Raw genomic sequence first — 144,179 nt, 5'->3', positions numbered from 1 at the left:
ACGATAGAGACTCCGCCGTAAGACATCTAGCCTTTATTATGGATATCTATGGTCGTGACTAGCTAGTTGATCTCTTCAACGATGCATCGTACTACGGTAGTGAAGCATCGAGTTACGGCGTTGTACGGGAAACACACCCCTGATAGCAGAGATGGGACCAAGTCACACATGTGCAAGTCTCAAGTAAGTCTCAAGTTTTAACCTTCAAGTCTCAAGTAAGTCCCAAGTATTTTTTTCCTGGGCAAGTCAAGTCAAGTCACAGGCTATGTCAATTCAAGTCAAGTCCTGTAGTAGGTCAAGTCAAGTCACCTTATTATTGTAATTTTACCTGCAGAATTTGATCTATGGGCGTCAGTTTGGTTTGAAATGAACAGAGGCGCATTCGGATGTGCATTTGGGTACAATGACGCATTCATTCACTTTTCTCTTTCGCGGAGGTCATGTTTTGAAAGACGGTGTCCTGTAGCTTACTAATTTACAGAAATAAAAATGTATACAAAAATGTGATGATGTCCGACTTCTTTTATGAAGAAGAAAGCCTTAAGTTTTCAAAAAGCATTAGACATATGACCCACTATTCTGCTTCGTGTATATATCAATGAATTCAAACGTGCTTTCGCGCGTTGGCTGGCACTGAGCCAGAGACATGCGCTCTCAGTGCTGTCATATATCACAACTGTTTAGTGTTTTCAACCACATCATTTTTATTTTAGGTTTCAGACATTTAAATACACATAAGTAGGCCTGCTAGCAAAACAAAAAATACACACTGATGTCTATGGAAGCGTCAATAATAATCCTTTCCATTATAAATAATAAGACGACACGTTTTATTCATATCAGATACACACATTGTGTAAATAGATTTACATTTTACCCTATTCTTCTCTCAGTTCACCGGTCACTTTTTTTATGTATGTAACCCCTATCCACCAACCATTTACACTAGGCCAGAATTTTCTGATAGGGACCTGAGTTCTTTTATTCCTAAATGATCTTTTAACCTTGTCTTCTAATATAGATTATCCTCCAAGGAATCACTTTATGCAAGCAGTCTATTTACTTATAGAGCATGTTGCTTCTATATTACTTTTAAACTGCAAAAATCACCCACACACTCACAAATAAACGTTTAAACCAATAAAAAAATTGTATTAAATGTCAATGAAAGTGAAACTTTGTATTTAAATCAAATGAAATAGATCAAGAATATGAATTTGACAAGGTAAATGAAAACAAAAAACAAATAAAATGTGTCAAAACAACCCTCTGTGATTGTATTACTTTTTAACAGTAGCTAAACACTTTTTTCACATTATCACACCAGGATTGTCAATTTTAAGTCACTTTCTGAATGTATTTAACTCACTAAAGTTAACCATATAGGCATAAATCTTCTCTAATTTCTGTTTAACTTTAAGTTATAGGCCTACTATCAAATAAACTTATAACACTGTATAACTATTGTAAGCTTTACTAAACCTTTAAGCTTTTCAAATATGCAAATATACACTCAAACCGAAAAGGGAAAAAACAGTCACAGAATCATTAGTGCACTCAAATGTTTATACACATCCCACCCCGTTGCAGGCCTGATTCGAAGCTTGAGTGCGTAGTGGCCGAGAAAACGAAACTGGCCCCTTCACTCAAAAGAGCAAACAAAAATATTGGTTAGGGTTACCTCAATCTGGTTACTAGTGTGCGTTGAAACACATTCGTCACATTCAAACGGTCCTTAGTCCCGTGTCGCAATCTCCGTGCACAACAGATGCGGTGGTCGTTTGCGCGTTGAATTCTCAAAGTTACTTAACAATGCTCGCAGTCCTTTTCATCCCGGAAACGAAAGTCTGCACATTTATCCTGAATCTCCGCTCGGTTTAAGCAGATAACACCACCAGTTTCAGTCCAGAGAACATTCACATGCACAGCGTTCAACTCTGGCCGAGCCAAACATACAGCGTCTGCCAACTTACATGAAACAGTCCGATGTCATGACGATCCACTTCCTTAGCGAAGAAATACGAGCAGTACTTCTCATTTCAAGAAAGATTCGCGTTTTTCAAACACTCAAAGCATCACTCAAATCATGTCTGTTCTCCCTCGAACTTTCTCTCTCTCGTTTTTTTCTCTCCCCCAATCTCATTGGCTCACCAACTTGTCAGTCTCTTAATCGACCAATGCACATCAATTCACAACCCAAAATGATGTTAGACACGTTTTCCGCATGTACCCCACAACCAAACTCTAATATAGAAATGAAAAAAAACAATACATATTAAACATTAAACATTTCAAATTACAAAAAAATAAAATAAACATTTTATCATCCTTTCACCCTCAGTAAATATAGAAAAATGACAAATACATACATCAGGGTTACACTCTCCCCCTTCAAATGGTCTTCATGCCCCCATAAGACCAAACTTAAAACGTATGCTCATTTATATTGAGAGGGGACAGGTACACATTTAAAACCCGTGTCAAAGGAATTAACATCTCGGGTTTCGTAACTTATCCGAATGACAAGCCCACGATGTACTAAGGTAATAGGCTGGTTTGTAGGTACTCCTGGCTCATCATAACTAAGTCGAATGACGGGTTCTATCCTGCGTCTAAGTCTATAAGTATGCCTACTTTCTTCAGCTTTACCAGAGTCATTTGAAACGGGATTGTCTCCCCCTTCAGACTCCGACTCCACTTCTTCAGCCACGGAAGACTCAGCATCGTTCCCCACCATTTCATCAGTTACAACAGGTGGTTCTTCTACATCACTCGGCTCACTGACAGACAAAATATCTTCCGCCACCACTACCGGCTTTTTATCACCATGTTTCGGCTCTTTTCTGAAGGAATCCAGTAACTCTTGTCAAATTTCTGACTCACCATAATACATTTCATCCTCAGAACTAGATGAGCTGACTGAAAAATCTACAGAAACACGAGGTAACTGAGCAGCCTCTGTTCTTGATGCTTTTGTGGATTCTCTCCTTGCTCGTTCAGCCCTTGTCACCGGTTTACGAGAGACTTTTTCTTTCTCAACAGAGTTAGCAAACCGAACAAACTCTCCGATTGGGAGCAAATGATCTCTGTGCAACGTTCTTTCTCGCCCAAATCCATTTTCAGGTTTCACACGATATACGGGCAAATTGGGCAATTGTTCCACTACAAGGTGCGGAACGGAACACGACTTATCTTGAAGGTTGTGTTTCCCTTTGAGTCCCAAATTTCTAACCAAAACTCTGTCTCCTTTGACTAAGACCTGGTGTCGGACTCTACGATCATAGTAAGTTTTGTTTTTCTGGTGATTTTTCAATGCTGCAGCAGAAGCAAGTTCGTAGGCCTCCTGCAGATCAGCTTTCAACTTTTGAACATACTGCGTGTGGGTAGTATTTTCCTTCCCATGGGGAAAAAGTCCAAAATAAACATCAATGGGCAATCTAGCCTCTCGCCCAAATAACAAAAAATAGGGCGAGTATCCCGTTGCCTCATTGAAAGTGCAATTGTACGCATGTACCAGTGAGGTAACATATTGGCTCCACCGTTGTCTCTTTGCTGACTCCAGAGTGCCCAGCATTGACAAAAGCGTCCTGTTGAAACGCTCCGGCTGTGGGTCACCCTGTGGATGGTAGGGCGTGGTCCTGGATTTTCGGATGCCTAGCATTCGGAGAAACTCCTGGATCAGTTGGCACTCATAATCTCGCCCCTGGTCAGAGTGTACCCGTGCAGGTAGACCATAGTGGACGAAAAACTTCTCAAACAGGACCTTTGCCACAGTTGTCGCTTTTTGATCCCTAGTGGGATACGCCTGAGCATAACGGGTATAATGATCGGTAATTACCAACACGTTTGCAAATCCCTTGCTGTCAGGCTCTAGGGATAAAAAGTCTATACAAATTAAATCAAGGGGCCCGCTACTGGTTATCTGATTTAACGGGGCAGCCTTCTGTGGGATAGTCTTGCGAGCAATGCATCTACCACAGTTTTTCACGTAAGACTCGATGTCACTACCCATTTTTGGCCAGTAAAATCTGTCTGTAATCAATTCTTTGGTCTTGTCAATACCTAAATGCCCTGACTCATCATGAAGAGACCTTAGAACTGTCAGGCGATACACTTCAGGCAAGACTAACTGTGTACGTTCCTCACCCTTATCTGTCTGCGTTACGCGATACAAAACATCATCCAAAAGGCATAATTTTTGTCTCTGTCGCTGAAGTAGGGTAACAGCTGGGTTATCTCCTTTCACAGTAGGCATTACATTACCGGTGTCTAGTTCCCTCTTCACAACTCCAATTACAGAGTCAGTATCCTGAGCCTCCTTTAAGTCATCCAAGGATAAAAGTTCCAAAGACTCACCACCTAACTGTACAGGACAAATGAATGCCGCCGGGAGACCATCCGGATGAACCCCTAACTGATCGGCAAACCTGTGAGGAGTACTGAAAGGAACATCAACTTGAGCGAGTTTGCATTCAGCTTTGACACCAGATGGCGTGATCTCAGTCCACTTAATGGGAGCTGGGTCATCGTGCGGATAGCGGGACAACAGATCAGCATCCGTATTAATGCGACCTGGCTTATACTGAATGGTAAACTCATAAGTGGCGAGGTTGGCCAACCAACGGTGTCCGGTGGCGTTCAGTTTAGCACTGCTCAGCACGTAAGTGAGAGGATTGTTGTCGGTACGGACGGTAAACCTTGCCCCATATAAATAATCATGAAACTTATCGACCACAGCCCATTTAAGGGGCAAGGAATTCAAGCTGATGGATGGTGTAGCGCTGTTCCGTTTCACTCAACTTACGGCTGGCGTACGCGACTGGGCGCAACCCGTCCGGGTATTCTTGATTAAGGACCGCTCCAAGACCATTCATACTTGCATCTACATGCAAGATGTAGGGCCTGGACGGATCTGCAAAAGCCAAAACTGGTGCATGAGTCAATCGGTAAATAATTTCCCTAAACGCCTCAGTACATTCGGGAGTCCAGCGATCTCCAAAGGGTTCTGACTCTTTGAAGTACCCCTGAGTACCAGCGGTCTTAGGCTTTATTTTCCCTTTACCGGCAGGTGGAAAACCTTTCGTTAAGTCAGTGAGTGGTCGGACTACAGAGGAGTAACCCTTTATGAACCGGCGGTAATAACCGCAAAAGCCCAGAAAGGACCACAGCGATTTCAGATCATATGGCTGCTTCCATTTTGCTACTGCCTCAATTTTTGCAGGGTCGGCCGCAATACCCTCTGCCGACACCATATGACCAACGTATTTAACCTCAGGCTGGCAAAATTGACATTTGTCAATAGAGACTTTTAGACCGCATTCTTCTAACCGATCGAGAACTTTGAGAAGACGCTCTTCATGTTGCTCTAAAGTTCGTCCAAAGACGATGATATCATCAAGATAGACGATGGCTTCGAGGAGGTGCATGTCCCCAACGGTCCTCTCCATCAGCCGTTGGAATGTGGCTGGGGCTCCAGTTATTCCTTGGGGCATGCGTTCAAATTGGAAAAACCCCAAAGGGCAGATGAATGCGGTTTTCTCTTTATCCTCCTCGCCCATCTCTATCTGATAATATCCGCTTCGGAGGTCCAGGACAGAAAACCATTGGCTACCAGCTAGGCAGTCCAATGCGTCATCTATCCTGGGTGTTGTATACTGGTCGGGTATGGTGCGACTATTTAGAGTGCGGTAGTCCACACACATTCTCACATCGCCATTCTTCTTCCGAGCAATGACGATCGGGGATGCATATGGGCTCCGCGACTCTTGATTAATTCCGGCGGTCAACAGATTTTTTAAATGACGACGAACATCTTCAACATCCGCAGGGGCGATACGTCGGGACCGCTCACGGAAAGGGGTGTCGTCCCTCAGCCGAATATTGTGTTTGACTCCTTGCGCTAACCCTACATCAATATCCGAAAGGGAAAACACATTCACTCTTTCTGATAATTTCTGTCTGAGTCGATCTTTCCATGTCTGAGGCACAGAGGAGTTACCAAAATCAAACAATTCCGGATCAAGTATTTGATGGCCCTTTGTTTCCTCCCGTGCGTCTCTCACTGTGTCTGTAGCATAAACTCTGGCTAACACCGTCCCATTTGGTATAGACTTTTCCTTAAAAGTGTCATTGCGCACCAAGACTCTGAGTTGGTTTGCCTCCATAGCTGAAAAGGGAACAACCACAGGAGGAACTAACACTCCAGCAGGAAGAACATCCTCCTGGTAAATATCTTTCTCCAAAGGAGACTGACAGTCCATGTGACCCACCACACATGTCTCTGTCTGAGGAGGGAGTGTGAGAGGGCTATCACCCGCCCACTTCACCTCACCCACAGGCTTTTCTTCGGGAGCAGAAATGTTACGTGAAGGGACTAACCTATCTGTTATCCACTGAGACTGTATCCTCATGACTTGAGAGGTCTTGGACCCTGAGCTCCCAGTACAAATGTCAACTAATCTTCGGAAAAAGCTGGCATTGGTCCCCACAATCACTGGCGTTTGTTCAGGCCCGACTGGATCCGGACACACCAATGCAAGTACTGAAATTACCTCAGATGAGCCCATCAGAGCCTGTGGGAATTCCATGTCTACCACAATATACCCTCGGTAAGGATAGCTGGATGAACTCAAACCCCAGATAGCTAAACCATCAAAGTGATTTAAGGGTACTTGGGGTAGATGACGCAAGTACCACTTCTCAAAGACAATGGTCACCTGTGACCCACTATCTAACAAAGCTACACAAGGCTGTCCATTAACCTTGACCTCGACTGTGGATGATGGCCCTACTAAACCAGCTGGTACAAGACTAGGCTCAGGAACCTCAATTAGGCTTTTCTTGGAGAAACAATCACTCTTCCCTACATCAGTATCTCTCTGTCCTGAAGCGGGTTTTTTCTCTTTAGATTTGCGAAGTAATTGTAGCAGTTTCTGAATAACTAAAGCAGAATTTGCAGCATGTTCACATTTGCTGGCGATGTGGCCATCTCCTCCACAATTGTAACAGAAAAACCCGTCACTGCTTTTCCCTGCTGATCTTATTGGAGCAACGGAACCACGGCTTACAAGGAACTCTGGAGTATTCTGACTACTTGCCCCTACACTAAGCACAGACAATTGTTTCTGTAGTTGTTCTACTTGAGCTTTTAGGGCTAGAACCTCTGCATTTAACGGGTTGTCTGAGGGCCTTACCTCAGTTTTGCTTTTATCATCATCCCTCTCTGAGGTCCGTGACAGACTTGTGCTGCCCAGTTGTAGTCTTAACTCTTTAGCATCTACTTTGAAGTTGTCTCGATTTGACAGTGAGCCTCTCACTCTGTCTTTTACTGTCTTATTTTTCACAGTGACCCCAAGCTTACGTCTAGCCGTTTCGTTCTCTTCTTCTTCTCGAATTTCATTGAGAAGTTTAAGAAACGTGGGGGGATTTTCTTTCCGTTCATGCAGCCGCAATTTCAAAAGCATCAAATCTGATTCAATCGCACCCCTTAACAACTGTTCTACACGGGCACGATCAGCTCTTTGAGGAGTTAACCCCCCCCCCTTTTGATCACTAACGTTAGCGATCTTTCTTGTCTACGAAGAAAATTAGACAAGGCCTCCCCAGGCTCTTGTCTAAGCAAACGGAAAGCAAAATATAAGTCCTCACCCGACTCTGAGGTACTAAAAGCACTCTCCAAAGCCTCAATATACTCAAGTGCTGTAGCATCTGTGTTGTTGGCTCTTACCGCCTTTATCACCTCTAAGGCTGGCCCTTTAAGGCTTTCCACAATACGTTTGCGCTTCTCCTTGGCGGAACAATCTGACTCAGAAATCATCAATCTAGCTTGCTCAAGCCAATTCTCACTATTCTCTTCACCTACTGGGGTAGGCTCGAGACCAGAAAATATGCGTAAGCGACGGTAAGCTTGACCATCGCTAGTAGGCTTAGTTTTCTCCAATAACTCCCCAATGGCACGAATGATCGTCTCAGGTGATGTAACATTTGAAACCAAGGGGTTTATCAGGCTTTGAAGGTCAGTCACGCTTTTGCCCTCCCTATTTAAGAACTGAGCCAATCGGTCAGAAAAAGCATTCATATTAGGATCCTCATCTTTTATCACCACAATTTCCCAGGTCTCTCCAGAGGATGGCAACACTTCAGACGGCACCTGAGCGGGGCATATTTTCTCTCTGCACTCACACAATACCAAAAGTGTCCCAGGAACTGTGCCATCTTTGGTTGCACGAGCCCGTACTCGACCAAAGACTTTGACCGTTTGCACCGTGTCTTCGATAAACGCAACGTCGGTGTCAGCTGGCACACCAACAAGCAAAATAGCATGTTGGGGATCAATTTTCTCATCTGCAGACCAGCTGCAAAGTTCCCTTGAAAGGTCGTTCTCCGACATTTTTCTTTTACCTTTTGTTTAGAAGACAGGAGATCCCAGCGGTGCCTCCATTATGTAACCCCTATCCACCAACCATTTACACTAGGCCAGAATTTTCTGATAGGGACCTGAGTTCTTTTATTCCTAAATGATCTTTTAACCCTGTCTTCTAATATAGATTATCCTCCAAGGAATCACTTTATGCAAGCAGTCTATTTACTTATAGAGCATGTTGCTTCTATATTACTTTTAAACTGCAAAAATCACCCACACACTCACAAATAAACGTTTAAACCAATAAAAAAATTGTATTAAATGTCAATGAAAGTGAAACTTTGTATTTAAATCAAATGAAATAGATCAAGAATATGAATTTGACAAGGTAAATGAAAACAAAAAACAAATAAAATGTGTCAAAACAACCCTCTGTGATTGTATTACTTTTTAACAGTAGCTAAACACTTTTTTCACATTATCACACCAGGATTGTCAATTTTAAGTCACTTTCTGAATGTATTTAACTCACTAAAGTTAACCATATAGGCATAAATCTTCTCTAATTTCTGTTTAACTTTAAGTTATAGGCCTACTATCAAATAAACTTATAATACTGTATAACTATTGTAAGCTTTACTAAACCTTTAAGCTTTTCAAATATGCAAATATACACTCAAACCGAAAAGGGAAAAAACAGTCACAGAATCATTAGTGCACTCAAATGTTTATACACATCCCACCCCGTTGCAGGCCTGATTCGAAGCTTGCGAGTGCGTAGTGGCCGAGAAAACGAAACTGGCCCCTTCACTCAAAAGAGCAAACAAAAATATTGGTTAGGGTTACCTCAATCTGGTTACTAGTGTGCGTTGAAACACATTCGTCACATTCAAACGGTCCTTAGTCCCGTGTCGCAATCTCCGTGCACAACAGATGCAGTGGTCGTTTGCGCGTTGAATTCTCAAAGTTACTTAACAATGCTCGCAGTCCTTTTCATCCCGGAAACGAAAGTCTGCACATTTATCCTGAATCTCCGCTCGGTTTAAGCAGATAACACCACCAGTTTCAGTCCAGAGAACATTCACATGCACAGCGTTCAACTCTGGCCGAGCCAAACATACAGCGTCTGCCAACTTACATGAAACAGTCCGATGTCATGACGATCCACTTCCTTAGCGAAGAAATACGAGCAGTACTTCTCATTACAAGAAAGATTCGCGTTTTTCAAACACTCAAAGCATCACTCAAATCATGTCTGTTCTCCCTCGAACTTTCTCTCTCTCGTTTTTTTCTCTCCCCCAATCTCATTGGCTCACCAACTTGTCAGTCTCTTAATCGACCAATGCACATCAATTCACAACCCAAAATGATGTTAGACACGTTTTCCGCATGTACCCCACAACCAAACTCTAATATAGAAATGAAAAAAAACAATACATATTAAACATTAAACATTTCAAATTACAAAAAAATAAAATAAACATTTTATCATCCTTTCACCCTCAGTAAATATAGAAAAATGACAAATACATACATCAGGGTTACATGTATTTCGTGAGAAGTTGAGAAATTGACGTGTTGTAAACTAACATGGCACCGCCAATTCGCACATAAGTTACAGCTCAACTAACGCGATCGTTATACAGGTGTTTAAACAACAAAACACATCCACTTCCACATATTTGACAATCGGAATATCAGTGTTTCATGTTATAGCTAATACATTTGTGAACATTTTGAATAAAACAGGAAAAATGACATAAAAGCAGATCATCATTTATTCAGCGCTGTGTAAGGTTGCGCTGTGTCACGTGACAAGCAATGACGCGTCACCATGGAAACATTAAAGTGAGTGACAGGTTCTAAATAGCGGTCGCCTAGAAAAACTCACGCTGGGGGATCAGTTAGAATAGTTTAAACTTACTTGTGAAAGGGTTAATGGCTACTTTAGCTATTATTACGTTAGCTAACTACCAACTAACCAGATAACATTAACTAATTGACAAGCACTTACTGGGCAGAATGGCTCTTCAAATGACGGACAAAATTGGAGGTTGTCGTCTGGCTGTCCGCAATGTTAATGTTGCATGTCTTGCAAAGCGCTGTTCGTCTTTTGCCATCTTGTGAATAATTCTTGAAGCCGAAAGCGATGATGACCCTCGGTAGCCCTCCGGCCGACATTTTGATGTGATGTCTAAGTGGGCGTGGTGTGCGTAAGGTACGAGAGGGCATGACTGATGATAGTGTCGTGATCCAGTCATGACAACGCTATTCTCAGCCTGCGCTCCAGCTGGATCAACCTTTTTTTTTTTTAAATTGTATATATATTTTATATTCAAACTGAAAACATGATGTGATTAACACTCAAGTCATTCAAGTCATCGTGTCTCAAGTCAAGTCAAGTCCCGAGTCTTTAACTTTCAAGTCCGAGTCAAGTCTCAAGTATTTCATTTTATGTCAAGTCAAGTCACAAGTCATAAAAATAGCGACTCGAGTCGACTCGAGTCCAAGTCACCAAGTCACAAGTCCCCATGTCTGCCTGATAGATAATTATGGCAAATGGAGCAAATACAAGCAATGCAAGAAACTGATTCACATCACCACTATGACACTTTTACAATCCACAATCCCACAAGCAGTTATTTATTTCACTTTAATGACTCGCGTTCCTGCTCTACCCATCAGGTCATCTATTTGCTTAAACGGCTTGGTTGGTTCTTACGCTAATTTAACTATTTAACTCTATTGCCTGTGGAGGCTCTCAGACTTTCCCTGAGTCACCGGCCCTCAAAAGACGCCTTTATCCTCTGCAAAGTCAAAGCTTACCTGATGCAATTAGGTCAACAACACATATAATCACACACACACACTTTAGAAAGCTTAATAAAGGAGCTTCACTCACACACAACCTCACTTAAATCTGGAATGTGACACTACAGTAGTAACGGAAATGCACAATGCACTGAATACAACAAAAGTGAAACAGTATGCAATGAATAGGAGTGAGCAGGGCTCTACTTTGTGAGGTCCTCTTCCAAGAAACCACACAAATCTCTCTGGTATTGTTATTTTATCACATTTCTCTTTTAAGTGTGTTTGAAGGTCAGAGGGGCTTGTGGTCAGTCCGTCTGGTCAGAACAAACACTGGCAGTCAATGACGTGTCTAGCCCCGGTGTGTGCCAGAAGTAAATCAGCGGCTTGGTTTGTCTTTCTGAGATGTGTTTGTTTCACTCATGCATCGCCACCTGACAGACACAGGCTGTTTGTACTACCACACTCTCTTACTATTTTTGGATTATGTTTACAGTGCAAATAATGCAAATGTTTTGTATGTGTGGATGGAATATCTGGATAACATACAAGATTTTCTCAAAATTTATTAACAAACCCCAGCAAGCAATAGCCGTCATTTCACCGTCTAGGTTAACTAGAGTAACCCACTTCTAGCCAAAATAACCTTGAATTTGGTTACATGTCGTTTTTGCCAAAATAACTTGCGAGATGTACAATATTCCATCATGTAAGCAAAGTCAACAGTGATTACAAGGTGTTTGGTTTAACTTAACTGTCACCGTCCCGCTACCGGGACGCCTAACTTTACTTCACTATATTTCTATTAAATCCTAATCTAATTATGACAAATTATATATCGTTGGAAAGGTCTAAGACTTCTAAATAGATATTCTGCCCCTGTTTTGTGTTACAAATTATGTAGGAAGAGTAATTGATGAATTTATGACAAGAGTGCACCTCAAAAAATCTGCATCATAACAGGAGGTCTGACCTTTGTCACAAAAAGTCGATACACCCACTTTTAATCATTGAAACTTCTGTTCCCTTTCGTAGTCACTCCGAGTTACGTCGGATGACGGAGAATGGGGGTTTCGCCAGAAAGCCAATCCTCTTCGAGTATTAAAAAACGAGCCAATGGCAAAGAAATGCCATGGGTCTGTGGAATTTGCATAATGTCTCTCCGCCTCACCGCGTGAGTATTTAAGGAGAGACACCTGCAACAGCAGATCATGTTTTCGCTTCGGAGCCAAGAGAACTCCACAGCCACAAGACCTGAGTTTACAAGTGACTCACCTCTTCGAGACGAGCGAATTCTCCAGTGTTGGTGTGACGGCGGTACCCAGCGAGTCTTCACATTGCCTGCGATCTGTGCAGTGGTCTGCCTGACTTTGTGTTTTCTCCCTGGTCACCTCAGCATTGCAGAGTTTTTCCTCTCCTAAAAGAGCTGCACGTGGCACGTCTTTTTAAAGATGTCTCGCCCGTGTTCTTCTGGTTGCGGTCGATATCTGTCATCTTCTGATGGGCACGAGCGCTGCTTTGTGTGTCTGGGCTTTGAGCACGCTAAAGCAGCGCTCGTGGATGACTCATGTTCCTTCTGTGGGAACATGGCCATCGCAACACTTAGATTGAGACTCAATGATCTTTCAGTGAGAGTCCCCGCGTCCACCACCCGTTCTGCTTCCTCCACGAGAGGTGGTAGTTCGGCTGGGGGACAGGGTGATCTGAGGGTGACGGTGTGGAGCAATCCGACGATGCGTCCTCGGACCACGCCCCCCTCCGCTGTGTTGCAACCCGCGAGTGCCGCGGTGATTCAGGCGGGCCCTTCTTCGGAAGCCCCGCGTGTTTCATTCGGCGCTCCAGAGGAGGACGCGATGTCGATCGATCGGACGATTGGTTTTTGGGTGCGGCTGCTGCCTCACGGCCTCAGCCAACCCCAATTCCTTTCTTCCCGGAGCTGCATGAGGAGCTGTCGAGATCATGGAAGGCTCCTTTGACCTCCCGTGAACGCTCGTCAGCTTTCTCCGCCTTTCCTCCCCTCGATGGCGCAGCTGTCCATGGGTATACTGGGATTCCCCCGGTGGAGCGCTCTGTGTCCTCAGAGCGCCTCCTCTCGTGGTAATCCTAAGCACCCGTCCAAGGCCTGTAGATTCTCGTCATCTATGGTGGCGAGGTCTCACAGAGCTGCAGGACAGGCGGCTGCTGCTTTGCATGCTATGAGCACCTTGCAGGTCTACCAGGCCCAGCTGCTCAGAGACATGCACGAGGGCAGGACTGACCCAGGGACGTTCGACGAACTGCGTGCCGCCACTGACCTCGCTCTCCGGGCGGCGAAAGTGGCCTCACGCTCCCTGGGTCAGGTGATGGCCACTAACGTGGTCCAGGAGCGTCACCTTTGGCTGAACCTGGCCGATATGCGGGACGTTGAGCGGACTCGTCTGCTCGACACCCCCATATCCCAGGCCGGCCTCTTCGGCGGAGCGGTTGAAGACTTCGCCCATCAGTTTTCAACCGCACAGAAGCAGTCTGAGGCGATTAAACATATTCTGCCCCGACGGCCAGCTGCTGCCTCCACCCAGCCGTCGGCACAGACGCCTCAGCCTGCTCGCCGCCGAGGGCGCCCTCCTGCGGCTCCCGCCCCTCCCGCACGGCCCCAGCAGCAGCCTTCACCCGGGCCGCGTCGTGGAGGAAGCCGCAGGAAGGCACCCCAGCCCCCTCAGGCCCCTAAACGCCAGGCCAAGCGGCGCTCCTGAGACGGGCTGCTCAGTGATGGTGTCGGTTTTTTCCCAGGAGGCGGTTGCAGGCCCCCTCCTTCCCCCGGTGGAGGGCCGGGGGAGAATCTTTTGTTCTTCACTCCCCGCTGCTCACCCACGGGTGGGCAGCACCCTAATGTGGTTAAAGAAAGAACCTAAATGTCCATCACTGAGCACACAGAGCCGGATGACAGTGCGCGACACCCCCGTGCCTCGCCACTCTCGTCCTCCTCTGTCTCTGAGGGCGAGGATGAGAGTGCGTGCCGTCCCCGGACCACACCACTCTCATCCCCCTCTATCGCCAGACCCCTGGCAGAGCAGACCCCCGTGGAACGCTGGTCCTTCCCTGGTCTCCTCTGTCAGGGCGCGGAGCTTGGCTGTGCACACGCTCAGGGCCGCTATGCCACCCTCGCCTGTGCCGGTCACTCCACTTAGCTGCCCCTCTGGGGGGACGCCTGTGGCTCGGATGGTTCCGCTGGATCAGTTTTTGGGGGCTTGGTTAGAGCTCCCCAATCTGTCCCGTTGGGTCGCCCGAACTATCAGGCTCGGCTATGCGATTCAGTTCGCACGGTCTCCTCCCCGCTTCAGGGGAGTCCGCTTTACTATGGTCGGTGGCAATGCCCCGGTCATGAGAGCGGAGGTTGCTACCCTGCTGGCGAAGGGTGCAATCGAGGCTGTCCCTCCAGCCGAGATGAGGTCAGGGTTCTACAGCCCCTACTTCATTGTCCCCAAGAAAACCGGTGGGTTACGGCCAATCCTGGATTTGCGCCTCATGCATGTCAATTGCTTTGAGTTGCTGGCAGTACGCCTTGCCCTGCACCGCTTCCACGCGTTGCTCCTGGGTCAACACGTACTTGTCCGCTCGGACAATACCGCGACTGTAGCGTACATCAACCGTCAGGGTGGTCTACGCTCTCGCCGTATGTCGCAACTCGCACGCCACCTGCTCTTATGGAGTCAGAAGCACCTGAGGTCCCTTCGTGCTATTTACATTCCAGGAGTGCGGAACCTTGCAGCCGACGAGCTGTCACGGCTCCGGCCAACCTCTGGCGAATGGCGACTCCATCCCCAGTCGGTCCAGCTGATATGGGACCAGTTCGGGGACGCACAGATAGATCTGTTTGCCTCCCACGACTCATCCCATTGCGCCCTGTATTACTCCCTGACCGAGGGCACGCTCGGCACGGATGCACTGGCGCACAGCTGGCCGCAGGGCCTACGCAAGTATACGTTTCCCCCAGTGAGCCTTCTCGCACGTACTCTGTGCAAGATCAAGGAGGACGAGGAGCAGGTCATTTTGGTCGCCCCATACTGGCCCACCAAGACCTGGTTCTCCGAACTGATACTCCTCGCGACAGCACCTCCTTGGCCAATTCCTCTGAGGAAGGACCTCCTTTCTCAGAGACGGGGCACCCTATGGCACCCTCGTCCCGATCTTTGGAGACTCCACGTGTGGCTCCTGGACGGGACGAGGTAGGTTTGAGTACCCTGCCACCAGCGGTGGCGGCTACCATCACTTCCGCTAGAGCATCGTCCACGAGACATGTCTATGCGTTGAAGTGGAACGTCTTCGTCAACTGGTGCTCTTCTCGCCGAGAAGACCCCAGGAGATGCTCGATCAGTGTCGTGCTTTCTTTCCTGCAAGACGGGTTGGAGCGAAGGCTGTCTCCCTCCACCCTGAAGGTGTATGTGGCCGCTATCGCCGCTTATCACGAAGCAGTTTAAGGTAAGTCTCTTGGAAAGCACGACCTGATCATCAGGTTCCTGAGAGGAGCGAGGAGATTGAATCCTCCTCGCCCTCCTCTCGTTCCCTCTTGGGACCTCTCAGTGGTCTTAAATGCCCTGCAGAGGGCTCCCTTTGAGCCTCTGCAATCAGCTGAGCTTAAGATCCTGTCACTGAAGACAGCGCTCCTGGTTGCGTTGGCCTCCATCAAGAGGGTAGGGGACCTGCACGCATTCTCCGTTGACGAAGCGTGCCTGGAGTTCGGGCCCGGTCACTCTCACGTGATCCTGAGACCCCGGCCTGGATATGTGCCCAAGGTTCCCACCACTCCCTTCCGGGACCAGGTGGTGAACCTGCAAGCGCTGCCCCGGGAGGAGGCAGACCCAGCCTTGGCACTGCTCTGTCCAGTACGCGCACTCCGTGCTTACGTAGACAGGACGCAGTGTTTCAGGACCTCAGACCAGCTCTTTGTCTGTTATGGTGGGAAGCTGAAGGGAAAGGCTCTCTCCAAACAAAGGTTGTCTCACTAGATAGTGGACGCCATTGCTTTGGCATACCAGCAGCAAGGTCGACCATGCCCCCTTGGTGTGACCGCCCACTCCACCCGGAGTGTGGCGTCCTCTTGGGCTTTAGCGCGTGGCGCCTCGCTGACAGACATCTGCAGAGCTGCAGGCTGGGCGACACCTAACACATTCGCCAGATTTTACAATCTCCGAGTGGAGCCAGTCTCCTCCCGTGTACTGTCTTTTTCAAGCTAACACGGGAACCGTTAGGTGTGTTCGCTTGCTCGCCACTCCACTCCACGGACTGGATACGTGCGATATTTCCTCAGGTAGCCTTCCTCTCTGAAGCCCTGAGTTCCTCCAGCACTGTTGACGCTGGCACCAGTGTCTATTGCCTGTGCGTCGGCTAGGTGCCTCCGTGTGCATGGTTCCTCCTCCGAGCAACCCCCACATGTGTATTTCCACTGTAAGCCTCTTGGAGCATGTGTCTTTCCCTCGGCAAGCCACCTTGCCACTCCTGGAGTTGAAAGTAGATGCCACCCCACGGGCTGGTCACTCCAGTGTTCCTCCATATGTAGCCCCCTCGGGCCATATGTGTATTCTTAAGTCCTCCCTACGGGTAGGCATGCTGCGGCATATCTCCCCTGAGATATGCTTCCCAGTGTACCTTGGTATTCCTGTGTTAAGTGGGACTCCTTCGTCCGTGCCTATATCACGACAGGGAGGTCAGACTTCGCAGGGCACTGGAAGACAGCTGTGAAGGTGGCGTGATTACACGGGGACCCCCATTCTCCGTCATCCGACGTAACTCGGAGTGACTACGAAAGGGAACGTCTCGGTTACGGATGTAACCCTCGTTCCCTGAGTAGGGAACGGAGACGTTACGTCTCCCTGCCACTTCCGCTGTACCGCTGGGTAGACGCCTGAGTTCAGTCTCGGCTCCTCAGCGAAGACATGATCTGCTGTTGCAGGTGTCTCTCCTTAAATACTCACGCGGTGAGGCGGAGATACATTATGCAAATTCCGCAGACCCATGGCATTTCTTTGCCATTGGCTCGTTTTTTAATACTCGAAGAGGATTGGCTTTCTGGCGAAACCCCCATTCTCCGTCATCCGACGTAACGTCTCCGTTCCCTACTCGGGGAACGAGGGTTACATCCGTAACCGAGACGTTTTTATGCTAAAAGTTCATAATAAAACATATAATCTAGTATTTTTCAATAAAAAATTATAATATAATATTATCCTCTAAAAATTATAATATATATATATATTATCCTCTAAAATATAATATTATCTTTTTTATCGCCTTTTTTATTACATTTACATTTTACATTTAGTCATTTAGCAGACGCTTTTATCCAAAGCGACTTACAACTGAGGACTAAACCAAGCGAGTCATCGTGAAGAGGCAAAAGCAACGCAAGAAGTGCTCAAAATACAAAGTTCAGCCATAGCTCGGAGTAGCATAAGCCAGGCAAGCGAGGATTTAGAGGAAAGGATTTTTTTTTTTTTTTTTTTTTTTTTTTTTTTTTTTTTTTTAAGTTAAGTGCTCCCGGAAGAGATGAGTTTTCAGTTGTCTTTTGAATGTTGTCAGGGATTCTGCATTCCGGATGAGGGTGGGGAGATCATTCCACCAGCATGGAACCGTGAATGAGAATGTTCTGGATAGTGATTTTGTGCCCCGCTGTGATGGTACCACGAGCCGTCGCTCATTGACCGATCGTAGGCTTCTGGTAGGGATGTAGACTTGTAGTAGTGAGTGGAAGTAGGAGGGAGCTGAACCTGTGGTCAATCTGTAAGCAAGCGTCAAAGCCTTGAACTTGATGCGAGCAGCGAGTGGTAGCCAGTGCAGAGAGATGAGCAGAGGAGTGACGTGGGCCTTTTTGGGCTCGTTGAAGACCAGACGAGCTGCAGCATTCTGGATCATTTGTAGAGGTTTAGTTGCACATGATGGAAGTCCAGCCAGAAGAGCATTGCAGTAATCAAGCCTAGAAATGACCAGGGCCTGGACGAGAAGTTGTGTTGCATGCTCAGTTAGGAAAGGCCTGATCTTCCTGATGTTGTGCATAGCAAACCTGCATGATCGAGCTGTCTTTGTAATGTGTTCTGTGAAGGTCAGCTGATCATCAAAGATTACTCCAAGATTTCTGACCGACCTTGATGGGGTGATTGAGGATGAATCTACCTGGATAGTGAGGTCGTGCTGAAGAGACGGATTGGCAGGGAGGACGAGAAGCTCAGTCTTTGCCAGGTTGAGCTGCAGGTGATGTTCCTTCATCCATGCCGAGATGTCCGCCAGACAGCTTGAGATCCGTACAGCTACTGTGGGATCATCTGGTTGAAATGAGAGGTAGAGCTGGGTGTCATCAGCATAGCAATGGTAAGAGAAACCATGTGCCTGTATGATGGGTCCCAGTGATGTGGTGTAAATGGAGAAGAGGAGCGGTCCGAGAACTGAACCCTGAGGAACGCCTGTGGTCAGTTGATGTGCTTTGGATACCTCACCTCTCCATGTGACCTTGAAAGACCTACCTGTGAGATAGGACTCAAACCAGTTGAGGGAGGTTCCAGTGATGCCCAGTGATGAGAGGGCGGACAAGAGGATCTGATGATTCACAGTGTCGAAGGCAGCAGACAGGTCCAGTAGAATGAGAACTGATGATTTGGAAGCAGCTTTTGCGATCCGCAGGGCTTCCGTGACTGACAGCAATGCAGTCTCAGTTGAATGTCCTTTCTTGAAGCCAGATTGGTTGACATCCAGCTGGTTGTTCAGAGACAGGAAGGATGATACTTGGTTAAAAGCAACTCGTTCAAGTGTTTTTGCAATGAATGGTAGGAGAGAGACAGGTCTGTAGTTCTCTAGAAGTGATGTGTTTAATGTTGATTTTTTAAGCAGAGGGGTTACCCGAGCCTGCTTAAATGCTGTAGGGAAAATGCCAGTGTGGAGGGATGAGTTAATAATGTGTGTGAGAGCTGGTAGAAGTGTGGGAGAGATGGCTTGTAGAAGGTGTGAGGGGATGGGGTCTAGAGGGCAGGTGGTAGGATGACTGGAGAGGAGAAGTTTAGATACTTCTTCCTCGGTTAGTGGAGTGAAGGAGGAGAGAAGGTTATTGGCTGTGGGAGAGGTTAGTCTGGGTTCCTGTGCTGAGAACTGACTGCTGATAGTGGTAGTTTTGTTAGTGAAGAAGTTAGCAAAATCATCAGCAGTTAAAGAGGAGGTGGGTGGTGGTGGAGGTGGACAGAGGAGAGAATTGAATGTCTTGAACAGTGAACGTGTGTTAGAGGCGCTGTTGATCTTGTTGTGGAATTATATCACATATTTTAGTAGTTATCATAAATTAGGTATCATTTGAAAGCTTATAAACACAGAATTCATCCTGTGAAAACCGTTTTATAATTGAACGTTGCGTTACCATCGAAACGGTACTCTAAATTATTTTATCAGGCTCCTCCCTTTTTGGGCATCATTATATTTCATAATTTATGATCAAAACCTTTTCTAATCTTGACAAAACACATATTGTCAGAAAGGTCTGTGTCTCAAGGTTCCAAATTTTGTGACAGAATTGATATTTGGACAGAAATTTATTAATTTGTTAAGGCAGAATGTATACAACTAAAAGTGCATTTTAAAAGCATTTGAGTATTTTTATGAGGTTAGAAAGTAGGGCTGAAAGATGAATCGTATTTTCATTGTCATTGCGATATGAACATGTTATTTAGCGTTAGGCACCGAAACGTGCTATTAAACGTGCCGTGGGGCGTCAGACCGGGCAGCCTCTGCTCTCTCTATCCGCTCCTCTAACCAACACACACACACACACACACACACACACACACACACACACACACACACACACACACACACACAGCGGTCGAGCTGTAGTGAAGAAGCGAGTTGACAACAGCTAACCTTACGTTCGTTACGTGCAACACACCTTTGTGAGTAAACAGACAATGGGAATTTGCTGCTGTAAACTTTAATGTTGCTGCTCTAGAAACAACATATAGTGATATTCAAATATTCTGTTCTAAACCTGTAGGGCCTGAAATGAAAAACAACCAGCTAATATGCACATGTCACAGGCCGGGGGTGGGGAGAAACCACGACCGGTACCAACTACCACTCTGAGGAGCTACACCAGGAACACCACGAGGCTGGACACAAGGTACAGTAAGTAATTTGTCTTTATTAAATATTAAAACAGGTTTAAAAGGACGTCCGCCTAGACGGCTAAACTCATTCCACTCTTCCAGATGGCAGTGGATCTCAGGAGCTCAGGCAAGGGGACCTTCAGGTGAGAGACTCAAAGTGGATAAGTAACAGACTTCTCTTGTTTCCTTAGGATCACGGTGGAGCTCAAGACGGGCTACAAGTGTCTCCAGAAGAGCAACTCCATACAACGTGAGGGCTGGCGTTTCCTACTCCTTCCAGACGGCAGTGGATCTCAGGAGCTCAGGCAAGGGGACCTTCAGGTGAGAGACTCAAAGTGGATAAGTAACAGACCTCTCTTTTTTCCATAGGATCACGGTGGAGCTCAAGACGGGCTACAAGTGTCTCCAGAAGAGCAACTCCATACAACGTGAGGGCTGGCGTTTCCTACTCCTTCCAGACGGCAGTGGATCTCAGGAGCTCAGGCAAGGGGACCTTCAGGTGAGTGACTGGCTTTCTTGGTTCCTGTAACGCAGCAATAGAGCTGAAGTACCTGCAGTAGAGGAGCTTTGGACTCGTGAGGAACTCAGGAAGTGGCAGTCTTCGAGGTCGATGAGTCCTGGGCAGCGTGAGTGACTGGCCTTCTCGTTTCCTCAAGATGAGAGTCAATCGGCACCTGCACACATCTAGACAGCTGGACTATAAACTTCCCCACCCCACACGGGCTGGACGATCCCAGGAAAAATTGGAGCGAACGGAATGGTTAAATCTTCTTCACACTTGTGTATACAGCAATTCCTCCACAATTCACACGTGCACACTTCAACTTGTAAGCACTGCAATTCCACAAATACCTCACAGTGGGTTTAAGCCTTCACTCCATTCAGCCTGGATCATCCAAACTGCTGCTCGGGTTCCAACCGAAGGGGGGGAGAAAGTGCAATGATGAGGCGGCTGCACAGGGGGGTTATTCAGGAACACAAACGTGCCTTCCCATCACCAGCTTCAACCTCATGAGAATAGAACAGCGAACATAGACAGATCTTCTAATCGGTCACACGGACTCCATGAACTCAATCACAATGTTAGTACAGAAAGCTGGAATTGGGTACTTAACTCTTCGTAAAGGGCGATCTTCACAATGCCTTCATCAACTCAATCACAATGTTTGCACAGCAAGCTGAAATTGGGTACTCAACTCCTCACAAATGTCGGTCCTCACACTCACGGGGACAATCTTCTCCCTCGCCCGTCCGCCCACCCCTGGCCAGTCCCTCCACCCACCCCTGGCCAGTCCCTCCACCCACCCCTGGCCAGTCCCTCCACCCCTCCCTGGCCAGTCCCTCCACCCCTCCCTGGCCAGTCCCTCCACCCCTCCCTGGCCAGTCCCTCCACCCCTGGCCAGTTCCTCCACTCCCCGTACCTCGCCGCTTTTCTTTCTCACTTTTTCCTCCCCTCCTCTTCCTTCAACTGCTCCATTCATATCCTCTGCAAACATACACTCTCGCTCGCCACCGTAATCACCTCTCATTTCATTCAGCTGTAAACAATTCCTCCGCGTTTTCCCGTTAGATCGGCCATGACGGCAAACCGGAACCGGCCTGATGTTACACCGGAAGTGCTCCCCCCGGGGGACTATGCACCGAATTTTAGTTCCGGCTTAGTCACCTGGTGACACACACATGCTTTTTAATCATTACAAATAATAATGCAAAATGATTATCTTAGAATAGAAGATATATGCTCTCACATCACATAAATTATCAATAGTTAACGTGGTCTTGAAGAGAATTTGAAATGGAAAAAAAAAGTAAAGAGCAAATTGCATGTGTTTGATGCTATGTATTCACAATTAGAACTTATAGCCTAATTCTTAATAATTCTTACATATTAAAATTACATATGATAATTAAATGACTATTTTTACTATAATAAGACAGTGTATAATACATACTGTATTATCCAGTACGTAGCAAAGTAATATTTAATTCTGAAAACAGCCATAATATATAATATGATTCAGATGCATAATTAAAGGAAACACCTGCACACATGGGAGAAACCTCACTGACAAACAAATGTCATGCTATCCATGCAGTAAATGACCTATTCATTTGTGTGGATGCCGCATGTCACCCAGAGTCACACCTGGCTTGAGCCACAAACGTTATGTTTAGTGTCTCAGCATCTGTGAGCAGTGAGGAACAAACCTGGATGTCAACAGTGGAAATCCCAGTGCACTGAACTCACTCTCTCACAGTGTTTTTCGCCCATTCTCTCCTATATAAACACTTAATATCTCTGTGCGAATGGAAAAACAAGTGCAATGGGCGTGTGGTCATGTGTGCGGTGAGACGGGAGGTTACCTGGAACAGAGACAGAGGCTGGGTGTGAGAAGCGACCCGGGGAGGACACTGCAGCTGTGTGTGTGTTTGTACCAAAGGGTCAAGGTTTGGCCTGTTAGCAATAGCAGCCGGTAGATGTAGTAACTACACCATCTGAACCCAAAAAGCTTCTTTCTCCACTGGCAGCCAGTCAAAAGTAGCAGAATATTCTGATTAATTACCTTTTTTGCAAGCAACAAATGCATTAAACATTTGATCATGTTATAGATGTTTCACCAATGCATATTATTATTTATATACTATTCAAAACTTTTAAAACACTAAACTTGTTGTTGCATCAATAATTATTAAATAAAGCTGTTTAAAGTGTAAAAATTTGTAGATCTAGCTTTTTTAATAAGCTGTGCACTACTTAATTAAAAATAATATTAGAATGTGTTAATTTTAACTGTAGGTGATTTAATATATATATATATATATATATATATATATATATATATGTATATATATATATATATATCACTCACCTAAAGGATTATTAGGAACACCTGTTCAATTTCTCATTAATGCAATTATCTAATCAACCAATCACATGGCAGTTGCTTCAATGCATTTAGGGGTGTGGTCCTGGTCAAGACAATCTCCTGAACTCCAAACTGAATGTCAGAATGGGAAAGAAAGGTGATTTAAGCAATTTTGAGCGTGGTATGGTTGTTGGTGCCAGACGGGCCGGTCTGAGTATTTCACAATCTGCTCAGTTACTGGGATTTTCACGCACAACCATTTCTAGGGTTTACAAAGAATGGTGTGAAAAGGGAAAAACATCCAGTATGCGGCGGTCCTGTGGGCGAAAATGCCTTATTGATGCTAGAGGTCAGAGGAGAATGGGCCGACTGATTCAAGCTGATAGAAGAGCAACTTTGACTGAAATAACCATTTGTTACAACCGAGGTATGCAGCAAAGCATTTGTGAAGCCACAACACGCACAACCTTGAGGCGGATGGGCTACAACAGCAGAAGACCCCACCGGGTACCACTCATCTCCACTACAAATAGGAAAAAGAGGCTACAATTTGCAAGAGCTCACCAAAATTGGACAGTTGAAGACTGGAAAAATGTTGCCTGGTCTGATGAGTCTCGATTTCTGTTGAGACATTCAGATGTTAGAGTCAGAATTTGGCGTAAACAGAATGAGAACATGGATCCATCATGCCTTGTTACCACTGTGCAGGCTGGTGGTGTAATGGTGTGGGGGATGTTTTCTTGGCACACTTTAGGCCCCTTAGTGCCAATTGGGCATCGTTTAAATGCCACGGCCTACCTGAGCATTATTTCTGACCATGTCCATCTTTTTACGGCCACCATGTACCCATCCTCTGATGGCAACTTCCAGCAGGAAAATGCACCATGTCACAAAGCTCGAATCATTTCAAATTAGTTTCTTGAACATGACAATGAGTTCACTGTACTAAAATGGCCCCCACAGTCACCAGATCTCAACCCAATAGAGCATCTTTGGGATGTGGTGGAACGGGAGCTTCGTGCCCTGGATGTGCATCCCACAAATCTCCATCAACTGCAAGATGCTATCCTATCAATATGGGCCAACATTTCTAAAGAATGCTTTCAGCACCTTGTGGAATCAATGCCACGTAGAATTAAGGCAGTTCTGAAGGCGAAAGGGGGTCAAACACAGTATTAGTATGGTGTTCCTAATAATCCTTTAGGTGAGTGTATATATATATATATATATATATATATATATATTATTTAAACCTCCTCACCTGTATATTTAAAGTTAATCCAAAACTGGAATTTAAATAACAGTATAAAATAATGGAGCAACAGGATTAAAGTTAATCTATTTAAAATTTAAATAAAAACCAGGGATGAAATATTGGTTTAATTGTGTTTGAAAGTGTTTATTTTTAAACAAAGTTTAAAGTTTGGTGCAACAGAATTATTAGATAATCTTTATTTAATACAGATTTAAACTTAATCCATATTGTTGTTGTTGTTTTTTTAAATATCCTACTGTACACAAAATACAGTAGTATTTTAAATTATTGTTACATAATTACATTTTTATATACAGTATTTAATAAACAGACTATGCTGGCAAAGCCCTGTTTTAGCCACCATTAAGGCCATTGCACACTGAGTCCGAAATTCGCATCCGAAATTTTCGCACGTTAAAAAATAAATACGACCTCACGTTATGTCAATCACGCTTGCACACTGCCTCCGAAACTTTCGTCCGTCATAAAAAAAATCGAATCGGGTTCGACTTTCTGCGTTTTTCGCATCCGTAGCAATCAGTTTGAATGGTGTTTGAATGATGTTTTGACAATTCAGAGCCACCGAATCTCGAATACGAAAAAACGCATACGAAAATTTCGGACTCAGTGTGCAATGGCCTTTACTCCAGTCAGAAAACTGTCTAAAGGCCAGCAGCACTGCAGGTAAAAACTGAATTTTAACTAAATACTAAATATCTAGTTGTACAAAAATTCTGCACAAACCAGCAAGAATTCAACAGATGTTTGTCCAGGCTGGGTTTGCTGATTAGATCTGGTCTAGCATTCTGGCTGGTCAAGAAATGCTGGATTTTTTGGCAGGGTATGTATGGATTTCTTTAAAAAGATAAATGAGATTGATGGCAGACATTTGAATAATAGAGTATGTATGTATGTATGTAACATAATGTATGTTATTAGTTGTCAAATACGGATTTATACATGCAGCACATATCAGCTGAACTCACTTTAAATTTAATTGATTCACTTTGCAAGTTCAGTTCAGTTAAGCTTTGAATCTCCCTGATTTGGCCACCAGCTGTTTATTATCATTGGGCTACAATTCAATTATTTGTCAAAGATAGTCTATGTTTAAAACATGAAAAGTCTTTCAAGACAAAAGTGCATTGAATCACTGGACACAACTACCTACATATGGAACAGGTTTAGCAGATTTGAGACCCATCTCTAGGTCTGTTTCAGCTGCCTCTCCAGCACTTTACTGATCCTAAACTCAGGCTTAAGGTCGGACTCAGACTACTATGGTTTGGGTGTGTTGTGGTTAGGCTTGGCAGTTTTTGGTCCAGTGATCCACACCCACTATCTGTGGATAGATGAGTGGGAGAGACAGAAAGAAAAGGAAAGAATACACACACAAACAGACATATTATGAAATCCAGTAAAATTGGGTTTTTGTGACACAAAAGAGCACATTGAGAAACATTTTAATGCTGCTCTGGATGATTTGGCCAAAAAAAGTCAAGCAGTTACCTGACTTTACCCCTAAGCATCTGGTGCAAGTAGTGCAAATACTGTAGCCTCTGGGATCAAAGCGGAATTAGATTTTTTTCTTTAAAGCCCCCCTGTAGAGAATCATTTTATCCCTTAAAACTCATCTTGGATCACTAAAATGACACATTTAAACCTCTTTTCCTTGAAAGTTCCGTATCAATTACAAAGTACTACTACTGACCTATAAAGCCCTAAATGGTTTAGCTCCTGTGTATTTAATGGACCTTCTATCGCCCTACAATCCATCGCGTTCTTTAAGATCACTAAATTCGAGGCTTCTGGTCATTCCTAGGATATCTAAGTCCACTAAAGGAGGGAGGGCGTTCTCACATTTAGCTCCTAAACTCTGGAATAGCCTTCCTGATACTGTTCGTTGCGCAGACTCGCTCTCCCAGTTCAAAACTAGATTAAAGACGCATCTCTTCAGCCAAGCATTCACATAATGCTTACCTTTTATACCACTGTTGAATCAGATCGAATGCATTAATATTATGAACAGCAGCTACGCTAATTATTTCCCATCTGCTTTTCTGCTGTTATCTCGGGACGCTAGTCCTGAGGTAAATAGCGTTCGTCAGCTCCAGTTTGTATCCAGCCTCTCACGGAGACTTCTGATGCCCCAACACCTGCGATGAGACGACTCGACGCCTGTGAAGAGACGACTCAACGCCGGCGATATGTTATGCCCTAAATTAATACATGATGATTAACTAACTGTATTCTTCTATGTACATTTCTGAAATGCACTTTCTGTAAAGCTGCTTTGAAACAATATGTATTGTGAAAAGCGCTATACAAATAAATTTGAATTTAATTGAATTGAATGGCTTAAAATAGCTTGAATGTAACTTGACACCCTTGCCTCATTTAGTATGCGCGGTTCAATGAATATGCAAATGAGCCCCGCCTCCACTCACTCACTCAGCTCAGAGATCCACTGGTTGACTGGTTGATTGGTTACAAGGTCGTTTGTGACGTCAGAAACACCAGCGATTTCAAACCGTGTTTTTGAGACTGTCTTTGGTTCACTGCAGTTTTAAGCAGAAAATACTCAGCAATGCTGTCGACTTATGAATTTACACATGGTTTGTCTTAAAGCGTATTAAAAACACCACATACACATATAAACAACATTAAAAGCTGGATTTTCACCACAGGGGGACTTTAAGGGTGTGTCACACTTGGCATGTTTGGTTGGATTAAAACGAACCCTGGTGCGATGGCTCTGTTAGTGCGGTTCATAAGTGTAAACGAAACGCTGCCATCCGAACTCTGGTGCCACCAAACAAACGGACCGAGACGCTGAAAAGATGAGTCTTGATCCGCTTCCAAACGACCTTTGGTGCGGATCAAATGAAATCTGAACACAATATGGACCAAAGACATGTAAACCAACCAAAAACAGGAAGATGAGACCCTAAAAAGTATGGAAGCATATGGGTAGCAATATTCAATTTGAAATGTAATATGCAAAATGACAATGCAATATGTAAAATGGCATTGCATTCTGTATTTAAATTTACATTTTACATTACCATTCTAGCAACGTTTGGTGCAAAATGAAAAGGCAAATGTAAATTATGTAATTTCATTTTCAATTTCATACACTAGTTTTAATATGCATATTGAAACGCTTTATAAGTTGCAAAATTAAAATGAAAATGCATTACAGAAATGATTAGATATGTGTAGCATGTTCAAGCAAAAACTGTGGCAAAATGATCATTCAAATGTTATTTTTCTTAATTGCATTTACACTCACAGTCAAGACACTTGCGATTGCATTTTCATGAAATGTCCCGCAATGAATGTAGCAAAATTCAATGTGCACATTGAAAATGCATTCCGAGCCGATCACGCCCCCTCCTGCCCTGTCAATCACTGCATCAAGGCGGGGCTTAAGTTGTGTTGTTTCTCTCTATGGAACCAGGCACTTGGAAGCATGACGCCTCCAGATCGAAGTGGTGGGACACGGGGTAAGTTCATGGGTAAGTTGGCAGAAAGAGAAGAGACAAGGGGTCGGTAGTGTGACCGCAGCCGCAGGTAAAGCCGGGTGTCACCCCTTTTTTTTTTTTTTTTTTTTAGCCAAAACGAGCACTTTTCGTACATACGCTCTATGGTCACGTAAGAGTGTGATCGTCAAATACACCCCACAGTCCAGACCCCGAGTGAAATTTGGCAACCCTAGGTCTAACCGTTTGACGACCGTCGACAGACCCCCTTGTCTCTTCTCTTTCTGCCAACTTACCCCGTGTCCCACCACTTCGATCCGGAGGCGTCATGCTTAAGCTGGACGATGGTCTGGTCTTTCTGAAGGGCAGCATGTGCACTTTGTCGCTCTATTGCTTGTGCAGCTTCTCGGAGTTCCATAGAGAGAAACACCACAACTTAAGCCCCGCCTTGATGCAGTGATTGACAGGGCAGGAGGGGGCGTGATCGGCTCAGAATGCATTTTCAATGTGCACATTGAATTTTGCTACATTCATTGCGGGACATTTCATGAAAATGCGATCGCAAGTGTCTTGACTGTGAGTGTAAATGCAATTAAGAAAAATAACATTTGAATGATCATTTTGCCACAGTTTTTGCTTGAACATGCTACACATATCTAATCATTTCTGTAATGCATTTTCATTTTAATTTTGCAACTTATAAAGCGTTTCAATATGCATATTAAAACTAGTGTATGAAATTGAAAATGAAATTACATAATTTACATTTGCCTTTTCATTTTGCACCAAACGTTGCTAGAATGGTAATGTAAAATGTAAATTTAAATACAGAATGCAATGCCATTTTACATATTGCATTGTCATTTTGCATATTACATTTCAAATTGAATATTGCTACCCATAAAAATAATGCATAAAAAAGGACTGTTTTTTCTCATCATAGTCGTGATGTTGCCCATCACAGTTCAGTCCAGGCATCAGAACCACGTCTCCTCACAGCAGACCTGTGTGTGTGTGTGTGACGGAGGGATTCCTGACGCTGTTTTGACTCCTTTACACATTTAATAAGCTCTACACGAGTTCTCAGCTGATCAAAATACCAGCATATGTAGATACACACATCCATCCAGCGAGCGCATTTAGCCCAGGACACAGCGTTGCTTTGGATGTTCGGTAAGTTCAGTCTCAAAATAGGCAATACGTCATAAAAGCCGACCAATCAGGTTGTGAACGTATCCCTAATGCCTATAGGTTCGGAATCTTTTGGTTCTGTGATAAAAATGCCAATCTGAACGCTAATCGGACCAGGACTTAATTTATATATATATATGTATATATATTTTTTTTTTGGTCCGGACCAAATGAACCAAGAAATAATAATAGTTCATCATCATTTTATAACATGCAGTGGCCATTTATATATGAATATATATGCACAAAGTGTTGTGCTCTGGAGGCCTTATTGGCTGTTTTGCTGGCATGGCCACATGCATTCATTTTGTTAAGTTGTTAATGCTCTAATATTACATTACAATTACAAAACTAATTTTATTTGATATCATTAGGCAAAGGGCATCTGTATCCCGAAGCTTCTGTGCTGACCTCTGAAAGGAATGTTGCCGGAGAGATGATTCGGGATGGGAGGAAAGCCGATGCCCAGCCGCCGTGGGGTGCCAGCGCTCTCTAGTGTCGAGTTACTCCCTCTCTGCTCCCTCCTTTTACCAACATTACCCCTCTTCCGCGGGTGAGCCTGAAAAGGAAAAAGGAATGATACAAAAATTTCTTTTGCATTTACTAATTCTATGATCTTTAAAAAAGTGCTCTGCCTTCATATTATCATGGCTGTATAAATGCATCAGACACCTTCCCTAAGTACTCACCGCTTTGGATGACTTGGACATTTGACAAGATGGAAGGCAGATTAACTCTTTTATAGCAATGTTTGGAGATCTAGACCTTTAAGGTGAAAAGCAGATTATTAACATTAATATAGACCACTGCAAATAAAAAATTACACTGTACATGTGAATTATTAAATATACAATACATGCTCATAAATATACTCATAGATGTGGTTTTAAAAGTGCTATAATATGCAGTATTAGTAATATGACATATATAGCTAACAAGTCTGTATATACTCTCAGAAAAAAAGGTTCGATTTGAACTCTAGGGTTCTTACTCAGTTTTAAAGAATTAGGTTCTATATAAGGAGAAATGTCTTAAATGGTTGCATAATACTTTCATATTTATTTATTTTTTCTAATGATAAAGTATGTTTACAAGCTGTTTAATTAATAAAATTGAAACTAAATAAAACTATATAAAAACTAAATTCATAAAATGATCCCATGATGGAACCGCTTTACAATAAGGTTCATTAGTTAACTTTAGTTAATGTATTAACTAACATGAACTAACAATGAGTAATACATCTGTTACTGTTTTAGTTAATCTTTGTTAATGTTAGTTAATAAAAATACAGCTGTTCATTGTTTGTTCAAAGTACATTAACTAATGTTAAGAAATAAAACCTGTGATTTTAATAATGTATTAGTAAATGTTGAAATTAATGTTAACTAAGATTAATAAATGCTGTTAATTCTTAGTAAATGTTAACTAATGTAGTTAACTAATGTTAACTAATGAACCTTATTGTAAAGTGTTACCAGGTTCTATATAAGGAGAAATGTCTTAAATGGTTGCATAATACTTTTTGTTCAAATTTTCTAATGATAAAGTATGTTTACGAGCTGTTTAATTCATAAAATTGAAACTAAATAAAACTATATAAAAACTAAATTCATAAAATGATCCCATGATGGAACGCCTAAAAGCGCCAGATGGAACCTCTAAGCTTCTATATATTTCTTCTAAGAGTGATAGTTTATTGATACAATGGGAAGACATTATTGATATAATTATTGTGAGGTCAGGCCTACTTGTTTAGGTGGAGGCACTGAGGCTTGTGGTGCGGGTTGGGAATCCATGTGACCACTGGACACTGTGGAAACTCAGAACAGCTCGTGAAAGGACTGATGTGAACAGTATTTACCTGCAAAAACAACAAGTCATAATTTAATACTCGTTCTACACCGACAGACTACAGTACATCACTTCTCACACACTCCACGGCCTGACAAGTGCCAAAAATGAAAATGCATGTTTTGGAAGTCTCCACATACCTTTATTTTGTTTTGTGTATCGGTGAGCGTGCTGGAAATGGATTCTGGGAAGGAAAGATCTGCCCTGCCAGAAAATAACCATACCAAATATGGAATAATAATAGTTTTGATGACTAATTTACTAATGCAATGACATATTAGACTCACCTCTTGATCTTTCCAGTGTCTTCTGTCTGTATGGTGAGATCATTCAAAGATTCCTCTGTGTCCGTGCTGTATAATAGCCTTTCTTTACTTGTTCTCCTCTGTCCAGCCCATTCAGAGACATTGACAACACTCAGAGATGGAAAGATCTCTGTTGGTGTTACAAGAAAGCGGAATAACATCATGGCATTATACAAGCACAATTCTATTGAATAGGAGCGTATGTGACACAAGGACATTATGCAGAAATCACAGGCATTCAGTGAATTCCAGTGAGAAAGTAGATGTGCAGAAGTGATCAGAAATGCAAGGCAAACGCACCGTCTTTGAGAGAGCATCTCTTGACGCGTGCTGGAGCGAGGCGTGTGATTCCTCGGCTTCCTCGGTGCTCAGTGTCCCAGCAGCACGGGTGCGAACACAGCGGCCGGAAACAGTGAGCTCCGTCCACACTGAAACACCAGGGCAAAGAGATCAGCTTTCAACGGCATACAACCTGACCAGATCTGAGAGATTTCATATCAGTTTTTTATATGCATTTTATGAATTTTTATGTATTTTATATAATATTATATATTTCTTGATGAGTTTTAATCTATAAATATTAAATATTTTACTTTATATAATATTATTTAAATATTTCTATATTTGTTTTCAAAGAACTGCATCCAGCTCGATCAGATCTGTGAGATTTTATATTAGTTTTTTATATGAAGTTTATATTAGTTTTTGTGCATTTTATATAATATTCTATATTTGTTTTCAAAGAACTGCATCCAATCTGATCAGATCTGAGAGTTTTTATTTGAATTTTTATATACATTGTGTGATTTTTTATGTATTTTATATAATATTATTTATTTCTTGATGAGTTTTAATCTATAAATATTAAATATTTTATATAATATTATATAAATATTTCTATATTAGTTTTCAAAGAACTGCAATCTGATCAGATCTGAGAGTTTTTATTTGAATTTTATTATTGTATGAATTTGTATGTATTTTATATAATATTATATATTTCTTGATGAGTTTTAGCCTACATATTAAATAGTACATTTTATATAATAGAATACAAGATTATATTATATATTTTCTGTGAGTGTTCAAAGATTTTTAGCATATATACTATTTCTAGCCAATAAAATGTTACACAAAAAAATGCTGGGTTGTTTCAACCCATGTTTGGGTCAAATATGGACAAACTCAACCGTTGGGTTAAAAATTGTATTAAAAAATTTAAACAACGGTTGGGTTTGTCCATATTTGACCCAAACATGGGTTGAAACCATAGGTTGAAACAACCCAGCATTTTTTAGAGTGTATTAGTTGGAGATACATCCACAATGACCCCACCGCAGGCTTTTATTAATTTCAATTATTAAACAAAACGACAATCCCTCAACTGTTTATTTTTTGTTTATTTGTTTTCTATGGATTCGTAAAGCAAAAACTGAATTGGATTGAAATTGAATTGAATTCGTTCTTGTTATTTGTTCATCGCACAATCATGAAATACTCTTTTAAACACTGACTTACCTCATTTGCTAAAAAGAAAAACTGTATACTCGCAGTCGTTAACGGACATGTGTCTCTCTCTGCTTGTGCAAAGTTTGGTTGCTTAGCAGCAGCAGCAGGTCACGGGGCTACTTTCACTTTCCGCGCGCTAATGCAAATCGGATGGTATTTACTATTTAAATAATTTAATTATTTAAATTATTTAAATCTACTGTGGTATTTGATATGAAAACCAAACTTAATACAAAACTGCAAAACAAAGCTGTAATCATACAAATAAAAAAGATTCGTTCGCAAATTTCCGCCAATCGAGTTTTGATCGATACAAAAAAACATGGTAATTTCTCATGAAAATATAAATAATAATATAAAATATAATAACATAAAGGATAATTAAAGTACAATTATAACAAATACATAAATATTATGCAAACATAAATCATAAAATTGTTTATATATTATAATTTTATTATAAATTATAATATTATGTATTATTTTAGATTTTCCAAATTAGCTTTTATGACAATTTTGTTCTCGCGCTGTTTTTTAATTCGAGCTTTCAACATTTAACAGGTATATAGAGATAGTTTTAAAGAAAAGAAAAATACAAACACACACTACAATAAATAAAATAAAAAAACTTAGATTTTTTTGTAATGCTTGAAGAAGAAAACAAACAAACATTAACAACAATTATCATCATTGTCATAACATAATACAACAGTACTCCAGAGTCCCTCGGTCTTTCAGTCCAGATTAATTTGATTTATTTATTTTTCACTTCAGAGTTCCATTTGTGTGTTTGCAAATTTTAACATACGTAAGACACAAAAACAGACAAACTTTCAGACAATAAACAAGTTATAGTTCAATAGTTAACAAGAAAAATAATATAAAGTAACCTGATTTATCTATTAAAAGTCCAGATTAATAATAAAAAAACACATTTGATTTGAGTAAGTGGAAGTGCTGAGTGACGTAAGCGCGCGTGATCATGTGGTGGGTCAGCTGACACCAGCAGAACCAGGAAGCGACTTGGAAAGAATTTTTATATGTTAATATTTACTCACCGCATGCAGGCGATCATTACTTCATATCTGTAATATAAGTAGCGTTAGAGTCTCGCGGTGTGAAGATCAGCCAGAGGCATGTTTGCAACAGACGACGAGGACGGAGACTTTTTGTCTCCCACTGGAGGGTGAGTGAATTCCTGACGGACAAACACACAATCATGCAGGCGAAAGTCTCCAGGAAAACAGCATTCACCTTATTTATCTAAATAAAGCTTATTTAGATGTTTAGACCGGAAACAACTCTAATGCACAATGGTGCAATAGAAACCGAAAGTGAAGTGTCACTCATTGGCTATAATATAGCAAATATATTGCAGCTTTCTTATCTGACAGGAACTTTTTTTTTTTGGCGACAAAAAGTACATTAACAGACAAGTGAACCGTTTGTTGTGTTAATAAAACAACGAGTTGTTTTAAACATTCCTCACTTGAATGTTACTTTGTTCTGGCATGAGTTCCTTGATCACATGATGTCTGATCTGTTAACTGTCATGCTAAAGGTATAACTCTCGGTTTGGGAAGTTCAGTTTCACTAAAATCATCTCAGCTTATGAAGTAATATAGGTTATATTGTTGTTAACTAATAACTCCCAAATCTCACAGCCCACTGAAGGCCCCCAAAACATCACTAAACACTATAAAGCATTAAATCGCCCTTATTAATGTTTCAGTGGGATTGCATTATACAGCAAAATATCAAAACATTTTCTGCTAGTTTTCTCAGAACAACTAACTTTGGTTTATTTAATGCTAGACATTGTGTTGCTTAAATCGGGGGTTTTCAATGCTTTAGATGATAAATATGACGATTCTCGATGTGAGGGAATTTAAATGGCACCTATATGTTGTCTTGTATAAAGACCCAGTCTGTGGATATGTCAAAATATTTTTAAAAAGTATTTATGTTCTCTTCTTTCAAGCTACATTAAAAAAAAATCTACTCATTAAACTACTCTACAGTTAGATGTATAATGTATTTAATCGTTTGTTTTAATAAGTTTGTATAGTTTATATTTTTACTTATTAATTTTAGTATTTTTTTATTATTTATTTAATTATACTTTTGTTATACATTTCCCCACAGCTCTCTCTCGTGACACCCTTTCAGTTTGAAACCTTTAAGTGTCTTAATAAATGTTAATTTTAATACATTTTGAATACAATTTTATTTCACGATAAACGTATTTATCACAACATAGTTATTTTTGTTATTTTATTTTTGTTATTAAAATAATAAAAAGAAGCAAATTACAAACAAAAAGACAATTTAACACAAATATGAATTAAACAAATTAAGTTTGTTTGTACAATATGTTTATTAAACATGTAGTTATAAATAGTACAGAAATTGAATTATCAAATGTAAAAAATAAAATACTGCATAGTCAGTCTTAAATTAAACTGTATAAATTAAATATTAAATTATTCTTAATTTAAGTTACAAATGTTATTCAGTCGAGCAGTAAGTTATTTTCAGAGCAGCAGGTTTATTATTATTTATTATTTTTGCTGCTGACACTTTAACCCTAAATGACCATGAAACCCTAAAACTCAAGTTCTTTTTCACAACTTACTTAAGAACTAGGCTATTTGTAACACAAGCACGTCCCATTCTTTATGGTCTCATTCATGCCATTCTGAAGTATCAATAGTGCTGCTATATTAATATAAGTGATCACATGGATTATGGACATGGACCTATATTGTATTTATATAAAGCGTTCACAGGCAAATTTGCTTTATGCATTTCCCCGGTGTCGAAATCAGGCACATATAAATGTCAGGAAACACGAATTAGCCTTTTTACACAATATAGCAAAATCAGTTGACAATTTATACCGTCGGAAGGATATATCGCCATACCCGGCCCAAGCATGCATGTGTGTTATGTAAGGAATAATGTACATCCAGCCGGTTGTTCTCTCAGAATAAACCCAGACAGGGTGATCAGGATCAGGTCTTCATCAGCCTGAAGGGGTTTATTCTGAAATAACACACACACACACACACACACACACACACACACACACACACACACACACACACACACACACACACACACACACACCTGAAGCGGTTTATTCTGAAATAAAACACACACACACACACACACACACACCTGAAGCGGTTTATTCTGAAATAACACACACACACACACACACACACACACACACACCAGAAGGGGTTTATTCTGAAATAACACACACACACACACACACACACACACACACACACACCTGAAGGGGTTTATTCTGAAATAACACACACACACACACACACACACCTGAAGGGGTTTATTCTGAAATAACACACACACACACCTGAAGGGGTTTATTCTGAGATAACACACACACACACCTGAAGGGGTTTATTCTGAGATAACACACACACACACACACACACCTCAAGGGGTTTATTCTGAGATAACACACACACACACACCAGAAGGGGTTTATTCTGAGATAACACACACACACACACACACCTGAAGAGGTTTATTCTGAACTTCAAAACTTCAACGAAGAAAAACCGTTCCTAGCGAGTGTATAGAGAGCCTTAGCCCCTCCCCTTCCGCTGGACCACCATGGGACCTTATTTCGGAAAAATATTGTATGGTAGTCGATGGCGAGACAACAAATATTTTGATCTCGTTTGAATTGTGCCCTGAATTACACATATGATGTTTGTCAATTTAAAAGATACATTTTAAAGTCAAGAAAGTCACAGTTTGATGTGAAACTGTTGAGGTATAAGACTGTGAAAATACGTAAAGACTACAAACCCCAAAGGGGCACATGTTCTCTCAATGAATGAAGCTTACTTTACTGAAGCTGACTTTACTGAAGCTAACTTTACTGAAGCTAACTTTACTGAAGCTAACTTTACTGAAGCTAACCTTACTGAAGCTAACTTTACTGAAGCTGACTTTACTGAAGCTAACTTTACTGAAGCTGACTTTACTGAAGCTGACTTTACTGACGCTGACTTTACTGACGCTGACTTTACTGACGCTGACTTTACTGAAGCTAACTTTACTGAAGCTGACTTTACTGAAGCTAACTTTACTGAAGCTGACTTTACTGAAGCTAACTTTACTGAAGCTGACTTTACTGAAGCTAACTTTACTGAAGCTGACTTTACTGACGCTGACTTTACTGACGCTGACTTTACTGACACTGACGCTGACTTTACTGACGCTGACTTTACTGACGCTGACTTTACTGAAGCTAACTTTACTGAAGCTGACTTTACTGACGCTGACTTTACTGAAGCTAACTTTACTGACGCTGACTTTACTGAAGCTAACTTTACTGATGCTGACTTTACTGACGCTGACTTTACTGACGCTGACTTTACTGACGCTGACTTTACTGACACTGACGCTGACTTTACTGACGCTGACTTTACTGACGCTGACTTTACTGACGCTGACTTTACTGACGCTGACTTTACTGACGCTGACTTTACTGATGCTGACTTTACTGACGCTGACTTTACTGAAGCTAACTTTACTGAAGCTGACTTTACTGAAGCTAACTTTACTGAAGCTGACTTTACTGAAGCTAACTTTACTGAAGCTGACTTTACTGAAGCTAACTTTACTGAAGCTGACTTTACTGACGCTGACTTTACTGACGCTGACTTTACTGACACTGACGCTGACTTTACTGACGCTGACTTTACTGATGCTGACTTTACTGAAGCTAACTTTACTGAAGCTGACTTTACTGACGCTGACTTTACTGACGCTGACTTTACTGACACTGACGCTGACTTTACTGACGCTGACTTTACTGACGCTGACTTTACTGAAGCTAACTTTACTGAAGCTGACTTTACTGATGCTGACTTTACTGACGCTGACCTTACTGACGCTGACTTTACTGACGCTGACTTTACTGAAGCTAACTTTACTGAAGCTAACATTACTGAAGCTGACTTTACTGAAGCTAACTTTACTGAAGCTGACTTTACTGAAGCTGACTTTACTGAAGCTGACTTTACTGAAGCTGACTTTACTGATGCTGACTTTACTGAAGCTAACTTTACTGAAGCTGACTTTACTGATGCTGACTTTACTGAAGCTGACTTTACTGATGCTGACTTTACTGATGCTAACTTTACTGAAGCTGACTTTACTGAAGCTGACTTTACTGAAGCTGACTTTACTGACGCTGACTTTACTGAAGCTGACTTTACTGAAGCTGACTTTACTGACGCTGACTTTACTGACGCTGACTTTACTGACGCTGACTTTACTGACGCTGACTTTACTGAAGCTGACTTTACTGAAGCTGACTTTACTGAAGCTAACTTTACTGATGCTAACTTTACTGAAGCTGACTTTACTGAAGCTAACTTTACTGAAGCTAACTTTACTGATGCTAAATTTACTGAAGCTGACTTTACTGAAGCTAACTTTACTGAAGCTAACTTTACTGAAGCTGACTTTACTGAAGCTGACTTTACTGAAGCTGACTTTACTGAAGCTGACTTTACTGAAGCTAACTTTACTGAAGCTGACTTTACTGAAGCTGACTTTACTGAAGCTGACTTTACTGAAGCTGACTTTACTGAAGCTGACTTTACTGAAGCTAACTTTACTGATGCTAACTTTACTGAAGCTGACTTTACTGAAGCTAACTTTACTGAAGCTAACTTTACTGAAGCTGACTTTACTGAAGCTGACTTTACTGAAGCTAACTTTACTGAAGCTGACTTTACTGAAGCTGACTTTACTGAAGCTGACTTTACTGACGCTGACTTTACTGAAGCTGACTTTACTGATGCTGACTTTACTGATGCTAACTTTACTGAAGCTGACTTTACTGAAGCTGACTTTACTGAAGCTGACTTTACTGAAGCTGACTTTACTGAAGCTGACTTTACTGAAGCCAACTTTACTGAAGCTGACTTTACTGATGCTAACTTTACTGAAGCTAACTTTACTGAAGCTGACTTTACTGATGCTAACTTTACTGAAGCTAACTTTACTGATGCTAACTTTACTGAAGCTAACTTTACTGAAGCTAACTTTACTGAAGCTAACTTTACTGAAGCTAACTTTACCGAAGCTACCTTTACCGAAGCTAACTTTACTGAAGCTAACTTTACTGAAGCTAACTTTACTGAAGCTGACTTTACTGATGCTGACTTTACTGAAGCTAACTTTACTGAAGCTAACTTTACTGAAGATGACTTTACTGAAGCTGACTTTACTGATGCTAACTTTACTGAAGCTAACTTTACTGAAGCTAACTTTACTGAAGCTGACTTTACTGAAGCTCACTTTACTGAAGCTGACTTTACTGAAGCTCACTTTACTGAAGCTCACTTTACTGACGCTGACTTTACTGAAGCTCACTTTACTGAAGCTGACTTTACTGAAGCTCACTTTACTGAAGCTGACTTTACTGAAGCTCACTTTACTGAAGCTCACTTTACTGACGCTCACTTTACTGAAGCTCACTTTACTGACGCTCACTTTACTGACGCTGACTTTACTGAAGCTCACTTTACTGAAGCTCACTTTACTGAAGCTCACTTTACTGAAGCTCACTTTACTGAAGCTGACTTTACTGAAGCTCACTTTACTGAAGCTGACTTTACTGAAGCTCACTTTACTGAAGCTGACTTTACTGAAGCTCACTTTACTGAAGCTCACTTTACTGACGCTCACTTTACTGACGCTGACTTTACTGAAGCTCACTTTACTGAAGCTCACTTTACTGAAGCTGACTTTACTGAAGCTGACTTTACTGAAGCTAACGTCTGTCATTGTTTCTATAGTCTTGCGTTATAATCGTAACGTTACGCCGTCATCCAGTGTTTTGTACCAGACTGCACACACACGAGCAGCGGATCTCGCTCGTTGTTTCGCTTCCCGGGAGATGTAGTTCATTGAGCGATTTTCACATAAAACTAAATGTCACTCTTCTGTTTCATGACAAACTGCGACTTTCTTGACTTTCAGAATTATCTTTTAAATTGACAAGCATCATATGTGTAATTCAGGGCACAGTTCAGACGGAATAAAAAGATAAGTTGTCTCTCGCCATTGACTACCATACGTATTTTTTTCCGAAAAAAGGTCCCATGAGCCGGAAGCGGAGGGGAGGGGCTTAGGCTCTCTATAGCGCCGCTGACTACAGTGACCCGGATGAGCCTGTGTTTCTGTGTTCAGACTGATCTCATGAAATGGCGTATGTATGACACGCCAATTCGTATTTCCATTTTTGGCGTGCTATCAACACGCATAATCGCTTTTCAGCGTGTTTATCAACGCCTTTGACTTAACGTTATATTACTGTATTATGTATATATAGATATATGACCTACCCCAACCCCGTCCCTAAACCTACCCGTCACTGGGGTTAATACCATTTATGAGTCTTCTCCTACCATCCTAGGAAAAGAAATATCGCTCCAGAGATGTAGATATAGATTTTGCTTCGTTTCGCTCGGACATTTAACGGCGTACACATACATGCGGAATTACTAGGACATTTAACGGCGTACACATACATGCGGAATCACTAGGACATTTAACGGCGTACACATACACGCGGAATCACTAGGACATTTAATGGCGTAGACATACACGCAAAAGATTTCGGCGTGGACATACACGCGGATAGCTCAAAATGCGTATAGATAACACGCCACTTGACTTGAAAGTGGCGTGTATGTTTACGCAAAGTCATGATGTCATGTTGCTGTGTTGCTGTTATGTTAAAGGGGTTGTTGATTATGATTTCACTTTTCTAACTTTAGTTAGTGTGTAATGTTGGTGTTTGAGCATAAACAACATCTGCAAAGTTACGACGCTCAAAGTTCAAAGCAAAGGGAGATATTTTCTTTTACAGAAATCACTTTTTAAGGACTACATAAAAACGGCTGGTAGGGACTACACGAGCTTCCTTCCGGATTAGTGACATCACCAACCCTAAAATTTACATAAACCCCACCCCCGGGAACGCGATTTATAGATTATCATGACAGAATATGCTAATCAATGACTAGAAGAACTACATATCAGCAACATAAATTCATCAACTAACCATTCAGAAATGTTGTCACTTCTTTTTTCATCTCTCCATCTTTGTCTGACTCCGGTTTGGACATAAAAGGCTAAATGTTTTTGAAATGTTCAGTGCATGTGTGTGTGAGGTAAAAGGACACAAGCCCTTGAAGCTCCGCCCTCTGTGTCGGGAGCAGCAGCTCATTTGCATTTAAAAGGACAGACACAAAAACGGTGCGTTTTTGCTCACCCTCAAAAAGTGACAATTTAAACATGCTATATTAAAATATCTTTGGGGTATTTTGAGTTAAAATTTCACATACACTCTCTGGGGACATAAGAGACTTATTTTACATCTTGTGAGAAGGGCATTATACCACCCCTTTAATAACACACCGCTGGATGGCGCGATTGACCAATCAGAGTCAAGTATTCCACAGAGCCGTGTAAAAACTGGGGAATATGAAGCTGTTAGGAGGATTGTGGAGAGTAAAGTCAGAGTGTTAATGCCGCTCACATGCTGTAGTTAGACGTCCCGGGTCGGAACGGGGCGCCACAGTCACGAGGAGCTCCTGTGTGGTTGTTGACACTGAAAGACCTGCTAAAGAGATCTCATATTACATGCGACTGGAAAAGTGTCTCGAAGCTCACATGCACATGTGGGGAAATCAGCTGGTTATCATTCCTCAGCTTTGCTGAAAAGCAAAAGGTCAAAATGCACACGATGTTGGTGGCCGAGCTGAGCATGGCAGGACAGCAGGACAATGACTACAAGTGGAGAGAGATCCATGGGTCAGTGCCGTATGTGTGTGTTTATTACCGTACTGGTGATATCACAGAGGTTTCAAGCAGGTGTTCATTGATGTCCTTCAGTTTAAAGTTGAATCAAAAAGGCAAAATTAGATCAGGTTTAATTTGAGAATTGAGCATCGTTCAGAGACTCATGTGATCTCGCACAAGTGGAGAAGTGTAATAGTGGATTTACTTGCTGCTTTTTTGTGATTTCAGAGCAAAGTTAGCGTCTCTCTTTGGACTGGATCAGACGGCAAGCAAGGGAAATGAGTCTTTCCAGTACACGGCTCCCAAACAGCCCCGCAAGAGCTCGGCCAACTCCGGTAAGACTGCGGGAACCTAGTCATATCATGAGGGATCAAATCAAATGTTAATTTTTTTACAATTTTTTTGGATAAAATAACTCTATAAACAACCATGAAAATGTCCTGCAACTGTCAGAACTTCAAATTTCCACCCCAAAATGTTTTAAAACTAAAAGTACTGCAACTTTCCGATTTCAGACAGGTGAATGAATCAAAACATAACCATCCCTGTTTACCAGGCTTGTGCAGAATTGAATTGAGAATGATTTCTGAATTCCAATTCAGTTCATGAATTTGAATTGAATTTGAATTGATGTCAAAAACTGGATTTAGAATTACACCGTGTCCTAACTACACGTGACGCGATAAAATTCCAGCGACAGCAAGTGTGTCTGTCCACACCTATTTTTTACAGTCTATGGTCCACACTAGACGCGACGCGACTGTGAGACGCCACACGTCAATCAAAAATCACAGCCATTCAGAACAGCGTGTGGGCGGAGTCTCTCTGTGAAAGCGCACTGCTGGCCCGCACTCGCATTGGAAATTAGTAAGGACATAATCAAATCGAGAAATAACATTATTAAAAATCAAAACATTAACAAAATATAGGCTACTCATTGACTAATTTTGTTATGAAGTACAGTTGTATGTTTGCATAGAATTCAGTTTGAACGCTATATTAAATGCTTTCAAAATCTGAGGTAAATGATCCATTATCGCTTGTGGCACAGTGACCTATTTTTAACTAAAAATAAATATGATTATGGATGGAAGGAAAATTATATTCAAACTCAAGTTATATTCAAATTATATTCTGCTTCAGCTATACTTCTCCAGATGGAATCCTTTTTCCTGATGTCTTTGTGGAATTTGTGGGATTTATCGTAGAGAATTGAATGCCTTTGAACTTCGACGATCAGTTCCTCGTCGTCCATGTTTGATGATTAAATATTCATGACACGCAGAACTTCCATCCAATGAGATCTCTGTGTGGGCGGATCTGTCAGCCGCGACGTCGCAGAAATAGGAACCGTTTCTAAATTAGAAACTTTGCGTGTCGCCGTCGCGTCTGGTTAGGACAAAAACTCTGATTAACATGGAAAAGATACCTTTTATCGCGTGTCGCGGCGCGTGTAGTTAGGATACGGTGTTACAGTTCGAATTTGAATTAAAGGAAGCAGAATTGCAATTCAATAAACATCCAAAGAAAGTCATATACATATGTGAAGTGTTTAACAATGAAGCTTTACAGTATACGTCAGATATGATTGCATTACATATTCTATAAATGATATTAGTTTGAACTACTTGTACAGATTACATTAACAGGACATTTTTTTCCCCCAGCAATGAATGTTAAAAGCTCACAGAACAAATAATGAAGTTTGATTTATTGTAATTGTAATTTTGTTGAACATGATGGAACATGACTCCATTTCCCAGAATTACTTTAGTAAATCTTTAGAAAGAAAAAAACAATTTGAGGTGGACATTTGTTTATATATAGGCTATATATATTTTTTAGAACAAAATGTATGCAGGGTTGAAGAGTGACTAGTTACGTGTAATGAAATTATGTTGTATTACAAAATGAATGTAATTGTATTTAGTTGCATTACTGAAATTACTGCAGCATTAATGTTCACGTTGTTGATTATGAAGAAGCCATTTCTTAAAATCATGCTTAAATGAGTTAAATGATGAGCGTTCTCTAATTAAGTGTGGTACAGTATTCCACTGATGTGATTCTCTGAATGAAAAAACAGTTTTCCTACGTGGAATTATGCAATCGTCTCTAATTGCACCTCTAGTTACTCTGTTTTTAGTAGATTTAAATTGAATCAAATCAGCCAGAGGAGGAGGAGCCAAACTAAGGAGCTAAACAAGTTATACTTATTTAAAATGTGACAATGATGTAAACTAAATAGTTTTTATCAAAAATTTTAAGTGCTTGTTTGTATAATAATTCCAATGGTTTTAGAACTATTAAATGTGTATTAGACCTGCTTGTCAAACAATATGTGACATGAGACAAAATCATAGAGTGAAAATATATCTTTGCAGCCTCATTTGATAAAGAATTTCTAATAAACCTAAAATTAACCAAGTTAAATTGAACCTTTTTGCAAACATTTTTATGTGGGTTTTGAAACCAAGACAGGAGTCCAAATGTACCCCTAGATACTTACATTCTGAAACAACCTGTAATCTCTCTCCTGATATCATGGGTAATGTAGTTTTTCATTCTGCTGTTAAAACAATTATTTTAAAAATCACATTGAAATCATGTGGGCTGATGGCTTGAACAAAATCATATTGCAACTTTGGAGCTCACAGTATGTCTGTCTTTAACAGTTTATAGCGTTAGATTGTCAAAAATAAATGTCTTAATAGAGATGATGAATGAGAATTTTACTTCTGGAATCTGACTGTTACACTCTAAAATATTAATATATAATATAACATATTTATTTTCTAACAATTTAGTGCAGATTCACTAATAATGAAACAGTGATTTATATTCTTGTTCATTAAGAACCACAAACTCTTTTTAGGCTAGACTACGTTCATTTAATGCCAGGATTCATTTGGTGATAACAGTGTGGTTACACTGGGCTTTTTTATGAATAAAGCACAATTTACAATGAGCCTAATTTACATGGGAGCCGTGTTTGAATGTAACTGACATAAATATTAAAGACGCAACACAATTTCAGTCCTGTGCCGGTTAAACTGGATTTGTTAGTAGTTAGTGAATAAGACAATGATGTTTGCGCTGTGCAAAAGTGGCAAAAACTTGTGTTTAATTTCCCCATAATTGGACCTTTCCCCATAATTACTCCTTTAATGCTGATTTTTCTGACATGTTTTTACAGGACCCCCAAACCAGAAGTCAGCCCCTTCCCAGAATCCTCCTGCTGTTCTCTTTGCTACTGCAGTACATGCCTACAGATAGTGAGTTGAAAAATTATTTTGTATATATTAGGGGTGTAACTATATTTGAACCGAACCGAAAAACCGCGATACACCACCCATGATACGTATCGCGATACTCTCATGGCGAACCGAACACGCCCCGCCCCCTGCTGCCCCGCCCAGCACCGGCTCATTGCACCTCATGTGTTATGTACACAACGAATACAGGGCTGTTGCCTAACCACCATTAACCACATATAATCGCAATAAGCTCAGTGTTTTGTTACTTTTGATAATAAACAAGGTGTAATCTTTCAAATTATGTCTATTTGATCACGAAATGCAAACAATAAATGCCGTTTTGGCGCTCTTAGATGTGGCGTGACAGATATCACTGTATGCATGCGGCAGCGCGGAGCGCGATCATCTCTTCCTCAGTTACAGAATAAACATGAATGGACACCCGAAGGTATGTTGAAAGATACAGTATACTTACTGAAAGGCATCATAACTCGTGTAAACACTCAATCAGTGTTTCAACAGCGGAAATACGTCAATAAAACGCTTAGTTTTTCACATAGCTTTATATTTACCTCAGGCAAGTCATTCAGTGTCCACAGCTTGCTGGTTTGCTAACTCTTTCACTATATAAATGCTATATATTAGCCTATATATTATATTTTACTTAACCTGTTTATGATATCTTGACTATTTAATGTATGTTTAAAATAGTTGTCATGAAAATAACAGCAACTGTGTAAATTATTATATAACAATAACAAATTAGAGTAAAAACATGTTAATGCAAAAATTGCCTTATGTGCAGTTTACATGTTTTCATACAATTTGTTATTTGAGTGTTGATTATTATTATATCATTTTAGGCTAAAAGTCTAAAAGCAAGTAAGGGCTGTAGTTTACAGCATTAGCAGATAATTTTGTTATCCTTGAGAAAAGTTTACTTGTAATTGAATTAATTTAAAGACAAGGACACAATTTGTTCATTAAAGCACTGTTTAATAAAAAAAAAAAAAAAAAATTAAATTGCTTTTTTATTGCCCTTTTATACCTAAATAAGGTATCATGCGAAAGCTTAAACACTCAAAATTCATCCTCTGCAAACCGTTTTGAAATTGGACATTGCATAACCATGGAAATAGTACTTAAAAACCTTATAGCGGGTTTATTTTTTGTCATTTCAACATATCAAATTTGGAACCCAACTTGGTTAGAAATATGGCTTTGATTTAGTGGCTATTTTAGAGGCCAAATCATTTTGTATAAAATGAAAACATTTACTTTTTTAAGTGCTTTCACTTCTGCAACAATCTGTTGAATGTTTTTAAAAGAGACCAAGAATTACAACCATTTAAAGGGATAGTTCTCCCAAAAATGAACTCTGCAATCATTTACTCCCCTCATGTCGTTCCAAACCCGTAAGGTTTTCGTTCATCTTTGAAACACAAATGAAGATCTTTTACTGAAATCTGAAAGATTTCTGTCCCTCCATTGACAGCTACGCAACTACGACTTTGACTCTTTAAAAAGCGAGTAAAGATATCGTAAAACTAATCCATATTAATCGAGCCATGTTTTTTTGAAGAGACTGGATTGCTTTATATTATGAACAGATCTAATTTTTTTTATTCACAAACATTCAAATCACACATCAGTTCTGGTCACCATAAGCTCAAGTGTGCTTGTTTGATAAGTGTGAACCGATGAGGATCATTCTCGTGTTACGCAGCACATTTGAGCTTCAGCACGAGGTTTGTTCTCGCGCGTTAAGCAAGATCGGTTGAGCTTCTGTTTATGTTCGCTGATCAATGTTTACAAGTGAATAAAAGCTAAATTCAGTCTGTTCATTATATAAAGCGATCCAGTCTCTTCAGAAGATTTGGACTAAACTGCTCGATACCTTTGCAGTCCCTCCAGAAAAACACGATTATGCGATCGCATGATTTAGTGCATAAGTCCGCATATTTATGCGAGGGGCCTCCTATTTTTAATACGCCACACTTTCGCCGCATTAATTGCCGATTTCCGTGCAAAATATGCGGGGCTTGCATGATTTCATAATCCTCGCATTTTCGTTGCAAAAAGTCACATATATCTGAGCAGAAAGTTGAAAATGTGCGTTTGCTTCACACGAGAGCCGCCGTTTCCCCCTGTTGCCATGGGAACGTTATGAAGTGACGTGATTACGCGACGTGAACATCATCGAAAAGCTGTAAAACAGGAGCACACTTTATTTTTTTATATTTCATTTATTCAGTTTTACAGAAGTTGTACCATATTCCTTTTGTAAAGCTACAGAACTTGTTTGACTCATCAATGTTTTGTAAGTTTGATGTGTTTATTAAGGTCTGAAATAAAACAAGATGAGAACTGAAATATTCCAGCACTTTCTGTGATGTAGTTATGCTTGCTTATCATAGAAAGTAATAAGAAATGACTCTTTACAGTAAGGTAGGAGCCTAGTGAGAACAGGGTGTTGGGGAACCACTTTTTTTCCCGCAGTTTTTGCAAGTTCCCGCAATTTCATCGAATAAAATTGCATAAATATCCCGCATTTTTAAAGAAAACGGGCCGCATAATCAAGGATTTTTGCCCGCAACAATCACAAAAAAAAACTCTGCGTTTTTCTGGAAGGACTGCCTATGGATTAGTTTTACAATCTCCTTATGAACTTTTTAAAGTGTCAAAGTGGTATTTGCCTGTTCTGTCAATCTCTTAGATTTCACTTTTATCTTCATTGGAAAGTTGCAAGTCTTTGTAATTTTTACGGTTTGGAACGACATGACTGTGAGTTAATGATGACAAAATGTTCATTTTTCATATGCTCAGAAAGGGGGGTGATACCACAGATTAATTTTAAGTGTAAAGAATAGGGCATGAAATATGCATACAGATCTGTAAACCAGATATCCAAAGCAAAGTACATGCTAGAATTTACATATAAAGATTTATCTGATTGTCTGTGATTCAGACTGATGAAATGAAAAGGGAAATGCAGTGATCACTGTTTTTGTGTGTTTAGTGTTAACGGACAGTATGTGAAGCAAGGCAAGCTGGGAGCTGCGGTCCTTGGAAATCACACAACTAAAGAGGTTCGGATGATCACTTTTTTTTTGACTGAGTCTTAAATGAGGACGTTTATAACACACACAAACGTCTGAACTCTTCTTTAGCACAAGATCCTGCTGTATGTCAGTCAACAGAAACCGGTGACGGCCGCCAGGATCCACAGAGGCTTCGTCCTCACTGTGAGCTCTTATTCACATAATTAACAACATGTTTGCTTTCCGAACATTGTTTTTAATGATCTCCTTCACTTTCAGGTCCAGCCCAGTAACTACTGCACGTTTTATGATGACCAGAGACAGAATTGGTCACTGATGTTTGAATCGGAGAAAGCAGCCACAGACTTCTCTAAAGAGGTTTGTGTTTTATGGGTTCTTTAAAAGTTACGACTCTCAAAGTTCAAAGCAAAGGGAGATATTTTCTTTTAACGAAATCGCTTTTTAAGGACTACAACAAACGGCTGTTAGGGACTACAATGAGCTTCGCCCTCGGAGCAGCAGCTCATTTGCATTTAAAGGGACAGACACACAAAAAAAAAAAACGGTGCGTTTTTGCTCACCCTCAAAAAGTGACAACTTTAACATGCTATATAAAAATATCTGTGGGGTATTTTGAGCTAAAACTTCACATACACAGTCATCTTGTGATTTTACATCTTGTGAAAAAGGCATTATACCACCATTTTAACACTCCTACCACCCCAACAAAAGAAGTACACATCTATGTAAGTATCCATTCACGCACATTTGAATCAAGTGGTCTATAAAAATCCCCAGCTACACAACCATAGATGTATAACAGCAATACTTCTTTAACAAACAGCAAAACAGAAATACCTATTTGCAATGGATGCGCGCTCTTCGCCAAGGACCTGTCTTCGTCCATTTTGCCACCAGTTGATTAGTGTTCAAAGAAGATGATGGGAAATCGTGACGCGTGACCCTACAAGAGTGATTACTGATAGGCTGTCTGTCACCTGCAAAAAAACAATCACGTTTTAGCAGTGTTGGGCAAGTTACTTTTAAAAAGTAATTAGTTACAGTTACTTCTTCCAAAAAGTAACTAAATTAGTTACTCAGTTACAAATTTTAAAAGTAACTAGTTACTTAAGAAAGTAACTATTGCGTTACTTTCAAGTAAAATTAAATTTTAAGTGCTCAAATGTGACCCCACCTCTACCCCTCTTTAATGGAACTTAAAATACATGTGCATGTTCAATTATTTATGATAAATCTGAATATTATAATGAAATGGACACTTAATACAATACATTATTAACAGAAACATTGTGGCATCTCCACATAAGTTTTAGAGTTCAATGTTTTTTCTTTTTTTTTTTCTTTCATGTATAATATTGTAATTATTAGCATGAATAGGCAAGGCAAGGCAAGTTTATTTATATAGCACATTTCATACACAATGGCAATTCAAAGTGCTTTACATAAAAAAAATCAAAAGAAATAGGAATAATTAAAACAGTTAAGAATAAAGAGATTAAAATAATCAAAAGAAATAAGAATAATTAAAGCAGTTTAGAATAAAAATTAAATAAAATACAGTACAAACAGTCGGACACAGTGGCACAGTGCTCATTCAGTAAATGCATAGCTAAACAGAAGTGTCTTGAGTCTGGATTTGAATGTGACTACTGTAGGAGCACATCTGATCTCCTCTGGAAGCTGGTTCCAGCTGCGGCTGGCATAGTAGCTAAAAGCAGACTCACCATGCTTAGAGTGAACCCTTGGTATTTCTAGCTGATGTGATCCTAATGATCTGAGTGATCTGTTGGGTTTATATTCAGTGAGCATATCTGCAATGTATTTAGGTCATAGGCCATTAAATGATTTATATACCAGTAATAATACTTTAAAATCAATCCTAAATGTAACTGGGAGCCAGTGTAAAGACCTGAGGACTGGTGTGATGTGTTCATATTTTCTGGTTCTGCTCAATAGGGATGTACCTAGATGTAGAATCTAGATGTACCTCCATTACCATGAACTCTGTAGGGATCCAGTGTATCTGTCATTTGTACCACATGCCGTGACTGTGTTTATGTTGTCGCGGGCTAGATCAGCTGACTGTCAGTTATCAGCTGATTGGAATTACCTGATCAAAACCACGTCAGCTGACTGGGGAATGTTTTTGTCAGAGGATGACGCACTGAGTTGAAAAGAGGATAAAATGCGCGAGAGTGGACGACAGTGGGGGGGGGGGGGGGGGCTTCAATTGTACAGGGAGACTACGTGAGACCTGGGACTAAGCTCGTACTTCAAAACCCTATCCACCAACAGAGGTGGGTAGAGTATCCAAAAACTGTACTCAAGTAAAAGTACAAGTACTTATAGAAATATTTACTCAAAGTAAAAGTAAAAGTAATAATCTGAAAAGTTACTTGAGTAAGAGTAAAAAAGTATCCAATGAAAAAACTACTCAAGTAGTTAGTTACTACTTTGGATCACATAGGCCTATATATATATATATATATATATATATAACATGATATTATTTAGATATTTTTTCATTTAAATTTTTTTTTTTATCTGTATATTATATCTATAGCCCGAAAACCATTGCCTGTCCTTTGGTTTGTATAATAGTATAATAACTTATACAACTACATTTGGATTATTAGACGATGTCGGAATAAAGTGACTGTGTGGAGTTTTGCATTCAAATGTAAAGGGATGGCAGTCATGTCATGCCCAACACAAACAACGATCAAATGCAAGGATATTCTTCTGTCTGTTCTCCAAAATGTATTTAAATGTAGGCTATATTTATGAAAGCATCTTTAAACTGGTTAACTGTGTCTAATAAGGCAGGCAACGGCATTCGTTTTCAAGTCGAGTTCGCACGCCACTGCGCAATACACACATTGTGTGTGTACACACATTCATAAACTGGACGATGGTAGCTTATTTAATGTATAACTATAAAGTAATGTATATGTCCAAAAAAAAGGGTAATGTCATACTTTGTAGTAGTGCTATATGGCGTAATAATCTGTTTGGTTGTAAAATGTATTACCTGAATGAAATCGAATGTATCGTCGTGTGGATCTTCATTCACAGACAGCTTACGAAGTAACATACGAAGATGTTCAACTAATAAAGATCTTCATCGCTGGCAAAAAATATGATGCATTTGCAGATTTACTTTCTAGACTGTACTGACTGTGGACAGCCACTTCATACAACGCTCTTGATGTTCTTAAATCTTCATGTTACGACTCCGAGACGATTCAGTGCGTGCAGGAAACTGAACAGATCATTCAAACTGATTCGCGAACCGATTTAGACAGATCTGCCCAACTTGTTTGATGACGTCTTTGAACAGAATCGACTCAAAAGAGTGATTCATTTGTGAATTGAGCATCGCTCATGCCCAGAAAAAAGAGAGAGCGCGCGCTTAGAATAAACTACGCTTTTTACAACATATTGCATTAAAATAAAGTAACGAGAGGAACGTCGCCCAACGTAACGAAGTAAAAGTACAGTTTTTTCATTAGAAATGTACTCGAGTTAAAGTAAAAGTACCCACAATTAAATCTACTCTTAAAAGTAAAACATTTCCAAAAAACTACTCAAGTAAATGTAACGAAGTAAATGTACTTCGTTACTACCCACCTCTGTCCACCAACGACCTGGGCTTGATTGCAGAATATCAACATCCTTCGCTGGTAACGAACTCCCAAAACCGGTGAGAATGATCGGTTTTATGGACTCTAACATTGGAGCAGTTTTGTTCGTTCATTGAAAGCAAACTGAGAGGAGTTTTTTTTCTCTTCGTTGTGGATTACTTTTTTGGACATTTGCTGTTGGATTAACAAGACTGTTCCCTGGATGTTTTCGTTTGTGCTTTATAGTTTGTCACGGTGTTTTGAAAGACTTGCTTTGGAGAAATCGTTCCGTGCTGACGAACGCACGTGGCTTGTGCACATAGACATTCAACCGGTCATACGGCTTGTGGGATATATTATGTGATATTATGTGTCATTTGTTGTATGTGAAATCGTTTGTCTGGGAAATATGTCACATTTAATCTATTGCAGTGTCTTTCTGAAAATATATAAGAAGCAATTTCATTAATGTGTAACTCAATTCATGAATCCCGTGATTTCTTGTTAATAATCTAGAAGAACAAAAAACAGCAACTACATATCAGATTGTTACAACATGAAACATTGTACACACATCTCTCGTTTACTGACTGGCTTGTGTTCATTGTGTGTCCTGTCCTGTCCGACTATGCGTTATGATGGGTCGTTCGCAATTCATGAGCGTTAGTGATGATGGGTCGTTCGCGAATGAGCGTTAGTGATGATGGATCGACTCGTTCACGAATGAGCTTTTGATGGGTCTCTAAGAGCCGGCTCTTTTAGGTAAACGTCGGGAGCTGGCTCGCATATCTGAAGAGCTGACTCTATTTTTTTTTTTACAAATTTAGCCTATAGAAATTAAATAATTATGTAATAAAAATTGAAATATTATAGTCAAAGTCATTTAAAGAGCCGTTTGTGAGCCAAAAGAGCCGGCTCTTTTCAGTGAGCTGAGTCAAAAGAGCCGAATGCCCTATCACTACTATGCGTGCTTTCGAACACCCGCCCAACTCTACCTCTGATTGGCTTACAATGGCATTTTACTCTACCTCAGCCAATCGTCAGCATTTATGCGCTTGACTCGTGCTTTGCCCACTAACCAAGGAAGAACAGTAAAAAAAGTATTTGTCTGATGAAAAAAAAAAACAGCTTCATCAGTTATAGTAACGCGCCGCATTTTTTGGCAGTAACGGCGTTATTAAGATGAGAAGAGTAATCAATTAGATTACTCGTTACTGGAAAAAGTAATGCCGTTAGTAACCCTTGACTGACGTTACTACTTTCTACGCGAGGACCTTGACAGAAATGTAGTGGAGTAAAAAGTACGATATTTGTCTTTCAAATGTAGTTAAGTTAAAAGTAAAATGTTTCCAGAAAAAATATTACTCAGGTAAAGTCCAGCCCAGTAACTACTGCACATTTTATGAAGACCAGAGACAGATTTGGTCACTGATGTTTGAATCGGAGAAAGCAGCCACAGACTTCTCTAAAGAGGTTTGTGTTTTATGGGTTCTTCGTCAACTGGTATTGTGTGAGGAGATTCTTATTCAATAACAATGTCATTGTTTCAGGTTTGTCTCGCTAAAGTGAACTGTGGCGGCCCGCTAGACTCTGTCCTGACCCAGGATCTTCTTCTCGGCGAGGGCCAGGCTGTGGAGAACGGAGACTCATTGGAAGTGGCCTACACCGGCTGGCTGCTGCAAAACCACACCATCGGACAGGTAAAGAGGTGTTATAAATGACCGAGTTTATGTGCACACAGGGCCCAAAAAGGACAAGTTAATACGCTGCCATTATGATCTGAAATGTACTACATGCGAAGCAAGTTAATGTGGATACATAATCGTAATATGACCAAAAAACAATTAATATTCTGGTTATTGTAAACATGGTTTGAATGAGAATTATAGAGCAAAACTAATGTTTAAGTTTGGTACTGGGTACATAAAAAAAAAAAAAGAGGCTTGTATGCTTGCAAAGGCTTTATTTGTTTGATAAAAAAACAGTAAAATTGTGAAATATTATTACAATATTTACAATTATAATTTTGTTTGAATATATTTTAAAATGTTATTTATTTCTGTGATCAAAGCTGAATTTTCAGCATCATTACTCCAGTCTTCAGTGTCACATGATCCTTCAGAAATCACTCTAATAAGAGGATTATGTGCTCAAGAAATATTTCTAATTATTATCAGTTGAAAAAATTTGCTGCTTCATATTTTTGTAAAAAAAAAATTTTTTTTGATGAATAGAAAGTTTTTTTTTTTTTTTGATGAATAGAAAGTATTTTTTTTTTTGATGAATAGAAAGTAATACAAAATTCAGCATTAATTTGAAAGAGAAATATATTACAACATTATGAATGTCTTTTACTGTCACTTCTGATCAATGTAATGTGTCCTTGCAGAATAACAGTATTAATTTCTTTAAAAAAAATAATACTTTATCCATTGATAATTTGTTTGATTTCTTGCTACCCAGCTTTATCCAAATTCTTTCTGCAAATTTTCCTCTCTTCCAGATGTTTGACTCGAATCTGAATAAAGACAAACTGCTGAGACTGAAGCTCGGGGCTGGGAAGGTCGTTAAGGTGAGAGGGACGTTGTCTCTTATGTGTGATTATCACTCATACGGCAGTCTGAAGCGGTTCTCTCGTCTCAGGGCTGGGAGGAGGGCATGTTGAGCATGCGGAAAGGTGGAAGCCGACTCATGGTGATTCCTCCCGGTCTCGCGTACGGATCGCAGGGCGTTCCCAACCGCGTGCCACCGGATAGCACGCTAGTCTTCGAAGCGGAGATCCGTCGGGTACGCCATTCTCACATTTACTTTATCAAGTTGTTTTTAAGATGATTCAGGTTTTTATGATATGTTCCAATGTCTTAAAGAGGACCTATTCTGCCCCTTTTTCAAAGTTTTTGATTGTTTTTGGGCTCTACTAGAACAGGTTTTCATGCTTGATTGTTCAAAAACCACATTATTCTCCATTGTTGCAGCTCCTCTCTTCCTAGTCTGTCAGTAACTCAGCTCAGGGTGTGTTTCTCGTACAACGCCGTAACTCGCTGATTAACTATAGTACGATGCATCATTGAAGAAATCTACTAGCTAGTCACGACTGTTTCCCGAAACCGTATCGTCGTCGCAAATTGGTCGCTCAAACCACGCTGGTTAATGACGTCACGCAGGTGGTGGAGTAATAACTACTTTTAATGAATCTGTTTGAGTTTAGATTAATGCTAGATGTTTTGCTATAAATTACGGACACGGCATCTGAGGACTATTTCTAATTTTTCTTAGTTATTTTGCTTAATTTAATAAATAAACTGGGGCGGCAGTGGCTCAGTAGGTTGTCTAAAAACCGGAAGGTTGGTGGTTCAATCCCCGGTTCCACCTGACCAAGTGTCGAGGTGTCCATGAGCAAGACACCTAACCCCAGCTGTGTGTGTGTGTGTGTGTGTGTGTGTGTGTGTGTGTGTGTGTGTGTGTGTGTGTGTGTGTGTGTGTGTGTGTGTGTGTGTGTGTGTGTGTGTGTGTGTGTGTGTGTGTGTGTGTGTGTGTGTGTGTGTGTGTGAGACACCTAACCCCAGCTGCTCCCGACGAGTCGGTGTATGAATGGGTGAATGCGAGGCAATGTGTAAAGCGCTTTGGTGGCCATTGTGTCTGTGAAAGCGTGATAAATGCAGTCCATTTACCATTTAATTTCCAGATTCACTCATAGGCTTGTTCTTGCGTACTAGAACACATGCATTCATGTGTGTTCACGTTCACTTCATAAATGACGCTTTAAACCTCTCGACAAACTAAAAGACGTAAATGACATTTATATATATTCTAAATATAAGATACAGATTGCACTGAATGTCAGCTTGCTTATTTGACTCAAGATAAGGATTTATTGAGTCCACATGACACTCTGCTTCTAACCACAGGTTGAGACCTGTCGCTCCAAACACACAATGTTCGTTGGAACGATGGTTTCGGGAAACACCGACTCGTTGAACTGCTGATAACGACCATAGTTGGCTAACGATGCTTTTGGGAAACGCACCCCTGTTTACTTCCTGTCTCTCCTTCTGAAAAGCACACCGTGCTCTGATTGGTCGGCTGGAGCGGTGTGTTGTGATTGGGCGAGCGCTTCGAGTGTGTTTGGGAAATGTCCCGCCCCTTACCATAACCGGCAGTTTAACACACTACTAACTAACTCAACCAGGCCCCGCCCCTTTATTCTGCGTATGAGTTATTATAATGAGGAAAATTGTGACGTGTTCGTTCCCGGAAGAAACTCAAGACTACAATGGAGGCGTTTCAGGAGTTCAGAAACACTGATATAGAGAATAACTCCTTTAATACAGACTTTGCAGTATTGTAGAAATATGCACAGCCCTGCTCTCTTCATACGTGTTCTCTCGTGATGCGTGTGCAGGTTAAGTTTGCAAAGGATGTAAACTCAAGAGATTCGGCGTCTCCTGCTCCCAGTGTTGAGAGTCTGGGCTCCTCTGAGCCGAACCAGTCCCTCGGTTCTGCTCCACAAACCAGCAAACCCAGGTGAGCCCTCCTGGCTTATGTAATCCAGCCCTACATCTTAGACTGGCTCCTTCTTTAGGGTATTTTAAACGAAACCTCAAATTACATGTACCTGAATTAGCGTTTGGTTCAGTCGGTTAATTGGCAAGAGGCTCAGTCATTGTTTGTCTCAAAGTACATTTTATTAGTGTCATTTTCATTGTGTGATTGTACAGCATCAGTTCATGTCAAATCAACCATGCAATATTTACAGATTCTTCTCGCCTTTTAATAAAAAAACCATGTAGATATAATATATAGGTATGCACAATATCAAGTCAATATTGGATATACACTGTATTTTTAATTGTTCAAGCTGATTTCTCTTATTTTTATATTTTTGACCATCTATCATTAGACACTATTGTTCAAAAGTTTTTTTTTTTTTTGTTTTTTTACAAAGAAAATATTTTTATTCAGCAAGGATGCATTAAATTGTTTAAAAATAATCCTATTTCAAATAATATGGTCAACATTACGTTGTTTTAATTTTGCTTTATAAATGAATGAATGAAATATTTATAATATTTAAGTGAGGTTCTATGTTTCTTCTTTGTTTACAGTGAACCGCCTCTTCGAGCAAAATCAAACTCCCTCAGTGAACAGCTGAGTGTAAGTTTTGCTTCTTTTCAGGTGTATCACAGATTTATTTGTACTTTTATTGAAGTTAGCATAGCTGGAGCCGGGGTTTAGTGGTTAGTGCACAAGACACATTGAGCTTGAGGTGTTCATGTGGGCATTGCAAGTTCTTATCAAGCGTGCAACATTTCCAGATTCTTCCCCCTTTCAATAAAATGGCAAAATGCCACAAAAAAAACATATAGATATAATATATAGGTATGCACAATATCAAACAAGTCAATATTGGATACATACTTTATCTAATAGGAAAATACTTTACTAAAATTAGAATGATTTCTGAATGATCATGTGATGTAATGATTCTGAAAATTCAGCTTTGATCACAGGAATAAATTACATGTTGCTATATATTCACATAGAAAACTGCTATTTTAATTAAAAATTTCACAATATTGCTCTTTTACTGTATTTTTGGATCATATAAAAGCAGTCTTGGTGCGCATTGAGACTCAAAAACATTTAAAAATATTACCGACCCTAAATTTTGGAATTGCAGTGTAAGTTAATATTTAATATTACACTTATCATTTAATAACACAGTTAAATATAATATTTAGCAAATCTCAGAATGAATATCCATAGTTCATAGTTGTCAGTTATATTGTTTTAATGGTCGAAATTAATTTTTATAGACTTTTTTTATTAGTAATCAGAAATGAATTGTCGACCAGAATTTGAATATCAATGCATCTCTAATAATAAACTATCTTTGTGTGTTTTCTGACATGTTTTGCAATGTCTTCAGAATCCTGATGCCACTAAAGCTAAACTGATCTCACGCATGGCCAAGATGGGCCAGCCGATGCTGCCCTTCATCGCGGGCTCATCCTCCTCTCCCTCACAGCCGGACTCCAGCGACTCCGAACTCGAGGCAAGACTGAACGACGAGCGTTTCATTACAATGCTTTTACACCGTCTTCTACTCAGACACAGCACAAAGTGGCAAACGAAAAATATCTTAACCTTCATCCTTCCCTCACGTTCTGTAACAAATCCTTCCCTCGCGGGTCAAAATGACCCGAAGCCCTAAAATTATACTATTTTTTTATTTATTTTTTTGTCCATAAAGCTTATTTAATTTATCGATTTTTTTCTATTTTATAATGCAATTTTTTTATTTAATTTACCTTTAAATTACTAGATAAATAATAAATAAATAGTAATTTAGTAATTTAAGCACATTCCTTACATTCTTTCAACCTTAATTCAAAATAACTCAAAAGTTCATGCATAACCCTTTTAATTCAGCTCAAAATATCTTACATTGGGTGTCTTTGCCGACCTCTTGTGGAAAAAAACAATATAACATGATGTTTCATGACTCTTGCCACTAGATGGCCTTATAGCTCTATCTATATGGAGGAACGAGGTGTTTCCGCTAGGTCCTAAAGTCAGTTCGTCATCATTCAGATACACATGTAGACATTATAAAATAATTTTTTGGTAAAGGTTTAGCATTTTTAGTTTGAATTTTAAGCATTTTTAGGTTTTTCTATTGTGTACTGAAGCATTCCTCGCATTCATTCCTAAGGGGGTCAAATTGACCCACAAGGGAAGAATTTGTTACTTTTTTCAATTTCAACCACAAAACTCCTCGAATCCATTCAATTTGTTTTTGTGTATTCGTGGTTCAAGTGTGACAAAAGTCCTGGGGTCTTGTACCCCTCCGATGAACACTCAATTAAATTATTTATTTTTAAAATAAAATCCTACCCAAATTGACCCCCGAGGGAAGGATTTGTTACTTTTTATAAATTTCAACCACAATTTATTTTTATTCGTGGTTCAAGTGCAACAAAAGTCCTGGGGTCTTGTCCCATCCGATGAACACTCAATTTTAAAATATTTAAAATATTTTCCGGGTGAGATGAGCACCAAAGCGACCCGAGGGAAGGATGAAGGTTAATAACGATATATAAATGTGAGAGAACGCATGTGAAGGTTTACAGATGATCCTGTTCCTGCTGTAGGACCCGAGTGTGTCGAGACGCAGGGATCGCAACAGTGCTCCGTCACCACAGCCCGTGCACATCACCTCCGCCCCCCCGCCGTCAGTGCAGGGTAACATATCATACTCTTATGAAGACCAGTGGTTAGTGCTCAGTTATGTGTGTTACACTGTCCTGTGTGCTCTTCCCATTCCAGCTACGGCCCTTTTACCCGTTACGATGGCAACAGCCAATCCTCAGCCCATGATGCCGGGAGTCGTGCATGCCTTTCAGGTCGGGAATTCACTAATGCTGTGTAACTTCATCAGTCAGTCCCACCAGGGCTTTACGGGACTTTTTTATTTATATTTTTTTATTTAGTGTTTTTTATTTTTGAGAACGCATGCAGAAAGAAAACGTATTCGACTACTATTGCCCCTCGAACCTTCCCGCTTCCCACACCCACCCCATTGCACTACGGGACTTTGATAGATACATAAATAAAATGTGATAAAATACAATAAATACTGCGAAAAACAAATAAAATAACAGTAATATAAACAACCGAAATAGTAGCTGCAGTTTAAGTATCCAACATTTCCTTGACTGTATTGTTTATGCTACCTAAAATGACTGAATTTGCTGCATGTTTTCCCAAATATTGCAGTGACGTTTGCTTTGCTGCTCTTTTTTTGTGTTGTTTTGCATTGAAAACCCAGCAATAATCACGCGTTAGTGACAGTAAGAGTACAATTTAATAAATACTCATAATTCTGCTTTGTTGAAAATGCAAAAAGAAGCCGTTTACACGACACCGTTTTCAGCTAAACCTACTGTCTATTGTTGTAATGTTGTAGTAATATATAATAGTATTATCAGTAGCTATGTTTCCATCTAAAGGTGTGAATTTAATTTGCATTAAAAATTGGAATATCACATAAAACATTTGTGAATAAAGCAGCGTTTCGGTCCAATGTGTTCAAGAGAACAACATCGTCACTTCCTGGTAAATTGGCATAAAATATTATCTGTAATAAAACTGGAAGTTGCTGCAATCGGCTGTTATTCTCTCCATCATAAATGAGTGTGTCTCAGAGCGTCAGACGAAACACAGTAAACGCTGTCATGTTCTCTTGCGTTCGCATGCTGGTGTTTGGGAACACACTCGTGTGAGACGCTTTTACACCAAATCATTCTGATGACAGACTTTGACTCGGCGTTTCAGAAACACTAAACCAACATTTGAGATGCTGCGATGTGATTGGTCCGCTGGTTAGTCCAGTCATCCAATCACAGCCTTTGCTAAGGCAAAGTCACCTGAGGTTTATGTCGCGAACCGAGGGATTTATTCAGTAAATGTGTTTTTACAAAAAAAATGTATGTGCATCTTGCCGTTTCCATCCATCGTTTTCTTTTTATAGCAATATCCCAAAATTCTAGGGCTGGGTATTGACACAAATTTCACAATTCGATTCGATTCCGATTCGATTCAATATTGATTATTTTGGATATCAGGTACAATACATGGCAAATTTTCTCAAGGAAAACAAATCTCTTAACTAATGCTGTAAACCAGGGGTCTCAAACTCAAATTAACTGGGGGCCGCTAGAGGTAGAGTCTGGGTCAGGCTGGGCCGCATCAAGTATTCCACAAAAAATAGTATTCAAGTATTCCAAAAAAGGAGCACAACTGATCCAATCTTCTCAATATTTATTAACGTTTCTTCTGAACAGTTCCTCTGAATTTGAACATTCCTTTCTGTACATGATTGGTTCTTCATGAGCTGTCCTTCTGACAGTTGAAGTTCATTTTACAAACTTTCTTTGTCTATAACACATATTTGTGATATTTATATTTGCTTATGTCCTTTTTATTTTCTTTATACAACACATTAATGATATTGAATGTTTTTTTTGGAAGGCACATTTCCTTTTATTATACTTAGAAAAACAATTATTGCTTTTGAAATACAAATATTTGCAGTCATGTCTGCCCGTCTTATTGAATTCTTTGTATAGTGTCTCAAATTACTGACTGCACAAATCAAAGCAAACCTTCTTATGAACCTGTTGGACACATATTACAAGCTCAAAGTGATTATTCTCACATTGTTTTAGAGCAGGGTCTCTCTCCAACACGTCGCTCGCGAGCTACCAGTAGCTCGTGGCCTGATTGGTGGTAGCTCGCCAAGGGGCCGTTCACATATCGCGCTCACATATTTTGCGCGCTCAAGTTCGTAATTTCAAATGTAGGCGCGCGGCAAGCGCGCTCATAATTGAAGCGACGCGCTCATTTTTTCCAGGCGCAGTATGTTTGTACTTCGCGGTTGTCTATGACAACTATTGACAACAAACCCTCCGTAAGCTGTCACGAGACTATCTATGGTAGCTCATAAGGGATACATTTTTTTTTTTTTTTTTTTTTCGCGGCACACGCAACGACGGGCCGCACTAACATTAAACTTTAATGTCAAGTAGGGGGCCACAAAATATCACCCCGCGGGCCGCAAATGGCCCGCGGGCCGCGAGTTTGAGACCCCTGCTGTAAACTATGGGAGTCAGTTGTAGCCTACTAGGCTTCATTAGCCTACTATAATATTGAAGGTAAAAATTAACTGATTTGTAGCTATACAAACACTTAAATTACACTCTTATTTATTTTTATAATAATAAAGTTATATGAAATATAAACATTTAAATGCTGCTTCTCTTGAGCTGAGCTGAGCCAGAGCCAGAGCGATCTCACGCCACAACGCCAAAACGGTATTTATGTTTTTGAATTTCGTAAGAAAATGGACGTAATTTGAAATTTGAGACTTTATTTAGTATCAATAGTAACAAAGCACAAAGATTATTGCGATTTATTGGATGGGATGCGCGCTACAATGTTCCATTCATTCATCAAATGAAAACAGGATGACTAATCGATTCTTGAGATTTAAGAATCGATATCGGTTCGTAAAAATGAGAATCGATTAATATCGAGAAATCGATATTTTTTACCCAGCCCTACAAAATTCACATAAAAACATGTGGATGGAAACATAGCTATTGATTACACTCACACGAAATATTGAAAAAGTGTCTATCCAGTAAAATGATGTATTAAATCTAATGGTGAAATCAGGCATTATGAGGACTAATATTACGGCAAGCCGTTTTAGCTTAAATTGTACCCAGCCTTACTCGTCGTAATTGTATTTTTACTAGTAAGAATTCTATTAGAGAGCTCTACAATTCAATTCATACTAGTAACAATTACAATTGCAGAGCTCTTTAATTCAATTACAGAACTCTGCAATTATACATATCTTTAATTAGTTTTTTTACTAGTAAGAATTGAATTAGAGAGCTCTCTAATCGTAATTGCTACTAGTATGAATTGAATTGTAAAGTTCTCTAATTGAATTCTTACTAGTAAAAATACAATTACGACGAGTAAGGCTGGGTACAATTTAAGCTAAAACGGCTTGCCATACGTTTCCATTACAGATTTGCGCAAAACTTTTGCGTTATTTTCTAAATATCGATAAAAACTATTGCGAAATGACGGCGTTTCCATTAACCGGTGTTATGCGGCTAAAACGTCATTTTTTTCCTCTCGCGATAAGTCATTCCAAAAATCATGGCAATAATTGAAATTAATAAAGAACTCTGTCTCGTCTTCTGTCAGGTGATGCGCAAAATGCGCAAAAACGGTTTCCTTTGTAGTTTTGCGAAATATTTCTTTTTCGAATCGCCTGAAAAACCTCCTCATGCGAGCGTAAAAACTTTTTTTGCGATAAACGGGGGTTTTTGCGAAATTGACGTGTTTCCATTGTGCATATTTTCAATTCGCAAATTCAATTTGCGCAATTTGAAGGGTAATGGAAACGCGGCTACTGGAGTTCACTGCAATACCACGGCAGGACAGTTGAACATGTAAAGAATAATTTGTTTGGACTCTGAAGTATGGACTTTTATTAGCCAATATTGCTTTTTCCTCTCTCAGGTTAATATTTTTTGCTGACAAATTGTAGAAATACGACAAAAATGCAAGCTGCCTTGATTTTACTCTAAATTCTACGATTGGAGAATCGCGAAATCCCGGAGGGACTGATGAGTAACATATTTTTACAACTTTAATAACAAGATTGATAACATTAATCGTTATTATTGTTGGTGTTTTCTGTTTTCTAAGACTGGGATCTCTATTATCATTGCTCATATATTTAGTTATGATAAATATATTAAATCTGTTGACTGTCTTCCTCTGTGCAGCCTGTGAGCCAGATGTACCCCACGCAGACCGTGCCTTACCAAGGTAAAGATCACTACAAAAACCAACAACACCTCACCACTTACACAAAAACATTGCATTTGTTTGTAGTTTATCAGCTTTAGATGTCAATACTAAGGTTGGGATTTTAAATGACGCCTGTCTCTTTAAGGAACTAGTGATGTCACATCCTTCTTGATGACAGAGGCTCGACAACACAACACTGAAATCCGATTGGCTGTTGGAAAAGTGGCAGACAAAATGGACCACTTGTCCTCAAAGGTTGGTACATAATTAGTAACGAAATTTGACACTTGAACAAGCTTTTGAGAACGCTCTGCTTTTTCAGATCGATGACCTACAAAAGCAAGGCAGCGTTTCGTTGGGCTTATCGAACGTGTCGATGGAAACGGCCATGATCATGCACAACATTCAGAGAATCATACAGGTAACTTGCAGTGATTGGTCAATCGAACCGTTTTACACAGTTCTCAGTACTCACTGAACCCATCTCTCATTTCTCCAGGAGAATGAGTGTCTGAAGAAAGAGGTGTTTGAGAAAAGCTCACGCATAGAGGAACAGAACCGCAAGATCAGCGAGCTCATCAATCAGAACCAGAGGTCAGAGGTCTCGCATTATATTTGGCATCTTCCCTTTTTGTCTTATATTTTTAATATCTTCCATCCTTCATTAAAGCAACGTTCTGGTTCAAAAGTAGGGCTGCACACTGTGTTACAACATAAGTCAAAATATTAACAACCTCATTTTTATATGGTAAAATCTAAATATTGCTGACTGAGTTGGGAGTCTACTTTTATTAAAAATTGGTCTTCCATAGTATCATACATTTGTAGATCATGATAACCACGCATGGCACCACATTACCATGGTAAAACTATCGATTATATGGTATTTGTTTGCCTAAACACATTTAGTATGAATACAAATGCACAAAAACTGCTATAGCTTAATAGCAAATAAACTGTAAATATATTCCATTACTTCTTTAATACATTGAATGCATGTCTACACTAATAATATAATAAAGTTCAATATGAATATCCCACATTTCTGCCACAATAACACGGTTACACTTAGTGTTCCTACAGCGAATCCATGGTAAATGGGGATTTATGGATCGCGTGATTGACACCGGTCAGCGAGTAAATGCATTCGCTCTGATAATCTTTGTCACGCTGTGGTTTGAGCCGAGCTGAGAAGCATTTGCCGTTTAATATTTCTCATACGCAACAGAAATGACAGCGCTTATCAGGCAAATTGGCCGTGGCAGGTTATTTGTGATAACGAAACTAGCTAAACTGTGCTGGTGTAGTTTTTGTCCAGGCTTTCAGTCATTCAAAGAAATTATGAATGCATGCAAAAACAAGAAAGAACTAACGAAATATGAATGACTGATATGCTATAATCAATGTATGCTTTTTCCTGTGAGCTTTTTGTTTTTCTATGCATTATAGCTGAAGTTTACTTCTTCTTTTTTTTTGGCTAAATTATTTTGTCAGATAAAAACCTTAATCAAGTTTAGTGTTTTGTTCTTCCCACATAAATATTTTGATGGTTTAATTGAACTTGTAGGGCCATTAAAAACAAATATCCCCTCCAGACATCACTTTTGGCCAATACTGTATATAGCAGAAAAACTAAATAATGAGATGTTAGTTTTTCCCAGTATCGCGCAGTTAGTTATTAGTTAAGCTTGCAACATTTCTCCAATCTTTTCCCCATTTCTTCTTTTCCTTTTTTGACTATAACTGTCAATAAGGGGTGTAACAATATATCGTGTCACAATATATCGCAATACGAAACTGCAAAAATATGTATCGTGGATAGTGACAATTAGTAGTGTATATAATTCACCAAAAATAAAAAGTACTGTGAGATTACTTTAGTGTCAGTACTACAATAAACTGCTATATATAATGTTGAATATAATGTATAATAATGCAATGGGGGAATATTTGTGGGTATATTCATGATATTCATATTGTCCTGTGCTTTGGGTTTCCAGCACCAAGTCTATTCATTTACACACACAATGCACAAACAATCAAATTTAGCATTTTAATCAACAGTACATTTTTTGTTATCCTTTTATCATGTGTTTTGGAGTATCGCAATAATATCGTATCGTGAGTTCAGTATCGTGATATGTATCGATTTAAATATATCCGTGCATTAATATCATGGTAATGTGACATGAGGGTATCATTACACCCCTACTGTCAATAGAAATGGATAAAATGTCACAATAACACAGTGTGCTTTGACTCAAGGGGAGTTTGTGCTTGTGTAGATACGTGGAGCAGAGTAACCTGATGATGGAGCAGAGAACCGACTCTCTGAAGAACAGCAGTGAACAGAATCAGACCAGAATACTGCAGGCAGAACAAGACAAGGTAACACTATTAACCCATTACACACACACACACACACACACACACACACACACACACACACACAATAACACCAGAACAGCTCTGTTCCAAATCCATGCTGTAACCCGTCTACATAGGCTGCTACCTTCTAAGGCAGCATTAAAGTGACAGATCGGAAACCTAACTGGACGTGCTCTTCATAGGCAGCAACTCCACACGGCTCTCGCGATAGCGCTAATGATGGGATACTCTAATATGCTTCAAATCTTCTTTCTTTCTTTCTTTCTTTCTTTCTTTCTTTCTTTCTTTCTTTCTTTCTTTCTTTCTTTCTTTCTTTCTTTCTTTCTTTCTTTCTTTATGTCCCAGAAGGGCAATTGACCCTTCGCTAAGCCCCGCCCTCCCTAGTTACTGTTGCTACGCCTGTCAAGCTTTCGCTCCTGGCACGTCTATTACAGTGTGTATGCACCGGTGTCAGACATTCCCAATGAGATAATTAGTAATTTTTGGCGAACATGTGAAATATCTGAGAGAGCAAGACAAAAGGGACTGCAGTATGCATTCGAGGGATATATATCCACGACAAAATATGCAACCGATTAGAGAATAATTTCATAAAAATTGAAGCTAAAGCCTATAGTCCCAGTGCAAACAGCAACCGCCTCATACGCTGACCATTCAAATGGGAAACACACAAATTGAGGAACAGCTATGTTCGTGCATAGCAGGGTAAGTGAAATGTCAAAATAATCTAATAATTATAAATCAAACAGTTTATCCAGATTTATCAATAAATCTTGTGGAATAACACTAACACCAGGAGTTAGTGTTAGTGTAAAGTTAACCTTACTCAGTCAGGGGTAGTAGGCCGTCGATTAACTTAAATATATTTTAAAGTATGTCAGTGAGCCTCCATCTTGTCTTTAATCGTCTTATTTTACGTTAAAATATGCATTATGAACAAAGAACCGTCATTATTTCCAACTTCCGAGCAATAGGTGTTTTTGTTAATCCTGTCGACATAGTTGTGAATGTTGCTTGATCCACGCCCATTATTTCTCCCCTTGGCTTTTAGAGATTCGGGAAGGAAACAAATTCCAAACTTTTAGGATACCGGGTATCAGATTTGCACAATCCATACGCACAACGCTCCTCGCTCGAAAGCTTGCCAGACCTCCCGCGCCTAGTTACGGTTGCTAAGACACGATTGGCCAGTGGCGGTTTTCGGGCGTGGCTTAGCGAAGGGTCAATTTAGTTTTACAGCAAGACCAGCATACAAAAAAGACGATTTACAATACATTAAAAATGACATAATAACCTACACAAGACAACAACAGGCCCAGACAACTACCTACTTCCAACTACTCCCCCCATGCCCGAATTTAACAGCGAAATAGAAGTAGGAATAAACGAATGTTTGTACCTGTTACTCCTAACAGAGGGAAATCTTAACCGAGATCCTGAGGGTAAAAACTGAAACTCAGAATAGAGAGGATGGGAACTAATCATTAAGATGGACTGAGCTTTTATAACTATCTGGCGATTAAACAGGTTGGTAGGCGATTAAACTGATTAACAGATTAAAATCAACGACACACAAGCATTCAGTAAAATAGTATACACAGTTTTTACGTATACCTTATGCTACACGTGTATCTTAGGTACACATGTACTGTACTTACACAGAGATTTTTCTCACTGCACATAATCTGTACGCTCAGCTTGCAGATGTGCCATGTTTTTTTTTTTTGCGCTAATTAGTTTGTCCACAAGGTGGCAACACTGACCTATTGTTTCACACTGGAAAAAAAACCCTAATGAGATGGAACAGCAACGACAAACTCCTGGAGCAACAACAACAGACGGCCATGTTGTTTAGAGATACTCACAACTCTAGTTTAAACGAAAACTAAGATGTTTTTATCACTTATGACTTCTGGAGAGAAATAGCGCAGACACTAGCGTAGTCCCTAGTGCTCATGAGACTGTATTCACACATGCTATCAAATGGAGTAAACTTAAAGGGTTAGTTCACCCAAAAATGAAAATGATGTCATTAATGACTCTCCCTCATGTCCCTCCAAGCCCGTAAGACCTCCGTTCATCTTCAGAACACAGTTTAAGATATTTTAGATTTAGTCCGAGAGCTTTCTGTCCCTCCATTGAAAATGTATGTACGGTATACTGTCCTTGTCCAGAAAGGAAATAAAGACATCATCAAAGTAGTCCATGTGACATCAGTGGGTTAGTTAGAGTGTGTTCTGTTGTGGATCCGCGTTCAGTGCTGCTGCTGACGTGTGTCTGGTGTGTGTGTGTGTGTGTGTGTGTGTATTCTGGTTCTGTTGTGGATCCGCGTTCAGTGCCGCTGCTGACGTGTGTCTGGTGTGTGTGTGTGTGTGTGTGTGTGTGTGTGTGTGTGTGTGTGTGTGTGTGTGTGTGTGTGTGTGTGTGTGTGTGTGTGTGTGTATTCTGGTTCTGTTGTGGATCCGCGTTCAGTGCCGCCGCTGACGTAAGACGCTGCTGACGTGTGTCTGGTGTGTGTGTGTGTGTGACGTAAGACGCTGCTGACGTGTGTCTGGTGCGCCCGAGCTTCGTCTACAGTCTGAGGGAGACGCACGCTGGAAACAAAACAATCTTCGCAAACATGTCTAAGGATTTCCACACAGAGGAAGACTTGCATTTTTTTTGCGCACCAGACACACGTCAGCAGCGTCTTACGTCACACACACACACACACACACCAGACACACGTCAGCAGCGTCTTACGTCAGCGGCGGCACTGAATGCGGATCCACAACAGAACCCGAATACACACACACACACACACACACACACACCAGACACACGTCAGCAGCGTCTTACGTCAGCGGCGGCACTGAACGCGGATCCACAACAGAACCCGAATACACACACACACACACACACACACACACACACACACACACACACACACACACACACACACACACACCAGACACACGTCAGCAGCGTCTTACGTCAGCGGCGGCACTGAACGCGGATCCACAACAGAACCAGAATACACACACACACACACACACACACACACACACACACACCAGACACACGTCAGCAGCGTCTTACGTCAGCGGCGGCACTGAACGCGGATCCACAACAGAACCCGAATACACACACACACACACACACACACCAGACACACGTCAGCAGCGTCTTACGTCAGCGGCGGCACTGAACGCGGATCCACAACAGAACCCGAATACACACACACACACACACACACACCAGACACACGTCAGCAGCGTCTTACGTCAGCAGCGGCACTGAACGCGGATCCACAACAGAACCCGAATACACACACACACACACACACACACCAGACACACGTCAGCAGCGTCTTACGTCAGCGGCGGCACTGAACGCGGATCCACAACAGAACCGGAAGACAACACACACACACACACACCAGACACACGTCAGCAGCGTCTTACGTCAGCGGCGGCACTGAACGCGGATCCACAACAGAACCAGAACACAATACACACACACACACACACACACACACACCAGACACACGTCAGCAGCGGCACCGAACGCGGATCCACAACAGAACCGGAAGACAATACAATGCTGAATAAAGTCCTAGTTTTTATTACAGAAACTCTCGGACTAAATCTTAAAATATCTTAAACTGTGTTCTGAAGATGAACGGAGGTCTGACGGGCTTGGGTCGACATGAGGGAGAGTCATTAATGACATCATTTTCATTTTTGGGTGAACTATCCCTTTTAAGTCCCTTTCACACAGAGATTCCGGAAAATACACGGATAATGTGTCCCGGTGTTCACACACATCCCGTAAAGACACGTGACGTCAGGATGTGACATGTAACGTACGCGGCGAAAATATGTACACTAACACATCGCGTACCGTTCCACAAAGCTGGCGAGTGATCTCAGATTCAGTGCGGATAGTAAGAAGCTCCTGGTCTTTGCTTCATTCCAGTTTCCAGTTTGCTGACATTTTTTCATTCTTTCTTTGTTGATGACGAACACAAACTTTCTTCTAAGAGCAACAGAGTCGCACGATGGCACGTGCGTCATCACTACGACACACCCCTTACGGCATTGGTCACACAGGGCGCGTTCCGGGACTGATCCCGGCAATGTTACTAGGTCCCGATCCCGACATCAATCCCGGGACGTGATTGCGTTCACACAGAAGGCACTTGATCAATTTTACGGCAATTTCCCGGGATCAACACGCTGTGTGAAAGGGCCTTTAGAAAGGCTACGTGTTCAGCTATATGCATACACTAAGCATAGATTTTTTTATTTTTTTTATTTAGTGCTGTCTTAGAAGGCAGCACACATCACTCCCAACCATTTGGAATGGCATTCATGGTTCAGCATTAAAGGCGCAGTATGTAAGTTTCACTTATTCAAAACAATATTCAAAAGAAATATTTGAAGTCCACTTTTACGCTCCGTTCCCAACAGTTAAAGTGAGAAATAAATGCGCTCCACAAGATATTTTTGATTATAACATCTGGATGCTCAAAATCAGTCAGGTGAAGCACACGTAAGTTAATCGGCATTCTAAACTCCTGCTGCGTTTACACACACACACACACACACACACACACACACACACACAGACTGTAGCTCTCACATCACACGCAGATCGCACACAGAATCATTCAGTAGCGCAAAAATTTGTTGTCAACAATGTTCTGTGATTTATCAATAAAATAGCTTAGAAACTGAAAAATTCTAGCATACATTTCTTAGTATATATTTCCTAGTAACTAAAACCCACAGCTTCACTATTAGTAGAGAGATGCTGCCAGAATTAATTCGATCTCACACTAGTGCATTCATAAATGTAATCTTTACTGTGCTACTTTATCTGAATCTGATTTAGAATGAGCAGAAATCTGTGAGAAATTTAACGACCCAAAGACAAAAAAACGGATAAAAATAAGCTGTTATAGGAGCAAAAGTCTTGTGGGCAGCGCTGTGTCATATGACATATGTGTTTGAGTCTCAGCTCGCTTATTTGTTCATTAATGATGTCATCAGCGACTAGTCGACTCGACTTTAATCACATAAATGTTGACTTTAACAAACTGAAATCTAGTACATAATGCAATGACAACTCTTAAATAGCTCTACTGTTAACACTATTTCCTTCTAAGCCATGTATCTCTGCTCTGATTGGTTAATTAACGCTACTCTGATTGGCTGAGAGCCTTTAGCGGTGACTGCTCTCTTTTCCCAGCATGCACTGCCACTGGAATTGAGTTGGGATCAGGTGAGCAAAAGCGCTGTCCCGCTTGTCATCCATTTCTTCATCACACACTCTTTCACATCTTTTATGTTAAATGAAGCATTTCCCATTTCTCTTTTCACTCTTTGTTTGAACAGGCACCACTCACTCACTAACCAATCAGCATTCAGCTCTCAGCAGGGGTAGATAGTCCTACCACCCTTGCTTTCATTTCCTTGTATTGTTTATTTGTCTTTCCATTATAGTCCATTCATCATTTCATCTGCTGTTGTTCAGTGATTAAAGGGGTATTTCACCAAAAAATAAAAATTAGCCCATTTTCTCACCCTCAAGTCATCCTAGGTGTATATAAGTTTCTTCTTTCAGACGAATACAATCGGAGTTATATAAAAAATGTCCTGGCTCTTCCAAGCTTTATAATGGCAGAAAATGTGTATATTTCAAAGCACATCCATCCATGATAAAAGTGCCTCGATCCATGATAAAAGTGCATCTATACATGATAAAAGTGCATCTATCCATGATAAAAGTGCATCTATCCATGATAAAAGTGCATCTATCCATGATAAAAGTGCATCTATTCGTGATAAAAGTGCATCTATCCATGATAAAAGTGCATCTATCCATGATAAAAGTGCCTCTATCCATGATAAAAGTGCATCTATCCATCATAAAAGTGCATCTATCCATCATAAAAGTGCATCTATTCATGATAAAAGTGCATCTATTCATCATAAAAGTGCATCTATCCATGATAAAAGTGCATCTATCCATGATAAAAGTGCATCTATCCATCATAAAAGTGCATCTATTCGTGATAAAAGTATCATGTATAGGTGCACTTTTATCATGTATAGATGCACTTTTATCATGGATAGAGGCACTTTTATCATGGATAGAGGCACTTTTATCATGGATAGAGGCACTTTTATCATGGATAGAGGCACTTTTATCATGGATCGAGGCACTTTTATCATGTATAGATGCACTTTTATCATGGATAGAGGCACTTTTATCATGTATAGATGCACTTTTATCATGGATCGAGGCACTTTTATCATGGATAGAGGCACATTTATCATGGATCGAGGCACTTTTATCATGTATAGATGCACTTTTATCATGGATAGAGGCACTTTTATCATGGATAGATGCACTTTTATCATGGATAGAGGCACTTTTATCATGGATAGATGCACTTTTATCATGTATAGATGCACTTTTATCATGTATAGAGGCACTTTTATGATGGATAGATGCACTTTTATCATGGATAGATGCACTTTTATCATGGATAGAGGCACTTTTATCATGGATAGATGCACTTTTATCATGTATAGATGCACTTTTATCATGTATAGAGGCACTTTTATGATGGATAGAGGCACTTTTATCATGGATAGATGCACTTTTATCATGGATAGATGCACTTTTTATCATGGATAGAGGCACTTTTACCATGGATAGATGCACTTTTATCATGTATAGATGCACTTTTATCATGGATGGATGCACTTTCATCATGGATAGAGGCACTTTTATCATGGATAGAGGCACTTTTATCATGGATAGAGGCACTTTTATCATAGATAGATGCACTTTTATCACGGCTGGATGCACTTTTCACTTTTATCATGTATAGATGCACTTTTATCATGTATAGATGCACTTTTATCATGGATAGATGCACTTTTATCACGGGTGGATGCACTTTCATCATGGATAGATGCACTTTTATCATGTATAGATGCACTTTTATCATGTATAGATGCACTTTTATCATGGATAGATGCACTTTCATCATGTATAGATGCACTTTTATCATGGATAGAGGCACTTTTATCATAGATAGAGGCACTTTTATCATGGATAAATGCACTTTTATCATGCATAGATGCACTTTTATCATGGATAGATGCACTTTTATCATGGATAGAGGCACTTTTATCATGGATAGATGCACTTTTATCATGAATAGAGGCACTTTTATCATGTATAGAGGCACTTTTATCATGGATAGATGCACTTTTATCATGGATAGATGCACTTTTATCACGGATGGATGCACTTTCATCACGGCTGGATGCACTTTTCACTTTTATCATGTATAGATGCACTTTTATCATGGATAGATGCACTTTTATCATGGATAGATGCACTTTTATCACGGGTGGATGCACTTTCATCATGTATAGATGCACTTTTATGATGGATAGATGCACTTTTATCATGGATAGATAGATGCACTTTTATCATGGATAGATGCACTTTTATCATGGATGTATGTGCTTTGAAATATACACATTCACTGCCATTATGAAGCTTGGAAGAGCCAGGACATTTTTTTATATAACTCTTGATCGTATTCGTCTGAAAGAAGAATGTCATCTACACCTAGGATGGCTTCCGGGTGAGTAAATCATGGGCTAATTTTAATTTTTTGGTGAACTAACCCTTTAAGCTGTTTCATGTCGTCTCTCTGGAAGGCGCGCTTAAGCGAGGAGTTGGCGTCCTCCACGGCGCGCGTGTCTGAGCTTCAGCTGGACTTGAGCTCGCAGCAGCAGAAGATCACGGCTCTGCAGACCAAACTCAGCGCCGCCCTGCTGGACGCTCAGCAGCACAACACACACATCGCAGCGCTGGAGGCTCAGATGCTGGGTGAGCAGCTCGTCTCATTACCAGCACTGAATCACATGGCTGATAGTTTCCTTTAGTGATGGGAAGTCTGATTATTTTCCGTGAACTGGTTCTTTTAGACAATTTGTTGTAATAAACCATATGTTTCAGTTTAGTTTGTGCCATCCCTGGGTTTTAGGCATCATGAAAGTGACTGGGCTTTTAGCGATGTTCATTGCATACACTTGCGCTCCAGGGCAGTAAGAAATCTCAAACGAAACTGGACCAATCAGCTGTGAGCAAAGTGTCACATGTCTGATGCAATAAAGTCCCTCCCCCAGTTTCTCTTACTCCAAATTAAAGGTCACTAAATTTTTAAAGAAAAAATCGTCTGGCTTATTTATAACGATAATTATTTATAATAATTATTTTGTATGATTCAGATATTATATATGTAATTATTACCCTTAATCCATTACACATGTACACTTATAGTTGATCAATTATTATTAAGCTCTTATTTTAAATTAATATTAGTAAACACTGCTAAAAATGATTTTCTTGCGTAGTATTTTTGTCTTTTGTTTCCAATGCAAATATCTAAAACTTCTTAAATCAAGATGCGTTTACTAAAGTAGTCAAATGCCATAAAATATTATATCTTGTTTTCTCGAGTGAAAAAAATCTAAATGAAGTGAGTTTTTGCTTAAAACAAGGAAAATTATCTGCCAATGGGGTAAGAAGATTATTTTGAGCTGCAGTGTGTAAATTAAACATAGATTAATCCTTATAATATTTATAATATATATTATTATTATATACAAAAGTTATTCAGTCAAAAGCAGTAAATGATTTTCTCTTTGTCTTTTGTTCTTTGATTAACATTAATGACAGACAGCTGCATTAATTGTATTAAATATCTTTAATGCGTTAAACTGGAAAAATTAATAGCATGCATTAACGTGCTAAAAATATTTAATGTAATTAATGCTGCTGTCTCTCATTAAAGTTAATCATGAACAAAAGACAAAGAGAAAAACACTCACTGCTGAATAACTTTTGTAACTTTAATAAGGATTAATCTGTTTAATTTATGCAGTAGGGGTGTGACGAGATCTCGTGTCACGAGATCTCGCGAGACTAAATATGACGAGATTTCTCGTCGAGTGAAAAAGCTGTCTCGCGATATCGCCATGAATATTTCACCGCTACACTCACATTCGCCTAAACTATCGTTTTGTTGTTTTTATAAAAAAATAAAAACCATTATAAACGAATGTAAAAGTCTGCTCTGCTCATCCAGCACGAGTTGCCGGTGCAATCAGTGCAGCACAAATCACAGTTCACTGATCGCGTGACGATGGCGGAGGATTCGTTGCGCAACAGACTAAACATTGATAAATGTCTTATCTTGTAGAATATGCGCGCTCAGCACCGCTGCTCCCTATACGCGCGGTCACGAATTTGTAAGTGAAAGTAAAACACAAGCTCCCTGATGTACATTGCGCTCAAATTAGGCTGCATACATACAATAGTCCGTCTCCCAATACCCATCTCTGGACTGTTTATTTGCGGCTATGGTTTCTGTTTGCACTGCGAATATTGAGAGAGCACTGTAACGTATAAAGGACAACAGACAAGGGAGGCTCCGTTTCTGAACTTATAATCGGAACACAAGAACAACTGTAGAGACAAACACACCAGCCTCGTTTCTCTCTACCCGACCTTTTCCGAACTCACCGCATTAACCCTATAACTGCCGGTGCAAAATAAAACCGCGGTTTCACAACAATTATAAAGAGTCTGTGTGCTAACTTTGATTATGGTTGCACTTGCACTTATTGTTTGCACTTAATAAGAGAAAACAGTTATTTATTTTTGTTATTTATACTGTTTTTATTTCTCTGTTCAATGTATGTAAAGGAGTTCAGTTAGGAGGTCACACACCGCCTCAATCAGAAGTTCTGAAAGCTCTTAAATGTACAGGGTCTGAAGAGACTAATGTGAAATCATACAGGAGAAAAGCCAATCAATAAAAACCTTTTACAGTGCTTGTATATTGTTTTCTTTCAATGCATTTGATAATTCATCCTCATAAAGTAGACCTGAAATGACATGCATTAGAAGATTATTAGTTAAAACATTGATAAATGCACCTGCATACTATTTTTCCAGTCATGAATTTTGTCATTGAGGATTTCTGAAAAATTGTGCAAAAATCTCGTCTCGTTCTCGTGAACCCAATCTCGTGTCTCGTCTCGTCTCGTGAGATAAGCGTCTCGTCACACCCCTATTATGCAGTGAAGACTGTGAAGTATTTATAACTTTATTCAATTTCTGTATCTTCCCTACCTGTCAAAAAAAAGTGATTTATTAGTTTTAATTTTTTTAATCGATTGAAGGCACTAATAAATATATAAAGGTAATATGTAAAATAAATAAGCTTTAGAATCAATAGCATATAGATTTTTACTTTGTGACATTTTCAATTAAGCATATTGTCATTGATATAATAAATGCAAATGTTTTATGAGTTGAGTTTTTTGCAATTCTCATTCTCAAATGTAATACTTATTATTGTAATACTGTACTTCTATAAAATTGTAGTGATTTTTAAAAATTATTTTAAAACAAAGGCAGTAACACCAATATTATAAGTATGTATAAATAGTTTACTATTTAAATAGTATATAATTGTGTTTTTGTCTGCATTACAATAATAATGTGAATTTGAGATTAAAGCTACAGTCCGTAACTTTTTTGGGTTAAAAATTATCAAAAATAAATTTGAGCAAGTACATAACCAGCAAGTGTTCAAAACTCTCTGCTTGCCGTAGCTCGATTCAAAGCGGTAAGCTTGTAATAATGTTTTTAACTCCAGCGGTACTGGTGGATTTCCGGGGGAAATTCAAGCATGTCATTACGTCACATATACATTTACATTTACATTTACATTTAGTCATTTAGCAGACGCTTTTATCCAAAGCGACTTACAACTGAGGACTAAACCAAGCGAGTCATCGTGAAGAGGCAAAAGCAACGCAAGAAGTGCTCAAAATACAAAGTTCAGACATAGCTCGGAGTAGCATAAGCCAGGCAAGCGAGGATTTAGAGGAAAGGATTTTTTTTTTTTTTTTTTTTTTTTTTATGTTAAGTGCTCCCGGAAGAGATGAGTTTTCAGATGTCTTTTGAATGCTGTCAGGGATTCTGCATTCCGGATGAGGGTGGGGAGATCATTCCACCAGCATGGAACCGTGAATGAGAATGTTCTGGAGAGTGATTTTGTGCCCCGCTGTGATGGTACCACGAGCCGTCGCTCATAGACCGATCGTAGGCTTCTGGTAGGGATGTAGACTTGTAGTAGTGAGTGGAAGTAGGAGGGAGCTGAACCTGTGGTCAATCTGTAAGCAAGCGTCAAAGTCTTGAACTTGATGCGAGCAGCGAGTGGTAGCCAGTGCAGAGAGATGAACAGAGGAGTGACGTGGGCCCTTTTGGGCTCGTTGAAGACCAGACGAGCTGCAGCATTCTGGATCATTTGTAGAGGTTTAGTTGCACATGATGGAAGTCCAGCCAGAAGAGCATTGCAGTAATCAAGCCTAGAAATGACCAGAGCCTGGACGAGAAGTTGTGTTGCATGCTCAGTTAGGAAAGGCCTGATCTTCCTGATGTTGTGCATAGCAAACCTGCATGATCGAGCTGTCTTTGTAATGTGGTCTGTGAAGGTCAGCTGATCATCAAAGATTACTCCAAGATTTCTGACCGACCTTGATGGGGTGATTGAGGAAGAATCTAGCTGGATAGTGAGGTCGTGCTGCAGAGACTGATTGGCAGGGAGGATGAGAAGCTCAGTCTTTGCCAGGTTGAGCTGCAGGTGATGTTCCTTCATCCATGCCGAGATGTCCGCCAGACAGCTTGAGATCCGTACAGCTACTGTGGGATCATCTGGTTGAAATGAGAGGTAGAGCTGGGTGTCATCAGCATAGCAATGGTAAGAGAAACCATGTGCCTGTATGATGGGTCCCAGTGATGTGGTGTAAATGGAGAAGAGGAGCGGTCCGAGAACTGAACCCTGAGGAACGCCTGTGGTCAGTTGATGTGCTTTGGATACCTCACCTCTCCATGTGACCCTGAAGGACCTACCTGTGAGATAGGACTCAAACCAGTTGAGGGAGGTTCCAGTGATGCCCAGTGATGAGAGGGCGGACAAGAGGATCTGATGATTCACAGTGTCGAAGGCAGCAGACAAGTACATAACCAGCAAGTGTACACACATACACACACATCTGTACACACACATCTGTACACATAAAGAAGAGTCTCGGCTAGTAGGCTATAGTGTGAGGATGCTGGAGGTGGAGATTTATAGCCTTTTCTCACAGCACTTGATATAATTAAACTTATTAATTTGATGGCGGATCCAGAAAGGTTCAAACGACGATCACCAGTGACAACTGGAGACTCACCCGCTGTAACATGCAAAAGACTTCGTTCGGACTTCGGAGTGGCTACAGAAAAGAAGAGACTGCAACCGACCCATGCGAAAACAAGGATAATATCGGAAGGACATTACATGTAGTCACGCAATCCTGACGTGGTTAACATTAACAATTTGAGAACAAAGTATAATTTGCACGGTTTGACGTGATATGATAAGCGATCGTTAGATTTAATCAGCGCGATTTACTGCAATGCTTTTTTTCTCTTAGTTGGTCAGAACAAAAGTGGATGTTACTCACTTGTTCAGACATTTTCCAGGGAAAATTCTTATGTTGGTCATACTTCCAAAAAGTGTAATCTGTGATTCTGAATGCCAGTATCCACACCGGCGTGGCGACTGACAGCCGCACACTCTCCTCAAACATTGGATTCATCCGCGCTGTGCCGAAGCACAACCCACGTAAAGTAATAACGTGAATAACTGCAATTGCAGATTTCGAACAGAGATGGCGACAAAGAGGAAAAACTACGGACTGCAGCTTTAAATATTGTCACTTAATTGTCATGAAAATGTCACACAGTGCCAAATATTATCATGTTTAGGCAATTATATATATGTATATATATATATTTTTTTTTTATGAATGTGTGTGTGTTTCAGAGCTGAGGGAGACAGCAGACAGAGTGCAGGGTCAATACAAGATGGAGAAGCAGAAACGTAAGGAACTGGAGCTCAAACTCAACAACACAGAGGAAGAGCTGCAGGACATGAGGACGGAGAAGGACAGTCTGGAACGAGTGAGTTATTGACTCTTCTGTCTGTCTGTGTGTGTGTGTGTGTGTGACTGAATCCTCATCTGGATAATCTTTAATGCGTTGACTTGTGTGTGTTCAGACTCTGTCAGAGAGGAAGCGTAAGTGGCAGGCCGAGAGACAGCGCTGTGATGAAGAGCTGGAAGAGGTGAGGAGGACGAGCCAGCAGGAGATGGACAGTCTCAGGAGCCAGTTACGCAAAGCCAGAACGAGCACTGACCACGCAGCAGCAGAACAGGTACGTGTGTGTGTGTGTTTACATGCATAATGACAAGAAGAGATCCATGCTGCCAATCAGAATCATTAGGGGCTTTCGCACCGGGTAGTTCTAGGATTGAGAAACCAGGTGTTTCCCGAGAACTAATGGTTCCCTTAGGAACGTTTTCCTGGTTGCGTTCGCAGGAACTGTGACGTGACGTCAGACACGCTTGTTGTTGGGACTTTTATTTTGACGGCGCTGAGAACGCCAGAGCCTGAGCTCACAGCGCTCCTGTTCTCGTGTTCATCAGTTTACGGTGTGTCTAACAGTCCTGTCTAATACGATATTATATAGAACTGTTATACATAGGAAGTAGACAGTAATGAAGAGTTATTAGCGTATGCCGTGTGGTTGATGTCCAGTGTTGCTGAGCAGAAATACATAATCATGTTCTCTTGGTCTCCTCAAAGTGTCGTTGGATTTTCTCCTCAGCGTAAAGTTTAAGAGGCTCATCTATCCCTGTTTTACATGTTCGTAGAGTTAGTTTGTGGAGTAAATATATAGGCTATAATCTGTGTTTACACAGTGTTTTTGTAAAAAATGGCGGGTGCTGGTGTTTCGCGTGCGTTCGGCCAATCAGCGTCACTAATGTCACGGATAGTTCCTATAGCACTGGTTTAGGCCGAATCTGAAGTCTCAGTCGTCTCTCTCCTCTGTGCAATCAGGAAAACGTTCCTAAGGGAACCATTAGTTCTCGGGAAACACCTGGTGGCTCAATCCTAGAACTACCCGGTGCGAAAGCCCCTATTCTTAACAGTACCTGGGTGTATAATTGAGAGTTTTTGACACTCAGTATATTGTATTGTAGCTGTAGTTTTGTGACTGAGTGTGTGTGTGTGTGCAGCTGTCTCAGTTGCAGGCGGATCTGGAGCAGGAGTGGCAGGTGAAGTGTGATCAGACTCTGGCAGCGGCACGAGAACAGCAGAGGAGAGAGACGACTGAACTCACTGAACACAGAGACACACTTCAGCTCAAACTCACACAACTGCAGGAGAAGGTACCCACACACACACACACACACACACACAGAGAGGAGAGAGACGACTGAACTCACTGAACACAGAGACACACTTCAGCTCAAACTCACACAACTGCAGGAGAAGGTACCCACACACACACACACACACACACACACACACACACAGAGGAGAGAGACGACTGAACTCACTGAACACAGAGACACACTGCAGCTCAAACTCACACAACTGCAGGAGAAGGTACACACACACACACACACACACACACACACACACACACACACACAGAGGAGAGAGACGACTGAACTCACTGAACACAGAGACACACTTCAGCTCAAACTCACACAACTGCAGGAGAAGGTACACACACACACACACACACACACAGAGGAGAGAGACGACTGAACTCACTGAACACAGAGACACACTTCAGCTCAAACTCACACAACTGCAGGAGAAGGTACCCACACACACACACACACACACACACACAGAGGAGAGAGACGACTGAACTCACTGAACACAGAGACACACTGCAGCTCAAACTCACACAACTGCAGGAGAAGGTACCCACACACACACACACACACACACACACACAGAGGAGAGAGACGACTGAACTCACTGAACACAGAGACACACTGCAGCTCAAACTCACACAACTGCAGGAGAAGGTACACACACACACACACACACACACAGAGAGGAGAGAGACGACTGAACTCACTGAACATAGAGACACACTTCAGCTCAAACTCACACAACTGCAGGAGAAGGTACACACACACACACACACACACACACAGAAAGGAGAGAGACGACTGAACTCACTGAACATAGAGACACACTTCAGCTCAAACTCACACAACTGCAGGAGAAGGTACACACACACACACACACACACACAGAGAGGAGAGAGACGACTGAACTCACTGAACATAGAGACACACTTCAGCTCAAACTCACACAACTGCAGGAGAAGGTACCCACACACACACACACACACACACACACACACACACACACAGAGAGGAGAGAGACGACTGAACTCACTGAACACAGAGACACACTGCAGCTCAAACTCACACAACTGCAGGAGAAGGTACACACACACACACACACACACAGAGAGGAGAGAGACGACTGAACTCACTGAACACAGAGACACACTTCAGCTCAAACTCACACAACTGCAGGAGAAGGTACACACACACACACACACACACACAGAGAGGAGAGAGACGACTGAACTCACTGAACACAGAGACACACTGCAGCTCAAACTCACACAACTGCAGGAGAAGGTACACACACACACACACACACACACACACAGAGAGGAGAGAGACGACTGAACTCACTGAACACAGAGACACACTGCAGCTCAAACTCACACAACTGCAGGAGAAGGTACACACACACACACACACACACACACACACACACACACACACACACACAGAGAGGAGAGAGACGACTGAACTCACTGAACACAGAGACACACTGCAGCTCAAACTCACACAGCTGTAGGAGAAGGTACACACACACACACACACACACACACAGAGAGGAGAGAGACGACTGAACTCACTGAACACAGAGACACACTGCAGCTCAAACTCACACAGCTGTAGGAGAAGGTACACACACACACACACACAGTCCATGTCTTATAATATTACTTTAAACTCTGCAAAATAATTGTATTTTGTCGAACAGACAATCACTTAACTAATCCAACCCACTCCTCTGTGTAGTTCAACACACTCCGCCAGTCGCGTGACTCAGAGGAGCAGCGTTCGCTACAGCAGGACCGGGACCAGGGAGAAGAGCTGCAGGCCTGGAGACAGAAGGTGCAACACTGAGCAGTTCATGCACTCGTCCCTCAGCCCTCGTCCTCCGCTGTGTCTACATGAGTGTGTGTGGCACAGTGTAGTTCTCACTGCCTCAGTCGTCACTAGCGGCGCATTACAGGGACAGCCGGGTGTTTCATCTCCTGGGCTCTATCATACACGTGACGCAAGTGTGTTTGCTAGTTTCAGCCCGACACAGTTATCATTTTCATATTCTGCGCCACGTTATTTAAATAACAAATGTAGAAGCGCCCAAAACGAGGTGTGTGTTCAGGCGGATTGCTATCTTGAGGAACTGAAATAGACTGAGCCATTGACCAACTGAAACCTGCTCTAAAGTCAATGGCGCAGTGTTTTCTTTGTTATTTAAGGAGCGCGTTAGTAATATGTGCCTATAGGCGGGTCCACAACGCGCATACACTCTGCTTATTACACACACACACACACACTCTGCTTATTACACACACAGGGTGCAAACAGCACACAAACATGCCAAATATTAAAAATTAAAGGATTACAATGTAAAAGTTTATTATTGTGTACATAAATATATGGTGTAATCCGGCTTGTCCCGTAGATGGACACACACACACACACACAGCTTTATCCTCGCGCAGGAACAGATCCGTTTCATCACTAGAGAAGCGTTCAGTTTTTCCGCTTGCAAATTCCTCCGTGTAAATAGTGAATCCGACACCGCGCGAGCGCAACTGGCTTTTAAAGGGAATCGGAGAAGAGACTCTGATTGGTTTATTGCACGTTACGCCCAACACACACCCATTACTCATTAAGAGAATAGAGACAACACACACCCATTACTCATTAAGAGAATAGAGACGACCCTTTTAGACCAGCGCCGGGAGCGCCGACCATTTCTCTCTTGTCGTTAAACGAGCAAAAGTGGATTCGGACACGCCCTAAGTGCGCTTGCTCCGTGCGCTTTAGACCAGGGGTTCCCAAACTTTTCCATTCCAGGACCCACGTAGACGAGAATAATCTATCTCAAGACCCACCAAAATAATTTTAAAGCATGAATGTGGGGTGGGAGGCGTTAGTTCTCTTTAGAGCAGTTTTTTTCCTTGTCATAGTATGATTGCAAATGATTGCAGAGTTTAATTGCAATACGAACTTATGGTACATTATCAAAACGAGAATTAAAATAGTAGCCTAATGGCTGTTGAAATAATGTGAAGAATACGGAGTAGTTTTTGTCTGCTGCCTCAACTGATTTACCCAAACATGGCAAAACAAATTTAAAGAAATGAAAAATATTAAGTAAGCTTAATCTTAAAGCTCCAGTCCGTAACTTTTTTAAGTTAAAAATAATCCAAAATAATTATATAAAAAAAAAACGTATTCTGCCAGTGGTCAAAACTATCTGCTTGCCATAGCTCGATTCAAAACGGTTAGCTTGTAATAATGATTTTAATTCCAGTGGTACTGGTGGGTTTCCGCGGGAAATTCGAGCATGTCTTTGCGTCATGACGTCACACCCGTACACATAAAGAAGGAGTTTCGGCTAGCCGGCTATACTGTGCGTGACGAGATGTTTAGATGTATAGGCTTTTCTCGCAGCACTTTACATAATTAAACTTATGGCATCCAGAAAGATCCAAACAACAATCATCAGTGTCAACTGGAGATTCAGCAGTTATAAAACCCAAAAGACTTCGTACTTCGGATTTAAGGTGGCTAGAGAAAGAGAAAGAAACCGTCTCATGCGAACACAAGGATTTAAACATCGGCGGGGCTTTTGAAAAGTGCGTGAACTCCGTGTTTTGAAGGGGTTCAAAACGGAAGAAGAGACGGCTTGTTTCTGCTGAACAAGTAAGACATTTCAATAGTTCAATCGTGTAACAGTACGTTTTCTTAATTCACACAGTTATGGAGTTTCCTTTGTTGTGCCTTTCTCGTTTTGCTATTATGGAGAATATGAATTCTGAACTACACACAGGTAACCATAAAACACATTCAATTTAACATTAGTCACGCAATGCTGATGTGATGTTGTTAACATTAGTGATCGACCGATATATCGGCCGGCCGATATATCGGGCCGATATTTGCGTTTTTTACGTGTATCGGAATCGGCCGATATGCGGCTGCTGCGTTCGCCGATAGTTTTTTCCCGGCATTATTTATAGACAGGCGTCCACAGGCAGCTCTGTGCTGCTGGAGACGCTGCAGTTCACGTGCCGACCCTGCACTGTCCCTCCCCCACTAGCAGAGTGCAACCTGCGCTTCAAGATAACGGTAACTTTTAAACTTTCAAAGCATCTTTTAACTGTTTGACTGCTGAAATATTGTCAAACACTTTGAAAATGGAAACACGTTGCTTTATAACTGTTATGTGGTTGCAACTATATAGCTAAGCAAGTTTGTGGGTCCAAATGGAAAACGCGAATGACTCGTCTATAAAACTGCTTGCTTGCCATTGTATTTAGGGAGCTGCAAATAGCTGTAGGCTATCCGTTCAGTATGCATTAGGGCTGTCAATGAATATTCTAAATACGAATATATATTCGAATAGTTTAAAAAAAACTGAATTTTGAAGGTGAAAATTAATATTCGAATGTGGAAAAACACGCCCGCGGTAGCAGACTAACGTTACCACAGCACAGCTCGCTCGGAGCGCTCAGTGTCGGTTCTATGTTCTGTGAAACTTCAATTAATGTATTTGTTTCAATCACTGAATGAAGCCTGCTATATACCTTAAATTGCTTGCACAAAACTCTTGATCAGCACTCAACATTTGTTTGTTGTTGTTCATTTAAACCGGTATGCGCGGAGAGCGTGAGGGTGAGTGCGAGAGAGAGAGAGTCCGGGCGAGCCAGAGTGAGCTCTGCGGTCTTGGCCATTAGTTGATTTACTCGTTTTTTTTTGTAGTAATACGTTGTCAAATATGTTTAAACTCAAATAAGCTACTTAATACTATTAGTTATGTCTCTTTGTATTAATTTGTCCTGTTATTGACGTAATGCGCGTCATTGACCAAATGCACGACGATATGCTCAAGTATGTTTTTTAGAGGGAATATACAAACGCCATTTGAACAATTTTGACAGCACTAGTATGCTACGGTAGCTGTTACGAACACTGGTCATAGGATTAAGTAATACCAACGTTGTTCCGTGCTTTTTGCGACCACCTGGCTGAGGTTTGGACGCGTGTGGTGTGTGTCTCCCTCGCCATCGCAGTGATATTAGAGACTAGACATGCTCATTTTATTTTATGTAGACAAATTTAAACCATGGCAGTAAATAGTTCGTTACTTTTAAAGTGAAGTACAGTGTGCACTGTGCACTTTATTATGCTGGTTGCTACTGTGTGCAATAGTGTAATTATTTTATTTATGCTTAAATATTTATTTTCAGCAGTGAACTTTTTTTTGTTCTACCTCATGTTTTTAATATTTGTTAAATATTGTTTATCTACTTGTTCTTGTTCTACCTCACATGTTTTTACTATTTGTTAAATATAGATTTTTTTTACGTTAAATAAATCTTACTTTTATTAAATTGAGACCTGTAACATTTGTTAACATCATGTCATTTTTATGATGTAAATTGAGGGAGCAAAATGTATCGGCTCCAAATATCGGCTCAAGAAAATCGGCAGCCCGTATCGGTCATCGGCTAAGGCTGATGGGGAAAAAATCGGTATCGGTATCGGCACTAAAAAATCCATATCGGTCGATCCCTAGTTAACATGAACAATTTGAGAACAAAGTAGGCTATAATTTGCACGGTTGCTGTAAATCACGTTGATTAAATCTAACGAAGCTTATCATGTCGAATGCTTTTCCCCCCTTAGTTGGTCAGAACAAAAATGGATGTTACTTACTTGTTCAGAAGACATTTTCTTATGAAAATTCTTATGTTGGTCAAACTTTCAAAAAGTGAATCTGTGATTCTGTATGACAGTATCCACACAGCGCGGTGACTGACAGCAGCACTCGCCTCAAAGCACTGTGTTCATCCGCGCTGTTTCATGCCGATTTACAACCCACGTAAAGATGATAATTCCGCGAATCACTGCAGTTACAGATTTCGAACAGACAGATGGCGACAAAGAGGAAAAGTTCCGGACTGCAGCTTTAACCAAAGGTTTGATATGACAAAAAATCAGAATATAAAAAAATAATAGACTAATAATTTTATTTGACAGTATGCCCAGGACCTAATATTTATGCTGCGAGTGAAACTGAAAACGCTTTCGTGCTCATGTGTATACATTTGAAATACTTTTTCCATATATATTTTCCTTATGCGTCGGTAGGTATCAAAATGCATGCGAGGGAACACAAAACAACGCACTCTTACAATGACCATATCTCTGAAAGACAACAGCGCTGTGTTGAACAGACGACAGAGATTAATGCGTTTCCCAAAAGCATCGTAGAAGCATTGCCACCAATGGTCTCTACAATCACCTTAGCTCACGATGCTGAGCGATGTCCTATCGTGACATTTGAATTCTCCGGTGTAATGCGATCTCATGCAGATTGGAGTAAACGAGTTTCTTCTCGTTAATAATGCGCACCAAACTGCTTAATGAACCGAAGCTGCTCTGAGACGGTGAAAATTGTTATCACAACAAGTCGCACGCGCGCGCTTCATGAAACACACTACTGACATATTTATCTAACTTTAAATCGCTCAAAGCAATATAGCGATTTCTAGTTAACGTTGGTTCATCGTGCAACCTGTTTGTATGTCCCTCATGAAACGTAAATTCAGCTGCAGCCAATATAGTGATTGCGCGACCCACCTCTTCCCAATCTGCGACCCACAGTTGCTTTAGAACATGCGCTCAGATCCTTAAAATAGGGCCGAGTGTTTCTCATGACTGTAGCCTGTAGTGAAGTGTCTGCTTGTGTGTCAGTGCTGCGCGCTGGAGGAGAGAGTGGCGCTGATGAAGATGCAGGAGGAGACGCGCGTGTCAGAGATGGAGAAGAAGACCGACACTGCAGGAGAGGTCAGCTTTATCCTCTCTATCATACTGACACTCATTAGATAGCCTGTGCCTTATTATTATTATTACAGTACTGGATAAAGATTTTAATAAAGCATTAGTAAATTGAAATTAATAAATGCTGTATAAGTGCAGTTCATTATCAGTTCATGCTATTATATATTATTATATTATAAACTGTTACCATTTCGGTTAAATAAATTAGTTTAAATAATTTTAACGTAAACATTTGTTTACTTGGACATTTCTGAACTATTGTCCTAACCTCTATTTTTATGAATTTACATTTACATATATATATATATATATATATATAAAGAAATTAATACTTTTATTCAACAAGGATACATTTAATTAATCAAACGTGAAAGTAAAGACATTCATAATGTTACAAAATGTTTATCTTTCAAATAAATTCTGTTCTTTTGAATCCTGAAAATTCAGGAAAAAAAGGTATCGCGTTTCCACACAAATATGAAGCAGAGCAACTGTTTTCAATATTGATAATATTCATAAATGTTTCTTGAGCATCAGATCATCATATTAGAGTGATTTCTGAAGGATCATGTGACACTGAAGACTGGAGTAATGATGCTGAAAATTCAGCTTTGATCACAAGAATAAATTACACTTTACTATATATTCACATAGATATATTCAACAGCTATTCTAAATTGTAATAATATTTCACAATATTACTGGGGGGGGGTTTATTCCAAAAAATGCAGCAAAAACATAAAAAAAACGTAATTATTCCAGACTTTTGAATGGTGAACATTGACTTCAATATTCAGCTTTGATCACAGGAATAAATTGCATTGTAAAATATATTCACATAGAAAATAGCTGTTTGAAATTGTAATAATATTTCACAATATTACCGGTTTTACTATATTTACTATACAGCCTTAAAAAATCTTACATCTCGAAAACATTTGAACGACAACTCGCATTGTAGTAAAATATTGGCAAAATACATCAAATAAATCTGACGAACTCAAGAAAATGATTTTATATAAGTAATTGAGTGATTAATATATTTATAAGTAATTGAGTAATCTTACATCTCGAAAACATTTGAACGACAACTCGCATTGTAGTAAAATATTGGCAAAATACATCAAATAAATCTGACGAACTCAAGAAAATGATTTTATATAAGTAATTGAGTGACCAATATAATTTATAAGTAATTGAGTGATTATATTGGGTATTATAATGTTAAATTATAACAATATATTACTGATGTAATATTAGCTTATAGTACATTTAATTTAATATTCAACAATAATATTGATCTGCCTGCATTGACACTATTATACAAGAACTGAACTGAGCTGGACGATGGCATCACGGTTTTCTCCAGAGCGGCTATATATAAATGAACTAAATTAATAACTTTTTTACAACAAAAATGAAACATCACTGAACTTGCTTAAGCTGGACTATGACACTATTTTCTTCTGGAAACAAACTTTGTTGCATTATTTTCCTGTTATCTCTGTAAAGCTGCTTTGAAACACTCTGTATTGTAAAAAGCGCTATATAAATAAATGTGACTTGACTTGCTGTAATTAATAGATGCACTGAATATTTTATCTTAAAATAAGATAATCAAATCAAAAAGCATTTATTTTGGGTTGGTTTGTGTCATAGAGTCATCATAGACTCTTTCTAAGCTCAGGTGTGTTAATGTCCAGGTGAAGCGTGTGATGAACGGAGTGTTTCAGTCTCTGCGAGGGGAGTTTGACCTGAACGAGACGTACGAAGGAAGTGCAGTTCTCCGAGTGCTGGTCAACACCATCAAGGTCAGGCTCTCAGCGCACATCTCTGTCATTTCTGCTCAAAAACTGCGGAGAGAAATGTCTCACAGTGCTTTTTCCTCCAATGACAGAGTGTCACACTGCAGCTCCTCACTAAGAGCGAGAGATCGACACCTGAGCACAGTGAGGAGGAGGAGGAGAGAGAGAGCGATGCGCGGCATGTGAACGGGCGGAGAGAGGAAGATAAGCAGACAGACGGAGATCCTGAAGATGGAGTGGAGGAGGAAGAAAAGGAAAGAAAAGAAAAAGAACAGGTTTCAGGAACAGAAGACGAAGCGGTGGAAATCGAAAGTGAACAGGAAGTTGTCGAAGAAAGGAATGAAGAGAAAGTTGTGAGAGTGGAAGTTAATCTCAGCAACGCAGAACACAATGTGCAAGATCAGGACGGGGAAACCACACACGGAGAAGAGGCTGAACGTGACGCCACGCCCACACAGGAAGTGACCACAGAGCTGCTTGATGACATCACTCCACAGGAAGTGACCACAGAGCTGCCTGATGACATCACTCCACAGGAACAGGAAGTTAAGGTAGTTGATGAGAGCGTCCCAGGACTGACGCTCGGCGGGCCGCCCAAGAACCCGCCGCCGCCCCCTGGTGTTGTTCACGTCACTCCTGCACACATCACCAGGTGAGAACATCGAGAACTGGAGATTTGTTGCCTTGGTTGTTTTAAAGGAGTTCACACAAAAGTTAACTCACCTTTATGCCATTCCTAGACCCAGTGTTGGGAAAGTTCATTTTCTACATGAACTAGTTCAAAGTTCAGTTCACACATTTTAAAATGAACTAGTTCAGTTCATAGGTCATACTTAAAAAAATGAACTAGTTAATAGTTCTTTTTTTTCCATATGTTGCTGCGAGCTTTTTTTATTATTATTATTATTATTGCCACAGCCCATATACAACCACAGACAGCAATTATTTTATCGACGGGCAAAGTTTGCACAGAAATGTAAGATTTTTCCCATCCTCACCGACCTCATCATAAAATCCGTTTAAATGATCATACGACGCCTCCTCGCTCGCTGCTTTGTCGACTACATGCTGCTTCTTGTCTTGATGACGCATGCAGCGGCCACGGTGCGACACTGGTGGCTTGTGTTGCCAGATTGGGTGTTTTTTCGCTACATTAAGGCCTGTTTACGATGTGTTTTAGCCGGGTTTTCGCCTGGAAGGCTCTATAGAAATCTGGCACCCTATTGAACACAGTTAAACTGAGAGAGCGTGCGTTCACAGACACCAGAATGAACGCGTTCACAGTAACGTTCATCAGGCAGTAATACAGCACGTTCAGTTCACATTCGCCCAAAATATGAACGAGTTCATGAACTATCGTTCATTGAACGCGTTCAGGCACAACACTGCCTAGACCCTAGTGTTATTTTAGTATCGTTGAGATACTGTTACAGTTTTATGAATATATATATATTAGTGCTGTCAAACGATTAAAATATTTAATCGCGATTAATCGCATTTATGTCATAGCTAACTCGCGATTAATCGCACATTTTTATCTATTCTAAATGTCTCTTGATTTCTTTTTGTCCCATTATTTTTTTCTCATTTTAATGCTCTTATCAACATGGAAAAGTGGATCGGCTTGCTTTGTGCAAATGTTTTTTATTGAAAACAACATTGGCATATACTGTGTTCAATTTCACACTAACATTCTCACTTGGAGCAAATAATCTCTCACACAATGTAACACTGTCCATCAATAAAAGGGTGAAAGAAATACTGACGAGGTCCTGATTTTGACGAGGGGGCGGAGAATTCGCATCAGCTGTGTGTGTGTGTGTGTGTGTGTGTGCTTGGCCATCATCAAGTGGTGTTTCAGACTGGACGTGCTGCGATGATGATAGCTCAGTTCACAACGACAAAACACACAGATCACTTTGGTCTTGTCAATGGGACCATTTGGCAACTTTTTAAAAGTAAACTTTCCATTCAGAATCTTATTGGCATCCATTTCGGCGTCTCGTGCTCGTCATCCACTCAAAGCGTAACGTTAACCAACTATTTGGCCGGCTCGCAAGCCTAAACAAGTGTGTGCGTCGTGCCTGCTGTTTTGTTTCCGGTCTAGCTAGATCCGCTTGCGCTTTGGTCGACGAAGCAACAAAACGTCCTCGCGCGGCACAAGCCATTGACATGAATGGGTTTCACCGCGCAGCGCCGCGTCCTGTTGCAAAAGCATGTGAAAAAAGCTACAAAGTTTGCTAGGCCAAAAAGACCGTTAATCGCTCGATAAAAAAAATTAACGCCGTTAAAATGGGTTTGCGTTAACGCCGTTAATAACGCGTTTAACTGACAGCCCTAATATATATATAAATAATAGTGCTGTCAATCGATTAAGGGGTTGTTGATCATGATTTCCCATTTCTAATATCTTTAGTTAGTGTGTAATGTTGCTGTTTGAGCATAAACAACATCTGCAAAGTTACGAAGCTCAAAGCTCAAAGCAAAGGGAGATATTTGCTTTTACAGAAATCGTTTTTTAAGGACTACAACAAACGGCTGGTAGAGACTACACGAGCTTCCTCCCGGGTTAGTGACATCACTAACCCTAAAATTTACATAAGCCCCGCCCCCTGAACACACAAGTGTTGAGAAGAGGAAGAGCTGTAGTGGAGCACATTTGTGAGTTTAAGCTCAAGCTGTCGCATCCGTCTCTTCACATGCAATACAGTTCGTAACACAAATGCAATAGCATGTCACTAGGCATCTTACAACCGTTCCCACACGAGAGGTTTTATAGATTATAATGGCAGAATATGCTAATCAATGTCTTGAAGATTGTTCCCCACATCAGCAACATAAATTCATCAACTAACCATTCAGAAACGTCCTGTTGCTCTACATGTTGTCACTCCATCTTGAGTCTCTTCATCATTGTCCGACTCCAGTTTAAACATAAAAGGCAGAACAGTTTCTGGCATTTTAGTGAGTGTCTGCGTGAGGCAATCGGAGCTGCTAACACACACACACACACACACAAGCTCTTAAAGCTCCGCCCTCTGTGCCGGGAGCAGCAGCTCATTTGCATTTAAAGGGACACACACAAAACGATGCGTTTTTGCTCACCCTCAAAAAGGGACAAATTTTATATGCTATAAAGAATAATCTGTGGGGTATTTTGAGCTAAAACTTCACATACACACTCTGGGGACATCAGAGACTTATTTTGCATATTGTGAAAAGGGGCATTATACTATGGGATGATTTTAGTATCAAAATGATTAACACGTGCAAGCACACTTATCAATGAACTTGATACATGTTGCAGAAATGTTTTATCCATGCCTTTCAACTTGTGTGTGCAAAATTCAAAATTGAATGAATGTGAAGCAATTTGTACAAATAGAGACATTTTTGTGAATACAAATGTTTTCCTTTGTATTAGTGTATCATAATTTGCACATGCAACACAGAAGACGTGCATGTGTGGATCAGGTGACGCGCGTGCATTCATTGACTCGATTCATTGAGTCGATCCTATTTGATTCATTTGGATTTTGAGACTTTCATTTCGCGGGTTTCGCCTTGCACGATCCACACACAGCTGTCTGAGAAAAGCTGCTACCACTAGATGGCAGTATTCTGCTAAAACAGACAACGGCAGCATAATCAAGCGTTCTTCCGCATTTAAGACGCTTAATGAGAGAGAGTGATATTGAAGCACCAAATTTAGTACACAATAATATAGGCCTACCCTACTAATAAAGCATACTTTATAGAGGTAAACAGATAACATCAGATTATGAACAACACCCATAGAAAACCATTAGTTGCATGTTCAATTAGCCTACGGTATATTGGCAACTGAGTTTAAATATCACCGTCTTACTGCATTGACGTTAAGCTTTTTCTTTATAATATGCTCTATGGGAGGAAAACTATATAGCCTACAGACAAGAGACTACATGAACGCAATGTACGGCGTTTCAAGTTAATAACATTTCCTTCCCGAGCCAGTTAAAAAGAAAAAGCTTAACATGAAATAAAAATTCTGCAGTTGCGTTTAACTTTGCATGTGAATGGGAGAGCAACCGGTCCGAGAGTGCAGTGAAGTAAGTTTTAGGTTTGATATTCGCCTCATTTTATAAAGGGACCATCTGCAAACTCCACTCACAGTCAAAAAAATATAAACGTCCAGTCATTCATTCAAATGAACATATTTCCAAGGTTATATTATAACCTTGGAAGTCTAGTGGGCAGACTGACTTAGCCTACTGTTACTGTACTATGTCCAGCCAATATCTCGATTGAACAGTAGCCTACAATTTTTTAATTTACTGTAAATTGTTTTTCTATTCATGTTCCAAAGGTTGTAGTATGTTCCTAGTGACAAGTCAGGTGAAATTTTACATTATTCACTTGTAGTAAGTCACCAAAAACCCGTTTGGTTAATTACAGTAATTTTTAGTAGTAAGCCAGTCTAGTCACTGAACATACTACAACCATTTTGAACATGAAAAAACCCTTTTGGTGAATTACAGTATTTTTCTGCAAAATACTGGCAGACGTTCCCAGCTTGTGCATCATGAGCTGTGGTTAGCGCGTCAAAGCATTCTCATGTAGAAATATGCAGCTACAGGCCCGCTACGCCAGTTGATTTTCAATTAATATAATGTCGATATACAATGGTTGCATATTGTTAAAACTCATCGTGCTATAGTAAGACTATATAGCCTATGTCTTAAGGGTCAAGGGAAAACAAATGTACTGCGAAAATCGTCTTTAATATTTAAAAACAGACATTTTCAAATTCCTGCTTGTATACTATGTACACAATGTGTAGTCAGATAAAAATAAGCATATAATATGAACGCAACTGCGAAATTTCACCTTTTTTTTAACAGGAAGGAAAATTGTATTAACTTGAAACGCCGTGCGTTGCGTTCATGTAGTCTCTTGTCTGTAGGCTATATAGTTTTCCTCCCATAGAGCATATTATAAAGAAAAAGCTTAACGTCAATGCAGTAAGACGGTGATATTTAAACTCAGTTGCCAATATACCGTAGGCTAATTGAACATGCAACTAATGGTTTTCTATGGGTGTTGTTCATAATCTGATGTTATCTGTTTACCTCTATAAAGTATGCTTTATTAGTAGGGTAGGCCTATATTATTGTGTACTAAATTTGGTGCTTCAATATCACTCTCTCTCATTAAGCGTCTTAAATGCGGAAGAACGCTTGATTATGCTGCCGTTGTCTGTTTTAGCAGAATACTGCCATCTAGTGGTAGCAGCTTTTCTCAGACAGCTGTGTGTGGATCGTGCAAGGCGAAACCCGCGAAATGAAAGTCTCAAAATCCAAATGAATCAAATAGGATCGACTCAATGAATCGAGTCAATGAATGCACGCGCGTCACCTGATCCACACATGCACGTCTTCTGTGTTGCATGTGCAAATTATGATACACTAATACAAAGGAAAACATTTGTATTCACAAAAATGTCTCTATTTGTACAAATTGCTTCACATTCATTCAATTTTGAATTTTGCACACACAAGTTGAAAGGCATGGATAAAACATTTCTGCAACATGTATCAAGTTCATTGATAAGTGTGCTTGCACGTGTTAATCATTTTGATACTAAAATCATCCCATATTATACCACTCCTTTAATACATTTTTACATCTGTGCATAAGGGGAGACCAGGAAGTGTTGTAACACTGTCAGTTTGACAAGTCAGAAAGAGCTGTGGTTATGTCATCAATATCATACACTAGCATCACCCTTTTGAGCTCACGGGAGAAGTGGCATGTGACTGTGAGCAACATTGTACATTTTATGACCAAAAAAATCCTTTCTTTCCTTCAGGAAGGAAAGTTAAAAAAATTATCACGATTATTTTGTGCCCGGCAATCATTATACAGATATTTGACTTGCAAAGTAGCTATTTCTCTAGTCTAATTTGATGCTTTGCATTCATGCTGACTTCAAACCCACATGCCAAAACAGTTAGCCAAGTTATGACTGTTAGGGACAGTGGTAACGGTTCATTAAAAATGATACAACCAACCCTGTTAAGACAAAATCATGTGAGTTTTCAAAATCATGAGACTTTAAATTTAAAGTTCCCACAAAAGAAATACAATGTTTTTTGTTAGTTTTAAATTGTTTCACTTTATTAAAAACTGATTATTCTTTGTTCTTCAAAAACGTTCTTGCATAAATATAGTGTGGATCTCATTCCAGCCCTTTAGCTCTCATTGTTACAACTCACCCCAGGAGTCATTGTGTTTGACATTAACTCACATAATCTGTGATTTGGTTTGTACGTGTTCAAGTGTGTTTTATTTTTAGCAGACAAATGTGGCTACCATGTATCAAATCATGAGAGATATAGCACAAACAACCACTGAGTTACTGATGTGCCGGGAGCAGCAGCTCATTTGCATTTAAAGGGACACACACGAAATTACGCGTTTTTACGGATCCTCAAAAAGGAACAATTTTAACATGCTGTATACAAATATCTGTGGGGTATTTTGAGCCGAAACTTCACACACACACACACACACACACACACACACCTAACAGAGACAACAGAGACTTATTCTACATTTTATAAAAAGGGGCACCCCTTTAAAAAAATAACTAATTGATCGCACATTTTTCTGTATTAATCATGATTTATCGCACCTAACATTAAAGTTTTTAATATAGTTTTTATATAGTAATAATTTCACATTGAATCTCCAAATTAATGTAGAAACATGAAAAGATGCCATGATTAAACAAATATTTAAAATATACTGTCTTTATGAAAGAAGGCAAGTATCCCAGATACCAATAATCCTACTGATGTCTCTATGAAATTAAAATATTTCTCAATTTTAGCCATCAATTATAGCCGGTCAGCATTACTGTATAATTGAAAGCTATCAATTTTAACTTTATTTGGCTTTAAAAAATATAACAACTTTTAATTTAAGTGAACTTGGAACAATCTTTACATAAATCCATTATAATAAGTCACATTTCCCTGTACGCTTCATTATATCAGGGCTCAATTTTTTCTATTGGCCATGTCAGACCGGTTCAGATTTTTACTTACCCTGTCAAAATGCACAAAAAGTTATTGTTTTTTGACGAAAGTAACCTTGTAAACAGTGCTTTAAGATGTTCAGGTAGTTTATATACAGAAATTGAATATGTTATCAAACACTGCACAGTCTTCACGGCATAAATTATCAATTAAATATAGATTAATCCTTATTAAAGCTACAAAAGTTATTCAGTCAAGAGCAGTGAGTGATTTCCTCTTTGTCTTTTGTTCTTTGATTATTATTAATAACAGACAGATGGATTATTATTACAGGATTATTAGGCTACTGTCACTTTAAGATCAGACGCACATGACACGGATCTGACACGCATCACATTTTCTCACAACTCTTTACATTCATTTAAAGTCCCCCTGTGGTGAAAATCCAGCTTTTAATGTTGTTTATGTGTCTATGTGGTGTTTTTAATATGCTTTAAGGCAAACCATGTGTAAGTTCATGAGTCGACAGCATTGCTGAGTATTTTCTGCTTAAAACTGCAGTGAACCAAAGACAGTCTCAAAAACACGGTTTGAAATCGCTGGTGTTTCTGACGTCACAAACGACCTTGTAACCAATCAGATCAACGTGTGATCGTCAACCAGTGGATCTCTGAGCTGAGTGAGTGAGTGAGTGGAGGCGGGGCTCATTTGCATATTCATAGAACCGCGCATACTAAATGAGGCAAGGTGTCGAGTTACATTCTAGCTATTTTAAGCCATGAATAAATTGTTATTTTGGTGATCAAAGATGAGTTTTAAGTCAATAAAATTATTGACTACAGTGGGAATTTAAGAATTCATTTAACTTTTTTAAGACTGTTGAGGATACTCGACAAAACGCTGTCTGAAGAGGCTTTCTGTGTGCATGAGTGTGTGTGTGTGTGTGTGTCACAGGAGAATCGCCAGTAGTAATGCTCTGTGTTCTCTTGTGTCTTATCGCACGCGACTGGTTTAGAAGCGTTTGCAAAGGATGAATGAATAAAATGAATAAATGAATAAATGTAAGGATGACGGGGAAAAACAGATTCTGCGTTTATTGTGTTCAATATTTTTTTAAGCGTTAAACTGAAAAAATTAATAGCATGCGTTAACATGTTAATTTTGACAGCCTAGATAAATAATTTATAATGTTTTTTTATGGTATTGGTCTAAGTTCTGTATAATAACCCTGCTACTGTATATCCACATGACTTTCTTCTGTGGAACACAAAAGGAAATGACAAAACCTGGTGACACTTTACAATAAGGTCTCATGACAGATTTTTTTATTATTTTAATATGTTCCTTGAGGTGTACTTATAATTTTAATCAAAATCAGGAAAACGATTATTTTAAACCATCATTCTCTGTCTGAAAGTATCCCTTTTTTACGGCGCGGCTCCTTTAAGGCTTGTCACTAAACGACCACTGTTATGATTGGCTAACATCATTACATTGACTGAACGCCAGTGGGCGGGGCCTATGGTGCGATGATGTATAACTATTCGTCGATGTCTTGCTCTGGAGGCGGGAATATGCAAATGTGTTTGCCAGTGTGATGTCACTGATTCTGCAATATCCAAACAAGCTGTTTTTGGATTTAAAAAATGTGTGTAATAGATAATCTTCTCATATGTGAGAAATAAGAGTGTCATTCCCACAGTGTGACAGTTATTACATTTCACTGTATGTATTCCTGCAAATAATTGATTTTTTTTTTTTTTTTTGTCCCAACATTACAGTTCATCTAATTAAATCAGTTTTATGATTGTTGGTAAACCTCCGAAATCTTTTTTTTTTCAACACTGTAATAACACTGTAAATGAACACAACGCCCTCGTTAACCGTCTCCGTAAGCATGTGCCCAGATAATATTTTTGTCCCTTTCTTTCCGTCTCTCGTCTCTTCTGTGCTCATCCTGCTGTTCTCTCAGTCCGTCTGTAGAAGAGGAAAACGAAGAGGAACCATTGTTCCAGAGTCCCGTCACACACACACCCACACCGGCAGCGGCCGATGAAGAGGAGGAGGAGCTGGTGAGCACACACACTCACTCACACTCACTCACTCACTCACTCACTCACTCACTCACTCACTCACACTCATTCACTCACTCTCACACACTCACGCGCACACACACACACACACACACACTCCACATTCACCTGCTGACCTGCTGTTGCTCACTTTCACAAACTAATTATTTTATTGTGTGAACACACACACACACACTCACTCACACTTTCTCTCTCAGACACACACACTCACGCGCACACACTCCACACTCATCTGCTGTTGCTCACTCTCACAAACTAATTATTTTATTGTGTGAGCACACACACTCACTCACACACACACTCTCACTCATCTCTCACTCACTCACTAACACACACACACACACTCACTCACACACTCACTCGCACACAGACACACACACACACTCACTCTCTCACTCACTAACACACACACTCACACTCTCTCTCTCTCACACACACACTCTCACTCACGTGCACACATTCCACACTCACCTGGTGACCCGCTGTTGCTCACTCTCACAAACTAATTATTTTATTGTGTGAGCAGCACACACACTCACTCACACACACACTCACACACACTCACTCACTCTTCCTCACTCACTCACACACACTCTAACTCATCTCTCACTCACTAACACACACACTAACTCACTCACTCACTCACTCACACACTCACTCGCAGACTCTCACTCACACTCTCTCTCACACACACACACTCTCTCTCACACACACACTCACTCACTCCACACTCACCTGCTGACCCGCTGTTGCTCACTCACAAACTAATTATTTTATTGTGTGAGCACACTCACTCACACACTCACTCACACACACTCACTCACTCACACTCACACACACACACACACACACTCACTCACTAACACACACACTCTTACTCGCTCACTCACACACACTCACTAACACACGCTCGCTCTCACTCGCACACTCCACATTCACCTGCTGACCTTCTGTTGCTCACTCTCACAAACTAATTATTTTATTGTGATTTAACACTGAGAAATATTATATCTTTGTAGATAAGCCAATCATTCTGAAGTCATCTAGTGTTGACCGTTCCCCAGTGTATTACTCAGTTCAGTGTGTATGACTGCGGTTAGTGTGTGTGCTGTAGTGCTTCAGTGCTGCTCTCCAGACGGCCCACAAGCTATGAGTCCCACTGTAACCAACTCACGGCTCCCTTCTACCACAATATCACATGAAAGTCATCATAAATTAAATAAATCATAAATACAAAAAATGGTAACAAAAAGATTCTGTTTCTATAACTGAATATTACTTCAGTACTATAATTTTACAGTTATAATACCCAATATATCATACAATTACTTATCCAAAATTCAGTCATTTTCATTAAGTATTTTGTCAATATTTTACTACAATGTAAGTTGTTGCACCGGTTACACCGTTCAAAGGTTTACAGTATGTCCGGTTTTTTTTTTTTGAAAGAAATCGATAAAAACAGTAATATTGTGATATAGTATTCCAATTTAAAGGTACACTATGTAACCTCTAGTGGTTAAAAACAAAACTGCATGTATTTTGCAGATGAACATTGTTGTGGCTGTGCTTCAGCTCTGTGGCTGCGGATGAATATGATTCTCCTCCTGCTCATTAAACATTCACTAATATTCTTCAGAGATATAACCAGTTTAGATGGAAAGAGCCTCAAACTGACGAGCTGAAGACGTTACTGTAGCTTTACCCGTTTATACACGCCGTACTTCCTTTAAAATAAACTCCAGCACAACAACTATAATGAGATGATCTGAGATGATAGAGAGGTACATATGACACTTTATCTGTTCAATAAAGCACCTTACTCTCCTGTTGAGTTATAAAAACGTGTCGCTTTTACAACATTTCAAACCTCGCAGTTCTCCATCTCTGAAAAGCCAAGCCGATGTTGATTCTTGTTTTATTACGAGCTCTGTCTCGTTCTCTTTTCTCCAGCAGAGAAGAGTTTGGCGTTTGTTTAAAACAGGTGATTAGCAGCTCCACCATGTTAACTCAATATCATAGATATACACACTAGATGTCGCCTTGGCTACGGCAGTTCATTGGAACGAATGCGCCAATAGAGCCGCCATCTTGGAACAGGGAAGCCCCTCCTCTTTAATGCATCAGCGTCAATGTAGGCAAAGTCTAACGGAAATAAAATCACCATAAATCGTCATGAATGCGATTTTCTAGTTTTTTTTGGTTCGTTCCAATGGTCAGACATGTATTTATCATTGAGTCCAGAAAAAAAACAACAGAAAAACATTTTTCCTAGTTCAGATTTCGTTCGTGTGAACATCCATACGCTATGGAAGCTTGTTTCCGCCACTGAATGAAAAATAAAAAAGGTAATTGCGACTTTTTATCTCACAATTCTGACTTTTTTTCTCACAATTTTGAGATATAAAGTCAGAATTGCGAGATATAAAGTCAGAATTGCGAGATATAAAGTCAGAATTGCGAGATATAAAGTCAGAATTGCGAGATATAAAGTCAGAATTGCGAGATTAAAGTCAGAATTGCGAGATATAAAGTCAGAATTGATTGATATAAAGTCGCAATTGCGTGTTGTAAAGTCAGAATTGTGAGATATAAACTATTCTGAGGGGGAAAAAGTTTTCCCCCTTAGAATTGGCCTGATAACTCGCAATTGCGAGTTTATATCTCACAATTCTGAGAAAAGATGTCAGAATTTCGAGATATAAACTCGCAATTATGTGTTATAAAGTCAGAATTGCAAGATGTAAACTCGCAATTGTGAGAAAAAAAAAGTCAGAATTGTGAGATAAAAAGTCGCAATTCTGTCTTTTTTTCTCGCAATTGCGACTATTTCTCATAATTGCGACTTTATATCTCGCAATTGCGACTTTATTTCTCATAATTGCGACTTTATTTCTCGCAATTGCGACTTTATTTCTCATAATTGAGACTTTATTTCTGATAATTAGGACTTTATTTCTCATAATTGCGACTATATCTCGCAATTGCGACTTTATTTCTCATAATTGCGACTTTATATCTCGCAATTGCGACTTTATTTCTCACAATTCTGACTTCATATCTCGCAATTGTGAGATAAAAAGTCGCTATTATTATTATTTTTTTATTCAGTGGCGGAAACAAGCTTCCATAATATGCAGCACAAATATATATATCTATGACTTATATATCATAGTATATAAATGTATATATCTATGACTTAAGGTAACGACTAAGCTCTGCCACTCTCACACCAAAAGTTCTCTTTATTTACGGATATGACGAGACACGCAGACTCTGTTTGTTTAACCAATGATCGGCGTGGGGAGCATGACAACAGTGGAGGTTATTAGTCAGTAAATGCACACATTCAAACAATGTGTTTGTTCAGTAATTAATATGTGCACTGATTGTTATCTGTGAACAGAGTTTGAAAGGACGTCCCCCTCCCACGCCTCTGTTTGGTGATGAAAGTGAGGATGATGATGACCTGGACTGGCTGGGCTGATGGGACTCCTGAACACCAGTGTGTGAAGTCAGATGAGGTCCAGCAAAGAGGCCAAACGGACTCTGTGTGTGTGTGTGTGTGTGCCGGATCGCCGGGACTTTAATTTGTGGGTTTGGATGCTTCTAGAAGGATTTTGTGATCAAAGAACAGAGTAACTTCCTGTCCAAAAGCATTTGAATGAAGATCTTTATGGCGGTATGAACTGAGTGCTGCTTACAAAACTGATTTACTGCACATGCAGCAAAAAGAAAATCATCGTTAAATCTACAAATACTGTAAATCATAATTGTTTTGTTTTTTAAATCTTAATTTATGATTGTGTTTCCATCTTTAAAACGGAGCTTTCATGTTTATTTCTGATGACGTTATCTTGCTGTCTCTGTTCTTAATATTTATACATTGTACTAACAGCAACCGATTCCATATTAATAAAGAAAAGAGACTGTCACTGTTTCTTTAGCGTTTCACTGATTCGTTCATACATTAAGCCATATATAATAATAAACAATGTGAGACAGAAATTTGCCAGTCCATATACATTAATAATAGGTAAGTAGTGATACGAGTCCTCCATGTGTCTGTCAGTTACAGTAAGGAATGACAGTCCGTTGAATAATTAAATTAATGCACAATGTGTGCATTGTTTTAATAACTAAACACTCTAACTTCAGTTGTTCTGCCTTTTCTCACCTTTACCACAAATACACCTATATAATGTGTTCTTAAAACACAAGCACAATGCGTTTTTGCTAATTCCTCACAATTCAATACAACAATTTACATCAAAGATTTACACCAAAAAAACTCCCAAGTAAATTTAAAGGTTTTGCCCCAACAATTACTTCCTTCATTTCCTGATATGAAACTGTAAAACTGTTTGCAAATAAAACAAACATGGATGTAAAAGTAAATCAAACCCTTAGTTCACACACAAGTCATTCCACTGCACTACTTTTCCACTGTTGTTCTATATAGACATGCGAAGAGATGGCCACGAATGACACGCAAACATGATGTTCAGGTTAAAAGTTGCTGAACTTTGTTTTTATAACATCTCTAGACACATGCCAGAGGAGTGGGAATAAAAGGCAAGGTGTAGTGTTTCTAAATGCAAAAATGTTAGTCTTTTTCAGGATCCTGCGCACGACGCATCATAAAACGCAGCGCTAGACTAAAAGTAGTTCGATGTTTCAAAGTACACCATGTGACTTCTGTGGAAGAACATTGTTTTGTTTGTGCTTCGGCTCTGATGAATATTGCCCTTCAACTGTTACATATTAAATGTATCTGTACAATAAAACACGCCATTATCTCTTTTATAACATTTCAAATCCCTCAATTCTCTCCGTCTCTGAAAAGCCAAGCTAATGTTGATTCTTGGCACGGGCGAGTGACGCATGTACGCAATTTCCCTGAAAAACCTAGCCTGGGAAAACCCAGACAACTTCCGGCAAATTTAGATTTGCTCTGAAAGTTAGTCTGGCAAAGAGCTCATTCAAGCTCATTTCCAATCCGCCGAAATCGCGGCACCAATCAGAAGCGTCGGGGCGGGCTTTACTCGATGACGACAGCGCTGGGATTTTGAAGCAGATTTTGTAGCCGACATTACAAAGATGGATGCCGCCGTCGAACATCACTCGTTCCAATCAGCTATCGCGTCTGTTTTAAGCCATTTGAACGTTTCCTTTTAGTTAAAAACCGAGCAAAGAACAACACTCGGAGACGTTTCTCCGCCGCTCTGCATACGTCATCTCCTTTATCGCTCTGATTGGGTTTAGGTCTATCCGCGACGTCCGTTGGTGACGCCCCTCTGGAAATGATTTGTCTATGACGCTTTGCCAGACCATAACTCATTTACAACTGAGAATGCTCTGGTTTTAACCAGGCTATGAAAAACCATCCTGTCCAGTCTAAAACACACTTATTATGCTTATGTTTATCAGTGAATCAGGGTAACACAAAAAACATATTTTGGAAGAAGGCTTGATGATGTATTGTCAGTTAAATGTTAATCTTGAACAAAAAAAAAGTTGACATTTGGTCAAACTTTACAATAAGGTTCATTAGTTAACTACATTAGTTAGCATGAACTGCACTTATACAGCATTTATTAGTCTTTGTAAATGTTAATTTCAACATTTACTAATACTTTATTGTGAACTAACATGAACAAACAATGAATGACTGTATTTTTATTAACTAACGTAGCAAATACAGTAACAAATGTGTTGCTAATGTACTTAATACATTAACTAATGTTAACTAATGAACCTTATTGTAAAGTGTTACCTGACGTTTAAACCAAATGCATTGAGTGTGAATCACGCGTCGGACCGTTGCGCTCACGTCTCGCATCTTTTGCAGTGTCTCACACACAAGCTGCATTTTTAGGATGCCATGTCATGTTAAAAGTAGTTCAACTTGCTATACCTTGCACTTTTTAAATGCAAAAATGCATTCAGTGTCTTTTACAGCATCTCACACATGACAACGTTCTAAAAGCTCACGTTAAAACTAGTTTGACTTTTTAAAAACCCTGTCTATAGTTTATATAATTTTCATTCCACTGGCCTGCGTCTTGCATTTTGAAACGCGATCTGTGTGAACGGCCCCTCAAAACGTCTGTGAACCAATCAGAAGCAAGAATTCAACATCATCATCATGGATTACAGTAATTACTGCTATAAAAAAAAAAGTCATTTTAAGAAAATTTTTCATAACAAAAACTGAGACTGCTGCATTCATGACGTGTTCTGTCTGAAGCGGTTCTCAAAGAAACTCAGTAGTTTAAAAAACCCTTTGCTTTAATGTCGTTTCAACAGATGAGTTATGTTAGTGTGTGTGATCAGAGCATAAATAACCACGAAACATTAGCTTACTGCTCGCTAGATCATTAGGACAGCGCAAACGGAGAGTCCCGTGGAGGTGTTCGTGTTCCTGAGTCATAAAAGTCGCCGCTTCAGTCAGTGCGCTCGAATTATCCCAAAAGTGCTGCTTGTAGGCAAGTGTCTGTCTCTTCAAGAAATCCCACCACCACTGAAAGCTGTGAAAACATGAGGAATAAGCTTCACGGCCGCGGCGTGCGAAGGGGTCACCGGAGGTCAAGCATCGAGACGGTGCCCTCTGTGATTATAATGTGGCTGCCACCCTGAGGGGAACAACATGCGTGTTAATGAAGGGCGTTTCCGAACGCATGCAGATGGACTGAAGGTGAAGGTTGATGTCACTACCGTAAAAAGAGGAGGTTCTTTGGGATGAGGATGAAAGCCTTTCTGAGTGCAGGTCGAGATCTCCTCCAGGCCATAGTCGGTCAGTCTGAAGTAGCCGGTCCTGTGAACACCACAACATCAGGCTGAGAGACAATGCAGTCGCGCTCACTGACAGTAGACAGTGTTTATAAAAAAGCACAAATACAATATATAGGGTATGATTTCATCCCTAGATTTAGCAGTAAACAGCGCTGCACACACGCAGACAGTATTTACATGTTTTCAAACAGTCGTTCAGATTTGTTTTATTCGCTGTGATGTTTATCTAGCCAATAGGGTGACCAGTCCCGAAATTCGAAGCTTTGTCCCGCAAGTCATAAGCAGTGTCCCACATTTGAATCTTGTCTGCATAATTTATTTCATCATCCTTTAAATTAAAAATTCTACAATAAAAAAAAATGTTAATAAGAAAACACTGAACATGCGCGGCGCAGCCATTATTATTGGTTCTAACCAGAGCGGGAAAACAAACACTGAGAAAAAACACACACACACACACACACACACACAAACGAGAAAAAAAAAAACCCGGAAAAGACGGCAACAGAAAAATTGATCTATCCGGAGCTCCCGAGAAGAAAAAGCGTCTTTGTTCGTATAATAAGGAATGGGAGAAAAAATATACATGGTTAAAACCAGTTACAGGTGACCCTAAAAAAGGAGATTGCAGTGTATGCTACCGAAGCTGCCAGATCAGACAAAAAATATAAATTCAAGATGCACTCAATCCGGTAAGAACGCATTTAATCTTTACTCTTTCCTAAAGGAATTTATGTATTTAGAAATTTTGTTTTTAGCGATTGGATTATTATTGTCACTTAATTATTTAGATTGAATGATAGACCCGTGCTGTTAAAATTTGTTTTATATTATTAGTGACGTTCACAGCGCCGGTCAGCGTCATAATATTAGCAATTTAAAGCATGTTAGTGCAAAAAGACATCTAATATAAAATCAATATTTATTAATAATAGTAGGCTAAGTTCTCTCCCTCGTGTCCCGCAAAATCAGGTCTGCTGACCTGCAACAGAGCAATAACCAGGTGGTCACCCTACTAGCCAATAGAGGATATGTGTGTGATGTCACCGTCAGCTGGTTACACACACTGAGCGGCAGAAACACTGAGCAGCAGCCCGCTGAAAACATAAAACGGGAAATAGCTTTGAGATTGACTGTATAAATAGATTTGACAAGAAATCTGAGGTGTATTTTTACAGACTGCCGAAAGCTACAGAACAGAGAAGCAAATGATCGCTGCGATTCACAGAAACAACTGGATCCAGACAGAGAAAGGCGGATTTGCAGTTATTTTGTGTCAATATGCTGGATTTAAAGGTAAAATCATACCCTATATATTGTATTGTTATATATTGTATTGACAACTCATCAATTAAATATTTACCATTGTATATTCTGCATAATTGGACGTTTTTAAATAAACACTGACAAAAATACAAGTTTTAGCGCTGGACGATATGATGATGTATATAACATTGATGTCAGTGATCACACGGATTTAGACCTATATTGTGTTTATATAAAGCGTTCAGGGGCAAATTTGCTTTATGTATTTCCCCGATGTTGAAATCAGGCACATATAAATGTCAGGAAACACGATTCCTGGCGGCATGTCAATATCCGTGGATCACTGGGTCTTTGGTAAGTTGTAAGGAACACTATATCAAGCTTTAGTTTAAACTGATAATCGTTTGTTTTACTCGTGGTTTCCTCTATTAAACCCAGTCACTCAGCAGCTCTTCTGCCACTCAGTCCGGCTGAGGGAGTGTGTTCCTGTGGGAAAGTGACCTCAATGCATACCCTCTATTAAATGAAATCACACTTTTAAAATTCCAGGTTTTCAAAGACCGCGGGAACCCTGGTTCATAAATAAAGAACCACAGTTATTTTTGAGAAAAGCCTCTATAAAATGAAATCACACTTTTAAAATTCTCTCACATATCCAGGTTTTCAAAGACCGCGGGATAAATAGAACCACAGTTATTTCGGAGAAAAGGCTGATATTGTGTATCTAATGCAGTGACATTCAGAGACTTTGAGGTGTGACTTCGGGGCCACTTCACTTACTGGTTGAATTTGGGCGAGCAGACGATGGCGATGGACTCGGGCAGCATCATCTGGTACGAGCAGTGTGTGTGCAGATCAACGCTGGACAGGAATGCGGTCTGAGTCGGGTGTGTCTGTGGAGCAGAGCTGATCGGTCACACATCTGATCTGAGAACTGTATGCCTCTGATGGACATATGGGGAAATAATCACGGAAAGATGATTACTTGCTCTTTCAGCTCAACAATAGGGAGGGGGGGGGGATTCAAACTCAATTTATAACATTACATGCTATGCTTGATATCAGTTATATATATTTTTTTTTTTCCATATATTTCTTATAAGTGCAATATTTAAAAACTGATTACAAATTGATTATTTTTGTAATATTTCTGTTGTATGTAACATTGTTTGTGTTGTGTATAATCCGACCTAATTTGGTTATACATGTTTCTAATGAGAATAAAGGTGCTGTATAAGTGGAGGAGGCGGAGCTGAGACTGACGTGTATCCAGCCCAGGGTGATGAGGTTGTGCTGGTCCTGCACCAGAAACAGCTCCTCTTCATTCTCCGTGTCACAGTAATCTGGACCGCCACACTGCTTCGGCACGATCACATGCGTCACTGTGAACGCGTTCATATTCTGCAACAGGCACACACACACACACACACGCTCTTAATACATTGTACTGGTAAAGCCTATCCAAGAATGCATGATATACTATACAAACAAAAGTATTGGGAAGAGATACTCCTCCCAAAAATGTAAATTCTCTCATTTTTTACTGCCCCAGATGTATATGACTTTCTTTCTTCAGATGAACATGTGTGTGTGCGTGAGTGTGTGCATGAACGAGTGCGTGAGCGAGTGAGTGAGTGTATGTGTGCGTGAGTGTGTGTGTGCATGAACGAGTGAGTGAGTGTGTGCGTGAGTGTATGCATGAACGAGTGAGTGAGTGTGTGCGTGAGTGTATGCATGAACGAGTGCGTGAGCGAGTGAGTGAGTGAGTGAGTGTGTGTGAGTGAGTGTGTGCGTGAACGAGTGCATAAGCGAGTGAGTGAGTGAGTGTGTGCGTGAGCGAGTGAGTGCGTGAGTGAGCGAGTGTGTGCGTGAGCGAGTGTGCATGAACGAGTGCGTGAACGAGTGAGCAAGTGTGTGAGTGTGTGCATGAGTGAGCGAGTGTGAGTGAGCGAGTGTGTGTGTGCGTGAGCGAGTGAGTGCGTGAGTGAGTGAGTGCATGAACGAGTGCGCGAGTGAGTGAGCGAGTGTGTGTGTGAGTGAGTGAGCGTGTGCGTGAGCGAGTGTGTGAGTGCGTGAGTAATTGTGTGAGAGAGTGAGTGTGTATGAGTGAGTGAGTAAGTGTGTGAGAGAATGAGTGGGTAAGTGTGTGAGAGTGAGTGAGTGTGTATGAGTGAGTGGGTAAGTGTGTGAGAGAGTGAGTGTGTGAGAGAGTGAGTGTGTATGAGTGAGTGAGTAAGTGTGTGAGAGAGTGAGTGAGTAAGTGAGTAAGTGTGTGAGAGAGTGAGTGTGTATGAGTGAGTGAGTAAGTGTGTGAGAGAGTGAGTGAGTGTGTATGAGTGAGTGGGTAAGTGTGTGAGAGAGTGAGTGTGTATGAGTGAGTGAGTAAGTGCGTGAGTAAGTGTGTGAGAGAGTGAGTGAGTAAGTGTGTGAGAGAGTGAGTGAGTAAGTGTGTGAGAGAGTGAGTGAGTGTGTATGAGTGAGTGGGTAAGTGTGTGAGAGAGTGAGTGTGTATGAGTGAGTGAGTAAGTGTGTGAGAGAGTGAGTGAGTAAGTGTGTGAGAGAGTGAGTGAGTGTGTATGAGTGAGTGAGTAAGTGTGTGAGAGAGTGAGTGTGTATGAGTGAGTGGGTAAGTGTGTGAGAGTGAGTGAGTGTGTATGAGTGAGTGAGTAAGTGTGTGAGAGAGTGAGTGTGTATGAGTGAGTGGGTAAGTGTGTAAGAGTGAGTGAGTGTGTATGAGTGAGTGAGTAAGTGTGTGAGAGAGTGAGTGAGTGTGTATGAGTGTGAGTAAGTGTGTGAGAGAGTGAGTGTGTATGACTGTGAGTGAGTAAGTGTGTGAGAGAGTGAGTGAGTAAGTGTGTGAGAGAGTGAGTGAGTAAGTGTGTGAGAGAGTGAGTGTGTATGAGTGAGTGGGTAAGTGTGTGAGAGTGAGTGAGTGTGTATGAGTGAGTGAGTAAGTGTGTGAGAGAGTGAGTGAGTAAGTGTGTGAGTAAGTGTGTGAGAGAGTGAGTGAGTAAGTGTGTGAGAGAGTGAGTGAGTAAGTGTGTGAGAGTGAGTGAGTAAGTGTGTGAGAGAGTGAGTGAGTAAGTGTGTGAGAGAGTGAGTAAGTGTGTGAGAGAGTGAGTGAGTAAGTGTGTGAGAGAGTGAGTGAGTAAGTGTGTGAGAGAGTGAGTGAGTAAGTGTGTGAGAGTGTGAGTGAGTAAGTGTGTGAGAGTGAGTGAGTGTGTATGAGTGAGTGGGTAAGTGTGTGAGAGAGTGAGTGTGTATGAGTGAGTGGGTAAGTGTGTGAGAGAGTGAGTGAGTGTGTATGAGTGAGTGAGTGGGTAAGTGTGTGAGTGTAAGTGTGTGTGTGTGAGAGAGAGAGATAAATACAATTTGTAACTTACAACAATAAACCATCGCTTCAGTCATGAGTTCACGCTTGAGGTAAATGTCAGCACATTGTGAAACTCATGCGAGAAGTGCTTCCACATCACTTCCTCCATTTCACAACACGCTTATGTCATGAATACTCAAACACGCTGATGTTTATGTCAAGTGTTATTTTCCTAAAGTGTTGCATCAAGGATTACTGTCGTGTTCGTTTTGTGTGGTTTTTGAAGTGTCAAATCTGGGGGTCCGGTACACTGGCATTAAATGGACTCGCAGCAATGGATTATTTTTCTAAAAATCTCTCCGTTCCACACAAGAAAGAAAGTCATTTACATCTGGGACCGCATGATGAGGGAAATTATGAAGTATACCTTTAACAGCCATCCATTCGAATTAAAATTTGTTGAAAACATCAAATTATCCCAAATAATCTGCAGCGTTCATAAAATTGTCAAATAATACAGGCAAAATGTAGGTGATGTTAAAGTATGAAATCCTACAGAAGGACCGTCATACCAGTCTCCCACAGAGTATCCCACAGGTTTCCACGGCTCTTATGGTGTTGCTATTGGCTATTCGCAGGAATTTGCCACAGAGTTCAGCAGGAACAGCAATCTGGCGTAAACCATCAACCATTGTAGCTGAAACACAAAGAGAAACACTGTCACAACTAGAGATGCGCCGATATGAACATTTTGGCAGATAAATCTTTACATTTGAAAGCCGATAACCGATATATTGGCCGATAAATATAAATCCAAATTTTTATCTAATTTTTGAGAGCCTGGTTACAAAACCAAAAATCTCACCTATAAAAGCCACGTCCCAAACACACAATTATAACATTCTCATGATAATTTTATGTAGCCGATATTTGTGCTGCACATGTTGCACTGAACTGTATTGTCCTTTTTTAAGTGATTCCAATCATATTTCAAGCAAATCAAAACCATCATGGCGAACAGTGCTCATTTGAAAGACAAAATCTATTATTTTTCGGCTTCAATATATCGGCTAAATTTCTTATCAGGCTGATAACGATAACAGTAAAAGTGAACATATATGGGCCGATACTGATATGGTGGCTGATATATCGTCACAACAGAAACAGAAACTATAAACATAACTATAATATTATAAATGAACATATATGGGCCGATTCCGATATGGTGGCCGATATATCGTCACAACAGAAACAGAAACTATAAACATAACGATAACATTATAAATGAACATATATCGGCCGATACCGATTTGGTGGCCGATATATGGTCACAACAGAACTATAAACATAACGATAACATTATAAATGAACATATATCGGCCGATACCGATATGGTGGGCGAAATATCGTCTCAACAGAAACTATAAACATAACGATAATATTATAAATGAACATATATCGGCCGATACCGATATGGTGGCCGATACCGATATTGTGGCCGATATATCGTCACAACAGAAACAGAAACTATAAACATAACTATAATATTATAAACGAACATATATCGGCCGATACCGATATGGTGGGCGAAATATCGTCTCAACAGAAACAGAAACTATAAACATAACTATAACATTATAAATGAAGCAGCCTGATTCTGGTGTGGCGATATATCGGCCACCGTATCGGTATCGGCCGATATATCGCCACATCAGAATCAGGCTGCTTCATGTGTAGTGAGGTTTGAGAGCGAGCCGTACTGTTGCTGCTGAGGTGACCCGGTTTCAGCGAGCGGTCAAAGGTCGGGGGGGCCGGCGGAGCGCTGTGATTGGCCAGCGGGCTCTGAGGGGGGGTGGGGGACTCTAGATAGGGCAGCGGTGGACCCTGGATCCCGGGGATGAGCAGCGTGTCCTCCTGCTGGGACGCCGGAGAGCTGATCTGGTGCCCGTGTTCTGGACGCTCCTTCTGTCGGATCATGTCCTCGAACATGCTGAACTGCTCCTGCTCTCGCTGTCTCCTCTGCATGTCCAGCACACGCTGCCTCTCCGACTCCAGCTCTCGCTGACGGGATAACTCACGCTCCAGCGCTTCTGCTTCCGCACGCTAGTGGACGACAACACGACTCGTGAGGTTAAACACACGTGCATCTAGGGCTGGGTGTCGTTTCAATTTGTTTTACATTTATACTTTTTCATTGCACATTTTATTTTAGTTCAAGAGTTTCTTTAACACTTTTTTTTTATCTTTATATATGACAAAATTGAAGATGGACAGTCCTGTTGTGCATCTAGGGTTGGGTAGCCTTTGAATTTTAGGTGACACTTTACAATAAGGTTCATTAGTTAACATTAACTAAGAATGAACAATACTTCTTCAGCATTTGTTAATCTTTGTTAATGTTAATTTCAACATTTACTTTGTTCAAATCTTGTTAACATTAGTTAATGCACTGTGAACTAACAATGAACAGCTGGATTTGTATTAACAAACATTAACAAAGATTAACAAATACAGTCACAAATGTTTTGCTCATGGTTAGTTCATGTTAGTTAATACATTAACTAATGTTTAATAAATTAACCTTATTGTAAAGTGTTACCGAATTTGAATGATTCTGATTTCAATTACTGATTTTCTTATTGTCACATGATCCTTCAGAAATCATTCTAAAATGATGATTAAAACTCAATTATTATTGGTGCTCAATTATTTATAACGGTTCCTATTGTTTAATAGTAACAATATAATCAATTTCACCTGTCAGTGGTTTTAATGTATGTGTATATAATATATCCATGTGGAATTATGGAAACTGGAAATTAAGTAAATAAATGTCTGGATGAATTATGACAAAGAGATTTCACGTAAATAATGTGACAATGCACAAAAATAATAATGGGCCTAAAGTTCGATCATGCAAAATATAACATTTGATTTCTTTCTTTTGGTTCTGAAGGTAAAATATAACTTATTCTTGACAGGTTTAAAAAAATTCCCTTTTGTTCCATGATAATGTTGACCAGCGTCAGGACAATGTGCCTCACCTTTTTGCTGATGTACTCCGCATATTCTCTCTCATATCTTCTCAGTAAATGTTTCTTCAGCAGCTCTGCTTGAGGGAAAGCCGTCTCCTTTAGCTTCTGTGTGAGGAGCCACAGCAAAACTAAGACCACTAACAAGATATGATGAGATTTTTGATCAAAACAATCATTTTCCATCTAGACTTCACAAGACTACGTTACCCGTAACATCTCCTTCTTCTCAGCAATATTAGACAGCTTATATTCTGGATGCTTAGGAAGCTTTTCAATAAAAAGCCTGCCGGGTTAAAAAGAACAGGAGTTAAACCTGTTGCAATTAAACTGAAATATTACCAATATTACTCACGCTCCCATTCCAGTTAAAGGGACACTCCACCCAGAAGTGAAAATCCCGTCATCATTTACTCACACTCATGACTTTCTTCTGCGGGGAACAGAAACATTGGGAACCAAACCACATTGACTTTCACTGTTACAGGGTTCGTACAGACACTGTAAAATCAAATTCCAGGACTTTTCAAGAACTACTTTTTTTATTTTTATTTTTTTAAGGACTACAATCAGAGATCTCATTTATCAAACAATATCTTTATTATCTTTTAAATTCTAAAGAAGGTAAATAGATCAATAAAAATAAACTAATAAAACAAAATGGTACAAATAAAGTGCAGCAGATGCAATAACTGGTAACTTTAACCATTGAAAGGATACTATAACAAAGATATCGCTTTCCTTATTCAAACTGAATATTTGCTCATGAATCGACTTGAGAATAAAAGCTGTATCATATACTTGGATATTTATATGAGCAATATCACGCTCACAGCCATGCAAAACGCCTCTTTATCTCTATCAGACGGACTGCGGCTTTAATATTGCGCGAAAAGATTGTTTTATCAATACAATTTAAATAAATTAATCCCATAAATTGAATTTCAATAATTCAAGCACTTTTCAAGTAATTCTTCATAAAAATGGCTGTTTTCAAGGACTTAAATTTCGAGGACTTCAAGTAGTTTAAACAACTTGTATGAACCTTGTTGTAAGGACCAAACAAACAAACACTGAGACATTCTCAAAACCTCCACAGAAGAAAGAAAGTTTGGAACGAGTAAATGATGACATGAACTTTCACTTTCGGGTGGAGTATCCCCCTAAAACAGCGTCCGGTTCAGAGGTCTTCTTTCTCACGTGATGTATTTGTTGTAGAGGACGAAGGCGTGCTCTGTGTTGCCCTCCTCGTCGTACACGTGTGCCATGCGGATCATCTCCATGCCCGAGCGGAAGTATCTGCGGACCGGCACTGCTTCGTTCATGTCCACCGAGCTGCCCTTCTTCGTCAAGGCCCGCACTCGCTCCTCTGGGGTGAAACTCACGTCAGCGTGGTCCAACATCATGTCCCCAATCTACGCCTTCAACCCTGTGAGGAAACATCACAGACAAAACACGATTTCTGAATGAAATATATGTGTTTATTATCACCCCAGCCACATAAACACTGTATTCAGCATCTTAAAGTGACAGTTCACTTAAAACTGGAAATTCTGTCATCATTTACTCACCCTCATGTTGTTCCAAACCTGTATGAGTGTCTTTCTTCTGCTCAACACAAATAATGATATTTTAAGGAATGTTGGAAGTCAAAACAGTTGACGGTAGCCATTGACTTCCATAGTAGGAAAACTATCCAACTATATTCTTCAAATATCTTCTTTTGTGTTCAGCAGAAGAAAGAAACTCATCCAGGTTTTGAACAACATGAGGGTGAGTAAATGATGACAGTATTTTCATTTTTGGGTGAACTATGAATGTCAGATGCATTTACATATAACGTTAGAAGTCTTAAAGGTACAGTAGCAAAACAACGAGAAGTAGTACAGTCATGTGAATTAAATGTTTTAGTGCAAGAAACATTTACTAGCATAAAGGCCCGTTCACAAGAACAACTAAAGATAACTATATTAGCGTCCAAATCAGCGGACAATATCGTACTGTTTATTCTAAGCGCGTGCTTGTCTGTCTCTTTAAACGCTCGAGCTCGTTACAGCAGGATGGATTCTGATTGGTTGTCAATATTTTTTCTCGTTTTTTCGCTGGATGAAAAAGTTATGAAAGTGATTCCAAGTTAACATGTCGTTTCTCTGTGCTTTTATCGTTATAGCTGTGGTGTGAACTCTGCTATTCTTTAATATTGAGAACGATATCTATATCTTATTATCTTTATCATCCTCGGTGTGAACGGGCCTTTATACGTTGACCAATAAAAACCCAGGTGTTAAAATATGTGTACATTCTAGAGAGGATAATAAACTACTGAGTGAGTAGTTAACTATTAACGTTACTGTGCTGCTGACAGAATGGATCAAATAAAGATGTGAAATAAAGTGTTAAACAGGTGATATTTCCCATTCAAACACTCACATTGCATAGTTTTGCGTCATATATAAAATATCCAACCCCTAAAAACGCCTTCATTCTATGTGTGGTTTGTTATTATGGTGTAATATGAATATGTGCAGCAATAAACTTAGATAGCTAACGTTAGATTTAACGCTTTAAAAAGCCTTACCCTGGTAAGAATGACAGTCAGATCACCTTCACACTAGCTGGGGAAACCCGTCCATCGCCTTCATCTGTATTTCATGAGGATAAAAGAGCGTTAAAGTAGTTTCTGTGGCTCTGTGTCCATCCTTGATCTCAAACACTCCCTCACTTCCTCTTCCTGTGTGTGTAAAGCTGATCTCAGATCAGTGTTGTCTCCCTCCACAGGCTCGGGAAGGTTTTCATGCTCGCTGACTGATCGATCATATCAGGGTGTGTCAGTTAATCTGTGACTGACTGATAAACTGTTCTTACTAAACCAGGAAGCATTCGTATATAAATCATTTATAGGATATTACAATCATTATTATTATTATTTATACTGTTTTTATTCTCATTGGTGCTGTTGTTGTTGTTATAATAATAATAATAATAATAATAATGTTACAAATAATGTTGTATTAAACGAAAGAGAATATAAAATAGAGGCATTTTGATAGCGATATTTTGATATTTGTTATAGCGTAAACATTTTGTTTAAATTACTTTTGATATTTCTTATTTAAATATTTTTTAAAGTTTCATTAATGTTAAATACTAAATAAACTATTGTATTAAAAAATTAGTTGATAATAATTGAACAACAGATTGTTGTGACCCTAGTAAAAGAGATTAATCTGAAAGGTAAAATGTTATTCTATGACTTATATACAGGCATATGAATATTTTTAATTGAAGATATGTCATAATAGCAACACTATGAATGCAAATTTAATGATTGCACTCAACTAACCTTTAGGTTTTAATCAAAGATGTCTGAAATGTATATCTTATTCATGGAAATACAGAATAATAACCCCATTAATTACAATAATTATTACTGTGCCAATTCTGGTGGACCATCTTACCCCAGTGGTTTTATTTTATCTTTTTACTTCTAAATAAAAACTGTAACTGTTACTCCACAAATCCAAAATATTGATCTGTCCACAAATCCCTCATTAACAAATATACCTTGCTATTCAACATAATTCAGTCATAGATCACTATTTTCTTAGGGACAAAAAATTGCAAACAAACCTCTTTCGACTGACTACATCTCACAAATGTTGATATTCAGATGAAATGACAAAATGTAAAAAAAAAATTGCGTAGCCATTCTGAGTAAATTATGACAGAAATTTAATTTTTGGGTGAACTGTCCCTTTTAATGCAACAAAAATCATTCATGTAGTCCCAACACAAATAAATTGAGTAAACTTCAATTTCACATGTATTTAAGTGGATTGAACACAGTGAAATTAAGTTAGGATAAAATGTAGCCTATTGAAATTGTGTTGGTTTAGCTCATTTTAAATATTAAAATAACATTTTAATAAGCGATTTTTTTTCTCAGTGTAGTTTTTAATTATATTTATTTAAGTTAAACTCAGAAAATATGGAAAAACTAGCTGAAATAGAAAGGTTTTTTTTCAGTAAATGTTTATTTCAACCAATGTTTTTTTTTTTTTCAAGTTTTAGTTTTTGTTAACAATAACCCTATATTCAGGTGACAAAGACGACTCAGAGGGGGGGGGGGGGGGGGAATCAAACCTTTATTCAATTTTCTTTTCAGTGTAGAAAGAATATCACTTGTGTAAAGGTTGCAATAGTGGTAAAAGACAGACCACAGTAAACAGGCAAGTTACACCCCATCACATTCGATACCCACATAAGAATTCAAAATAGCTCCTTCATTTCAAGAAAAATGGTTGTGCAAAGCCACTGGTTAAACGTCAAATCACAGGCTCCACAGAGAACACAGCGGGCATCACAGTAGGCACAGCGAGAGTGTGATAGCTTATAACATGGCACCCGATAACATATCCATTTCCCGTTTTTAGGATCAAGAGGTGTATGCGTACGTACGTATCTGTCCTTTTGCTACTCGTTTCTGGGCATTGTCTGGATTTGGCACAAGAATCTCGTCAGTGACTCGCTCCATGAATCAAGCACGGGTTATTACACACCAAAAAACATCTTTAAATGAATCAGTGGCTGCTGAAAAGAACAATAAATCAATGGTTTCTTCATCAGCTGAGTGGTGGGTTTACTCCAGGACAGGACGGTTTGTTTGAACACCAAAGTGAAAAGTGCAAGTTGTCAGAATCGGGGCTGAAGTATTTAAAAGGGTCGTTTTGAGACTTTTTGGAGTCTTTTTTTGCTTTAAAACATAAATTAGTGTACTTTTTTTTTGCTAAAGAAAATGTAATGTTTAACAGAAAATATAAAACACATCTCTGACACATAAACATAATATATAAATATATATTTTTTTGCTAAGCAACGATTAATCACTATTAATTACATCCAAATTAAACGTTTGAGTTTACATAATATGTGTGTGATGTATGTATATATAAATACTAACATATGCATGTATATATTTAAGAAACATTTGCATGTATATATACTACTTATACATCATTTATATTATATATATATGAATATTTCATATATAAATAACACATTTTTCTTAAATATATACATGCATGTGTGTGTATTCATTTATACAGAGTGATTATACACAGTACACACACATATATTATGTAAACACAAACTTTTATTTAGGATGCGATTAATCGTTCGATAAATTTGTTGTGGGACCAGTGAAAAGAGCAAGTGTGAATCTGAACTGAAAATATCCTTATTGTTGAGCCGTGCGAAGATGATTCATCATTCTTAGTGTGCAGAATATCTGTAACGCATATTAATAACTCCTTTACTAATGTACACCGACAGAAAGTGCAATTCACACGCCCTAGAAATGTGTGATCAGCTTCAAGAACTCGTACAGCACAATTCTGATTAAAAAAATCAATCATTCCCAGTTACCCATAAAACATCAACAACCAACACACTCTCAAAAATATACATACAGTTTCCTTCTGTATTACACAACTCGCCCAGCAATAAATCGAGAAAAGAAAAAACAAACAAGGAAACTCAACCAAAAAGGCTCGGGAATTAAATAGAAAGAGAGGTCACAGATTGAACCAACATCTACAGTATGTACCGGTATAATGGATTTGATTTATGTATTTGTAACAGTAAATGAATGAAGATCAGTTATCATAGCTCTGTGTTTCCAACATACCTGACATGCTATGAGCGGATGAAGACGAGTCACGTCTAGATGAGTCAGTGAGGATCTGCTGTACAGCGTTCATGAGCGTTAATATACGCCGCATTATTAATAATTCAAGTTTCAAGATCACAGTTCAAATATTTCGATTCATCCCCTGCTGACTCGTCTGACTGGACTTTCTCACTGGAAAACAGAATAAAAAACAAACAAAATTTCATTTTTCAATTGAAGAAAATGTACAATTTACAATGAGGTAAAAAATAAAAATCTACATTACAGGTGTAACTCGAAAAATGAGAATATCGTGCAAAAGTTCAGTAATTCAACCTAAAAGGTGAAACTAATATATTATATAGACTCATTACATGCAAAGTGAGATATTTCAAGCCTTTATTTGTTATCATTTTGATGATTATGGCTTACAGATTATGAAAACCCCAAATTCAAAATTAGAATATTGTGAAAAGGTTGTCATATCTGTAAGCCATAATCATCCAAAATTATAACAAATAAAGGCTTGAAATATCTCACTTTGCATGTAATGAGTCTATATAATATATTAGTTTCACCTTTACTTTTGCACGATATTCTCATTTTTCGAGTTACACCTGTAATAGTTACTTTTTTAGACAGTTTTATTTGATTGACTCTGATCAGTCACATAAGCATAATCAGACTGTTGTTGTTATGATTTCATTTGAACCATATAATATGTTGCCGTTCTTAATTAGGTAACATTATGCGTTTTATATACGTGCCATAGCCGAGTTAAACATGCATTCGGGTTAAATGAAAAACAAGAGCATCCATGATAAAGATAAGGAAAAATTGTTTTAAAATGTAGTTTACAACACATACTAAACTTAAGATTTTTTTTTTTTCATTTTCAAAAAAAAAAATTATATTTAAAATTCTCAAAAAAACAAAACAAAAAGGTCTCCATAAATGTCCACTCCGTGCTGTGAAAGTTTCTAAACATATTTTTCAAAATAAAACATTATTTTTTACAAATATTATTACGTTTTGGGAAGTCACACCACAACATTTTTACAGAAACTTCCACCATGAAAAAAAAAGAAAAAGTAATAGCTACTTTTTGCGAGTCAAAATTGCAAGATATAAACTCGCAATTATAAAAATACTATATTTTTAATTACATACTATACATACATAAATTATTACATTAGTAATTACATACATACATGCTAATTCATGCTAGCAACATGATAATTCATCTAGTTTATACATATCAGTGGTAGAAACATGTTTTCCAGTCATCACACATATATGAAAGTAATTATTGAATAAATGAGCATCGCTACTCACATGCTGGTCGAGTTTTTGGTAATCCGATGTTTTGGGTCTCCGTGAGCCTCTTGACCTCCGACCCTCAACGACAAAAGCAATGATCTATAGGAGAGGGTGAAAGGAATAATGGTCACTGGGTATTAAAGCAACACCAAGGAACTTTTCCTCAGCGGTCGCCCTACAGGTTGGAAGCGGAATTGTCCATTACCGCTGTCGTAAATAGTTTAGCCTACGGTCGCACGCGCACGCTCGCTGTTTATCCAGCGCCGGCTTTGGAATATCCGTTTCAGTATCCGTTTTTTCTGTTACCCGTTGACTAGCGTTGTATGATCACGCTCTTATTAATGTGAATGCTTTTAAGACTAAAGAGACCACGCTGTAAGTCCTGCCTATTACACACACACACAAACAGAAAAGACATGCGTCAGTATCGAGTTCTCTTTTGGACTTGAACAAACCGTAACACACACAAATTATGCCAAAATGTCGGATTTGTCGAGTGTTCTCATAAGAGCAGTCTTAAATGATTTAAATAAAGTCTTAAATGAACGTAGAGATTTGTGAGAAAATGGGAGTGTCAGATCGCGTCTCTGTCAGCAGCGGCTGGTCTTAAAGTGTCATTAAAGTTAATCAAAGAACAAAGGTAAGAGAGTAAATGACTCACTCAGACCCGGCGCCAGGAGGATTATTACACCGGCAGCCTAATAATCATGAATGCACTGCTATCTTTAACACATCTCCGGCGAACGGCTTCTTCACGCAAAAGAAAAACTCTTCATGAAGCGCAGTGAAATTCAGCGACCTATGGCGTTTCCTGATGGATCGAGGTTGTTCGTTAACTTAATTTTATACGTGCAACTCACGTAGCCATATGACACTGACAACGTGCTGACAGACAGGACCGAGCAGGTAATATTTAATATGAAACAAAGTCTCAACTTTCAAATTTGGTCAGTCGAAGAAAATTAAACAATAGGCCTACCGTTTTGTGGCTCTAACGTGTCGTGAGAGATTGCCTCAGTTAAAGACAAGTTCAAATCCACCAACGCTAATGTATATAAGTGAAAGTGAAGTGCACACTGCTGCACCAGCTTTTTATAAGCGATGTAAAAAAAATTAGTTTCGTTTTCAAATGAGCGGCAATTCAGCGCACAATAACAAAACAGTGTTGCTCCGCAAGACCACCATTATTCATGCCCGTGCAAACGCGCGCATTTTACATGTGCCTTTAAATTAGCGATTTAAAAGCCCCCGCCGGTGATACCGGTATTACCGGTGTTGTAACACGTCGATTAACCGGTGTGAAAAAATCCTCACCGTCACATCCCTAACGGGGGGGGTGGCGGGTTGACTAGCTTTCGTGAGGCACACTCGCAAGGTCTCTCGCTCTCTCCCTCTCTGCCGTGCTCGCGCTATGTATGTTATGCGCGCAGTTTTTCTGTCTCGCATGCGCGCTCTAGATTCTGGCAGATTTGAACTTATTTGCGGGCATCAGGGAGACGCTATCAAGTGGTGGGGGAAGTGACGTATGCCGTAAAGCAGTCGAGTTTTGTAGTTCTTTTTGTGCTCGGGTTACTACCCGAAACCTGAAGTTACATAGTGCGAGTAAAAGCGATACAGACCACGTCATGGCAGACGTGTCATTCAACCTATTGTAAGTCGATGTACCATCACAAGGGTTTTGGAAATATATTATGAAGGTTGAAAAGTTACATAGTGTTGCTTTAAAAGCAGCAGTAAACGCTCTCGATGAGGAAAGGCTCACTAACCTTGCGCTTGTTGTGACTGGCGATATAAAGCACCGCCACCAGAATGATGGCCGCCACCAGATAGGCGAAGAAGTGGCTGCTCTCTGCGCTCTCCTCGAACTCGATATCATCCTTTGCTTTTCGGTTCTTTTCCAGGTTCTTGTGGTCAGATTTATCCAGTTCATCTGAAAGAACATCACCAGTATCAGGATTGCCACCGTCACCCACATCTGGCTCAGCGTCATCTTCAGTTTGTCCCTCTTGGCTGCCCGTAGGAGCCTCAGATTCGGTCTTGTTGTCGTCATCCTCTTCAACAGAGTTGGTTTTAAAATCATCATCATCATCATCATCTGTGTTCTGCTCTTCATCAACAGTTTCTTTTCCCCCTGCTTTATCAGGTGTGTTGGGCTTCTCGTCTGTTTTAGCATCGTGTGGTTCATCTTCAGCAGGTTTAGAGGCTGTTGGTTCTCCCTCTCCAGGAGTCTTCTCTTTTATGTCTTTCTCTGATTCATCTTCACCAGGATCAGGGTTGTTTTGTTCACCAGTTGCTTTATTCTGCTCAGCTGTGGTGTGCATCTCTCCTTCACTTCCGACTTCATTTGTGGCTTTTCCTTCAGCCGCTTCCGCAGGTTTGCCAACAGGTTCAGGTGTGTTTTTCTCCACCTCTTTAACTTCTGAACCCTCTTCAGGCGTTATAGGGGCTGTTACCTCATTTTTAACCGGTTCATTGTTGTCAGGAGAGGTCTCTGCATTATCTGGATCAAGTTTGTCCGGTTGAGCATCTGAAGCTGTTTTAGGTGCTGGATCTTTACTATCGTCAGCAGCATTATTTGGTGTCAGTGGAAGCTCATTGCCATTTGCCCCATTTATATCTGCGTCCTGTAAAGTAGTGCTTTTATTCTCTGTGACATCAGGTTCATCATCTACCAATGGTTTTGAGAAAACTGAAAAATACCACAAGAGAGAGAGAGAGAGAATCACAATCAAATCTTGGGCCTAGCACGCCGTTTAAGCCTATAGCATCATCAAGACACCCAATGAGGGAATATCTTTTGGATGAATGGTGAATTCTTCACACTTGTAGAATAAAGCCAATTGAATCACTGAAAGCTGTTTTGGAGTTATAAAACATAACTAAGACACTTCATGTTGCTTTTTCTTTTAATTTGCGACTTTTAAGTCTGTGATTTTTAACTGATTTACTAAGAAATACATGATGACTTCCCTGTTGAAAACCCTCCCAGCTAATATATATTACAAATATTTTTAAATATATATATATATATATCGTACTGTTTATTCTAAGCGCGTGCTTGTCAGCCGCTTTAAATGCTTGAGCACGTAACAGCAGGATGGATTCTGATTGGCTGTCAATGTTTTTATCGTTCATCAATCGTTATGAAAGTGATCCCAACGATATCGTTTCTCTATATCGTTATAGCTGTGGTGTGAACTCTGCTATTCTTTAACGATTTTCAGAACTATATATTTAGTTATCTTAAGCATAAATGGTCTTAAGCTGGTTTAAGATGATTTTTTTTTAAAACTGGGAGACCAGCTAAGAGCAGCCAAGCTGGTTTTGGTGTTTTTTTTAGCAGGGTTCCCGCAGGCAATATTAAACACGTCGCAAGTTTGCAGTGTGTAAACAATGCCCTCAAACAGGAACTCAAGACACTCCTTTACATAATTTACACTAACAGGAATGTGGTTTAACCAGTGACACTCTTGACCACCTTTGCAACAAAACTTGCTGTCAGGATTTGTAAACGTGGAAAGAAATTCGCATTTAAGATGACTAAAAATGAGCTAACATGCATAGTAATCGCACAGATTTCTGAACACAGTGAAATGATTCTCAAGTAAACACGTCACGAGCTAACACGTAAACACGTCAATCTCACAAACATCATCTGACAAGCAGTATGAGTAGAGGAACACACTAACTTACCCAGAGACAAGCAGAGGACAACTGAACACAGGGCTGTTAAGCGCAGCATGGCTTCATTCAGTGATACTGTAATTCAGAGGCACGAGACTCAACTGAATGATGACAGTGAGTGAAAGCCAACGCACTTCCGGTTCAGAGCAGAGAGCGACTTCCGTGTTTACACACAGTGCGCGTGGTGAGAAATGACATGCGGACTGGACTTCCGTGACGGATCTAGTTGTCGTTCAGAAAGGATCCTATTATCATAGTGTAATTATATAAGGATCTAATGCCGCGTTCCAGGCAACCTGTAACCCGTGTTTTTTCAACTCGTAACTGGGAGTACATCGATCTAGTACGAATTCACGGGTGGGAAGTCACGGGTTTGACTGCCGTTCCAGTGCACTTTCACGGGTATAAGGTTGGGAAAACACGGGTTACAGGTTGCCTGGAACGATGTACTCCCAGTTACGAGTTGGAAAAACACGGGTTACAGGTTGCCTGGAACGCGGCATTATTATCATAGTCCAGTGTTTCTCAACCTCTCCTGCAGGGACCCCCTGACAGGCCATGTTTCTGTTTTAACCCTGAAATGGCACACCTGATTCAAGTCATTAAAGGCTTAATGAGTAGTTGACTAATTGATTAATTGAACTATTCCTACTCTAATTACTCATTAAGCCTTTAATTACTTGAATCAGGTGTGCCATTTCAGAGTTAAAACAAAAACATGGCCTGTCAGGGGGTCCCTGCAGGAGAGGTTGAGAAACACTGTCATAGTCTAATTAACGTATATATTTTTGTTGTCTTATTGTTTTTTCATGACATATTGTTCAATAAATAAAAATAAAAAAAGTTGTTCAGAATAGAGTTGAGATTCAGAATGGCTTTTAAATTGCGATTTAATTAAACGCTGGCTGCCGTTTTTACATTTCATACTTCATTGTTTACATGTTTGATTTCTTAATACGTACCTAATTCAAAATAATGTCATAAATATAGAAAATGCCATTATGTTTGATCACTTTTACTATCATTTTATGGGCCTTGGTGAAAAATAAAAACACTTTATTTAGTAGAAATTTTCATTTACTCTATATACTGGGGAGACCGGGGCTAGTTGTCACAAGCTGAGTGACAGGATTAGGCAGGATTATTATCGTTAACTAATGCTGCGTTCCAGGCAGGTTTTTGAGCACGTAAATCACGACTTCAAACCACGACTCACGACTTTGTAGCATTCCAGGCCAGTCACGCCAAACTACCTGAGCGCAATATACATACTTATTTTTTCAGACACATAACATTGTAATACATAATCGTGTGTGTATATACATACTTATTGTTTCAGACACATAACATTGTAATACATAATCTTGTGTGTATTATTATCATTATTATTATATTATTATTAATTTGACTGCAACGTTATATTGTCCTAAAGTGTATTCTCACTGTGTACCGCCTGCATAAACACTGCATCCGTAGGGGCTGCCATTGTTGTTTTGTATGGTTTTGCGGGCTATGTGACGTCAGAACTCGTAACTGGGAGTACATCGATCTAGTACGAGTTCATGGGTGGGAAGTCACGGGTTTGACTGCCGTTCCAGTGCACTTTCACGGGTATAAGGTTGGAAAAACACGGGTTACCGGTTGCCTGGAACGCGGCATTAATCTAAATATTGTTTGAAAACCCTAAACTTAACGAAAATTAGAAATGTTGCCTTGCCAATAAACTGAAATGAGTTTAAGTTGAAGCATTCAAACTATTAACTGCAAATAAATAAAAATTAACAAATATTTTTTTTTAGCAAATTAGCAAATAACAAAACTAAACAGAAAAATATAAACCTAAATTGCAATATTTTAAAAATGATAACAATAATAAAAAAATAAAATGACAAAAGCACTTAAGGTTACTAAAAACATGAACAAAAAAAACAAACAAATAACAAATAAAATCTAATTCAAAATATGAATAAAACTATAATAAAACTAAAATAACACTGCTATATAGTTTTGAGTGTCTTTAGCTGTGTTGGTTATGATGGTTTCAATCTCCATCAAAACCATCTTATAATTTATATTATATTATATTATATTATATTATATATGGACATATATGGACAATGATGTGTGTCACCTGATCAGGGAAATTTACAGTGACTAACACACACACACACACACTGTTTTGTTTGTTCTCTGTGTGGACGAGTATACATATACATTTCTTTATATCTATTTATCCTAAATGTTTTAACAATGTGGTGCCAAATGTGGAAAACTTATAGACATACATTGGCAGTGCTCTGTTTCAGATTATGATAATGATAATAGTAATAATTTTCAATTCCAAAGAAAGTTTCCAAATAAATTAACAGTAATGTAGGCATTCTAGTTGATAAATTAAAGGTTCATATCTGGACTGTAGAGGGCAGTATAAGACCATCCACTTATCAAAAGCATTTGGTTCACTGGACTGTATGCATAACTCTCTCTCTCAGTCTCTCTCAGTCTCTCTCTCTCTCTCTCTCTCTCTCTCTCTCTCTCTCTCTCTCTCTCTCTCTCTCTCTCTCTCTCTCCTTCTCTCATCATACCCTTTCAATTAGGCTGTGCTAAACTTCAAATGCTTCAAGAAATATGAATGATTTGAATGACTCGTCTCATTCATCACTGAAGTGAACACAGTGTTGGCGTTACAAGAGTAAAAGTGACTGAACTTCAGCTCCACTGCATTGACTCTCTCTCGGGACGAAAGCATCTCGTCCTGCATGAGAACAGAACAGACTCTGAATCCACAATGAGCCAGACTCCTCGAAACACAACGCCAAACTCCGAGACATGGCGTGCACGTGTTACTGACAGAAGAAGAGCGGGCGCGAGCAGTCCAGCAGATTTATCATGCTTTCTGGTGTCTCTATCGCAACAGATGTCCTCTATAATTTAATAACTCAACTGAAGGCTTTATGTTTCTCCAAGTCTGGTGTCTGGATTCTTGAAAGTATAGTTTAGCCAAAATTAAACTTCTCTCTGTAACGATACCCTCATGTCACGATTTGATAGGCTACATATCACGATACTGAACTCACGATACGATATTATTGATACTCAAGACATATGATAAAAGGATAACAAAAAATGTAGGCTATACTGTTGATTAAAAATGCTATATTACATTGTGTGTGTAAATGAATAGTCTTGGACTTGGTGCTGAAACCCAACGCACAGGACAATAGAGACACCAGAATAAACATATTCATGATTCTGAAGCTGAAAATACATAATTATTTTAGATGAATATGCTTGAACTCTGTCACTGACTAGATATATTTAAAATAATGTCGGCCATTTTTACTGGTCACATAATATATTTGGCATTATCATTATCAGGACCCACAAATATTCCTCCATTGCATTATTATACACTATATTCAACATTATATATTAATTATGTAGTACTGACACTAAAACTCTGTAAATTTGATTTTTTTTTCTCACACAGTAATTTTTATTTTGGGTGAACTATACACAATATATATTGTTGGATTTTTGTATTGCGATATATTACACCACTATCATTTACTCACCCTCATCTCGTGTCATTCCTAAATCAGATTTCTTGTCGTTTTTGTTATTTGGGAAAGTGCAGCGTTCACATTCTGCCTGATATTTGCTTTTGTGAGAAGGAAATCATTTGTGTTTGTAACAACATGAGAGTGAAATGACCTCGTTTTTGTCGTCTTCTTTTTTTGGGGTGAAAAACCACCACAAAAAAACTCCTTTGTTTTTCTCTTCCCCGTTTAGACCAGGTGCGTGAGATTATCTTTTCCAATGTAAATATGATCTACAGCAAAACCATTGGCCTAATCTTTATCTTGTATGACCTTAACGACTGCCATGAATAATTTGTTACAGCGACCAAAGATCTTGCACAACATGCAAATCATGTTAATGTTAATCAATGTTTCACGAAACCCTGCAGCCTCAAATACTCCTAATGATAGTCCTGGCATTTAGTTCTGGAACGATCCCTCTTATTCCTCATCCGCGTTTCCTTCTTTAAGGTCAAATGGTCGTAAATAAAACATTAAGAGGCAGTCTTGGGCACATCGCCAGGTGAAACCTGTCTTCACCAACTGAGACACGGACGAATGTAATGAGAGAGTTGATCAAACAATCAATGAATATGTTATAAGCCATGCATACGCACGCTCACTGTAACTGTCAATCATATACATCACTGTCTCATACAGGTGCAACAACTGAAGGAAAGGACACAACACAACAATCTGTTACACCTATGAGGCCGCTCTATATATTAATTTATAAAAACCCATGTGTGAGAAAAATATTAAGTTTGATATTAGAGATAAAACATTTTTTTAAACTATTATTAATGTAAATATTATATTTATTAGAATATATGGCCTTTATATATAATTATATATTTATATTGTCACTGAATTAAAGCAAAATTATTAAAATGTTGTATTTTTTTGTACCCATGCTGTAAAAAATGATTGTTGGTTTAACTTAAAGTAAACAACCTGGTTGCCTTGAAATTGAGTTCCTTGAAACATTTTTTTTTTTTTTTGATAATATAAAGAAAGAGATTGGTTTAATTAACAGAAACAGAAAATATTACGTTATCTGAACAACATTAATTATCTAGGTTGATTTGACAAAGTTGCGATAACAAATTAATTTTTCTAGGCTATATTAGAGGGGCTATGCTAATGAGGAGTTGAGAAAACCTTGTTATAGCGACACCGCTGGCCGTTAAGTGAACTGCAGCTCCAACACACGTAACGCACAAGAGAATGACCGTGATTCAAAGCCCAAACTAAGTTATTTTCGTTATTTGCTTAAAGGTACAATATGTAAGAATTTATAATAAAATATCCAAAAATCACTTGCACAGTGTGATGTATTTCCTGCAGTTGTGTACTTACAATATCTCAAAAGTCTCCGAAGACTTTTTATTTCAGAGAAATTTAGATTTTAAATAAGTGGCCGTCCCGGAAAAAAATGTCGCCTGTCAATGACGCAATATCCGCGCTATCCTCGGTTTCCGTTTATACTGCCATAGCCATGATGTAACCATGGCGACAGACGTGGACAACTGCGTATAGCGTAACGTTTAGCGGCACGCAGTTCTTGTTTCTTTCAAACATAGACCATGGCAAGCAGACTTTGGGACAAACAAGGAGAACTAAAATGAGGATCAACATCAGCGTGGCGTTTTTGAGATGCCGAGAGCTAGCGTCCGCGACTAACTTGGACTAGAGCTTCACGAGTCACGACTTGACAGCTTTATTAGACAGGTGAGCAAATGTACATAAAACAAATCAATGTTATATAACGTTAGCTCAACATGATGAATATGGTCAGTATGTTATTCTAATGATGATCTAGCTTAATGCTAGTTTCGTATAGCAAACTAACTAACACGTAGTATAACATTATAACTTTCAACACACATTTAAATGCCGTTTAGTGTGATAGTGTAATGTTAGACCAAGTGAAGCAGCGCTGCGTTACCTCACAAGTTTAATTCCTCTAATAAACTGTGAGTAATCCAGCACTTGCGGGTAGTTCGGTAGAATTAAAGTCCTTATTCCTTTATATCCGCGGGACTCGCGTGTGATATCTGTCTCTTTAGCAATCGCGACCTGCTTCATACCACTGTAATGTTAAAAAACATGAATGTTTGCACTCATCCATAAACATTATTAGATAACCATCAACTTGACAGCAAGTCCCATCATTCAGCTCATTACTGCGTCATCAACCTACGCCTTTGTTATTGTTGGAAACTGCGCCCTCTTGTGACGAAAAAACCCTACATATCGTGCCTTTAAGTTAGAAGTAAAAAGAAGTTGGAAATAACGTGTTTCGCGATATAGGCTACTGTTAGCGAACATCCCGATGACGTCACGCGACTGAGAGCGACGGTTAGATGAATATCCTCACAATAACACAATAAACACAATTTAAATGACAGCGATGAGAAAACAGCAGTTAAGCATCTGATTATAGTGATGTGGATGTTTGTACCAGCTCTGCGATTCATCAGCATCATGTCGAGAGATGAGGTCCTTAAAATTACACTGTTATGATAGTTTGAGACTATATCTGACGAAATTAGACTATTTTGAATGAATCCCATTTCTTTGTAGGCCTATGACACATTGACATTACATTGAATAGCTCTTTCAGCATTATCCTGAATATTGTCAGCATTCATTTCGTGTGTCATTGAACGGAAGTTAACTATTGGCGCTTTTCCACTGCATAGTACGGTACGGTTCGGTTCGGTACGGCACGCTTTGGCGCTTTTCCACTGCAAAGTACGGTACGGTTCGGTTCGGTACGGCTCACTTGTGGTGCTTTTCCACTGCATGGTCCGGTACGGTACGGCTCGCTTCGGCTCGCTTTAAATGGTACCTGGTCTGTTGAGGTTCCAAGCGTACCGTACCGGTACTAAAATGTGACGTAAAAACACTGCAGATCACTGATTGGTCGGACAGAATCGTCACTACCAGCGTCATTGGACACTAAACCCGCTAGATTTAAATAACCAGTAGACAACAGCCAACGCGGTAGCATCTGTTTTTTAAACTTTAAAAACAAATGGCTGAATCGTGGTCAGTGGACGAGGTGCAGACGTTCCTCTCGTTGGTTGCCGAGGAGCGGATCCAGCGAGAGCTGAATGGGGCAAAACGGAATGAAAAAGTGTTCCAAGAAGTAGCTCAGCTCTTAGCCGCACACGGCTATCACCGGACCTACAAGTGTAGGGACAAAATAACGATCAGTCCCACCCACTTTGAAGAGGTACTAACTGCGGTGGAAAAGCAACCGAGCTAAAGCGAACCGAACCGTGCCGTACCGAGTCGAGTCGTACCACGCAGTGGAAAAGCGAAGCGAGCCGAACCGTTCCGCGCCGAGTCGAACCGTACCGAGCCGAACCGAGCCGTACCAGTAGTGGAAAAGCGCCATATCTTAACTGTCACATAATTTTGATTTTCCCGGCAAAAACGTCTCGAGTCCCTTCACATAAAAAACATACAGGCTTTCATAGACATCATAGGAAATCGTGGAAGGTCTCGTTTTTTAAAGCTTCGACACAAGCTGTTAAGCAATTAAAAAAACGATGAATACGTGAAAAGTATGACATATAGCCCCTTTAATGTTAAAAATATAAACCTGAAGAGATTTGTTCAATTCAGTTCATTTGCTTGTAAATAACTTGAGAACCTTGACAGGCCTAAAAATACATTTTGGTAAAATCTTTTTCTTTTCTCGCCCCTCTAGTTTGAAAACCCCTTGAGTATTGATTTTTTTTATATATAATATAGGCTATTTATAACCATACTTTTCAAATAAACTACCAGTTAAATGCTTAAACTCTTTGACTGAATCACGAGCATAAATGCCTTTTTAGGCTTCTGCATGCAACATATGTAATTTATGTTATTATTTGTATTAATGTTAGCTATATTTCTGAGTGAGTTTGCATACATGCATACTTCAATAATGTTTAAAAAACACCTCACGAGTTGAGAATGAACTCAAATGAGCTCAAAGAAGAGAATATTTTAAAACTTTTGACTGATTTTATTCATATCAACAAAATCAGTCTAAGTTGTTCTGAATCCGCAAAGCTGTGAGCTGAAGGAAGATGAAGGACAGTCCAAGGCATAAACTGCTTATGAACCGACATTGTGCACCGTTTATGAATCCTCAAGATCAAGCATTCAGTCAAGTTTTCAGCCTCACTTCATAGAAAATGATTAATAAAGCCATGAAAGCATGCAAACTCCTCTCGCATTGAACCTGAAGTCTTATTCACTCTCCAGTTCCTGTCGTGACACAATACAAGTTTCATCAATCGCACAGAAAGCAAAAGCACAGATACGTCTGCAACAAGCATGAATCAGTTCAACACGATCTCATGAAACTGCGAATATAGCCCACCACGAATTTAATTTCTCGTGCCATTTATACGCCAAAAAATCGTTTTTTTTGCGTGTGTATGATATGCAGTTTCGCGTGCATATGATAGGCTATTTTGGGCGTGTAATAATATGCACGCACTCCTAAAAGATTTACAGTGCATAGCATAAGCATATGCACGCAAAAAAAACATTTTTGGCGTATACATAGCACGAGAAATTAAATTCGTGGTATAGATACGCACTTTCATGAGATCGTGGTGGTTATTCAGCAGAATGAAAACCACGTTATTTCCCCTCTTTTCGAGACTGAACACACTCTGACGCTCTGTGCATTCGGCATCGCACTCCAGACTCAAGCTGATGTGTGTATTCTCTTGTCTTGATATTGATTGTGGAGTGGAGGAATGTAAACAGTGGTTGAGACACATGAAAGGCCAGACCTGGCCCGGATGCGGGATCAAAGCGCGCTGTTGACGGCAGAGCTTGGCCAGGGGCCAGAGACAGCTAATGAGCTGATTAACATGTATTAATTCTGACCTGTGAGGAGCAGACAGATGTCTCTTATGAGAGAGAGAGAGAGAGACTGTTCAATGCACACATTTAAAGGAGAAGGTCTCCTGTTGTGTCCCGCTGGCCGCATCTGATTATTAAACTCACAGTCCTACAAATCAAAAGCTAAGACAATGTTAGACAATGTGTCATTTTTGTAATGAAGAATTAAAAATAATAATAATAATAGCAAATCTTTACCAAAAACATTTGGCGTTGGCCACCCGGGGGGATGTGCACAGCACAGATAGCCGTATATTAATCATAAAATCATATTACTATCTTTATTGTTATTGTTTGGAGGATTGGGTGGAGAGGAGTGGGGAAGAGAAAGGGTCAAAGATGTTAGATTACTGAATACCGTAAAACACTCAACACACCCAACTATTTCAAATGATAAGGTCTTTCTTTTCTCTACCTCTTTTTGTTTGTTTGTTTGTGTTTTGTTTTTGTTCTTTTGTTGATATTTGTATTTTGGAAAATTTCTGTATGTTTTCCTGCAATAATTTTTTTTTAAATAAATAAAAAAAACATTTGGCAATAGAAGGGTTAAATAGGTAGAGTATACATTTTATTTTGAATAATACAAATATTTTTTATTATTATATGGCATTCCAAGAGTGCTGATATTTCATATTACAGCTGCATGTAGTGATGCAAAAATCAACAAGAAATTTCAAATAAATGTTTTTTTGAACTTTCTATTTATCCTAAACAAACATTTTTACCATAGATTCAAATATGAAGTAGTACAACTGCGAGCAAATCCTCATATTAGAGTGATTTCTGCAGGATCATGTGACACTGAAGACTGGAGAATGATGCTGAAAATCAGCTTTGATCACAGGAATAAATCACACTTTACTGTATATATTCACATAGAAAATAAATACTGTGTTTTTGATCAAATAAATGCAGCCTTGGTGAGCAGAAGAGACTTCTGTCAAAAACATTTTAAAAATCTTTAAATATTAAAATATTCTATTTCATAATTGTGTATATATATATATATATATATATATATATATATATATATATATATATATATATATATATATATATATATATATATATTTCATAATTAAATACACGTGTATTTAACTATAATCATATATAATTTAAATTTAATTATATAATTAAAAATAAATAAAATATTTATTTTTTATAATCAAATGATTATTATATTATATATAATAAAATATAATATATATATACTATTTATGAGCACAAAATAGGCTATATAAATTATTAAATTTAAATTACAAAACCCCAAATTACTACAAAATATGTAAAAAAAAACATTCCTGCTTAAAACACTAGCAAGGCGTATTCAACACATTTTATAAATAAAATGGCTGCCAATGCAATGAAGTGCAACACAATTAAACACTGTGTGACCAGCAGAACGGAGGATTCTCTGCGACTCATAACAAGCTCTTCTCCAGCCGCTGACTCGAGAAAACAGGCGGGAGAATAATCACACATATCTTTCTGCAGCCGATCTCTCTAACAGGCCAGTCGTATTACAGTCACTCAGTCTCAGCCCGCTCGTGTGGGTCGCGCAGCGTGTGTGTGTGTGTGTGTGTGTGTGAGAGACGTATAGAGAATAGGCCAGCGCTTCAGAGTCCTGTAGCCTTAAGGAGCCACGCTTTCTCTGTTGTCTGACAACTCATTACCTTTAATTTGGTTGATGGGTCTAGAGCTGAGGGTACACACACACACACACACACACACACACACGGGGCCCCAGAGAGCATCGCAGGGCCCAGGATGATGCAAGGCATATTCCTCGCTTCTCTAATGACTGCAGAGCAAAATAAAATATAAGCCTTTGTGTATGTGTGTGTGTGTGTGTGACTGACAGGTCTGTTCCTCACCTGAGGGCAGGGAGGGAAATGAGCACTCAACGTGTGTCAACCTGTCCGTCTGCACACGCACACACACCTCACAGAGAGGGCAGAGCAACAGTGTGCTGTTAGTTGAGTCATATGGGAACCAACACACACTGTAAGACATCATTAAGCAATTAGCGATAATGATGCGTTGGATTTTCCTCATGCTTGACTTGATTGGCTGTTGCTGGCAGTGTGAAGCGCAGCGTTTACATTCCTCTCTGAGTTATGGCACATTCATATTATTCAGTGTACACACACACACACACACACACGCATTCATGATGGGCGGCTGAGTGTTTTAGCGCGGTTGTTGTGCACAAATGAGCTTCGGCGAGTCTAATTTGGCCCGTTTTGAGATGTGGAAGATTATTTCTACCACATTCTGAGTTTATATCTCGCAGGAAAAACAGTCTTAAAAAAAGATTCGTCAGATTATATAAACTCAAAACTCACACACTGTGAGATATGAACTCAGAATTGTGAGAAACAAAGAAAGAATTATGAAATAAAAAGTTGCATTTACCTTTTTATTTTTTTATTCCGTAAACAAAAAAACTCAATTGCAAGAAGTAAACTCTGAGATATGAACTCCCAATTTTATAATAATTTGTCACAATTACTTTTTTATTTTTTATTCCATAAACAAAAAACAGAATTGCGAGATTTAAGATCAGAATTAGGAGAAAAAAGTTTATATCTCGCAAGAAAAACAGTCTTAAAAAAAGAATCGTCAGATATAAAGTCAGAGTTATGAAATAAAAAGTTACAATTACCTTTTTATTTTTTTATTCCGTAAACAAAAAAAACTGAATTGCAAGAAGCAAACAGTATATTGGATCTGTGCATTCACTCTTAAAGTGACAGCAGCCTAATATTCCTGCTGTCTGTTTTATTAAATGCTAATCAAACAACAAAAGACAAATAAAAAATTCATTTTTACTAGTTGTATGTATCTCTGCCAAATATGGTCCTATCCTTACAAACAATACATTAATGGAAAGCTTATTTATTCAGCTTTCAGGTTTTGTGGTCCAGGGTCACATGTATTCCTGAGGGAGAGACTCACGACGGGTGTAGGATCCCTCAAAAACCCCGCGCATCAGTGCGATGAGAGCAACCGGCAACATTACGGTCTCTCTCTTCAATCCGACACGGAAGTGACTTAAACTGCAGTTCATCGACTGTCCACTAGAGACCGGCTGCAGAAGAGAGCCAATCCCATAGACCCCCGACTTTACAGCAGAAAAAAACATGTTTACAGCCTGGTGCAAAAAGTGGTTTTGGTCTTTAATGCTAATTTTGCCCTTCGTGAATTTTTTTATAACTCATCCGTTTAAATTATATTAAGCCTTATAAGTTCTGCATAATTAAGGGCGTGGCCACTTGAGTGACAGGTGGATTGCCGCTGATGTCACTACTAGCCGTTTGTCTGCTGTCTGTTAGCGTCACGTCACCTCAGCTAATCCGTTTACCCGGGAGTGACGCGCGGCCATGATGGCGGCGGCCGGCTCCGCCCACTTTGGGCTTCAAAAAAGCTCTTCAGAAACATACGGGTGACGTCACACACACTACGGACATTTAATTTACAGTCTTTGGGTGAGAGTCGCGTCAGGATCAAGGCGGTAATCCACCAGCGGGAAACTGAAGTCTCCCCAGGGGCCGCCATCGGCTAGCAGACCATCACCTGCTGTTAGCATCCCATTGACTCCCATTCATTTTGGCGTCACTTTGACAGCGAAGAACTTTACATCTGAGGCGTTTAAAGACTCCATTTGTCCATTATTCATTTCTAAAGAAACACGACGATGTATAAAAGGCTCCATTACCTTGTATCTTACATTGTGCCCCCGTAGAAGCAGTTTTTGTAAAAATAGGCTAACGATTGCGTCATAACACGCGACTCTCTGTCGCACAGTAGAGAAATTACCGTATAGACAGAAGTAGAAGCTCACGGGCAATCTTTTACTGTCTATGAGGCGATCGGGTGGACATGGAGGCATAAAGTCAAGGGAGAAGCCCATAGATAGAGAGTTCATAAAAGCAACGGGACAAAATATTTCAACAACGGATTTGTTTCAGATTTCAATTCAGATTCCTCTTGGCACCGCTACTAGAAGACGTACAGCTGTCAGAACGGTTGCTCACGTCACATCTCCGTCGTGTGAGCCGGCCCAGTCGCTCGGCTATCAGGAAGAGATGCTTCTAATGGGCTTCACTTTTCTCCGTTGAAGTCTATGGGGTCGCTGTGTCCATTTCTTTTACTGTCTAAGCTCAGGATCCCTAAGCGGGGTCCACTGATCCCTACATGCAAAGGATATCCTTCAAAGTGGATTTCAGTTCACTGACAAGAATCGGTTATTTTGAACGCCCTGTAACGTCCTCAAAGAAAGGCAAGATTATGATATAACATAAATAATGTAATTTACTTTAAATTCAATTTTAAATTACATATAATATACACAGGCTATATACAGGGCCTAAATCTAACTTTAGTGGCAGGTGACTTAAAGTCAAATCAAGCTTTTAATGTTGTTTATGTGTCTATATGGTGTTTTTAAAATGCTTTAAGTCAAACCATGTGTAAATTCATAAGTCGACAGCATTGCTGAGTATTTTCTCCTTAAAATTGTTTGAAATCGCTGGTGTTTCTGACGTCACAAACGACCTTGTAACCAATCAGATCAACGTGTGATCGTCAACCAGTGGATCTCTGAGCTGAGTGAGTGAGTGGAGGCGGGGCTCATTTGCATATTCATAGAACCGCACATACTAAATGAGGCAAGGGTGTCGAGTTACATTCAAGCTAAGGCATGAAGACATTTTTTTACAAGGAAAAAAGTTTTAAATATATCAATTTTGGCGATCAAAGGGATACAATTATTGATTGCAGGCAGACTTTAAGAAAATGTACTGGCCAATTTTTTTTTTTATATATATTTTTACCGGCCATGAAACGATTTTTTTGCAAAAACAGGCACTAATGACACTAAAATTTTAGATACCAGTGAAAATTCACAATTCTCTATTCCAATTTCGATACCACAGCTAAAACTACTAGCCTAACTAATACAAATTTAAAGCATTATTAAAGACAAGTATACAGTCAGTTATAAAATACAAAAAAATAATGGTGATTGATTTTCAAAATGAATTACAGAAGAGCCGTAATTTATCAATTTGCAACAAGAATATTTTCACACTCCTAAGGCGTGTTCAGACCTTTATTTTGAAATAGCAATAAACATGAAAAATCATGAAAGAAGGGTAGAAACCTCAGTTTGTTTTCATGCCAAGAGTTCAAAAGATAGCATCCATTCAATTATTTTAGAAAAAAAGATCTGAAAATGTTTTAAATATAAAGAAAAAATAAATAAATTCACCATTTGTGATGTGGCAGCGAGCTATAACGCACATGCGTGTTCTTTTTATGTGTTTCTTAGAGGTTGAATTCATATCAAAATCTGCCGAACTTCTCATATTACTTCTGAATAGGATATCTACTTCATAAATTGTATGAAAATTGTGGAAATAATGGTTCATATCAATCAAACACATATGGAAATGGAGGCGCCCTTATATGGGCAGTAATGGAGTCTGGTTGTGCCCTAGAGGAAGCGTTCGGTACTGCGCCCACACACACTTTCACTGAAAGCTCATTTTTTGAGATATCAACCTAAAATTTGAAACACGTTCAGATTTTTTGGCTTTGTTTTTTTTTTTTTTGTGCAGTTTTAGAGTCGCCCAGGTTTTAGGAAAATATATATTTTATATTAAATATGAATAATTAAAATTTTTACATTGTACGGTACATTTTCGTAAAATTCACTTTCTTAATTTATTTCACTTCTACAAAAATCTACCAAATGTCTTCTTTAAAACGAGACCAATCGTCTGTATTCCAAAGCATTCTTGAATTACAACCATTTAAGTTCGAAATGTGCATTTTCATGTATGTTGAAAAAAAGGGGGGTGACTGTTAACAGGTTAATATCCGAATGATTTTTGGCATAAAAGGAAAAATGTATAATTTTGAGCCATACAGTGTATTGTTGGCTTTTGCCACAGATACACCCGTGCGACCTGAGCCTGGTTGTGTGATCCCGGGTCACACACACACACACGAGGTGTGTGAGGGTGTCGTCACCTCCGCTCGCTGAGGGAAGCGTGAAGCGTTCTTGGCATCTCTGGCCGCTCCTAAAGCCCCTAAAAAGCAGAGGACTCTACCTTGTGTATTTCTCACTAATTGAAAAGCCTAATGAGGTCCCTGGAGCTCCATCCTATTACCGTGCACTTCATTACAGCGCCAGCATCAGCATCAGCCAACACACACACACACACACACACCGAGAGAAAACGGGAAGGCAGGGTTTGACCTGCTTTTTTGTCGTTGTTTTGGGACTTTGCATTCCAGGAAGGAACAGATGTCTATTATTTTTTTTAAAGCGTGTTTATTTTTGGCAGACATTTTTGTTGCTCTGGCTCATCTGTTTATTTTCCAGTGCGGTTTGCCTAAATTCCAGCTATTAAAGATTTAACTCGAATTCCTCTTCTATCAGCAGGGTTTCTCCAGCCGTTTATTATGCCATCGTTCTGTGCTCTAGATGTTGTTTTTAGACGATTATAAAAATCTCTACATTTTTGAGGTAACATAATCAGGCGCTTCCCACGAAAATGGCACATTTTGGTGTTCCGTGACTTAAAGAGGAAATAGTCGTATATTTTTAGTTGTGAAATATTAGATAAACTATTATTTATCTAATAAACTGAAAAGTATTTTGGTTTATTGTGGTCTATTTGGACCTTCTTTTCAGCAATAGGGGACTAAAAAAAAAGGACTATACATTCAGCAATTTAAATCAGAGACATTGAAATTATATAAATAGTAGTAGTTCTAGTAATTGTAATTACTTTATATTCAGTGCAACCCTGTTACTGCATGATTGTTCCTCATACAAAAAAATCTGAATACAGTGAAAAGAAAGGGAAAAAAAACCCAATTTTTTAAACAAAATGTAATGTTGACTGCATTAGTCAAGATCAACCTTCAAAGTTATTGTAGTTTAGTACAAATACATTAGTCTAGTAAGATTTAGTTTTGGGAATTATTTGGAAGAAATGCATTAGATTGAGATATTTCAAATGTTGTTCAACTTTGCTCATGCATCATCACCATCAAAAAACAAAGCAGCACAACTGTTTTCAACATTGATATTAAATGTAACTTGATTTACATGATTTCTGAAGGATCATGTGACTCTGAAGACTGGAGTAATGATGCTGAAAATTCAGCTTTGATCACAGGAATAAATTACAGTTTAACATATATGCACATAGAAAACAGTTATTTTAAATTGTAATAATATTTCACAATATTAGTGTTTTTACTGTATTTTTAATCAAATAAATGCAGCCTTGGTGAGATTTCTTTCAAAAACATTTTAAAAATACCTTTTTTTTATTAAAGTGACTGCTATAATTAGGCTACATTCCAATAATACATTTTTATTTATTTATTTCCATGACTTATCCATGCCTGAAAAACCACTGATTTAACAAACTTAACCCCAAGAAGACAACAACATCCATTTTTAGAAACAATTTACAAGTTTTATTTATCAAGTTCACACAGTTCAAAACTGGGGTAAGGGGGGGTCATTGCAAAGAGGTCTAATAAATTGCCAGTACTATGAATTAAAACTCCAAAAACTACCATTAATTACAGTCAAGCTTAAATGTTTTTTGTTCCTTCTTATCTTTTAAAAGTAGTTTAATACATGTATTTTTTTTTATTATACAAGATTACTGAATAAATGCATCAAATAAGAAACCAGTTCCAAAGTAGACATTACAAAAAAATACATTGTTTTATACAGACAACAGAAAAGCGGATGATCAAATATTGACCAATAATAATATTTATTTCCTTTTCTCACTTATCAAAAAAGTTAACCTGACATCTATTTCTCAAAAAAAAAAAAAAAAAAAAAAAACGGTAAAAAAGCCATATACAGCATTATTTAAAAGACATTAAGAAAGAATTGCTTTAGAAGAGAGTCAGTCAGCTGATTTGGTTACCAAAGAGAGAGGCTGAGACTGGAACAAAGCATGATGGGAGTGATGGTACGGGGAGGGCGGAGACAGGAGAGAGGCATGCAGGGAAGAAAAGGGGAGTGGCCTAGACAGAAGAGGCGGAGTTAACTGACTGCCTGATGATGATGATGATGATGATGAAGGGGGTTTGGCCAGCAGAGGGTAGTGGTGTTGGCGATCGGGTTTGGTGGTGAGGGACAGTGGTTGGGCCTGCTCCGAGTGTGTGGGGGCCGGGGCCGCGGGCGAGGCCAGGGCCGCTGAGGGCGTGGCCGGGGAGTCCAGCATGCTCCCGTGGGAGGAGCCAGGGCTGTCAATCATCTTCTCCTGGGGGAGGTACTGCACACACGGCTTCTTGTTCCGCGCTGAGAAATCTGAGAGAGGATGGAAAACGCTTCATCAATGGCAGGAATTAATAACTTTTGATTTGCTCAGGGAACATAAATTCACAAGGGGAAAATAGGTGGGTTTTGGGGAGCCCAGAAACACTGAAGTCATGATACACTCACTGAAATCATCACAAATATTATATTTTAGAGATAGAGGCTTCATATATTTTTTGAAAGAGGACGGAAAATCACATCATCAATGGCAAGAATTTGTACAAGTGCTGTAAATGTGTAAAATGAAATGAAAACTTTTTTTGTTGCTTTTTCAAGGACTACAATCAGAGATCTCACTTATTAAACAATATCTTTATTATCTTTCAAATTCTAAAGAAGGTAAATAGATCAATAAAAATAAACTAATAAAACATAATGCTACAAATAAAGTGCAGCAGATGCAATGACTGGGAACTTTAACCATTGAAAGGATACTATAACAAAGATATCGCTTTCCTTATTCAAACTGATCTCTTCTCCCATGAATATATGTCTGACCTGAAGAATAAAAGCTGTATCATATATTCGGATATGAGGAATATTACGCTAATAGCCAATGTGAAATGGCTCTATATCAATTTCAGATGGGCTGCAACGTTAATCTTGCATGAAAAGATTGTTTTATCGATAAAATTAAACTCAAATTTCACATTGTCTTTGAATAATTCAAGCCCTTTTCTAGAACCTCTGCATAAATATGGCTGTTTTCAAGGACTTAAATGTCAAAGTGTCAAATTCAAGCACTTTAAGCACCTTGTACAAACCCTGTTATAACATTTTTGCACAGGGAACATACATTCACAAGGAGGAAACAGAAACACTGAAGACATGATACACACAGAAATCATCACAAATATTACATTTAGAGACACTTTTATTATTATATTTTCCCACCAAACACTCATCTGGACATGTTAAGGTGCGTGACCTCTTAGCAGAATTAAAAAACACATTTAAACCGGCAGGTTTGCAGCATTGCATGAAAATGGAGTAGATTATTAGTTATATTATTATATTTACTATTTGTTGAATCTTAAATTGGTGTTTTTAAAAAAAAGGTGTCTGAAGAAAGAAGTCTAGAATGACCATCGCTTTAGTTTTTTTCTCTCTCTCGTAATTTTCACTATTCTTAATGGTTCACATTAGATTCTCAATGTAATAGAAAATATATGTATAGTATTTTTTTTAAATAATGTTATATAAATATAAGGCTACCCCCTAATAAGTCAACTAAATGTTTGTCGACTAGAAGAGGTTTAGTCAACCAAAATTTGACTAGTCACAGAAAAAAATAAACGTCGCAGGAAGTCACACAGATCGTTAATTGTGTTAATTACAGCAGGAAATCCAAACGCTCGCCTATCATCCATCGCCCTCAAATATGGCTTATCATTTGAAACATGTACGTAACAACTTTACATATCTGCTCGCTCTAATGTTAATCTAGATATATGTGCGCTGTTATTAGGCGCATATCCAAGTGTGTGTGCTTTTGTGAATGTGTAAGCTGAAGTATGCAGATGAAACTCGAAAAATTTGAATATCGTGCAAAAAGTTCAGTAATTCAACTTAAAGGTGAAACTAATATATTATATAGGGGTGTAACGATATTCGAACCGAACCGAAAAACCGCGATACAGAACTCACGATTCGAATCGCGATACTCTCATTGCGTACCGAACACGCCCCTCCCCGCCCCCCTGCTACCCCGGCCCCGCCCAGCCCGGCTCAATGGACCTCATGTCTTATGTGTACAGTACACAACGAACTCAGTTTTGTAGCTAACCACCATTAACACCAAATAACAAGCTCCGTGTTTTGTTACTTTCGATAATAAGCAAGGTGTAATCTTTCAAATTTGTCTATTTGATACGAAATTCAAACAATAAATGGCGTTTTGGCGCTCTTTGATGTGGCGTGACAGATCGCTGTAGGCCTACTAAGCTCCTCATTTCAAGCAGCAGCGCTGCGCGCGAGTAAACGCGATCATCTCTTCCTCAGTTACAGAATGGACACCTGAAGGTATGTTGAAAGATACAGTATAATTACTGAAAGGCATCATAACTCGTGTAATCGCTCAATCAGTGTTTCAGCAGCGGAAAGACGTCAATAAAACAGCATAGCGTGTCACTAGCATTATATTTATCTCAACAGGCAAGTGATTCAGTGTCCACAACTTTGGTTCCTATAAATGAACTCTTGCACTAAATAAATGCACCATGTTAGCCTTTTTTACTTTTTTTAATTTTACTTAACCTGTTAATGATATCTTGATTATTTAATGTATGTTTAAAATATCTTTCATGAAAATGACAACTGTGTAAAGTATTATATTTCAATAACAAATTAGAGTAAAACACAAGTTAATGCAAACACTGCCTTGTGTTCAGTTTACATGTTTTCATACAATGTGTTGTGTGTTGATTATTATATCTAAAAAATAAATAGCATCTGAATTTAGGTTAAAAGTCTAGGCTACAACCTTTAATGTTATAGTAATGTGCGGCTCCCTATATAGTTTACAGATTTAGCAGATTTTTTTTTAATCCTTGTGAAACGTTTAATTGTAATTGAATTAATTTAAAGACAAAGACAATTTTTTCGTTAAACCACTGTTTAAAAAAGAAAAGGAAAAAAAAGAAGCAATTTTAGCTTTCTAAACCGAACCGAACCGAACCGAGACGTCAAAACCGTGGGAAAACCGAACCGTCAATTTTGTGTATCGTTACACCCCTAATATTATATAGACTCATTACATGCAAAGTGAGATATTTCAAGCCTTTATTTGTTATAATTGTGATGATTATGGCTTACAGCTTATGAAAACCCCAAATTCAAAATTAGAATATTGTGAAAAGGTTTTCATATCTATAAGCCATAATCATCACAATTATAACTAATAAAGGCTTGAAATATCTCACTTTGCATGTAATGAGTCTATATAATACTATATAGAACTTGTGCGTGATGAACGACTACTAGTCGGGGGAAGCTCTATATAAATATTATTTATGGTATTATTCATTGTATTAATGAGAATTCAGTGGGAAATGTCCTTGTCATGTTTCTTCATTGTCTATATGCAAAAGATAATTCATCACTTTCTTTTGATTTTAGACTGAAATATGATCATGAGATTCACCCATACAACGCTGAACACAAAATGGAAATGGCGTCGTGTGTCGATTTGTCACGTCACGGTACTCAAACTGTGGATGAGGAGCCGTTCACACAACAGAGCGTAATAAACACTCGCTTCTATCTCACATCTGTTCCTAAACACACACGGGCTCACTGTACTGACACATAAAACACTGCTGGTCAAAGGATGCATTCAACTGATTAAAAGTGACAGTAAAAATAAATAAATGCTGTTCGTTTGGACTTTCATCAAACACAACTGTTTTCAACATTAATAATAATCATAAATGTTTATTGAGCATCAAATCATCATATTAGAGTGATTTCTCAAGGATAGTGTGACGCTGAAGACTGGAGTAATGATGCTGAAAATTCAGCTTTGCATCACAGGAATACATTTTAATTTAAAATATATTAAAATAAAAAAGTTATTCTAAATTGTAATATTTCATAATAGTACTATTTATATAGTTAACAAAAAAAATCAAATAAATGCATCCTTGGTGAGGATAAGTAGCCTGTTTCCGCAGCGCAATACAAATAAATAAAGATAATTGCGACTTTTTATCTCACATTTCTGACTCTTTTTTTTTTTCTCTCACAATTTGCGCGTTATAAAGCCCTGTTCTAACTGCTAATGGATGAAAACAGGTGGTGTGTGAGCGATGACCCTGTGTGAACGAGCCTCAGTCGTACTGTACCCTGCGCTAGCACTGCACCTCATAAGCTGCATGTCAGAGGAGAGAGCGGGTTATTACAAACACACAAGGAGAGAGAGAAAAGAGTGTGTGTGTGTGTGTGTGTGTTGCCGTCCTCACCCTCTGCTGTTGAGTCTGTCTTATTATCTCTCTTCCTCTTCTTCCGCTTGCCCTGGAGAGCATATATACAGAGAGAGAGAGAGAGAGAGAGAGAAGAGAGGAGAGAGAGATGAGAGAGAGAGGAGAGAAGAGAGAGAGAGAGAGAGAGAGAGAGATGAGGAGAGAGAGAGAGAGAAGAGGAGAGAGAGAGAGAGAGAGAGAGAGAGGAGAGAGAGGAGAGAGAGAGAGAGAGAGAGGAGAGAGAGGAGAGAGAGATAGACAGAGAGAGAGAGAGAGAGAGACAGAGAGAGAGAGAGAGAGAGAGAGAGAGAGACAGAGAGAGAGAGACAGAGAGAGAGAGAGAGAGAGGAGGAGAGAGAGAGAGAGAGAGATGGAAACAGAGATAGTGTTACAAGTTAGAGGTTAGAGGATGTGTGTAGGTTTTTGTTCAGTGTAAAAGCACTGCAATTTAATAATAAGTTACACTATTTTAAGGTGCCATTGTTACAGTGTGATTATGAGTAATATTAAATAACTACATGTTTTCACTATAGGGTTAGGGTAGATTAGGTTTAGGGTCAGTTGCATGTAATTATTAGGGATGCACCGAATCCAGGATTCGGATTCGGATTCGGGCCGAATATTGGGAATTTTAACAGGGTTCGGTTTCTGCCGAACCTCAGAATTTTTTTCCACCGAACCGAACCCTAGGCTTGCACTACGCGCGCTACGTCGAAGTCACCGATCAGTGAATGACATCAAAGTACCGCGTGAACGAATAGAGAGCAGACGGCTCCTTATGCTTTTGAATTGCTCTCGCGGGACTTTGATGTCATAAACTGATCTGTCTGTGCAGCGCCGGTTCAAGTCGAACA

General features: G+C 39.5%; 5 protein-coding genes and 3 long non-coding RNA genes across 8 annotated transcripts in view; 3 read left to right on the top strand and 5 right to left on the bottom strand.

The window, feature by feature from the left end:
* Nucleotides 1-25,341: 25,341 nt before the first annotated feature.
* On the bottom strand, nucleotides 25,342-33,827 carry LOC130081797 (uncharacterized). Its single transcript, XM_056246497.1, has 8 exons — nucleotides 33,811-33,827; nucleotides 31,544-31,671; nucleotides 31,226-31,373; nucleotides 31,079-31,142; nucleotides 30,836-30,948; nucleotides 29,774-29,849; nucleotides 29,496-29,643; nucleotides 25,342-25,753 (listed from the first exon to the last, which is right to left on the bottom strand). Exons 1-8 carry the CDS (start codon nucleotides 33,825-33,827, stop codon nucleotides 25,629-25,631), a joined length of 819 nt encoding a protein of 272 aa, XP_056102472.1. The 3' UTR covers nucleotides 25,342-25,628.
* Nucleotides 33,730-101,368, top strand: fkbp15b (FKBP prolyl isomerase family member 15b). Its single transcript, XM_056246496.1, has 31 exons — nucleotides 33,730-33,938; nucleotides 41,843-41,949; nucleotides 44,811-44,889; nucleotides 47,891-47,960; nucleotides 48,042-48,116; nucleotides 48,192-48,290; nucleotides 53,107-53,256; nucleotides 54,060-54,128; nucleotides 54,200-54,343; nucleotides 55,959-56,080; nucleotides 56,662-56,710; nucleotides 57,486-57,611; nucleotides 58,711-58,801; nucleotides 58,886-58,962; nucleotides 62,929-62,971; nucleotides 63,099-63,208; nucleotides 63,276-63,374; nucleotides 63,453-63,547; nucleotides 65,239-65,341; nucleotides 70,574-70,606; nucleotides 73,069-73,240; nucleotides 78,297-78,433; nucleotides 78,531-78,686; nucleotides 79,552-79,704; nucleotides 81,442-81,537; nucleotides 86,422-86,514; nucleotides 88,212-88,319; nucleotides 88,406-88,965; nucleotides 96,290-96,344; nucleotides 97,243-97,407; nucleotides 100,835-101,368. Exons 1-31 carry the CDS (start codon nucleotides 33,889-33,891, stop codon nucleotides 100,913-100,915), a joined length of 3,567 nt encoding a protein of 1,188 aa, XP_056102471.1. The 5' UTR covers nucleotides 33,730-33,888; the 3' UTR covers nucleotides 100,916-101,368.
* On the top strand, nucleotides 42,618-42,941 carry LOC130082136 (uncharacterized). The gene is made up of 2 exons (XR_008806743.1): nucleotides 42,618-42,664; nucleotides 42,823-42,941. It is a non-coding gene; the product is annotated as an uncharacterized LOC130082136 (long non-coding RNA).
* Nucleotides 89,056-89,327, top strand: LOC130082137 (uncharacterized). The gene is made up of 2 exons (XR_008806744.1): nucleotides 89,056-89,139; nucleotides 89,277-89,327. It is a non-coding gene; the product is annotated as an uncharacterized LOC130082137 (long non-coding RNA).
* Nucleotides 89,232-89,626, bottom strand: LOC130082138 (uncharacterized). Its single transcript, XR_008806745.1, has 2 exons — nucleotides 89,417-89,626; nucleotides 89,232-89,384 (listed from the first exon to the last, which is right to left on the bottom strand). It is a non-coding gene; the product is annotated as an uncharacterized LOC130082138 (long non-coding RNA).
* Nucleotides 101,369-103,862: 2,494 nt separating the features above from the next.
* Nucleotides 103,863-114,583, bottom strand: stambpb (STAM binding protein b). The gene is made up of 10 exons (XM_056246922.1): nucleotides 114,413-114,583; nucleotides 113,035-113,263; nucleotides 112,045-112,120; nucleotides 111,847-111,942; nucleotides 110,563-110,905; nucleotides 109,375-109,499; nucleotides 106,753-106,890; nucleotides 106,270-106,382; nucleotides 104,146-104,245; nucleotides 103,863-104,063 (listed from the first exon to the last, which is right to left on the bottom strand). Exons 2-10 carry the CDS (start codon nucleotides 113,238-113,240, stop codon nucleotides 104,007-104,009), a joined length of 1,254 nt encoding a protein of 417 aa, XP_056102897.1. The 5' UTR covers nucleotides 113,241-113,263; nucleotides 114,413-114,583; the 3' UTR covers nucleotides 103,863-104,006.
* A 2,435-nt stretch (nucleotides 114,584-117,018) lies between these two features.
* On the bottom strand, nucleotides 117,019-121,433 carry tgoln2 (trans-golgi network protein 2). The gene is made up of 4 exons (XM_056246495.1): nucleotides 121,429-121,433; nucleotides 120,589-121,378; nucleotides 118,838-118,921; nucleotides 117,019-117,694 (listed from the first exon to the last, which is right to left on the bottom strand). The coding sequence occupies exons 1-4, from the start codon at nucleotides 121,431-121,433 to the stop codon at nucleotides 117,692-117,694; spliced, it is 882 nt and encodes a 293-aa protein (XP_056102470.1). The 3' UTR covers nucleotides 117,019-117,691.
* Nucleotides 121,434-138,477: 17,044 nt separating this feature from the next.
* tcf7l1b (transcription factor 7 like 1b) overlaps nucleotides 138,478-144,179 on the bottom strand; it is an 86,491-nt gene continuing 80,789 nt past the window's right edge. The window contains exons 11-12 of the mRNA XM_056246921.1: nucleotides 143,326-143,377; nucleotides 138,478-139,357 (exon numbers count right to left, since the gene is read on the bottom strand). Of these exons, the coding sequence (XP_056102896.1) occupies nucleotides 138,951-139,357; nucleotides 143,326-143,377 (459 nt within the window). The 3' untranslated portion in view covers nucleotides 138,478-138,950. The remainder of the gene's footprint in view (nucleotides 139,358-143,325; nucleotides 143,378-144,179) is intronic.

This window comes from Rhinichthys klamathensis, unplaced genomic scaffold, assembly GCF_029890125.1.
Source record: "Rhinichthys klamathensis goyatoka isolate OS25496 unplaced genomic scaffold, OSU_Roscu_1.1 h1tg000040l_1, whole genome shotgun sequence".
Lineage (NCBI taxonomy): Eukaryota > Metazoa > Chordata > Actinopteri > Cypriniformes > Leuciscidae > Rhinichthys > Rhinichthys klamathensis.
The sequence above is the reverse complement of the archived record's forward strand: the minus strand, read 5'-3'. Positions and strand labels throughout refer to the sequence as shown.

Bases quoted from the DNA above. Each gene is read 5' to 3' on its own strand.
- LOC130081797 (XM_056246497.1), bottom strand. The intron at 30,949-31,078 runs GTATGTGGAGAC...TTGTTTTTGCAG, and splicing joins ATACACAAAACAAAATAAAG to GTAAATACTGTTCACATCAG. The intron at 29,644-29,773 runs GTGAGTACTTAG...TTTCCTTTTCAG, and splicing joins TGTCCAAGTCATCCAAAGCG to GCTCACCCGCGGAAGAGGGG.
- stambpb (XM_056246922.1), bottom strand. From the start codon at position 113,240: ATGATGTTGGACCACGCTGACGTGAGTTTCACCCCAGAGGAGCGAGTG. The intron at 106,891-109,374 runs GTATGACGGTCC...TGCCTGTTGCAG, and splicing joins GGATACTCTGTGGGAGACTG to AATATGAACGCGTTCACAGT. The intron at 104,064-104,145 runs GTAGTGACATCA...TGTTCCCCTCAG, and splicing joins AAGAACCTCCTCTTTTTACG to GGTGGCAGCCACATTATAAT.
- fkbp15b (XM_056246496.1), top strand. From the start codon at position 33,889: ATGTTTGCAACAGACGACGAGGACGGAGACTTTTTGTCTCCCACTGGA. The intron at 58,802-58,885 runs GTAACATATCAT...TTCCCATTCCAG, and splicing joins CCCCCCGCCGTCAGTGCAGG to CTACGGCCCTTTTACCCGTT. The intron at 88,966-96,289 runs GTGAGAACATCG...TGTGTGTCACAG, and splicing joins ACTCCTGCACACATCACCAG to GAGAATCGCCAGTAGTAATG.
- tgoln2 (XM_056246495.1), bottom strand. The intron at 118,922-120,588 runs GTTAGTGAGCCT...CCTCTCCTATAG, and splicing joins CCAGTCACAACAAGCGCAAG to ATCATTGCTTTTGTCGTTGA.